The sequence below is a fragment of the Ruditapes philippinarum genome, unplaced genomic scaffold, assembly GCF_026571515.1.
Source record: "Ruditapes philippinarum isolate M1 unplaced genomic scaffold, ASM2657151v2 ctg1485_1_1_1_1, whole genome shotgun sequence".
NCBI classification, from domain to species: Eukaryota; Metazoa; Mollusca; class Bivalvia; order Venerida; family Veneridae; genus Ruditapes; species Ruditapes philippinarum.
The window spans coordinates 1-135,018 of NW_026867238.1; the positions used below are offsets into that span (position 1 = coordinate 1).

General features: G+C 32.1%; 4 protein-coding genes across 5 annotated transcripts; 3 read left to right on the top strand and 1 right to left on the bottom strand.

Annotated features, from left to right (window-relative positions):
* The first annotated feature begins 12,369 nt into the window (after positions 1–12,369).
* Positions 12,370–79,182, top strand: LOC132735390 (uncharacterized). The gene is made up of 58 exons (XM_060722330.1): positions 12,370–12,575; positions 19,209–19,294; positions 21,016–21,133; positions 21,633–21,832; positions 22,872–22,989; positions 23,731–23,930; positions 25,254–25,304; positions 26,710–26,859; positions 27,840–27,954; positions 29,180–29,370; positions 29,754–29,786; positions 30,074–30,176; positions 31,045–31,205; positions 32,090–32,200; positions 32,571–32,705; positions 33,060–33,189; positions 34,795–34,904; positions 35,356–35,517; positions 35,912–35,932; positions 37,467–37,616; positions 38,091–38,399; positions 40,417–40,611; positions 41,281–41,456; positions 41,944–42,100; positions 43,286–43,438; positions 44,600–44,721; positions 45,821–45,896; positions 46,313–46,483; positions 48,045–48,200; positions 48,640–48,734; positions 52,985–53,093; positions 53,447–53,665; positions 54,371–54,541; positions 55,649–55,876; positions 56,930–57,079; positions 58,009–58,185; positions 58,903–59,076; positions 59,456–59,611; positions 59,992–60,073; positions 60,870–60,940; positions 62,277–62,357; positions 63,421–63,542; positions 64,052–64,190; positions 65,582–65,755; positions 66,185–66,216; positions 66,989–67,055; positions 67,497–67,658; positions 67,840–67,878; positions 68,568–68,705; positions 69,249–69,407; positions 69,802–69,869; positions 71,120–71,279; positions 71,925–72,033; positions 73,908–73,962; positions 75,662–75,775; positions 76,480–76,677; positions 77,163–77,219; positions 77,618–79,182. Exons 2-58 carry the CDS (start codon positions 19,234–19,236, stop codon positions 77,648–77,650), a joined length of 7,374 nt encoding a protein of 2,457 aa, XP_060578313.1. The 5' UTR covers positions 12,370–12,575; positions 19,209–19,233; the 3' UTR covers positions 77,651–79,182.
* A 13,068-nt stretch (positions 79,183–92,250) lies between these two features.
* On the bottom strand, positions 92,251–97,874 carry LOC132735386 (carbohydrate sulfotransferase 1-like). Its single transcript, XM_060722326.1, has 6 exons — positions 97,829–97,874; positions 97,087–97,152; positions 95,269–95,331; positions 94,236–94,410; positions 93,359–93,483; positions 92,251–92,969 (listed from the first exon to the last, which is right to left on the bottom strand). Exons 1-6 carry the CDS (start codon positions 97,872–97,874, stop codon positions 92,251–92,253), a joined length of 1,194 nt encoding a protein of 397 aa, XP_060578309.1.
* Positions 97,875–99,510: 1,636 nt separating this feature from the next.
* LOC132735388 (transient receptor potential cation channel subfamily V member 5-like) lies at positions 99,511–106,469 on the top strand. Of its 2 annotated transcripts, XM_060722329.1 has the most exons (6): positions 99,511–99,641; positions 100,255–100,488; positions 100,638–100,988; positions 101,189–101,273; positions 103,349–103,568; positions 103,846–106,469. In XM_060722329.1, exons 2-6 carry the CDS (start codon positions 100,305–100,307, stop codon positions 105,529–105,531), a joined length of 2,526 nt encoding a protein of 841 aa, XP_060578312.1. In that variant the 5' UTR covers positions 99,511–99,641; positions 100,255–100,304; the 3' UTR covers positions 105,532–106,469. The 2 variants fall into 2 exon arrangements, with proteins under 2 accessions (XP_060578312.1, XP_060578311.1); XM_060722328.1 differs by lacking the exon at positions 99,511–99,641 and having other exon boundaries at positions 100,207–100,488.
* Positions 106,470–115,233: 8,764 nt separating this feature from the next.
* Positions 115,234–119,041, top strand: LOC132735387 (transient receptor potential cation channel subfamily V member 5-like). The gene is made up of 5 exons (XM_060722327.1): positions 115,234–115,486; positions 115,631–115,981; positions 116,169–116,253; positions 116,878–117,097; positions 117,365–119,041. Exons 1-5 carry the CDS (start codon positions 115,234–115,236, stop codon positions 119,039–119,041), a joined length of 2,586 nt encoding a protein of 861 aa, XP_060578310.1.
* The last annotated feature ends 15,977 nt before the right edge of the window (positions 119,042–135,018 follow it).

Below are 135,018 nucleotides of genomic sequence, written 5' to 3' on the forward strand. Positions count from 1 at the left end.
TTTGTAATCAGTGATATATTGAAGTTGATGCTAAGAACATAAATTCCCCAAATTATTGATAAAAATTAAAATAATTTTGTGAAAAAGTCGAAATATAAGTGGCAGATTTATGAAATTAAAGGTCTGACAAAAACTTCCTTTTAATTTTTATCAAGAAAAGCAAAGAATGTTATCTTAAACCCAAAATAATACTTTGCCCTAAATAAAAGATCCCAATTAAAATATGCAATTTTAAAAAATATGTGAGTTTGAGGGTTTGTGGGGGCACTAAGGGGTTGCAATTAAATGAAAGTGCATTCAGAAATCAAAAGCTGATTAAATTTTCAGCAAAAGGGGTTTTCTTTGTCAAAAAGAAGTATGAAGAAAATAATTTTAAGCCCCGATTCAAAAAAGAAAAGATGGAAAAAATGCACTTTCTGTTCCATATTTTCGATAGATTTAAAAATTTTCCCACGAGTGAGCCTAAAAATTGTCAAACATTTTCTTTCCTTATTTTTATCAATTTTATGATATATGCAAAGAATTGGGATTCAAGGTATTTTTGTTAAAATATCTAATTTTTAATACACGATTATAATATTTTTTATCTTGTGTACATTGAAAAAAAAAGAAAAGGTGAAATGAAAAGTAAAAAAAAAAATAACACAACACAAAAAAAATATTCTTCTAAAAGAAAAAATTTTTGCCGATCGAACATGCTTGCATTGATTTAAAAATGAAATTTCAAACGTCTTCCCTTTACTGCGTTAATTTGCAGTTGGAAAATTAGTAGTTTTTTTATTTTAGTTGAAAGTGTAAATCAAAAATTATGATTCTGTTTTACACCGTTATAGTAATTGACCATTATGTTACTAAAAAATTATAAAAAAAATGTTTTTTGAAAATTTTGTAAATTTTTGCTGGAAATCATGCCCGCAAATTGCGTAGTTCTAACAAAGTTTCAAAAGTATATACTGTTTTTTAAAATTTGCCAATTTTCAACTATTTGTTCCATAGAAACCCGAATTTTTCAACCTGGGGAAGAAAGAAAAAGACGTGCAAAACTCCATATCCCATCTATCCATTATCTTTTTCAAAAAAAATTTTTTTCTACTTTTGCGTTATCGCGGGATCAGTTTTGTGGACGGTAAACCGGTTTAAAACATTTGAACAAAAAAAGGCCCCTTTGGGGAAAATGTATATGGGGTTTATTTAGAAAAAAAAATGGCCTTTGGGGAAAAATGAAAAGCTTACGAGGGTTTTTGGTCGGGCCCGAAGCGCAGCTGGGGTCCTATACCTTCCGAAGTCGACCACTAGTCCCTAAATTTGTTTTTTCCACAAAAGGCCCATGTTTTTTTTTTGTTCTTATTATACCAAATCAAAACCCTTTTTCCCCCTTGTTTTGTGCTGTCTTTTTTTACTTTATTTGCTTTCAAATAAAAATTTTACTTTTCAGTGTGTAAAATATCTAAAAACCCAAAACGGTTTTGTGTTGCTCTTCTTTTAATTTTCCGATTCCCGATGTTTTGGAGTTGTGTTCCTTTTTGTTAATGAAATTCTATTAATTTAATGTTATAGGAAAAAAAACCCCGGACTTTAAGAATTTTCAAAAACATATAATAAAATTTATAACAAAATTAAAAAAAATCATGATTTTTGATCAACTGTAGTAATTTATGTCCATAAAGAGAAAAATGCCTATCCTTTTGCAGTTTCTTGTTTTGTGGGGTCGTGAAATTCGCACGTTTTAAAAGCTCTTTTAAAACCCTGCGGTCTGGGCCCGCAGGGGTATTGGAGCGTTTAATTTTTTAGGATGGGGAGCCGTTCCCTGTTTTGGGTTTTACATGGGGGAAAGCACGGGATATTAAAACCTTTTAATGTTTGGTTAATTTTTAAACTTTCGAAACCTGGCTAAAATACCGTTTGCCGTTCGGACGGTTTTCCTCTGGGGAATTAGGCAGATTGCATCTAATTAAAACAAATAACTGTTACGTGAATTTGAAATTTTGTTTAAATTTTTTTTTTAAAGGTTAAAAAACTTGAATGATGTGTTTTAAAAAATTATAAAATGTTCTTTTAAATAAAAAAATTTATTGTCTGTAAAATTTGAGTACATACAAATTTAAAATTTTTCGTCGTGGGCTATGCTAATAATAAAATATTTTCTGCAAAACTTGTTGTTTTTACTTTTTTTTGTTCGGTTATTCAAAAAAATGGGGGCCCTATTAAATCATTTTCTTAAAAAAAAAAATTGTTTTATGTTCGCCCTTCTCCGGTCATCAACGGTCACCATTTTCCCCTGACCTTCTTCTATATTGATCGACTATATGTTGCCCCCAAAAAAATGTTAAAATAGTTAAATAAAATATCTTTATCTTTAATGTTCCCCGCAGGAACCTTTTTACTTGAAAAGTTAGGGACCGCCCCGGTCTGTTTTGGGGGTTTTTTTGGACCGTGCGTATATTTATGAACCGTTGAAAAATGATTAAAATTATTTTTATCTCTCAAAAATGACTCCAAAAAAAAAGAGACTGAAAGTGAAATATTTTTTTGTTTGGATATGCTTTTGAGGGATCTCCCGATGCCCCTTACAGATCACGCTCACTTTAAAAGGAAAAGCGTTAAACAAAATTTTTATGGGGTTTTAAAGTCAAAAAATAAAAGAAAAAAATAGAAAAAAAAAACAAAAAAAAAAATGAAGATTTTTAAAAAATGGCAATATCGTATCATCTCATGTATTTTCGATCCCCCATTTCCGTTGTTTCGTGCCCGGGTACCCTTTGTTTTTAGTTTTTGTTTTTTCCAAGAAATAACGGCTTCCCCCTGTCTTGGTTTGTGCCCACAGGGTGGCGATACTAGTTGACTATTTCGAGCGCAAACCCCCTGCCATAAAATATTTTATTTTTTAACATAAATTTGTTTTAACATAATGATATGGTTTATAAAATATTTTTTCGTTGTAAAGTTATGTTTTTTATTTTTTTTTTCAAAAGATTTTAAGAATTATGCCCGTTTAAAAAAGATTCTTTCCCAAAATATTGGCCCATTGAAACAAATGTTTTTTTTTCCATAATTTATGCGAGGATGGAAAAAGGGGGGGCAAAAACCTTACAAAGCAAGGTCTGTATATTTTTTTTGGGGAATATCCGTAATCAACACCATAGGAAAGAAATGTTAAAGTACAGCAATAGCCAAACGTTATATTGACAAAAAAGTGTTCTTAAAATGTAAAAAAACATACTTTTACAAGCAACAAAATATCAAAAAGTTAAACAAATCAAAGTTTAAAAATTACCTTAAGTTTTGAAAATAACAAAAATAGCGTTAAAAAGAAACATGGGAAAATTTAATACATTTTTACCCGAATAATTGTGTGCAACGAATCCCCCCATTCAATTTTTTAGTTTCATCCAATAACGGATAAAACTTTAGTGTATGATCTAGCCCCCCTCTGTAACTGGTTTTGTTAAAAATGTGTAGCAAAAATTTTTTTGTAAGTCGTAAAAGGGTGACTTATTCTGGTTGACGGGATAAAATTGGATGGACCGAAAAAAAGTTTTAAATTCAAAAGGACAATTCCCAAATTTGTTACAGAAATTGTACACCCTTATTAGCCCCGCGATCCGTCTGCCTTCTTATGTCCTTTTTTGGGGGATCGTATTATCAAAACACGAACAAATATGAAAATACGCGTTTGTTTTATTTTTTTAAAAAAAACTTTCTAAAAATTAAAATTTTTTGGGCCCCTGGGGCCGCTGGGCCGCCACTTCACAAAAAAAGAAAAATAAAAAAATTTTGAAGTGATTTTTTTTAAGATTTTATGTTTAATAAAAATATTATCTTTTTAATTCATTAAATGCCCTTTTTTTTGTAAAAAACTTTTTTCAAAATTAAATTTTTGGGTGCTAGGCCGCCAGGGCCCCTAGGGCCCCCAATTCAAAAATGACAAATTAAAAAAACTCTGAAGTGATTTTTTCTTTAGATATATCGTTTAAAAAACAAAAATTTTTCTTTAAAAATTCATTAAACCCTTTTTTGTTTAAAAAAATTTTTACAAAATTAAAAATTTTTGGGTGCTAGGCCGCCCGGCGCTGGGCCGCCCAAATTCCAAAAATGACAAACTTAAAAAAATCTCTAAAAATGATTTTTTTTTTTAGATATTGTTTAAAAACAATATTTTTTTAAAAATTCTTAATCCCTTTTATTGTTAAAAAAACATTTTTTCAAAATTAAAATTTTTGGTGCTAGGCCCCCGGCCCTAGGCCCAATTAAAAAAGAAACTTAAAAAAACTCTGAAAGTGATTTTTCTTTTTGATATTCGTTTAATAAAAAATATTACTTTAAACTTTTTAAATGCCGTTTTTTGTTAAAACATTTTTAAAAAATTAAAATTTTTGCTCTAGGCCCAGGCCCCTTAGGCGCCAACTTCACAAAAAATGACCAAAATTAAAAAAAAAATCTCTGAAAGTGATTTTTCTTTAGATATGTCGTTTAAATAACAATAATCTATAAAACTTTTAATTGATCAAAAAAAAACATTTTTTACAACATTAAAACTTCAGCGCCGCTAGGCCCGCCAATCAAAAAAAAATGACAAAAATTTAAAAAATCTTCGATTTTTTCTTTAGCATATTGTTTTAAACAATAAAACTTCATGAAAACATTTTAAAAAAACATTCTTACAACATCTAAAATTTTTGGCTGCTAGGCCGCCAGGCCGCTAGGCCGCCAACTTCACAAAAATGACAAACTTTAAAAAAAATCTCTGAAAGTGATTTTTTCTTTAGATATATCGTTTAAATAACAATAATTATTCTTTAAAACTTCATTAAATGCCGTTTATTGTTAAAAAACATTTTTACAACATTAAAATTTTTGGCTGCTAGGCCGCCAGGCCGCTAGGCCGCCAACTTCACAAAAATGACAAACTTAAAAAAATCTCTGAAAGTGATTTTTTCTTTAGATAGTCGTTTAAATAACAATAATTATCTTTAAAACTTCATTAAATGCCGTTTTATTGTTAAAAAACATTTTTACAACATTAAAATTTTTGGCTGCTAGGCCGCCAGGCCGCTAGGCCGCCAACTTCACAAAAATGACAAAAATAAAAAAAAAATCTCTGAAAGTGATTTTTTCTTTAGATATATCGTTTAAATAACAATAATTATCTTTCAAAAACTTCATTAAATGCCGTTTTATTGCTTAAAAAAACATTTCTAGAACATTAAAATTTTTGGCCGCCAGGCCGCCAGGCCGCTAGGCCGCCAACTTCACGCGCTAGGCCGCCAGGCCGCTGGGCCGCCAAACTTCACGCCGCTAGGCCGCCAGGCCGCTAGGCCGCCAGGCCGCTAGGCCGCCAACTTCACGCCGCCAGGCCGCCAACTTCACGCCGCCAGGCCGCCAGCCGCCAACTTCACACATCTGCCTGAATAGGTAATCATAATTTGATATTAACAGTGAGAAACTGTAATTGGTTTTAACCTGTTTTTCCCCCTTTCTTGACAGGATTCCAAATATGAGTGACCTCGGACGTAACATTCCTTCATAAAAGCTTATCGATCCGTGAATTTGATGAATCGATCAGGTTTTGTTGGGGCAAATACTGTTCAATATGATATGTCAAATCACTAGTCAATTTCATAAATCATTCTTTTGAATTTGATCTACAGAGAGATGGTTTTTTGGGGTTTTTTTAATTGAAGCATAAGGCTATTCACCATATGATAAAACATTTTACTGCTTGATTTTTTGCAGTTCTTTTCCCTTCTAAAGTGATTTTTTATTCCACATTGAAAATAAAATATTGTATCATCAACGTCGTGCCGGTATTTGACATCAGTGGTATAATTGGTGTCACGTTATCAAAGACAATAGTATATCATTTACATTTGTATTTCGTAACTCAGGTCTTCTTTTATTCAGTTGTTTCATTCATTTATAAGGAAGAAAATACATTTTAGTCGATTAAAATCTAGAAATGAACCAGTCTGTCCAAGGAAGAAATATCTATTGTTTACATATCTTTTAAAACGTAATAACCAACTTAAGGCGAAGAATACCGCATGTTTTACTGGTGCTACGCGGATAAATCCGCCCGAATGTCGCCAACAGTACTGTCATTTGCTCTTTTGTTTGAGTTACCGCTACTTTCAGGTATGTCGCAAAACGAATGCTTGTGAATTTATTGACACGTTTTATTATTATTATGATAGCTGGATGGAGGGGAAGGGGTTGAAGCGATGCCTTCTGATTAACAATGAAATAATTTATTTCTTACTTAATTCTTAGACTATAATAAATATTTGATTATCTATAAAACATCTACTGGCTTTACCAATTAAAGGGATTTTCAAGATTCACATTCACAGCTTTAAGGTGATTATTTGAGGGATCTCCCTTTTTACCATGATCTTAATACTCTCATAGCAGATGACAATTACCATTCCGTGTGGCAGCTAAAAAGAGGCTTCCCCGTATTTCACTTCTATGATGGAAGAAATATGCCACCATAAACTTTAGTGTTGTTATATTCAGAGCATTGATTACACAATGTTAAGTATGGGCGATTATAAACCGCTTTAGCCGGTGCTAGAGGGCGTAAACATAGTCTGGTTCCCAGTCTACATTGACTAAAAGTAACGTAGTGTAAGGATAATGACCTCCAGACTAGAAGGTGTAAGAGATGCTACACTTTTACATTAATGAACAGACTCTAACAATCCGAGTCTGCAATATTCATATATTTATGCTGTATGCTTGAGAGGAAGATCTTTTTTTCCTAGAATTTTTGACGTTTTATTTTTATAACAATGATAATATAGATAATGAAATAAAGTTAAAGGCATTACAGTTATAGGTTTATATATTTTTCGTCTGCAAGAACAAGGTCAACTTATCAAATTCCTGACTTTATAGACTTGAATTAGGCGAAAATGTATCTTAAAGCAGTAAACTTCCTGACTCATGCTAATTTTCATGAAAATTTTGAAAAAATGTAAATGTAAATTAAAGGTAAAATATTTTTAACTGAGCAAAGAAAGTAATTTACGTATTGCAAACAACAATTTCAATCCACGTAAATTACCAAAATAAATGTCAAAATATACACACAAAAAAAGAAAAGGCCTTACTGCGTTAGCCACGAGTCAAGGAAAAACGTTTTAGTTTATTAACATCTGAGTTAATTTTATCATATTTTTTTTTCAGAATAAAAGTATCACATATATGACAAGATCTCTACGTTGACCAGGGGACATAGATTGTTATTCGCGTGAATCCCCAACTACATACGGAAAGGTAGTTGGCATATTTTAATATTGCCTGTTAACTTTTAACAACTGTTATATACGGTTATATAACAAGATGTGTGTTTTCTATAACATGGTAACACGCCCTTCACCATAAATCGATCAAGGGACCTAATTGTTATTCGCGTGAATCCCCACCTACTTACCAGAAAGTATAGTTGGTAATTCGAACTTTGCATGTTTACCTTTTAAAAAAAGTTTTTTTCCGATATAAACGTAACGGAAATATGAAAAGAAAGATGTGTTCTCCAGCATAGAAACACACTGTCTCCTTATGTCCACCAGCGGACTAAGTTGTTTATTGGCGCGAATCCCCAACTATAAACCAGAAGGTAGTTGGTAATTCGAACATTGCAGGTTTTCCACTCGAAATAGATAGAACTTTTCCCGAATAAATATAAGAGATTCATAACAAGAAAGATGTGTGTTTTCAACATGGAAACGACTGTATCCTTATATCCTCATTTAGCGTGAATTCCAAACTAAAAGGTCGGTTATTCGAATCTAACATGTATTTCATTAAAAAAAAACAAAAAAACAAACAAACAAACAAAAAAAAACAGAATTTTTTTTCACAAAAAGATAAAATAGTTGAATTCTAAAGAATGGTATCACCCCGTCTTCCCATGTCGACCAGGAGACTCAGTTGGTAATTCGTGTGAATCCCTATAACTACCGACAAGATGGTAATTAATTGGTAATTCGAACTTCTGGTAGGTAGTTTGGGATTCCTGCGAATAAACATCTAGGTCTCCACCGAAATTTTCTTGTGGTTTTGTTTCATAAAATTCTAACCTGTCAAAAGTCTTTATAACTGATAATATAAGAATCACGATCATCCAATGAAAAGTGACGTTACAAACGTGCAGTATTATAAAATCCATATTCTCGACTGCTTTGCATTCCTGACTTAAAATTAAGTTTCCTTATTTTAAGAAATTCTGCTTGATAGATAATTGTTGGCAAGTTATATGACTGTGATCAATTAAAAGTCAAAATTGTGTTACTAATAATTAAAATCGCGATTCTCTATTGAAAACAATTATTGCAAAAGAAAGGATTATTTGTGCAACAAGTGCTCCATACAAATTTCTTTTTTTTTAAATTTAACTATACACCCCATAAATTTATCCGTCCATTGCTATATTTTTCTTATTATTTAAAATTGTATTGCAAATGTTGTTTTATTGACAAAATCAATATGCTTGTCACAGGTGTTTACATCAGGACATGACTATTTATAGATAATATTGAATTTTAACAGATTAGCTGTTATAATAGAAATTATCGACGCATAAAAGAAGTCAAACAAAATAAAATATACTTGCGACTAAAACCATAAATAATACTATATAAAATAAATAAAACATCGATATAAAATTGCAAACCAGTTTCATATGTATACCTAAAAACTGATTCTATTGGACCATGACATACTTCTCTATTTGTAAATCAATCTTTTTCACAGTCTGTTTACGTCTCGTAATATAACCGGCCCATTTACATACTTGAATTCATCCGTGACAAACGCGGACTAAGTTCAAAACGAAGTGTGTCAACTTTTTCGATCATTTGTCATTCTTGTCCAGTTGGATATGTCTAAATACTTTTAAATTGAAGTGGTTTTCTTAATTTTCGTACCGGCCGGATAGGATATTGATCTTTAAACCAGGTAAGGTCTGTTTATTTATACAATGAATTGTTAATTAAGCTTATGTTTATTGTTATTTGTATCCAACTTATAAATAAAGTTTACTTGACTTGATTAAATTCTATTTAATGTTAGAAATTATTCATTTAAGATAATTGACAAGATTTTTTTTATCTTTAGTAAATTCTCTAATCTTATTGATAGGGTAAACGATGCTTGGCTTGAAAGAGCAGCTACTGTAATCCCTAGCTTTCTCGATTATGGCGAACTTTAATGACTTAAATCCACATCTTCCTTTTAATTGCTGTTAATGATAATATTTAGCAAATAGGCAATTTATTTTAAATTTGTAACAGTCCAGTCAAATTTAAAGGGACTTCAATATCAAATTGCACCCCCACCTCCCCCCCCCCCCCCAAAAAAAAAAGAAAAATAAATAAATAGAAAAAAAAATAATAAAGAAAAACAAAAAAAATTAAACTAGCCAACCAACCAAACGAACAAACAACAAACAACAACAATAGAAATTGTATACAACCCGGGATCAGGCTGTACTGTGGCAAAGGCTAATCAGGAAATCAAGGTTAAGAATTTACCGTAAAATATAGTGTAGAAATGAATTGAAATAACGTGATTTAAGCTATAATAAGTCAAGCTATGCTAAGTCACTTTTTTCACTTTATTTTTGTTTCTTGATTGGAACCAAAAAAGGCTCTTATTTCGAATATTATGTTATGAGTTGACGTAAGAAGATAAAAAGCACCTGTAAATACAGGCATACAATTATTTTGCATGAAACATGAAAAGCAGTACTTATAAATTGTAAAGTTAGTTTTTCTTTTATTGTTCGCACCATTGCTCGTTGCATCCTGAAGTGGAAGTAGCAAATTTACGGGATTACTCACGAGTAATATTAAATTAAGATTTGCACACGGATTTCTACCAAATCTAAACCATTCTTTGACCATAAGTTGGAAAATTTCAAAAATATGTACTGACTTGAAAAGCGACATGCAGACCATAATGATGACTTATGGATCCAAAGACAATAGATCCTGGATCATGAACACAGTTGGTATGGTGTATGCGCTAGAAACCTACTATTGAAGTATTCAGAGTTAAGTCGTTCGGAACGCGCAGTCAATAGAATCGCTAAATTATCTATATTATCGTATCAACAGCAACTGGATACCAGATATTCTCATTAAATAGTAGAGAGAATATAATGAATAATTTGGACCAGCCCGATCACAGCTGTATTCTATGCAAAATGTTATGGCACCTCACAAATTTATATTAAATACGGTCCTCCCTGAAACGCTGAATCGAGGTGGCAACTACAGCCTATACTACACATTACAGTATCCAAAAGTAGCTCTAGATACACTAACACCAGTGCTCTAGACGAACAGATATATGATAATCAAGGACACATAACGCAATTAAGGAAGAACAAATATCTTTATATCTGTTTTTATATAAAGGTATAATTCTGAGAGATGTATAGAGCACAACAATAGATCTTTTTTGTGAACGAAATTTCATTTTCTAGATTTCAAGATCATGCGAAATGCTTTAAAAATAATAAGTATTTGCATTGCAGTTTATACTGTTTATCGCTTCTTCATTACAAGAAAACCAGCACTAGATGTTTATGTAAGTTTTATACACGCTGAGGTCGGAGACCTTACGATATTAATTAGTTATTTTACAGTCCCCTTAATATTTTCTGAAAGTATAAATTTAAAAAGATTAAATGATTATACGAGTTCCTCTAAATTAAACTGACAGGTTATACTATAGCAGGACTGAATGATTCACGGTCATTATTAATAAATCACTCTAAAACATTACAATTCGACCCCGATATCCATTTACGGCAAAGTCGTATATGATAATAGCATCCCTTGTTCAGAACGACAGTCACGATTTTAATAATACAGAGTATTATCGCAATATATAGTTATCTATATCCTATTCGCGCGAATTGCGAAATTCAACATAATATAACTCTACTTTGATATCTGTTCTCTTGTTTATTATGATGCTAACATGCGACGTCTCACCATGATCTGAGATCTCATCTGTATGTCGACTATGCGAATGAATTGTTGATACACGAAATCTGTCTAAAGGTTTTTATATAATATTCAACTCAAAACATTGCATGTTTATCTTCTCTACTTCGTTAGATAAAAAATATTATCCCAGAATAAATCTGATGTAATTATTCTTATACATGATATGTAGTGTGGTGTGTGTGTTCAATACTATTTGATGATTTTACGATGTATCTCTTTATATTCCTCATAATAGCGATGAATTCCAAATACTCAAAAGAATTCGGGATATTCGCGAAATCTCAAGCCCCAATGTCTTTCTATTTTTTTAAAAAATTCAAAACAACAAGACAAACAACAAAAACAATAACAAGAAAAAAACATATTTTTTTTTCACAAAAGGAATAAGAAATAGACTAGAATTCTAAATAAATGCTAATCACCCGTCTTCCCATGTCGACCAGAGGACTCAGTTGGTAATTCGTGTGATCCCGATTATAACTACCGACAGATGGGGGAGGAGGGAGGAGAGGGTAATAATGTATTGAACTTCTGGTAAGGTAGTTTGGGATTCCTGCGAATAAACATCTAGGTCTCCACCGAAATTTTCTTGTGGTTTTGTTTCATAAAATTCTAACCTGTCAAAAGTCTTTATAACTGATAATATAAGAATCACGATCATCCAATGAAAAGTGTCGTTACAAACGTGCAGTATTATAAAATCCATATTCTCGACTGCTTTGCATTCCTGACTTAAAAATTAAGTTTCCTTATTTTAAGAAATTCTGCTTGATAGATAATTGTTGGCAAGTTATATGACTGTGATCAATTAAACGTTTTTTGCAATATAACTTTTGCATCGCGATTGCTTATATTATGCCATATAACCTGTCAAAATTGTGTTACTAATAATTAAAATCGCGATTCTCTATTGAAAACAAGCGTTGCAAAAGAAAGGATTATTTGTGCAACAAGTGCTCCATACAAATTTCTTTTTTTTTAAATTTAACTATACACCCCATAAATTTATCCGTCCAAAGATATCTTTTTCTTATTATTTTAAAATGTATTGCAAATGTTGTTTTGTTGACAAAATCAATATGCTTGTCACAGGTGTTTACATCAGGACATGACTATTTATAGATAATATTGATTTTTAAGAGATTAGCTGTTATAATAGAAATTATCGACGCATAAAAGAAGTCAAACAAAATAAAATATACTTGCGATTAAAATCATAAATAATACTATATAAAATAAATAAAACATCGATATAAAATTGCAAACCAGTTTCATATGTATACCTAAAAACTGATTCTATTGGACCATGACATACTTCTCTATTTGTAAATCAATCTTTCCACAGTCTGTTTACGTCTCGTAATATATAACCAGCCCATTTACATACTTGAATTCATCCGTGACAAACGCAGACTAAGTTCAAAACGAAGTGTGTCAACTTTTTCGATCAACTGTCATTCTTGTCCAGTTGGATATGTCTAAATACTTTTAAATTGAAGTGATTTTCTTAATTTTCGTACCGGCCGGATAGGATATTGATCTTTAATCCGAGACAAGGTAAGTTCTGTTTGTATAATGAATTGTTAATGCGTATTGTACGGCCATTGGAAAACGTAATTTTATACACTTCAAGATCAATTGAATTAGCTTGTTTTCTCTACATGCAAACCGTCTTATTGATACAATGTGATATTACCGTTATACGACATTATTTAAATATTACCTGCATGTATAATTCGTATTTATGTCGCAAGCGCAAACGTCACATTAATGTGGAAATTAGTGACTAATAATGGAAGTAATCCAGAGATCACTATTCTTTTGTCTAATATGACATATAAGCATATTAAATGTTTAAGAATATATATATTTAGGACCTCACCCCCTTACCTGTTGAATGATTTAAGCGAAAGGAGAACAAAGTCAGAAAGTACATCTCAACTGAATAATTTCTAACATTAACAATTTAAGTATTTATTTAATTAAATTAACGTTATTTAACGTTAAGTCTAAGACTGACTACTTTTAATAGTCGGTGTGAAAAGCTCATGAGAGCTTATGTTTATTGTTATATGTATCCAACTTATAAATAAAATTTACTTGACTTGATTAAATTTTATTTAATGTAAGAAATTATTCATTTAAGATAATTGACAAGAATTTTTTTATCTTCGATAACTTCTCTAATCTTATTCATAGGGTAAATGGTGCTTGGCTTGAAAGAGCAGCTACTGTAATCACTAGCTTTCTCAATTATGGCGAACTTTAATGACTTAAATCCACATCCTCCTTTTAATTGCTGTTAATGATTATATTTAGCAAATAGGCAATTTATTTTAAATTTGTACACACATGTAACAGTACAGTAGGGACTTCAATATCAAAATTGCAAGAAAGTATCTTATAAATTGTAAAGTTGTTTTTTTTTTGCACATTGCTCGTTCTCTGGTGGGAATGTAGCTTTTACTCTTACCACGGTAAATATTTTAAATAGTGCCCGGCTTTCAATCCATACTAAACCATTTATTGGCAATAATTGAACATTTCCAAATATGTACTGACTGAATAGCGGACAGTGCAGACAGTGATAAGAGGGCATGGATGTGCCGACTGATCGTGGTCTGCCATGGTAAGGGTGTATGGGTAGAAATTTGTTGAGTATAAGAGTTAAAGTCGTTCGGGTGCAAATAGAGGTATATCAATTTCATCAAGGCGGATAAAATTCCATTAATATAGTAGATTTGGAAATTAATTTGGAACTAAGTCAAAGCTGTATCTATGCAATGTATGCATGAACATTTTATATATCCGCCCTGAAGCTGAGAGGTGGACAGCCTATTACTACCATACAGGATCCAAAAGTAGTCTGTACAACACATGTACAAATAATGTCTGTCGGACACATAAGGCAATTAATTAAGGAGAATCCTATCAAATTTAAACAGCTAACATTGTTTATCTGTTATATATAATTTTCTGTAAGATGTAGAGCAAATACTGATCTTTTTTTTTGTGCAAATTCATTTTCTAGATTTCAAGATCATGGCGAAATGCTTTAAAATAAATAAAGAGTTGCATTGCAGTTATACTGTTTACGCTCTTCGTCAATAAAAACTGATATGAAGTGTTATAAGCTGGGTCGGAGCTTACGAATTTATATTTTTTACGCCTCACATATTCTGAAATATAATACAAAGGTATGAATATACAGTTTAAAAAACTGGTACGGACTGATGATTCACGTCATTTTTTTTAAATCATTAACATTCATCTACCCGTCCATTTACGGCAGTCGTTTTCTATACCGCCTTTTCAAACGCAGTCACGATTTAACTATCAAAATATATGTAGTCAATATATACGGGTATTTGAACTTTATACTTTTTTGTTGTTTTTTTATGTCATGCGCATGAATATTATGTTCAATGTCACGAAAATGTCTAAAAATAGCACTTCCGTTTCACGATTTGAAAAATGTTTTGGAGATCATGTTACGTGCTGTTGAGTTCATTGGCACGAACTTAATATACCCAAGGTGCCCAATGAAGTTAAAACTGTGTGCATTCATTCATTCATTCCATCAGTAAATGTTACATGTCGTCGAAGTACACAACTGCAAATGGGGTTCTTTTAAATATCTTTTTAATTGAAAGTTCAATTCCCTTTCTTCTAATACTTAAGACGGATTGTCAAGTCTTGAACTTCATAGAACGGCAATATTTTATTACTTAAGTTATTGAAATACCGTGACAAGCAGTAATAAAGGACACCTCCAGATTCATCCTAATTTAGGTAAAAATAAAATATTGTGAAGTAAACAAATAAGGAATTTACGTATTGTAAACGACACTTACAATCCACGTAATTTACTAAAGAAAGAGATCAAAATATGCAAAAATAGCCCTTACTTCTTTAGTAGAAATATGGTGATGAACTGCAAAATAAGTCATTAATTATCACAAATTAAAAATTATTGTCTTGAATCTTTTAACTTTTCTTACAATATCAGTGTGTTTTTTCCCAAGTTTGATTGTCTTGAAATGTTTTGGTTTATCTGGAGGCATGCAGCTTTAAATTCAAATGATTAAGATAAAAGCACCGCATACGAAACTCGAACGTTCTACCAAATCTTCCAAAGAATTTACGATGTCTTCTCATCGATGTCTGCCAAAGGTTTTTAGTAAATCGAAAATTCTTTCTTAAGTGGAATAGCTATAAGAAGATATAGGGAATACGTTTAAGAAAATACATAGATTATTTAATACAGTCATTTCTTAAATGTGGTGACAAATTTCCGATCTTTTGTTAAACTAACTTCGTACTTTCTGCCCGCCCTTGTATGACGAGCGGTGCAATTACATGCATCTCTACGTTTGACAAAATTGTTAAACGCACATTTTTGAAAACCGGATTGTATAAGAGTTAAATAAAACGAAATGAAGATAATCATTTTCATTTAATATTTTAATAGATTCTTTATTTAATTATTCAACTTGCACAGTGTACTTCAATCGGCTGTGAGAATACAAGACACTTGTAAGTTACATGTTGAATGAGTTTTGATGAGATATAAATTGGAATACAAGGGACTTGCAAGTTATATGTTGAATAAGTTTTAATGAGGTATAAGTTGGAATACAAGGGACTTGTAAGTTACATGTTGAATGAGTTTTAATGAGATATAATCTGGAATACAAGGGACTTGTAAGTTACATTTTGTATGAGTTTTAATGAGATATACAATGTAATCTGGAATACAAGGGACTTGTAAGTTACATTTTGTATGAGATTTAATAAGATATAAATTGGAATACAAGGGACTTGTAAGTTACATGTTGAATGAGTTTTAATGAGATATAATCTGGAATACAAGGGACTTGTAAGTTACATTTTGTATGAGTTTTAATAAGATATAAATTGGAATACAGGGGACTTGTAAGTTACATGTTGAATGAGTTTTAATGAGATATAATCTGGAATACAAGGGACTTGTAAGTTACATTTTGTATGAGTTTTAATAAGATATAAATTGGAATACAGGGGACTTGTAAGTTACATGTTGAATGAGTTTTTAATTGAATACAAGGGCACTTGTAGGTAACATGTTGTATGAATTTTAATGAGAAATAAAATTGGAATACAATGGACTTATAAGTTACATGTTGAATGTGTTTTAATGAATATAAATTGGAATACAAGGGACTTGTAAGTTACATGTTGAATAAGTTTTAATGAGATATAATCTGGATTACAAGGGATGTTGAATAAGTTCTTTATTGAATACAAGGGACTTATAAGTTACATTTTGAATGAGTTTTAATGAGATATAAATTGGAATTCTGTCACCGCCGCCCAGTTCCGTCACTGTCCGCATAATTCCGCTACTTGCTGCAAAATTTAGTTACTTGCGGCACACTTCCGTTATTTTTCACCCAGTGTCGCCACCTGCCGCCAATTGATGACACTTTCTGAAGAAAACCTTCCACGTTAATAGCCTGCCCATAATCCCTGGTAATAATGGCGCCACAATTAAACAACTGCTTTGACCCGGCAATGCCGGCGCAGACGTTAAGCATTTACTCTGTTCATTTATTCCTATATCTCCGCCCTTCAAAACGGTGGGTGGGCAGTGTTTTCAATAGTCTGGTGCATTTAGAGCTACGTGCCTTCAGATGAGCCAAGATATTTATACATAAAATCAAACTTGAGAAAAATGGTATAATATTTTATGACAAGTAAAAAGAGTCAATATTCAAGAAATAATTTAAATGCTATTTGCGGTTAATTACTGATTTTACTGAATTTATAAAACTATATTTCTACTGTAAGGGCTATTTTGCATATTTTGACTTCTTTTCGGTAATTAACGTGGGTTGAAAGTGCTATTGATAATGTGTAAATTGCTTCCTTTTGGTCACTTCACAAAATCGTACTTTTAGATACATTTAAAAAAAAATATGAAAATTATCTTGAATCTTGGACGTGTGCTGCTTTAATACAACAAAATTTGTATCACTAAAATAAGTGATAATTTTTTATTTTGATGTTGTTCTTATCAGATAACACCGGCAAACCCGAAGTATACATTTAGCCCGGGGCATTGTCGTACACACAAGTTAACTAAACTAAACAAAAGTGAAATTTAGTGAGAAAAAACATTTTCGAAGTCATTTTTATAGTAATAAATAATTTAAACCTGTGTAGCGACTTAACATTAAAAAGAAAGATAAATTAAAAACCGGACTCAGCCGATTCAACTCCACGACTTAAAATGCAATTATAATTCTCAATGGCGGTTAAATTATTCAGTTTAAACCGATCATACACAATACAAGATGTAGAGATTCAGCTACATGTATATATACTATGGAAATGGATTAAAACGAAACATATCAAATCTTCAAAATTAAAATTATTATACCTAAATCGCTCTTTGACGGATGCCCTTTTGCGAGTTAATGTTGCTGAAGCAAAATTATTAATCTGTCCCGGAAATACGATAAACAAACAGTTATTACAGTCAAACCGCTGTGTACAAACTATTGAAATGAAAACATAATTAAAAACATTGTCGTTTCTGAGAGGCTGTCTCTAAAAAAGGTAAATAAGCACAGATATGATCTTTTGGAGACAAGGGGAAGGACAGTCACTAATGTTGCTAGAACTTGTTGCTCAACCCTTTTGCCCTTTGTTAAAATGTTCTTTTGTGGAAATAACGTTCTTAAATCGTATTCAAAGAGCAATAAAATATTATTAAACTATTGGAGACAAAAGTGTCGGTCCTTAATGATATGTTTTGTTTGGTATAATAAAGGTGGTTTTACAGGGGTTGTGGGTTATACTGGTAGGGCTTTATTTATTTATTGATTATAATTAATTAATTAATTAATATCAATTCATTATTCATAAGACATCTGAATGTCGTTACCAGTAAATGTGGATTATGTCATTGGAATTAGTTATTTAATATTAATTAATTAATTAATTAATTAATTAATTAATTAATTAATTATAAGACATCTGAATGTCGTTACCAGTAAATGAAGGTTATTACATTTGAATTAAAATCTGACCTACGGTGAGATTTGAACCCACCATCTTCTAATCCGGAATCCGATGTTTTATACCTCTACAATAAACTGATACAACAGCAAATGTTCTGTTCAATATATCTGTAAAAGAATTAGTCCATTTTTTTTTTTAAAAGTATAAACATTTTAAAACAATAGTTACTGATATTAAAGACGCCATTAACCACGCCCAAGCCTTAAAAACGTACTAATATAGGATACCCATGAAAATTACAATTGATAAGTTTACTTTTTCTATATGAATTTTATCTTTTGAAAGGTTCTTTTTCTAGTGCTTAAGAGTTTGAATAAAATATATTACTTGTATTTGTTATGCAGACTTTGTCGTCCTTAAAAAGAAATAAATCTTATGTTATTCATGTCTATAAACAGAAAAGGTGACGTTAAACTAGGAAGAAATAAAAGTTGGGCAAAGAATGTTTTACCTTTTGAAATTCATTATTTATTTAAACAAGTCATTCTTGAATGAGACAGAATACAATGTAAATATTTTCCAATGCTTTTCAACGCAAAGTAATGACTTCAGTCTAATATATATCTTTTAAAATACGATAATATTGATTCTAGTTCTCATTTTAACGCTGTGATGCACATGTATAAAATACTTTATGTAAAAGGTTCGGCTCGCACCAACATTTATATTATAATATATTCATCATGCGCCTTTGATGCTTTATGTTAACTTTACACGGGTCAATGACTCAAATTTCCAATTTTGAAGAGTGTTTCGTTTGTTTTTGAAAACTTCAAATAAACTTCACATGGTCAGTTAGACGAACGATACTCACCAGATGGTTCCGCACTAACATACTGAGATACACTATTTGATGCCATCAAATAGATGCCGCAACATTGGGAAAAAAAAAAAAGCGGGTGGAGGGTAAATTTTAGACAAATGATTATTTTGCACTTGAAACAGTCTTTATTTTGGGTATGTGATAAATAGAATATTATATTCGTGTACGTTCATTACTGAATTTATTGAGAGGCTCGCATAATATTATTTTATTCAACTCGTTCAATAAAATCAGTATTGAACCTACACTCATTCAATATCCTCTATATAATTGTCTGTAACGATATATATCTTTTATTTCAGACAACTTTGACTGGTAAAATAAGCCATGAGGGCGAATGTGCTGTTAATAGGGGCGTTGTTGCTCGGTACGAGTGTTTCCGCACAAGGTATGTATAGCCTCTGGCATATAGTCACTGGTTAGGTAGCCAGTGTACTATCCAACTGTCGAACAATGAAATTTTATCCACTGGATAGCTGGCCGCTGGTTAAGGATTTAACCAGTGGATAAGCTATCCATTGGTTAATTTTAACCAATGTTTTGAACAACCCGGTCCAGAACAAGGTGCCTCCTAGTTGCAGTATAGATCATGCGTGTTTTGTACCAATTTATAACGACGGAACACAATCAACGCTTCTAGTACTGCTGCCAAGTTATCATCCTCACGATTCTAATACGTACCAAATTATTTTCAATTCAAACAGTTAGGACTGTCAAGTGTATTATTTCACATTTATGCACAGCATAACAACGGATGCTTACACGTCGTATGACATCAGATATAAACCAAATGACGCCAGAAAAAAATACTTCTACGCCCAATGTACTTTACCATATTTTAGCAATTGTCTTTTCATAAGCATATTAGAATGGAAATAGATTCATTTTTACTAGCGTTTTAGTATGATAATGCACGATGAATCGTTCAAATGCTTTGTTAATTATTATATTTAATTCAAACAGTACATTATTCTACCACAATGCACTCGAAATTGATATCAATTTCCTAAATAAAAAACTTTACTGGAATGGTTAAAATGTAATTAGTACGCAGCCGTATGCGCTTATTTAATTCTTCAGTCTGACTTAAGAATATATTGGTCAGTTTATTTTACCATGTTACTCGTTTCGGCTATGTTGCACATATTCGGCGATAATTGCACATTTTCTGCGTTATTTTCATATTTCTGCGTTACATGATTTTTTTTCGCTTTTCGGCTTAACTGATGGAGGAAGACTTAAGGTGCCCTTCCGTGCATTATTGTAAGGCACCCTCGGGTGACAGTAAAGCTAATACAAATGGCCAGTTAGAAATATCCTTATACGATGAACAAAATAAATATAGAAATTTATTTATTTCAGCAAGCATGAGACACGATCAATCTATATGAGCCGTGTCATGACAAAACCAACATAATGGGTTTGCGACCAGCATGGATCCAGACCAGCCTGCGCATCCGCGCAGTCTGATCAGGATCCATGCTGTTCGCTTACCAACCCTTTTACAAGTAGAGTAACTGATAGCGAACAGCATGGATCCTGATCAGACTGCGCGGATGCGCAGGCTGGTCTGGATCCATGCTGGTCGCAAACGCACTATGGGTTTTGTCGCGACGCGGCTCATATTAATTACCTATCAAACTATGCAAAACAAATGCACGAAGTCCGTAGATATAAGACATAAAAATAATACATTCAGTCACATGTTTCATATTAAATTTTACGAGTATTGTGAATTATTTGGTACTTTTCACACTGTTGGTGTGTGTAGTTGTTTTTATTTCTTTTAAAGCAGTGCTTGTACATTACTTTCTTCTCTTGTTTGGTGGCTCGTAACTTCAAATATAAGGTTATTATCCTGAATATTATGGTCAAACTGTGCAAAAATAGCCTTTACTGCGTTAGTAACAAAGTAGAGTACATTTACTGCACATTACATGTTAATCATTATCTGAATTGTTTAGTTATTTTGCTTTTCTTAAAATGATTATACATTTTCACAAGTTTGATTTGTTGTTTTTTTAATTTTTAGGTCATCTGGAGGCTAGCAGCTTTAAAACGATTTAGCATTTTTATAGTAACATATCTGTATTTGTTTTCATGTTTCAGATTTAGATAATTGTGCAAAGGCAGACGTCATTCTCAAAACTGTAGTTGACAACTTGGCCGACTGTGGCCAGACATTTATAGCTTCAGTGTCTGCCACTGAACTTCAGCCGTTTTGTAGGTTAGTGTAAATTTATTAAATTTATCATATAATACATATTATCATATAAAATTATTCTTATAATGATTTTGCATAAGTTTCCTCTCTTCATACTTCATTTTCAGCTACATTTCTTTCTTTCTTCCTTTCTTTGTTTCTTTTTTTCTTTCTTTCTTTCATTCTTTCTTTCTTTCTTTCTTTCTTTTCTTTCTTTCTTTCTTCTTTCTTTCTTTTATTCATTCATTTTTTTTACGAATTTTAAAGGATTTTATGATTGATTGAAAATATAATGAGATATATTATTAGTCAGACATATTTATGATTTATTCAGCTGTTTTTAGTACATACTTTTCCCAAAAAACAGTTTCAAGGCACTGACTTGTTTGATTTAAACAATGCACCATAGGCTCAAAATCAACTTAAAAGAAATGTTTATTCCAGTACAGTTTTTTCAAGTTTTGTAATATTTTGCTATAGCATTTAAACATGTGAAATAATAAGCTGAAATTATTTATTTAAGCCTTCTATTTGACGGGCTGAAATGTGCTGCTGGGAAACTTGCACCAGAGAAAGAAGACGAATGTTTCGATAGAATGATTCAGTTAGTAAAAAATGACCCTAGTGCAGTTTTTGATCGAATAAAACCTTTGTTGGCTGCTATGGGTGAAAATATTGAGCTCCGTTTTGTAAATCAAGTTGGAGAATGCAGTATTTATAAAAGTAATTCTTCATTTTCTCAGATATTCAATATAATTGATCAAAGGTACGGGCAAACGATACATAAGGAAGCAACGCCAATGGAAATTATGTTTGATATTATCTTTTTGGTTTAAGTCACTTCGACAATGTAAAATTAATGTGAAATGGCTACTTTTCAGCTTTACTGTAGGAGAAAGACCGCAAGTTCCCCTCTGTACATGTATTATCTCACGAACCTTTTATTTCATAACAGAAATTTACAAATTAATCCGTAAAAAATTCCGGGGTGAGTGCATGGGTTCGAACTTGCGACCGAAAGTAACACTAGCACTGAGCCAAAGACAACGAAGCGAGTGTTTTGACACAGTGGTCAGAGGTTGTGCTAAATATTAGGCACTCAATAATTACAATTATTTCAACCTGAGTAGAACCATTGACATTGCAACCTTTGGTAGAAAGTGTTGTGTAAAAAATAGAACAATTCAATTTATCTTCAACATGAAAGAATGCGAATATTTACAACAACGCGTATCATTTAGGAATGAAATTAATCTTTTCACAATCATGAATAGTATACCAACTGTTTTATCTACATAATTTACCAAAAAATGTGCACGAAAAGACCAGACTCCGTTACAGACAATACAGAAATAAAGGGATCAGAATTAAAGATTCAGTTGTACTTTACAATACCCATGTTAAATGTAGCATCATAAATTGGTAATGGCTATTTTCTAATTCGTAATATATGTTTCTAAAAGTTTTATTTTGAATAAAAAAAAATTCTGCTTTAAATCTTAAATTTTAGCAAAGAATTAGGATTAGTTTAAATATATTTTATTTCGCTTTTTCAGCATGTAACATTTTGAATCACAATACAAATAATTATATTAATTGGAAAACAAGCATAACACTTTAATTATTATTTATTCTTTTCTATAACAATTAACATTGGTTGGTATGATCTTTAGAGTGACATACTTTTTTCTTGAATAAATACAATGTTGCATTTATATATTTTATTTTTATAACTATATAATTATATATACATTTTTTTCAGCTTTGGGAAACTGTGTCAACATTGGTGTCATTGTTCAAACTGTAGTTGCTAACGTAGTCGACTGTGGCCAGAAATTTATAGCTTCAGTTTCCGCTACCGAACTTCAGCCGTTTTGTAGGTAAGTGTAAATTTATCGCCGCATACGTACACCGTAATAAAAGCATGTTTTAAAATATGTGTACTATTCTATTTATTGTTTTATTGAACTCGTCTGCGTTATATTGATAATTCCATATGCCTTGTGCTATTTCTTATTAAGAAACCGTAATCATCGTTGTCCCGAACAATATTCGAATTCGGGACCTTCTATCGACTAAGCTATCCGGCCACTTATACATCTCACACACGAATTTAGATACGTCCTCAAGTTTCGTTTTTTTTAAGTACAGAAAAAACTTCGCCCGCCCTGCGTTGGGCGCCAAATATCATTAGATGAGAAAATGTGCATCCAAACCGGCAATCGGACCCGAAACTCTCGGAATAGCGTACTGCACCTCAACTGACTGAAGTTTCCGACCGGTTATACATTTTCCCCCGAAACTGGGAGCAGTTTTAAACATTAACTTTTAAATGAATTAAATTCACAGGGCGTCTTATAGAAGTCGTTTGTTATTATTCAGTTTTATACATGTCAATATAGTTATATATAATTGTTTTCTGATCCTTGAAATATTTTGAGGTTATCCAAATACCGCGACCAAACGGTCTTGTTTTATCTACCCAATGCACACCTAGATATCAAATATTACTCCCCCTAAAAAGAAACCAAACAACAACAATACAAACAACAAAAACGTGTTTCTGATATTTCGATGTTTAATTTTGAAAAAGAGACATATTGTGTTGACATGCTTTTCAGCCTTCTATTTGATGGGCTGGAATGTGTTGCCGGGAAACTTGCACCGAAAAATGATGGCTTGTGTTTCAAAAGAATGGCTGGCTACGTCAAAGACGACCCTGGTGCACTCTTTGATCAGATTAAACCTTTGTTGGCTAGTATGGGACAACAAATTGATCTTCCCTTTGCTAATAAAGTTGGTGAATGCAATGTAAATAAAGGTAATCTTAAACATACAAATATTCTCAGTATTCAAGTTTCAAGGTTCAAGTTTATTGTAATGTAATTCTAGGCTATCGGCCAAAATACATAGTACCATCTTATTTCCTACAAAACTTCTACAAATAAAAAACTAAAAACACTCGAATGCAATATGCGAGAACGCTTGTATTTAGGGACAGTAAACAAGATGACATAATAAACGTGCAAATACATGTGTAGCATAAAGCAATAAATATTGTAATTGTTTAATAAATTTTATCTCTGTCATATAAATGTTTTGCAAATCGTGGTCGACTCGTCCAGGAAAAAACAAAAACAAAAAACCCTTTTAAAGTTTTTGAATTGATTTCAGTGTTATTTAAGGGAAAATATTTTTGGAAACCTGTGCCCATTTGCCATCACAGGAAAGTGACTGTCAAATACCACCGAATGCTGGGCCTCATCCTTGCAAAACATTTTACATTTATACAAAACGATGTAAAATGTCTACACTATGTTTCCGTTAAAAATTAAACAAAACAATTTATTTAGGCAAAGCTTGTACGCTTTTAAAAATTGTACTTTACAAAATAATTTTGGCATTGAATTTGAATGTGTGAGTGTCCCTAAGAGTTGCTCGCTAGAAACTGATTTCCGAATATGAAAACCCCGATTAAATACAGCTCGAATCATTCGAGCGAACAATGAATATACATAAACCGGTTTTGTATTAAAAACGCTAGTACAAAGGTACTCATCTATACGTTGTAACGATGAGTACCAAATATTATAATATCAACAAGATGTACCCCTGATTATGCAATAATGTATTAATAATGAAACAGGAAACGAATAATAAGAATTGTGCTTGAGCTATAAATGTATATCATGCAATACAGCCTTGTCACAGATCTTTATAAGTAATAATATCTGAAATATATAAATGGGCTGATATTGTACTAGAAAATAGCCGACGAAACTTTGCAACAAAAACAAATCTTACCTTATAACTCGTTCTTTAATCATGAATTTGTGTCATAACAATCATTATATGGTATTGAAAGAATTTATCAGTACTTTACTCAGTATTTGAGCCGCGTCACGACAAACCAACATAATGGGTTTGCGACCAGCATGGACCCAGACCAGCCTGCGCATCCGCGTAGTCTGATCAGGATCCATGCTGTTCGCTATCAGTTTCTCTACTTGTAAAATAGAGTTGGTAAGAGAGCAGCTTGGATCCTGATCAGACTGCGCGGATGCGCAGGCTGGTCTGGATCCATGCTGGTCGCAGACGCACTATGTTGGTTTTTTCGTGACGCGGTTCATTTATTTGAATTTAGATGGTGACGATGATGACGATGATAGTGACGACAAAGATGATGATGATGAAGGTAAGACATTATCAAATATTTATATCATTATTATATTGTTATCCATCATGATAAGGGTAATAATCACCATCGTTTTTATTATCATCATTTTTTTATAATATCATTATATTATATTTTTCTGACTGTACTGCGAGTTGCTAAGGTTTCCCATTTAGTTTCATTTTAAAGTGTTTTTTTTCAATGCTACAGAGAAAAAAAAACTGATAACATTTTACAAAATGAAAAACCACATTACACCAAATTATTTATCAAACATTATCTCTGAACAAACACAATTTCAAAAAAGAAATCAATTACGCAACTTAAATATCATACCAATTGTAAACTCTTGACTTGAACTAATCAAGATTATTTTCTGCCCTCTGTTATCCTTGAGTGGAACAAATTAAATCAAGTGCAACCTTAGAAATCTTTAAATCAAAATTGAATGGACAACTTAAAAAAAAACCTTAAACTGTCGCACTGGTGATAGAAAAGCACAAGTACTTCACACTCGTTTACGTCTAGGCTGTCGTTCTTTAAACCATGATCTTTTTCGCAAATCTATTGTCAACGACTCACACTGTTCCTGTGGTAATATTGAAACTATAAATCATTATCTTCTTTCTTGTCCAAACTTTCAAGTTCAAAGAAATACTTTCTTTGCAAACCTTCAGTGTCATTTAACTGTTCAAAATCTACTATATGGCTCTGAACATCTCAACTTTGAACAAAACACAAGTATCTTTAGTTGCGTCCAAAAATACATTGTCGCCACCAAACGTTTCACATCATAGTGCTTGCGCATGTTACAGAACGACTTCATAAGCATGATTTATACATTTATATTAAGTTAACTGTCTTATCGGTAGCAAACAACTCAGTTCCACACTGGAACACTTTTTATCACTTTTATTATACATTCAAATCTCAAAACATTACACGTTATTTTGACGAGTCAGCCGCCATCCTTTTCAACCCACTGAGGAATTTCCAACCCACTGAGGAAATGAATTTATATAAGTCTTGGACATGTTTTCAAATCCTCTTCCGAATTAAATTAAGTTATTACTTCTTTAACATTGTTTACCACTAAATTTATTTATTCAGCATTCCATGATTCTTGTTATACAATGTCTATATTTTGTAAATTCTGGAAATAAATATTGTTTAAACTATGACTGTACTGATCTATCAATACTTGTAAAACTTTTGAACGTCTTAAAACATGATAAATTACACTAACATATGATATAAGCTAATGATTATATTTTGATAAAGATTAAATAGTATGTACATGTACGCACCCAAACAGCAAAATACATAAACTCAATGGAAATTAACCACTGAGTAGATTTTAGTTTTTCCAAGCGCATGTTTTAAAAAAAAAAGTAGTTTAAAGTGTTAGTATAATTATTTTAAACAGATTGGAACACTGCCTGTCCAAAGATTGAAAATGAGGGCGGGCTTTGTCCTCAAAGTGATTATTGTACAGCAGACACTGACTGTCAACAAACACCGCTAAAACACACCTGTTGTAAGGTCGGGGGAGAGCAATGCAATCAGTGTATTCCAGGTACGATATGAACATTTATTACGTGACAGATACAATGTATTGTATTTGTTATTGTATCATAGTTTGGAGACCTTTCTGTTGAAAATGTGTCAGGGTTAAATCGTATACATAAACATGCACAGTGCGTTAACTGGAGTGCGGGTATTAGTTACCCGCACTCCAGAGCATGCCCATTGATTGGCTCATTTTTGCTGGGGTTTACATATTGTGACGGCAGTGAAAGTGAAATCGACAGAAATGTCATATTTAGATGCTCGTTCATTGGTTCATTTTTGCCGGGGTTTCATATTGTAACAACAGGGAACGTGTTTTTATGTTTGACTATGATACAAAAGAGAAAGAACACCAAACACTCGGTAATCTGATTAATACTCGGGGGCTACGCCCCCTCGTACAAATCAGATAACCTCGTGTTTCGGTGCTCTTTCTATTACTTATCTTCTCATAAATAAATCGAGTCATCAAATATCACCGTGTGGATAAAGCTTGCTGGATTCCAGTCATTACGTCATAATACGTTACGTTGGTATATAGCTCGCAAAGATAAACTTTCTCGCTCACTCCATCCCAACATCAACCATGTATTTTCACTATTTTGGTATAATCTGAAGATTATATATCGCTGAAGATTCTACCATAATCATTGTTTTCTCAAGAGCAATCTCAGTCAGTAAATATCACTATAGTGCATTTCAGGTACGATTAGATCAGTTGATAATGTTACAGATACATTATTTTACGTACCACTATATCCCATGAACAAACAGTCTGCGATGTTTATACACGTTGATTTCCGTTGCGTTGGAGAGGTCCTTTAATATCTATGACATGGCGTGGGACTTCTATTAAAATTTACAATACACGCATTTAGTTCGTAAGGTTTTTGAGTATCTGATATGATGACTTTACTTATTTACATGTATTTCAACCTTATTATCATTTTGCCAAACGTTCTGTTAAGCTTCTTTTCTAATGCGCAGATATGAGACAATGTGGTGACATCTTGTCAATATTCGCCAATGATGATTTAAAAGTTTCATGTGTAGCACAGCTCGCCATGACGTGGAGACCTGGTAATGCCTCAGATTACTGCAGGTATGTTATTTGCAATCCCTATGCCTTTAATTATGATAGGTATGTAGTTTGCTCCATCAATGCTGCAGATTGCTCCAGGTGTGTAGGTAAGTCTAAGAATGCATTAGAAGCATGAAGTTTGCTCTCCAACTCATTTATTGAAGGTATGTTGTTAAAACCATCAGTACTGCATATTACTGCAGGTGTAGTTTGGTATGAGAATGCATTTGATGATTCTAGCTATGACATTTCAAATGCGTTTCATTATTGTATGTATGTAGTTTGCTTTATCTATGTCTCCAGTTATTGTAGGTATGAAGTGTTCTTTATAATTTTATAAATGCCTTTTGTTATAGTAGGTATGTAGTTCGCTTTCCAAATGCCTTTAATAATTGTAGGTATGAAGTTTGCTTTATAAATGCCTTTTGTTACAGTAGGTATGTAGTTCGCTTTCCAAAATGCCTTTAATAATTGTAGGTATGAAGTTTGCTTTATAAATGCCTTTTGTTATAGTAGGTATGTAGTTCGCTTTCCAAATGCCTTTAATAATTGTAGGTATGAAGTTTGCTTTATAAATGCCTTTTGTTATAGTAGGTTTGTAGTTCGCTTTCAAAATGCCTTTAATAATTGTAGGTATGAAGTTTCTTTATAATTGCCTTTTGTTATATTAGGTATGTAGTTCGCTTTCCAAATGCCTTTAATAATTGTAGGTATGAAGTTTCTTTATCAATGCCTTTTGTTATATTAGGTATGTAGTTCGCTTTCCAAATGCCTTTAATAATTGTAGGTATGAAGTTTCTTTATCAATGCCTTTTGTTATATTAGGTTTGTAGTTCGCTTTCCAAATGCCTTTAATAATTGTAGGTTAAGTTTGCTTTATAAATGCCTAAAATTATTGTAGATGAAGTTTGTTTTATAATTGCCTTCAATTATTGAAGGTATGAAGTTTGCTTTATTCATAAATGTCTTCAGTTATTGTAGCTATGAGGTTTGGTCTTAGAATGCTTGCGAATAGTGTAGGTTCCTAAGTTGCACTGTCAATGCTTTTAATTATTCGGCTGTGATGCAGCTGAATCTTATATCATTTTGAATAAGAAGTATGATATACTGCAAAATGACACTTTTTAGTGAGTCGTATATAAGTACATAAAAACATCCACATACATCAGCTTCATGCTTGATAACCAGTTATTTATATCTGACTTTTTATGCATTTATGTCCATCTCAGTATTTAACATTTGACAGATTTATATGGAAGTTAGTCGACTGTTTTTCGGAGAAAATTATACCCGGGACATATCAGAAGTTGTGTTACGAGAGAATGGCAAAGCTTCTAGAAGAATCACAGCTTGACTTAGTGAGGGCACTACAAAAAGTAAATAATGCTATCAAGATTGCAGATATTGCACGATATTTACGAACCGATGATTGCGAAGGTAATGTATAAAAAATGACCTAAGTCTACTGAAATTTAAAAGCCATAAAAATATAAGGTTTGATTTTTTTAACGGATCATGCAAGACATTTGAAACTTAAACCACATGCCAAAAAAAAGGATAAAATTAAAATGAAAATCTCATTTTGTATGCGATTCTAGTCCTGGTTTGAGTTTTCTTTATTTTGTTTATAATTATTTCTTTTAATTTCTAATACATTATTTCTAATCTATAAATCAAGCAATGTTGGGGTATTTTCTACTTTTTGTTCCTGTTGTTCTTTTCTTATCTTTCTTTTCTTACGTGTTACTGTTGTTCTTTGCAGATGATTGTTACAAATATTAAAACAATTTCATAACCATTAATTTTTTATTTATAAACAGAGAACCCGTTAAGAAAGCAACCAGAAAGACCAGGTATTGTAATATTTTTTAATATCTTTTGTCAATGCAAAAATATTTAATGTTCTAGTTTCTTCATTATCAATAGTCTTGGCATCCACGAAATTATGTAAAAAGAATAAGTATATAGATTTTTTTAAAAATATTTTTGATCAATTGATATACTAAAACATCTCAACTCTTTAATCTAGTAGTAAAACACCATGGATCTTCTATCTTGTATTTTTAAACAGTTTGTAAAGCACTAATATCATTTGTATCTGTATTATTACTATTTCTTTTGATTTATGATTTCATTCTAGAACCCAACGATGTAAAGACTTGCTTTAACAAGACAAATATACTGAATGCTGCAGGACAGTGTGGTAGAGTAACTGGATCGTCAGCAACAAATATCAATTGCAAGTATGTACCGTATAACAAACATTTACGATAAATGAGAACAAAGAATAAGTCCAAACTATACAGAATGCGACTCACTGTTGTGGCTGCTGATTTGAAATAATAATTTGATTTCAGAATAGCAACGAACGCGGAAATGTTGAAATTGTAAAAGATAAAATCTAATATTCGCACTGTTGTACCATAGCTCTAAACTTCGACACGAAATAGGCGTTCCAACTGACGCGATTATTGCATTGAAAATAATAGATATACACATAAAAGTCTCAAACAATATTTTAGTTCAATGAAACAGTACAGCTCTTTCATTCATTGTGGCTTTTGTTTGTTTTCATTGAAACAGTTTTACTTCCTTCTCTTTTGTTGTTCAAGTGTAATGGAATGCAAATTATAATACTGTGCTTTTATAACTGTATTGTTAAATCTCTAGTAGACTTTTTCAAATTTATGCGTATCAAATGTACATTTTGCCTAAAAAACGAATAAATGTGTCCTTTAGTTAGAGCAGACACGAGTGCTATAACGTGTTAATATTTCCAGAGTATGTTAGATATTTATCACATGAAGAAAGTACAGCTGACTGTGCAATTATTGTCATTAAACTAGCACAATGTGAACAAAACAGTATTTTGACTTCCATAAAAAATATTTAATAACTATAACTGTACTAACTGCCGAAAAGCAACATAACCAAACGATGGTTCAGGTAATTGACCAGTAAGTGATTCTTTGGGAGCATATTACCTTAATTACAAAGTTTTTGAGAAATAAATATAAAAGCATTTCTGAGGCATTATGGGGGCTATGAATTGAAGAACTCATATTCTAGTGGATTCTCTTTTGTTATATTGTCCTTTACTTTTTTTTCCAGAAATCTTAACGATTACATTGAATGTATTGCCAAGAAACTCACGGCCGGCAAGAACGATAATGTGGTCAGAAAATGTACCGGTGAAGTATACGAATTCGTCAAACGTAACCAGGGAAATCTGCCGAATTCATTTGGAAATATCAGTCCCCAATCATGTCAAGGTACATGCCCATTTTCTGTTAACTGTACGAGATTTGTGTTGTAGTTTAAACACATTTGTATTGGTTCGTTATTTGCGTTTTAGCCTCTGATTCTTGTTGGTAACAAAAAAAAATTCAACGTTTTACCTCGTACTTTGATGAAGATCTCTGAAAGATAAGGTTTTTGAATTTATTTTGATACTTCTGTTAATTTATTTCGTAAACCGTACTCTACTTTTACGGTGTTAAACGTGTCACATCCATGTATCTGATGCATGTGTAAGTTTCATAGACCAATGATAGCGTAACGAAGTCTACTTTTTATATTGTTTATTTACTGCTTGTCTTAAGTGTTTAAATTGTCCCACAGTGGTATTTACATTTACATCAAACTATCTATGTATAGGGTTTATATTGATATGTATATTAACTCGCTAAAGATTGCTCTGAGAAGTTTATGTGGTTGTGGTAATGGTGGTGGTGATAAAAGTAGTGGTAGTGGTACTAGTTATGGTAGTGATGATGGTGGTGGTGGTGTTGGTAGTAGAAGAATCAGTATGGTGGTGGTGTATGTAGTAGAAGAATCAGTATCAGTAGTAGTAAAAGTAGTAATAGTAGAAGTAGTTGTAGTGGTAGTAGTAGCGGTAGTGGTGATAGTAGTGGTACTAGTTATAGAATTGGTGGTGTCGGGCGAAGTGGTTTTGTTTGTGTTAATGATGATGATGATGGTTGTGGTGGAAGTAAAAGCAGTAGCAGTAGTAGTAATAGTAGTGGTAGTGGTAGTAGCTGTGGCAGTTGTGGTATTAGTTATGGTAATGGTCGTGGTGGTGGTGGTAGTAGTTGTACTAGTTATGGTATTTATTGTTGCTTTATCACCTTAATTACATTTTTTCTATCATTTACAGAAAGGATGTCTGTATGTGGTTATGGTTTATCCCCGCTTGATGGAGCTCAATGTAAAACTGCCAAATGTCCTGCCACCTATGATTGTAAACAAGGATTCTGTTGCCCACAAGGTTCAATTTTATCAGATTACTTATTCCTTAAATAACTTTTTTGAAAATGTTTGTATTAAAATCAAAATATGCATAGCCAAATGAAAAGAAAAATGTAAAGGTTGGTTAAACTGGCCCAGCGTTATTTGACGCTTTTTAGACATTCAGCATTTTAACTATCAAGAACGAGATTGCGTTTGCGACAAAATGTTGATGATGGTATAAAATAGGATAATTAAAACCATGCTCATACGAATTTAAAGTGTCAAGTAGACAGATTGTAGTATTTTCAGTTAAACTATATATAAAAAGCAAAGCCATATATGTCAAAAAGATAAATCTTTTTAAGGATAAATACGTACAATAGTTTATACGTACATTATATTTTTAGTAAAAATGGGCTATTGTCCAAAAGTGGAACGAGGTGACAGACCGATATGTAAGAAGTCGTGTAAAATGGATTCAGAATGTGAGGAAGACGAAAAGTGTTGCGAAGGATGTGGCCGTAAGACTTGTATGAAAATGGGTATGTTATTTCAAACATTAGTTGATATAAGAAAATAAATGTGTTAATTTCAAACTAAAGGTACAGGACTAAGTACCTGTAGGAGAATTGATATATTCCTATGAACATAAATGGGTGAATGGCCTGAATAAAAATTTGGTATGCTATCTCATAACTTACCAATTTTTCATTCGAGTTCTTGTAAGAATAAATGATATTTTTAAAGTAATTCGTTGCAAATTGATTCAAAATTACCCTATAATACTTTGACAATACAATATAAGATTTTTTGTCAATGACTACGTAATACTTAGATAGGTCCATGAACGATAACTCTGTAGTGTTTTGACCATTTTTATTACTATGTGCTCACAGAAACTGAAGACGACAGTGATAAAAGTAAGTGTGAAGAACTATTAGAGGAAGGAAAAAAGCAGCTTGCGAGTCGAGGTATATGTGGTGATGGTACCGTGCTAACTAAACTACCCAGATGTCAGAATAAGAGGTGAGTGGTGAATGTCTGTCTCTAAAAATCCCTTACATTTCAAACTAGATATCTTGCATGTTGTAATTAAGGATGTAACATATTGTATGTTTAGGTTTAACGTCACACCGACACAGTATATATGGCGACGTTCTAGCTTTACTGGTGGAAGAAGACCTCGGGTGCTCTTCCGTGCATTTTTTTTCAGGCACGAACGGGCACCCGTGTAGAACCACCGACGTTCCGTAAGCTAGCTGGATAGCTTGCTCACATAAAAGAATTCAAAGTCCCTATCGGGATTCGGAGATAGGGATTCGAGCCCAAAGCGGTGAGGGGCAAGTAGTTTGAAGTCAACGACCTTAACCACTCGGTCACGGACGCCCCTTACGATGTAACATACAGTTAAGTTAAGTTTTATATATGTAAATAATTATCCTTCTAAAACAATTTCCAAAACATCCAAGAACATGTTTTCTTGCATATCAGCCTGGTGTTTCCGTTAGTTTTACCCATGCCGGAAATTTCATCTGGCACGGGTGTTCCAGATGAGTCGCGTGCTGTACAATGGCATAGTAAGGATGACGTCATTATACCGTTATGAATGTTGTAATTCATACGCTTTTGTAAGAAAGTAGTTACGGTTGTAATGGTATAAATTTTCATTAAAATAAAGAATAAAAAAATCAAATATAATGGAATATGGTAGAATATGCAAGAAAAAATATCTGACATATGTTTGCGGTTCGGATCGGAATATCCGTCCCTCTGTCACCCGCCTATGGGCGGTTACTCGGCAAGCCTCGTTACCGCCATTGGGCGGGTCACCGAGGGACGGATATTCCGATCCGAACCGCAAAATATAACAGATATTATTAAGATATGTATAGCAAATGTTTATATAAATTATAATTAAATGATGAATGATATGATATAAAACCATTAAAAATGTGTTACGCGGTCTTTAAACAAAACTCGTTGTAAACTTTGTTTACGCGTTGGTGAATGAAAAGTAGTGGAGGGTTAATTTAAGATAAAATCAATGGGACTGTGGGTTTGTATTCTAATAGTCTGCTCGATGGTCTTTCATCTTACTTTTGTCATATCTAAAAATGTATAGTAACTTAAACAATCTGTCATAACACACGTACATTTTACTTTACTTTGTTTTGAATACTACTAAACGTATTATAAAGAACTAAAAATATTTTATTTACAAATCTTTATAATATACAACATACTATTATCAAAGTGAAAAGTTTGATGAATGAAACGTTACAGTAATGTTGAAAATGTCCAATATGCAAAAGAAAAGCCTTGGTGACAAATACTTGCTACGAGAGTACCAAACTTGACGTTTTTATAAATATAAAATGCTGTAAATCCATGTTTTGTGTGTGTGCTTTTTGGTTGTTGTTTCTTTGTTGTTTTTTGTTTTGTTTTTGTTATTGTTGTTTTTATTTTATTTTGTTTTACATTTCATCAACATTATTAAATGTCATATGACGACTTCCCAGTTAATCTGGAAGACGAAGACCTGAGGTACCCTCCACTGCATTCATTCATCTGATCACAAACTGTATAATTATCTTGCTTCTAAACATAATAGATATTTGTGGTTGTATTCAGATTTAGTCCATTACAAATGGTAACAGAGACAGGACGAGGGTATTGTGTTACAGAAGACGGCAGAAAGATCAACGGTTCCGACTTCACTGGAAACAGAGACTGCACGAAAGGTAGATAAATTTAAACAAGTAATTATTGTTAGGGTATAAAGAAATTCAATGTGTCAAAAGTCGGATTAATAAAGAAACCCACTTTCTATATCTATTTATGTGTTAGGAAAATGTTTTGGAAAAGCTTATAATAAACATGTTCTATATATGCATATATCAAAAGATGGAAGAGTATAAATGATTTCATGAATGAAATGTATTGTACTTTAAATAGCTTTTTTGTTTATTGTTTTTTTCCTTTGATATGATAACCACAGTCAAGCGTTGTAGAAGAGAAGATGCAGACAATATAAGTTATTAAGGAAAGTCTTAGAAATATATTTATGAAATCACATAAACAACAGTTGATAAGTGCGTGCACATTCTTTTTCCTTTTTAAAATTTTCAAGTGTGTCTAGTTTCGAGTTTAAATATGTTGTAAAAAAACAATCTGATTTGGTATTTTCTGAAGTACGGGAAGGTTCGTGTCCTCCAACGCCAGCCGAATGTCAGACTGTGCCACAAGACGCCGATACCTGCCAGAGTAACGACTTCAAGTGTTCAAATGGTCAAAAATGTTGTACCTTTTATGAATCACAAACATGCTTGACAAAGTGTGTTGCAGCCCAAAAAGGTATTTATATTACATATTGTTAGTGATTCAGTTCATTCATCTTGAGCAAATTATTAGAGTCGGGGTAAAATATGTTGTATATATGAAACGTGAAACCTCTAGCCGTAATAAACAGTCTGCAGATTTCTGTAAAAATAGTTAAAATATGTACCATAAATATAAATACAGCTCAAAACAAATTGATCAAACATCTTTTGCATATTTAATAAGAATAGTATTATAATGTATGACTTATTATTTCTACGGCTTATAAAGATGATTTTATCGATGTATAATTTGTATATACATTCTAAAATGAATGAGTTTCTAAAGTAGTAATAAATATCCGTGTAAAACAAAAACGGTTGACAAGAAAGAATATTTATATGCTTACAATTCTTTGTTACAATTTCAGCAAGAGAACCTTTGGCTGTTGGTAAGAAGTTTTCTATTCATTAAGTATCCCTATCTTCATATCGTGTGAAGTCTTCTGTCTGTATACCAATGTATATATACCATATAATTTTTTTAATCGGCGTCCATCGAAACTAAAAACGACGTGGATTAGAGTATTGAAATATTACAATGTATATATACAATATTTTTTTAACTATTTTCTTTTGGAAATACAGGGTTTTGTTAATGATTTAGTATTGTTATAAAAATGTTTAATGCATAGGATGTTTATCAAACTTTGTAAATGCATAATAATTTTGCAATAACAAGAGACTTTCTTGGTGTTGATATATGATATATTGTTAACAAGTCTCTTTGTAGAGTAATATAAGTTCGATTAGTAATAGTTATAGTATATGAAACGAGTTAGTTACGAGGGTATAACACTGGCTGGGGCGACATCAAGGGGTGTTTCTGCTAAAAAATGGCGAGGCCGCTAGGCCGAGACAATTTTTTTTGCAGAAACATCCCGAGATGTCGCCCCAGCCAGTGTTATACCCCCGTAACTAACGAGTTTCATATACTATAACTGTTTTATCGCAATGGCATAATGTCTTCTTTTTTTATAGAAACAAATAAATAAATTAATCATTAGCTACATTACAGTTATTTATCATAAGGCAGTTTTTCAAGTTGTTTTCGCTGCCGCAAAAAAATATACAAAAGACATCCAATATAAGAGGCGGATTGTAAACTGTTACCAAGATTGATTTAAGATTAAAGGGCTTTTTTATTTCATTTATTATCTTTGTCTATATTTTTCATTGTATTTATATTTTTATTTTATTTTATTGATTTCATTTTTTATTAGTTTATGTTTTTTTTGCTACTGGGAATGGTCGTTACCACTGCCCCATTGGAGCCTCTATGAAAAAACTGTATTGATATATAACAGGTGCGAAAAAAACTCGACCGATATATAACAGTCGAGTTTTTTTCCTATATGAATCAATGAAAAAACTGTACTGTTATATATCAATACAGTTTTGAAATGCTCATTGAAGTGTACTGAGTATAATGGGTTAGAAAGAACAAAGGAAAAGCTCACAGCCATGCGATAATTATAGATAAAATAGGATGTTTTTTTAGAGATTTTTTTTCAATCGAGGACAGCACTACTTGATTACTAATGTCGCTTATTATCTTTTGAATATACGTAAAGTTGGTGTGTACAGTTAACATGTTTTCCATACTAAGTATTTAAAATATTGATAAAAACAATAGAAATGTATAGTGTAGATATTCTGATAATACATTTCTATTTAAATGATGACAAAGTTCTATATATATGTATGATTTAGTGTTTACATTTATATGGTGAATAATAATATTTGGTTCTAGAACATTTGATACTTTGCTATTTAGATGTGCAATTTCGGATGATGTTTCTTACCCTTGCAAACAAAATTCAAATATAATTATTTTGTGGTTTATGTTACGTCTGATGTTGAATAATTAAAACATATAAACATGTATTGCTAACCATTTATTTCTCATTTGAAATGACATTTCAGATTGTCAAGACAGAAAATGCTGTCCCCTCACTCTATGTGACAACAAGATTTGTCTAAAGGACAGGACAGCAGTGTGTTCAATAAATTCTTGCGGGAAATGTGAAGCTGAATTTTATAATTTGAAGGGCGAAAAGATCGATTGCAATGATGGTAAATAAACTGTACTGTTTTTTATTTAGTGTATCAACGTCATTAATCAAATTTGTAGTACTGCTACTAAGGACATTGTTTATGTAGAGTTCAATGAAAATTTCAATAATAATAAATCTTGATTCTGATTTTGGAAAAAGCTTTTCCATTTGGAATAATTCAATGTAAACTTTTTTTGTGTTGCGAGGTATTAATATTATTATCATTATATTATTATTATTATTATTATTATTATTATTATTATAGCTGCTAAAGTAAGACCCAGAGTATAGAGGCTGGCACTTTATCCAAATAATAATATTTTCTTTCAAGTTATGTTAGATTATGTCAAAATCATGAACATAGCAACCAACAAATGTATGTCGGTGGTTTTAAACACTTAACGTTTTTCAAAGATAAAGCAATTTTAGGTATAATATTTCATTTCAAATACATGTATGTATTAATCAGAAAGATTTCTTATTAATACTAAAGGTGTTCCACTTTGTTTGAGACAACGGGCAGCTGCACGCGAAGAAAATGCTAATCGACGAACTACAGAATATGAGATGATCTCTTTCTTTATGAAATCACGTGATAATCGTGAAATGAGGTATGGAAAAGATGACGACGATGATGAAGATGGTGATTATGATGATAATGATGATGATGAAGACGAGGATGAGGATAATGATGATGATGACGAGGATATGGAAAAGGATGACGAGTATAGAAGGGATGAGTATGGTATTGAGAGACAGGAAGAGGACAAATTACCGGATGATGATCGAGAGGATAATGACGGTGAATGTTTTAGTCACTTCCGATTACTTTAATGTCATATCGTTTAGTACATAAAATTAATACATTCATTAAAAGTATATGATTTAGAAAATTTGAACAAGATTTTGTAATATTTTATATGTAACTGAGTAAATACGTTTTGGGTAAGTTGTGTTTGTCTATTAGATTTAACATATCTTACACCAACATGTGTATTACTTTTTGTGTCGCCTTGAAAAGGTGACATCAGGGTCTTTCAAATAGAATGGTCTGGAAACACGCTATGTAAACCTTTCTTGCTACAATTAAACATGTCTCGGTATAAATCGGTATAGTTTGCTATAAGCAAATTATGTAAGTGTTCAAGAAAAGGGCGAATAATAAATACAAGAGCAAAAATGAAAATTTTAACGACATGATGTTATTTAAAAATCTTTAAACCTTTGAAAAAAGGATAAATATTTCAGGAAATGATTTTTTTAAAACCACCTTTGTTAAAAAACATATATTGTTTGTTCAGAATATTTGCGGATAATCAGCACCATTTTGAAAATGCACCAAATTAAACATCAAATATTCGCAAATAGCATCATGAAATATTATAATATTTTTACATGATACGATTTAATAACATCTTTTCTCTGTAAAATCAATTTCTATTTTGTAATTGAACAATGCATGAATGTAAAAAAAGTTCATGAAACTCGGACCTATTTTCAAATATGAGCAGTAGATTTTTACCTTGACACCGGGAACGAAAAATTTCTAATTTCATTGCAAATCTATAAAATTGTTACTTTTAAAGTAAAAACTGATAATATAATGTAGTCAGAGTTAGTTTTTAGTAATTTTTTGATTGATTTAACAAAACATTATCTTATAATTTGATTTTTGAATGCAATATCACGGTCGGTAGATAACCCAATCACGTGACTCAACCGAGACAGCATTTTTCGTAAAATTGGTCTGTCTCCAGACCATTCTATTTGAAAGACCCTGGTGACATATAGGGGTTACTTTTGTCGGCGGCGTCGGCGGCGTCTGTGTCGTTGTCGGCGTCGTTGTCGGCGTCCCCTAAAGCTTGTCCGGAGCATAACCCAGTCACTATAAGTCTGATTGACTTCAAACTTGGTATGCATGCTTCTTTCAATAACCCGAAGTGCAGTGCACAAGGACCGGTACTCTGCAGTTCTTATTTTTTGAGTTATTGCCCTTTGTTAATTTTCATACTTTAATTTTGTCCGGGCCATTTCTCTTCAACTAAAAAAGCTATGGACTTGAAACTTCATAGGATGATAGATCTCATTAAGAAAAAGTGCAGTGCATAAGAACCGGTACTCTGCACTTCCTAATTTTTGAGTTATTGCCCTTTGTTAATTTTCATACTTTAATTTTGTCCGGGCCATTTCTCCTAATGTATAAAAGTTATGGACTTGAAACTTCATAAGATGATAGATCTCATTAAGAAAAAGTGCAATGAATAAGAACTGATACTCTGCATTTCTTATTTTTTGAGTTATTGCCCTTTGTTGATTTTCTTACTTTATTTTTGTCCTGGTCATTTCTCCTCAAGTATGAAAGCTATGGACTTGAAACATCATAGAATGATAGATCTTATTGATAAGAAGTGCAGTGCACAGAAACTGCTGCTCTGCACTTATTATTTTTTTAGTTATTGCCCTTTGTTATTTTTCATATTTCATTTTTGTCCTGGCCATTTCTCCTAAACTACATTGTTCACAAGGCGACACATCCGACTCGCGGAGTTCTAGTTTAAGATTAGTATTGAAATAATAAAATTATGCTATATTAGAAATCAACTGCACATAATTTGACCAAAACAAATGATTTATGATTTTTTTTCTTGAGGTTAGGAGGTGGTTATTCATAAATTTTCCAAATCTAAAACTTCAAAGCATTGCTAATGCATGTTCGTGCATATAATTTGACAAAGTAGCAAACTGTATCAAAAAATATCACTTTGAGCATTTCTGCATCAAAATGTTTGTTGATTTAATTTCTTTGCTATTTCCTATAGATGATATGGAGAAATCACATGCCATGATGGAAGCCTTAAAAATGAAACTTTGTGAAGTGTTTGACAATTTTGACATATGTCAAAATGGTGGAACATGCCAAATTGGAAGTGGGGAAAGTTTCTGGGAGGTCTGTAAATGTCCGACCGGGTTCTCTGGTTTATTCTGTGAAACAACAGGAGCGGTTTCACCGAGAGGTGAGGTTTCTTTTGTGACTTTTTATGTTTGATAATTGTAAGACAATGGTAATGGAATATTATGACTTCATTGAGTAGATTGTGGAGAACCTGTATCTAGCATGTTGATTTAGGTCCTACGATAATGCCACATTAAGTTATGTAAAACGTTTTGTATATAAATGTATATTACTTTTAATGATTTAAAAAAACAAAACTTTTTGTATGTTTTAACAAATACTAGTTAGAAAACGCTTAAAAGCTTTACACCATTTTCAGCGGTTTTTAATTTTTCTATTAAATATGCTGAATCAAATGTTTTAGCATTATGTTATTAGTATTTAGTCATTTCATTGTCCTAAAGGCACCAATTTGTACACCTTTTCTATCACAAATATCAGTACTATGTTATCTGAATATTTTAGTTGTTAAGTTGTAGTTGTCAAGTTCGCATGTTATTAACAGTTGTTTACCGTGCAGCTATTTTAAAAATGTTTTAAAGTTTCATACTACTTATTCAGAATGTGAAAATACTCTTTCAAATATGACATTTTTGTCACGTTTAAATAGGCCAATAGCAGTGGTCAATCGTTTAAAATGTTGTCTTGTTTCAACTTTTGAATGTCACAGTCTGTGTTGTTGTTGTTGTGGTTGTTGTTGTTAATGTTGTTCTATATGCTTATTTCTCAGATACTATGTGTAATAGAGACAGGCAAAGAATTAGTACCATTTCGGCTATTATGATGGGATCTGAACATATGAAGGAGAAAATGGTTCTACAAGAAATGTTCAACAGATTTAAACCTCCTCAAAATATAATGTCGACATTCACATGTGACGCAGCAGGCAACTATCAACAGATTCAGGTATGATGTTATTGTAACTTAAAGCATCTGAGGAGTATTATGTATGTACATGTCAATTTAAATGATTTAAAAAAAGATGATGTTGAAAGATATTGTTTTTTCTGTTTCCTTGATGAAAATGTCGCTTTTATGTGCACTTGTCACATTATGGGTCAAATGTTAATAAAAAACGTTCACTTTGGCTAACAATCAGTTTGAAGACAATAGCGCACTTTATAACAAAACAAATACATGTATTGCGATACATTGTTTGATCTGAAAATACTCTCATTTTATAAGAGAATCATTGAGTTATTATTTTATTTAAACATTCTCGCGGATGAATACCATATTTGCAGACATTAGTTTGATAGAGATACAAAGCAGTTGTCGGAATATTGGCCAAAAAACAATAATACCGAAAAGACTAAATGAAATACAACTGCATCATTGCCTTATCATGCATAATTCATTAGAAGTACTAATTTATGATTCTGTTTTCTGCCAGATGGGAACAACTTTACCGAAGACACTCCATTCAATACAGATATATTATTGTGTGGACACAGATACTGGTATGAGGATACGTGGAACACCTGTCACGATGGTTGACTCTGGAGTAATGCCAGACTGTACAATAACCTCAGCGTTACCCGATATCATGGGTACGTAATTAGAGGGCAACAATTGTGTGCGATAAAATCGGCGTTGTGATGTTTTTAAATAAGATAACAGCAGAATAATATGGTGATATTTTGAAAAAGGGTAAATGAATGTCCATTGTATGGTGTTAACTTAATATACACCTGGAAATAAGATAAACACACCCGGAAATTTAAAATTGGTTGTGATTGAAAGTACAGTAATGAGATGACTATATAAAGTTTAAGGAGTGAGCAATGGAAAGTCGATAATGAATTAAACGAATTAATAAAAAAAGTTAACTAGATAAAATGAATACTTTTAAGGAGAAGAATGAATTTTTCTCTTATAACATTTGAAAAGTGGTTGAAGAGTATGTTAGACACTTATCCCCTGAAGAACGTAGTGATTAATGTGAAATAGTTTGTAATATAAGTAGCAAATTGTAAACAAAGCAGTAATTTGACTTCCATACATAAAAGCTTATTTGCTATAAAATATATTGGACAAAACCATTGAGCAATTCTAAGTCAATTTTCAAATTATTCATTGACCGAATAGCGAACGGTGGACGACACTGACTTCCTGGCTGATCTTGTTAGTGTGGATAGATTAAGATGCCGCTAACAGACTTAGGGTTACTAAAGTTTCTGTTAAAACTCGTAAACAAACAGGAAAACAACATTGCATGTTGCCCCTTTTAAAATACTTAATGCACATGCAATAAAAGTCCAAAATGTTCCTCGATTTTATAATAAAAGAATTCAAACACTTAGTTTCCTATTTTGAAATATCTTAGATAATTCTATCAGATTTTTTTACTTTTCTTTTTGTTTATTGGCAAAAGTACCAAGACTCGTATGGTGTTTTGGATAATCTTAACTTCATGAGACATTGAGTATTCGGTGATATTTTAAATCTTAATTAATTCACGTAATATTTTTTATAAGGAGAAGACTATTATAAGACACTTTGTCTATCATTCTAATCTTATTTTGCCAGAATATTTGAAATACCTTGTGTAATTTGAAAATTGTAACATGTGTATATATATTTATTTATTTTCTGAGGAATAATATGTTAAAACTAATAGCTTTTACTTATTTATAATCTGGGAAATATAGTATCTTAAAACTAATAGCTTTTACTTATTTATAATCTGGGAAATATAGTATCTTAAAACTAATAGTTTGTTTTACTTATTTCAGGTCTTCCTCGTATTTGTATGGTCAGGAACACGACACGCTGCTCAAACGGTGATGAATGCCAATATTTCTGGAACCAGGAGGAAGGTACCTGTGATAAAGGCAAAGCAATGGGTGGTTTCAACCGACTGACAGATTGTTATGACAAATGTTCAAGTAGGAGCATATTTTGTTATTTCATTACATTTATGATTATGATAAACTGTGTTTTCTTGTTTGGTCATGTTGATTAATGAAAGGCGTTATATTGGATAAATTGTAATAATGTTGTTATCAACCGATGCATCATAGAGACTGTTGATGAACCGCAAATAATTCTAGATGTATTACCTAAACAACAAAGACAGACTGTTCACTATTTTGATTCCATAGAAAATGTGTTGTTATAACATATTTTATTAAATAAATGAAAGGGTCTTCAACAGGAAATACAGGCACTTTTCTCGTTAAATGCAAGTATATTTTCAATTTTACCGGTTATTCTTATATTTTTTCTGGTCCTTCGGTTAATTGATTACAGCACTTTAGTGTTTATGTTTGAATATCCCTTTTGCTGCTTCAAGGGGCGTGAAAGATGTCGCACTATTTCGTGACCTCTAAACGACTGCGTGTAAAATTGCTATTTTCATTTCTTTCCCTTTTCCCCGGATTTTTATTTACTGTTTACTATTATATGCATTCATATGTTGTATAGTTGTAAAAATCATATGTATTTGTGTGGTTGTTTTAACCAGTAGGTGTTTTAAAGGGAAAGACTGTTTATCATATTGGTGTATGTTGGCGGGTGGTTACGAGAGTAAATGATTTCTTCTGACCGCATCTTCTCCTAACTTGTACAGAACTAATGGCACTTATTGTCCGGGTGCATCATGATTTAATATTTGTGATTTGATCATTTTGGCAGAACTATGGTCATTGACAGATTTCTATTGACAGAATACCTTGTCTTAAATGACAATTTCTTATAGCTTGTTTTACTTTGCTATGAGTTTTTTTATACATGTGTATACAATATCATAAGTACATATCAAGAGCTTATAATAGTGTTTAGAGTACATGCCTTTTCGCATGGTCTCTATACGCAATATTTGTTGTCTTCATGTTTACTTCGTAAATATAAGAAAAAACAACATAATTTGCCTGAAACTTTCCAAAGGATTTGGAATTACTATGTATATGCTTTATCATTTATGTTACGGTTTGTCACATTATTCACGGGTTGTGATGTAATCATGTACCGATAGCCATACAAAATTAAGAAATAAACTCTATTTCAATATATTCTTATGTTTGATATGTTTTTGTTTACGTTTATAGTACAAAAAGGTTGTACGAATGATCCAAATGGTGACAGAGCCAATACAGATGGTTTTGTATGTCAGAAGGGTGTTATATCTGGACCAAAACCATGCAGAATGGAAGATAGTAACGGCGCTGAGGTATGCCCAAGTTACTCATAAATATATCTTGTACTGTTTCTGACAAGAGTTGAGATGAGCCATTTTTGTTAGATTTATTGATAGCTTGAGCTTTTTATCCGTTTGTTCATTGTATTTTTTCATTTATTTCTTTTGTATCTATTTGGTAATAATTTGGTAGTCAAATGTCAATGATGTAAAACAATAAGTTTAAGAGTTAAATATAAAAGTATGTCAAGATTAAAATCAGTTAGCTTTTCAAGATTAACAGTTAAACATAAATTGTGTACTTTTATCCGATGACAATGTTCAATGCGCAAATTTATTATATATAATGTAGCGTAATGGCTATCAGTGTATACATTAGCATGACATATTTTTCATGATACTCATTTTTATATCAGTCAGTTACAGCAGTGTATATTCAAATATTTCAAAACGTATTCAAACTGATATTGAGGTGTGTAATGAAATGGCAAACTGTAGGCGAAAATGTGTTATTACATGCATTATAGTTGATAATTTAATTCGTTGAAAAGTTAATATTTTCACAATTCTGCACTGATGGTAAATTTACATACTAATTTGATAATTTTCTGTATTTCCCTTGAATGATTGAAGATGTTTCGGGTAAGGCGTTAGCTAGGTTTCTAGCTTAATGTCTAGTATGTCAATTCCAGCTTTAAGATCGACATCAATATGACTAAAGTTCAGATCTATTTATTTCTGTTATACTAAAAGCGGAGCTTTATCTAGAGCTTATTTTAATCAGAGATCGACACCATCGCAATTTGCTTTACAAATAGTATTGCTTGCATGTAATCTTGGGACCTCCGTGACTGTTTGGCTATTGTCATTGATTTCAAATCATTTGCCCCAAATTGCTGTAGATTCGAATTGTTTCAGATGTGTCATAATTTCATATTAGGAAGCTATCCTGTTTGCTTACGGGATGTTGGTGGTTCTACTCGTGTCTGAAATACTAGTAATGCAATTATAGTGGTACCTGGGGTCTTCCTCAAGAAGTAAACCTGAAAAGTCGCCGTATGACATTTTGAGTGTTTGTGTAACTTAAAATCCAACAAAACAAATAAATTTTGATCTCACTTTCTATATACAGTATGACACGTGTGATTACGAGAGACAGTTCTGCGAGGTGGAGGACACGGCATCTGGACATATAGGAATGTGTAAAAGTAAGATATCCTTTTTATACTTTTTATTTTATGATAAAATCTATGTAATTATTCGACAATTAAATTTGTTTTCAAATATCTCCGTAAAAAGATATTTCTATTTTTAGTAACATTTTTGATCAGAATTCTTGAAAAAGTCCTCGAATATGATCTAAATTATAAATTCAATTCTTTACGGCTTATTGTTGAAAATTAATTATCCCCAAACGTAAGCCGATGCTAGAGGATATGGAGACGAGTAAAAGATGTTAAATCTCCTGATATCTCTCATTAGAAATCATGTTCAATCAAACAGGGTCTTCTATTTTACCTATTGTGATGCTTTCCACGAACGTTTTTTTTTCTTCAGAAAATTAAGGTTCGTTATTATCCTCCAATTGTTTGAGAGATTAAATTGTACTGTTAATTACTTTAAGCATTCCCAAGACGTTGCTTGGATGGGCCTGAAAGCGGTTACGGCGGGAGAACAGTAGGTGCCTATTATTTTAACACCAAAACCCGTACATGTAATAAGTTCCTGTACAGAGGCATGGGTGGAAACCTTAACAGATACTACCACTTAAAACAGTGTCATACAGAATGCAGCAGTAAGTATATTGTATACAGCTGTATAATTGTTGGATTATTTCAAGTAATGAAGCTATCTAGCTAGCTTAAGGAACGTCGGTGGTTCTACTCACGTACCCGTTCGTGCATGAAATAATGCACGGAGGTCTTCCCCCATCAGTAAAGCTGGAAAGTCGCCATATGGCCTATACTGTGTTGATGCAATGTAAAACCCAATCAAATCAAAATCTTATATTTAATTAGTTATAAACATGGAGCTAAATATAAAATTTATAGTTATATATCTGTGGTTATAAAGGAATTTGGCAGTAAATAAGAGCGGTGTATTCGAGTGGTTCACGTGTCGGACTATTAATCTAAGGATTGATGACCGCGTGGTTTCAAACCCCGTCAGTGGCAAGTCGTTGTTTCCGAGAGCAAGAAACTTTACACTCATTGCTTAGTACTGTATGGTTCCAGGAACGGATTCCAGAGTGTTACAATAAGCTTATGGCTTCCAATACACTCTAACTAAAATACATTTGTATATACTAAATGATGGTCCAGTTTGAGCAGTTGCAAGCTTATATACTTATATAACCTGAGCTTCTAGGTAAGGGCCAAATTGCATACAACCGTTTACACAGAGCCATATAACCTGTCAATAATCTTTGTAACGAATCGATCATACAACAACACTATTTTGACTGGGAAACCAATAAATTGACTATTCATAGTCGTGTACATGTCTTATACATGTCTCTATTATGGAATGGAACGCAACAATATAAATTAACAGTTTCATAAATACATACATGTATATATTCGATACAAAAATATGTCCTTTTTAATCAAAATTATTATATACCCATTTTGGAATGTTCATTTCTTCCTGTTGCAACTTAAATCTTATTTAATACGAAGGTGCGTTTCAGAATTTAGAGGTTAAATTCGAAAAATTACAGACTGATTCGAAAGAAAACAACAAAAAACAATGGTGGCCATTTCTTTTTCTACAGAATGTACCCAGTCAACATGACTTGATTTTACTGCAAAAAGTACCTGTTTACTGGTACACATTACCGGTAGTAATATGTCCCATTTGGGCATTAACATTTGAGCCGCGTCATGACAAAACCAACATAGTGGGTTTGCGACCAGCATGGATCCAGACCAGCCTGCGCATCCGCGCAGTTTGATCAGGATCCATGCTGCTCGCTATCAGTTTCTCTACTTGCTATAGGGTTTGTAAGCGAACAGCATGAATCCTGATCAGACTGTGCGGAGGCGCAGGCTGGTCTGGATCCATGCTGGTCGCAAACCCATTATGTTGGTTTTGTCGTGACACGGCTCATTTAGCAATTTAATAAAACAAAGTGAGGGCACTTGCACCTGCTGCTTTGAAACAGGTAAAGGCAATTCAGAAAATGCAACAGTTGCTAACAAGGTGTTGTATGATCCTCACGGATGTCGGTATATATTCCATACATATTACATAAGATGGCACTTTAAATATCGAACATACAACGATTTTACAGATTTTAAACAGATATTTTCACCATTGCTGGGCAAAAAATATAAACGTTATTATCCTATATCTAGCTCGTATGTACAAGTACGATGATGCCGTATGTCCGATTCCAAAGATGTTAGAAATGTCAATGGACGAAGTTAGTAACTGTGACAGCGATGAGGACTGTGAAGGCGAGAGTGTCTGCTGTTTTAACGGTAAAGGAAGGATCTGTACCAGTCCTGTCAGTACGTATTGCTTGTTATTTATCATGGGTTTATTATATCAAAGTACGTAGTCGAAATTTAGTAAGTCACAGAAGCACTTTTGTTTCGTCATACATGTTATCAATTTATGGCACATCTTTGTTTTGCGCTGTAGCCTGAAAATTCCATAGACATGCTAAGACCTATAATTATGATAATCGCCATTCAACTTTCCTATATTTCAAAAAAATAAAATAAAAATAATTTCGATTGTTTTGTGTGTTTTTTTTTTGTTTTTTTTTTTGTCGTTGTTGTTTTTTATGTCAACCATTTTTTTTAAGTTTAATTGTTCTTTTAAACAACAACATTCATCACAGATTCAGCCTTCCTCACAATATCGAACTGGCACAAAGCCGAACAATACACATGGAAGTTATGTTTATCAGTGTTAACTTAGCCAAACTTGATAACAATCTTTCAGGAACGTGTTCATCTGGCTTGAGATGCTCCCTTTTTGGAAGCTGTTCCGGGGATCAGTGCATATGCGACGACTGCACAGATATACCATTGTCACAGGTAAAATAGTGTGCTGTATGTTCACAATACATTGATGGAAATGTTTGTCTAATTGTTAAACTTGTACAAATAACACTGGTTATGTCCGCCACATATAACACTAATTATGTCCGCCATTAAAATACTGCTAACGGCCGCAAGAAATAATCAAAGCACTGAATGTACTGATGGGGAGGCTATGAGAGAATGTTTCAGACTTATAGTTTCTTTTCTTTTTGCTTAAAATATGCTACCAAAATAAAAAGATATGCACATTGCGCTATTTATCCTTACTGTTGTGTTCAACCATTCATATATATGGTTAATGAGGTTGACTATTCATTTTGTTAATATTCCAGAACATTTAATTAAGGTCTACATTCGGACTGTTAATCATGCAAATTTTGAAAAACCTAAACTGTCAATAATAAATGACATACCAGCAAGTATGACGACTGTTCATTATCAGATAACAATAACATTTTACAACTGACGGTTCCTTATCAAAATATTCTAGGACTGTTCATCATAAATATTTTATGTCATTTTAATATTATTGAATGATAATAACAACTGCACGTGATGCAACATTTTTATTGAACATAAAAATTATACACGTTTAGATGTACCATAATTGAGATCAATAAGATACTGTCTTGTGATGAGTATTAACATTCATGCTCTACGGACAGAAGGTTGTCTTCTTCAGAAGCAAATCTCGAATAAAATCACGTTTCAGAAAATTAATCCCATTTCATTACTGACGGCGTCGGATAATATTAAAGCTAAATATTTCTTGAAAAATACATCTCTGCAAAGCTTATTCAAAACTGAATCAACCTAAGTGAAAATTGATCAGGAAGTTATATCTTCTTTTTTTACCGCCAACACTCAACACTCAACCAACTTATGGTAGTTAATCGATAGATTCTACGTGTATTTTTAAACCTCACTAGCTTGAAATATATACTGCGGAAAATCTGTTTGTTAACAGGGTGTGCGGTTATTACGTAGGGTTTTCCCTGTCGACCATTTCCCGCAAATAGATGAGAACATCGAAGCCGTCAGTGCTATGAATGGTGTTATAAATGGCGTGTTTTGGAAGTTTTTGTTGAAACTACTCCAAATACCTCCAGAGGCGTGCACGTCGCGGAGAAGGCACACGGAAGGTCATAGTCAAGTCATCATAAGTACCAGAGGTGATTGGTTGACCTGTGGTGACTTACTCTGGAGGTTTGGCGCTAATAGATGCCGTTTTTGTTGTCGTCAGTCAGAAAGTTGATGCCTTGACGGTATTGTCGTCTCCTTTACCACCAAAGAACGAAGAATGGGCTTCCAGGAAGAATCTGCTTGAAAAAGACGTCCCAGATGCTATAATCTCGGACATATGTTATTCCGGCGCCGAGTATACATAAACTTAAAACACACACACTTTTTGTTGAAAACAAAACAACATCACATTTTCTGTAGTAATTTTTCAAGTGTTGTAAAATGAATAAGAAATTCCTCTTATGCCGCCCATTATTTTTAGAACACAACCATAAAAGTTCTTTTTTTTTATTTTTCAAATAAACATTTATCACTTCAGCGCGAGCAAATATCGGTTTCAAATTAAAGTTTCGTAAGATATGTTAATGACTTCCCGATGCTCGACTGTAAGTAATTTGTATATGTATGCGTTTTTTTGTTGTTTTTTTTGTTTTTTTTTTTGTTTTTGTTTTTTAATTAAAGCTTCTTATTCTTTAATATTTTTTATGTATCTCATAATCTGTATTGAAAATTTGAATTTTATTACAAATGGACTATCAAATTATGATGTATGCCCTAGAATTGAATAAACTTTCTAATTACACAATACGGGGTCATACTGATCTTTGCGTCTTTCTCTGAAATACTTATTTCCTTGTTAAAACATATTTGACCACATATTTCTGTCAATTAACTGTTCACTTTACTTCCGATTTTGTTGTACGGAAACACATGTTTCTAATTTGTGTTTTCTAATCAATTCGAATCTATAATCAGTTTAATGGGATCACCACCGGGTAAACGACTACTAGGTACTTTGGTCATGTTTTTTACCACAAATATTTGAATGTTTCTATTGGGATTAAAATGAGCATAGTTAACTAAACAACTGTTGTATAAATTCCTGACCTGTCTAATTCTAATTATGAGATTAGTGAATATATAAGACTTTCACTACAAAATATTCCTAAACAAAAGAGCACATGTTTAAATTTATTCCTATACAAATAAAAGATCAGAGTAGGGATCTGTCAATTACCAAAGATACTTTTATGTTAAAAGTTTGATTAATGAATTATGTAAGATGAAAATATAAGTATTGCTTTTTTTTATTTTGCTAATGTAAACTGTAATATTGTGCTGGGATTTTGTCGGAGGTCCTTTAGGGGTTTTGTAGTTAAATAGTTTTTTTTCGGCGATAATGGTTAAAGAATAAAATGTTTTAAAACTATATGTTCATCACCATCAGTGAATTTTTAGTTAAATGTATGCAAAATATTTACTAAACAGCTATATGATTTAGCGGTTTATGAGCGTTTTCCGCGTACAGCCTCCTGGGGTGTACAAATAAGTTAGTTTTCCTTAGTTATCTATATACTATAACATATACTATTTTCCTTAGTTATCTATATACTATAACATGTCTCTGATGTAAGCGACAGTTTACAATTATTTGTCTTTAAAAAAATATTAAGGACTATTAATAGTTTATAACAACAAAAGCACATGCATGATATTGAGAATACGTAGTTGTGCACAACGTTTCTAGTTAATGACCCGTCATAAACAGTTGGTCGCTGCGTAGTAATTGGAAAATTTGTTATCAAAAAATAATAAAGAATATTTGCCACTGAATTAAAGCATTTACTTATAAATTTTCATTTATGCTTTTTGTTAAAAAAAATATGGATAAAGTTATTATTTTGAAGGGTTTTCATACCAGAACTATTTAATACAGACGTACGTAATATGCCTAAACCTGATTACCGCGGCAGTATGACGTCACGGAGTAGTGATTTAAACAAAAATCAAGAATTTTTCAGAGAATTATTATCTTTACAAATTGCAGATATGAAATTAAAGAATGAAAATATTTTCATATTGTAAATGTCTGTGATGAGTGATGAGTCAGCTTAGAAAAAATCAAGGTACTATTTTTTGACCTGATTACCGTGGCAGTATGACGTCACGGAGTAGTGATTTAAACAAAAATCAAGAATTTTTCAGAGAATTATTATCTTTACAAATTGCAGATATGAAATTAAAGAATGAAAATATTTTCATATTGTAAATGTCTGTGATGAGTGATGAGTCAGCTTAGAAAAAATCAAGGTACTATTTTTTGACCTGATTACCGCGGCAGTAAGATTTGACAGACAGTTATTAACATTGGGTCGGCATAGCCTCCCCAAAAATGATTCTGTCCGCCACATAAAAATGCTTATGTCTGGCTTAACATGTATTTTTGACTATTCACACAGATCTTGAATATAAATGATTACACTGTTGTTTATTACTTTCTTTTACTTCTGACTTTGCGTGAATAAATTTCAATCTTCCCAATTTGAGTCAAATAATGAATTTCCATAAAACTTTATTTACTATAGATTTAAACATATCCATGGATAAAAAGCTTTCTTGTAAAGTTGTGAGTGCTTATCTATTAAATAAGCATTTAAGTGGTAAATTATGATTTAAGGATAACTTATCGTACATTTTACAGATTTACAGAATACAAAATGATGTTGACTTTTTGTGTTAAAGATCCTGTATGTTTTGTAATTGAGATTGCATACCACTCTTCATTGAATTATATAATATTATGTATGTAATTATGCAAATTTGTCAATTTTCAAACATGGAAGAATATGTAAAATATGTATTGCAAATATTTGTACATATTTAAGGTAATCATTAAATTATATGCATTCATTTCTTATTGGTAAAATTGACTTAGAATTTATAGAAAACTAAATTCTAATTACCTCCCTTTATTTACATGAAATATTAAATTCGGTAATATCTTTATAAATAATGTTTTTTGAAACTTACAATATCGATAAATCTTAATTTGAGCATCATAATTTGTATATAAAACCATAATAATAATGTGTTACAGGATCTTTAATCTTGCAACAATGTTATATAACTAATTTTAAAGTCTTTGAAAATTGATGTGTCGTAAGAAAGAGTTTCATTGTCAAGATGTATCAATTATCAATATAATGACATTTTTGTAAAAGGTTTGTGGAACAGATGGTCAGACTTACCCGAGTTTGTGTCATATGAAAAGAAAATCATGCCAAGTAATGCAGAATATAACAAAAGCTTTTGATGGACCTTGCAAGACAAGTATTATTATTATTTTGTTTTGTTATCCAATTTTATAACCTTATTAAACTAACTGATATGTTTTTTGTTGCTCTTTTTTGTGCCGAAGAAGGGTTTGAAATTTTTCTCAATACTTGAATATTCCATTATAAGATTGCTTTCCAATGAATATAAAAAATAAAGTAAGTAGGTCAATAATGTTAATTTTCATCTGCTTGTTGAACATGAATTATTCGTATTATAATCTAATTGTCGTGCTGATAAATGTTCTTTATTGGTATATTACCTAAATGAGCGATTGATCAATAATCTAGATACATATATCCTTACTCACAGTTATATGTACACTGACTCAAAGACCTTGTTATTAACAGAATGTGGTGAAACAGAATATTGTGAAAAGTATGAAATTTGCGAGAATAATGTCTGCAAGTGTCCAGAATTTTGTACCACGGACTTTAACCCTGTGTGTGCCAAAGGTGCCAAGTCCCGCGCTATGTGTACCTACAGTAATGAATGTGTTATGAACATGGCAGCCTGTAAAATGAAGGAACGATTTGTGATACTAAAGGATGGCAAATGCAGTCCAGACGGTAGGAATAATGTGCAATTATTTTTTGTTTTATATCTTTCTTCACGATACCATTTATTTACAGGTATCTCTTACTTTTTTTATAAAATTATACATAAATATTTGTTTATAATTTATTATTTGTCCATTTTGTTTAAATATTGACATGGTCATTAAGTCTTTTGTTATTTTATTCGTTTTGTTTTTAATGAAACAAAAATATGGTTTATGATATCTTATGCTGAAAGGATATGTTAAGAATATTAACATAGCAGATTTCCATTACATACTGATTCTTCTTAATATTACCTATTACCTTCATAAAATAGAGGAAGTAAGAGTCTCTTGAGAAAGCCAAACACGGCAAAATTAGAAATGTTGCAGACTGGGTTTGATTGAACCTGTTCATGATAATATATACGTCTACCTACTAAATTAATATGTTATATTTTACCCAAAAACCCTATAAAAACATACAATCTAAAGCACGTTACATAGATCAACACTGGGCGGCTAAAATGTATAGATATATGAGGAAAAACAGGAAAAAATACTCAAAATTAAATTGAAACTTAATATTAATAGCGATTCAATATCTTAGTGATTACTTTTGTAAAAGGGAGATTTTTTTTTAATTTTCTAAAATCATACGCCCAGTAATAGCTATTACTATAAAATTAACATTAAGTGACATCTTGTCTTACTTCATTTTGTTTATTACTCACAGACTCATCTGGAACATGCAGACTGCAATGTACAAGAGAGTACATGCCAATATGTGTGTATGACACAACAGATAACACACCCGTACAGAAAACTTACGGAAATGGATGCCTGTTAAAAGAAGCAATGCTTAATGGAAGAAAGTTACAAGTGCTATCCCCAGGACCATGCTCTCGTAAGTTTGAAATGTGTCAACGTGTTGAGTAATTCAATTTGACCCGCGCCATGACAAAACCAACATAATGGGTTTGCGACCAGCATGGATCCAGACCAGCCTGCGCATGCGCGCAGTCTGATCAGGATTCATGCTGTTCGCTGTCAGTTACTCTACTTGTTATAGGGTTTGTAAGCGAACAGTATGGATCCTGATCAGACTGCGTGGATGCGCAGGCTGGTCTGGATCCATGCTGGTCGCAAGCCCATTATGTTGGATTTGTCATGGCGCGGCTCATTTATACTTGTTCTTATCTTTCCATTGTCGTGCATGTCAGTTTTCATAATGTTTTCATTGCAATTCCTGTCAATTTCAATTTGTTTATAATGAAGTACTCTGTAAATTACTTCACAGCCATATACTTAACTTTTTTTCAAAATTATTACGCTTGAAATTGTTTGTAATTAATATGTGTCCTCATCGATTGTATTCTATTTAAAACATGGTCATTGTTAATGTTATTATGAAAAAAGAAAACACAGAAGAAGAGCTTTGATACTTCTACACCACCTAGATAAAAACACTGTTGTTATTCAAATGTAACCTACGGATATATATTTTTTTTCGTTTTATCTCCATTGTGTTGTCATTTTTCTTTCGTTCACAAACATTTGGACACATCTGATTACTGCACGACAATGTAGCGGTCTTTTGTTAACACCAACCATTCTGATATTTGACAGCACTGTTAAGCCTGACACGTATTAATTAACAACAGTCTTACAACAATTTTACAGATTCATGATGTTTTACTAAACAAACCAAAGCCATTTGCCCAGATTGATTTTATTACATCTGATGAGGTGGTTTTCCGCGCCTTGTGATTGTTAAAAAATAATACTTCTCAAAATTATGTGTTAAGATAATTAAGACTAAAAAATAATACTTCTCAAAATTATGTGTTAAGATCATTAAGACCGTCTGTGGAATTTGATCCATTATGTTACATTTTACAAGGCACTGAGTTTTTTAAAAAAAGACTTTTCAAAACAACATTTTATATGTACAATTCAATTTAAATATCAATTTGAAAACTTTTTATTATGTTACTCTGCATCATATTTTTAGGTAAATGTGGTACAACTGAGCAATGCCCTTTCTACAAGGCATGCATGGATGGCGTATGTAAATGTGCGGATGCATGCAGCACCAATGATTACAGACCAATCTGTGCCCATCCACAAGGCAATAACGCAAAACCTTTAACTTTTACAAATATATGCTTGATGAATCAACGGGTATGTTCGGAGGATAAGCTGTATATAATAGTTAAGCATGGACCGTGCAAAGAACCAGGTAAATAACTGTGCAATGTATATATGAGCTGCGTCACGACAAAACCAACATAATGAGTTTGCGACCAGCATGGATCCAGACCAGCCTGCGCATTCGCGCAGTCTGATCAGGATTTACAAACCCTAAAACAAGTAGACAAACTGATAGCGAACAGCATGGATCTTGATCAGACTGCGCGGATGCGCAGGCTGGTCTGGATCCATGCTGGTCGCAAACTCATTATATTGGTTTTGTCATGGCGCGGCTCATATATTATAACTATTAAATTAATACTTTATTCATTTTATTATCTGTATTCTTTCAAATCATAACATTATTGTAAAAGGATATTTTCATTTTACTACCGTGCTCCAATTTGAAAACCTTGTATAGTTGCTTTTAAAGTTGTTTTGTTTTCCTTCTAATATAAAGTAACATGCTTTAAGTAGATTTTCATTTTCAATGATTTCGATCCAATTTTACATCGCTAACTTCTACAACTCAATTTTCACCGTCCTTCTGGCCCCTTTCTACACATCCTTATCCTTTTTCAGGTCTTTTAATGAATTTTCATTTTTCAGGTTTTTCTGATTTCTTTTTTAATAACTTTTTATGACATTCAGTCCGCTTTTGACCGTATGATTTGTCCTGGTTGGTGTACCGCTAGGCCCCTTGCGTCAAATTTTCGTTCCGTTTATTTTTAGATTTTACTTTCCATTATCTTCTTTTAATAGCATACAATGTCATTGCTTTACTTTCTTTTCGTACATTCTATTATAGGTTTTATTGCATATTTTACCGAACATTAAAGCTATTAATATACGTGTATAGTCACTGAATCAATCATGAAATCATTTTAATCAAGTTTTAAATAGTGACATATTTGGATTTTTCAAACGAGTAATATTTGCATAAAGTAGTGAAGAGATGAGAAGTTTTTTTATCTGTTAAGAAAATAATATAGTGCAAGAAATCATTTTTCATGAAATAGATGAATCATATCTACAACAGAAACTTAAATTATCACATTTAAATTTTTATAATAACTAAACTTGTGAAGGTTGATATTTTCAGAACCTGTATTAGCATGTCCAAAGACGATGGACGACATTCCCTTCAGTGCAACTGCTGAGTGTAAAACTGAAAAAAACGAGGGCTGTGATACAGAAATGGGTGAAGTCTGTTGTAGCTATGGAGCTGGCATGAAATGTATCTCAAAGAAAGGTATATAATTATCATATTGTTTTCCATAATCTTGAATAATATTCTATACATATCGAGAATCTATAGTATAAGACAGATTGAATGAATGAATTCCTAATATTATTTTGGATACAACCACTGTGACCATAGTGATTGGATAATAATGGAATACATATATATTTATTCCGAAAAAAAAAGACAAAAATTAGACAAAACTAAAATACAGTCGAAAAAATTTTGTGCAAGATTTATATGCTTCAAATTGTATTTTTGCAATATATCAATACGTTTGCAGTGTCTTATGATGTCGTATATATTGGGTTTTAGACATGTTTTTTCCATTTTAATAATTTAGTAACTTTCCAAAACTTTAGCAAGTATATAAATATATGCAGTACATGTTACATATTTATTTGTGTATTTGTCTGTTAATTTATGAACCCTTTGTCGTTAAACTGTATCTGACATTATGATGTCCATACATTTACTTTTGAATGGGTTTATCATTTGGATTCATAGTTGGTATATTAAATGTAAAGGTCAGTAGAATAGCCCCTGAAGTATTATATGGGGTTGATTAATATTTATCATCCAATTATCAAAGCAGTTGTCAAGTTTGATATCGCTAGTTGTGCACGAATCATTTTTGCTGACAAATTGTGGATGATATTCATTTCATCGGACAATAATTCCTATAAGGAGGGGATCTTGAGACGGTTAAAGGTTTGTTGAAGGTATCTGTAACTGTAGAGTGTAGCACCTTCAAATTTATTTACAATATAAAACTAGTTATACTCCCTCCTGAAGGCGTTATGAAGCATTTAATGGATGGCGATTTTACAAGCCCCAATGACTTTCATCCATTTATATCATATTGTCTCTTGCTATTTTAAAGTTCTTCAATGTATAGGTATTGTAAATTATACACATATTATTTTGTTTTCTTTTAGAACTTGAGCGCGTAAATGTTCCGAAAATAGGAATATGTCCGGCGATTTCAGGATTAAATTTCGACGAGGCTATGTGTGACAGTTACAAATGTATGGACGACAGTGACTGCGCTGGTATAGATACCAAATGTTGTGCAAATAGCAAATGTGGACATATGACATGCTCGGATCCATTGGGTAAGCATTAAATATTCATATTTACAAATTATTAATATATATCCCGCAGCGTATTTTAGCAGTTAGGAAAAAAATGAAAGTGTTTATCGAAAGCCTGCATTTGACAGACACTTTGATCGATTTTGAAAATACCAAACTTGTGAATCATTTATAATATCTGGAACCAACCACTTGTCAGTTATCATTAAATTAGATTTATGATCACATTTTTTATTTTAAATTTGCCTTTTATAGTGTGTGAGCAGTGCACATTTTTATTGCTTTACTTTTGAAGTGATTCCTTTAAGTTAAAAACATAAAAAAGGCCGCTACAACTAAATAAAGTTTATGCCTGTTGTGGATATATTGCAAGGAGTGGCAACTATTGTTTTCCTTCAGCAGTTATGCTTGCAAGTTGCAATATGACCCTAATATAGTCTGTTAGACTGAACATCAAACCACCGTGTCAACAGTAATGTCATTTTGATATTATAGAGAACCAGATGCATCCAAATCTAAAATCAAAATACACTGCCAAATACAGAACACAGTACCGTAGTTTATTGTTACATTTTGCAAATGTTTACATAGATGTACATGCACGTTTATTCCGGACGTCGATTGATATAGATATAATTATTTTCTGGCTGAATATTTATATGCTTACATTCATATTGAAGCACATAAAGAAATCATTTACAGATTTGTTTTTTACCGCTGTTTATATATACATTTCAGTGAAACAAGAAGAGTCCCCATGTGCGTTTGGTTCATATATGGTATCCGAGTGTGATCCAAGTGCTGAGGTAACTGGCTGTGTGAAAGGAGGCACGTGTACTGTCGCCTTGACAAACCCCGAAAAAGTTAGTGTTTGCTGTGTTCCTGGTACACAATTGGCAAAACCAGGTGTAGGTATGTATCCGATTACATCAAAGCAAAGGAAACCTAATATTCCTTGACTTTAAATTGCCGTGAAAATGATGATCGTTTTTTTGCATCGTTTATATAATTCTAAGTTTTTATATGTATTGCATGTGAATACCAATAATAAAAAAATCATACTTGGAAAGCTAGTACATTAATTTGTAATAAATTGAAAAAAGAACAAATAAAATTTTGAAATGTAATGCGAAATCAGAGATCGAAACTCACATTTAATGAAACATATTTTTATTTAAAACAGAAATAAATAAATAAAGGTGCATTGAAAATCTAGTACCATGACGACGATGTGTTTAACGTTTTATTTAATATCGGAGCTTTATATTAACATGTTTTTCGAATCTGACAGAAAAAGAAATTTATGAAGCACATTTCTGTAAACTGCTTGCAACGGCGGGAATAACCTGCGCGAATGGCGGCACATGCGTTGGAAACATTCGGGATGGGAAAGTCTGTCAATGTAAGACCGGATTTTTTGGACCTTTCTGCAGGGATTATGTACCAAGTAAGTTTCCAGCTGTTATTTTGCCGTTCATAGCGTTTGGCGTGTAGAGCAAAAAGTGAATCGTTTGTTTTTTTGTATTTGTTGCCACTAGTCAAGAATTATACAAGTATTTGAATCCGAAATTATGTCCAGGCTTTAATCTTTTGACTTTTTGCACTATTAAATTTGATATTAAAAAAATTTGATAATTGGGTTTTATCACAAAAGGTAGCTTGATATGTCCGTAATCGTTGGTGGGTAGCTTGATTAATTCAGCAAAGAAAACAAAAAATAGTTTATCCAAAAAGAAGACAAAATTGACCTCGCAAGAGTAATATAAATATATTATCTGACGTCTAAGTTTTGACTACTGAGTTATGCTTTACTATATTTTGTTGTAGCAAACTGTGAAATACAAGCAGCATGTGTTGCAAATCCTTGTGACGTCACTAAATGTCCGGGTGTACCTGATGCAACATGTAGGTAAGTATTTTATATGCATGATGAAGGAAATCGATAATTTTTGCGGAGTTACTAGAGATAAGTATTTTTTCCAGAGTGATTTCTGAAATAGAATCATTTGAGCCGCGTCATGACAAAACCAACATAATGGAGTTGCGACCAGCATGGATCCAGACCAGCCTGCGCATCCGCGCAGTCTGATCATGATCCATGCTGTTCGCTTACCAACCCTATAACAAGTAGAGACACTGATAGCGAACAGCATGGATCCTGATCAGACTGCGCGGAAGCGCAGGCTGGTCTGGATCCATGCTGGTCGCAAACCCATTATGTTGGTTTTGTCATGACACGGCTCAATTTTCAAGAATAAAACAATTTGACACAGGGTTCTAATGAATCGATAAATATCTCGACTTCTCGACTTCGGATGGACACTTCGGATGGAATGAAAAGTACAGTGTTTTGTTAAATCATGCTATTTATCCAATTTCTACCTTTTACAAGGTTGTTATTTTTATTCTTTTTTTATTTTTTTTTTGTCATTACAATAAATACATAAACAGACTTACAAATAGTAGTTAGTAGTTAGAATAAAAAATCTATAATGTTAGATCTCGGACATTGCATGCAAACACAGATAATAATAACTTTAAGATGTTTCGGACATACAAAAAGGCATGACGTATGTTTTGTATATTGTATTATTATCACACAGATATTGTACGTGATATGTTGAAAAGAACATAATTATTTAGATAAGCAATTAACAAAATTTGTATAGTTTACATTGACAGGTTTTCTTTTGTCTTTTCCCCAGTATTAATACTTGCGAAAGGTGCAGTGCAGTATTCAAAAGAGGGACTGAGAATGTTAACCATCTCTGCCACTGTAAGAATCACTATACTATATTTCGAAACATATCATTTGGCTCTGAGAACAAATCTTAATACGTATGCTTAATTGTGTAAATTTTGTTTTGTCGTTTTTAAGCATATACCTGAAAAACAGTGAATCTTGTGCACTTCATGTTGACGTAATATTATTACAATATTTATGTAAAAATAATCTTTCTCGAGAAGAAGTAGTTTTGCTCATCTCTTATCATATGTTGTGCATCGAAATTGCTCATGGTTTCTGTTCAATAATAAAGGAAGCAGTTGCTAATTTTTGACAGGATCATTATTGTTTTTCGAGATTGCTATAGGATTCGTAATGTTGAATTATGTGACAAGAATCGAAGTTTTGTAAGCATAGGCTCAATGTTACGTAGATATCAACTATGTGTCATATAGAACGGATAGTATAGAGTAAGCTCTTGTGGGTTTTGATGCGATATTTCACTCGTTTAACGTAAAGTGATTTATAATGGAAGGTCTGTGATACATTGAATAATGAGTGAGACTAAAAAAAAGGATTGGAGCACCACACTAAATACGTATTCCGGTATATTACTGGGCAAGGCGCTTGAATCATAAAATGCTAAAATCTTGCCTTTTTACCCAACGGAATGAACTTAAATAGGTCTAATTTATCTTTTCACACTGATTTATGTATGATAATGAATGAAAAATGTAAAAATCGGCGAAAAAAACGATATTTGTCTATTTTGTGATCATGATTTCTGCAAGCGTCTAGAGGTACTGCTCCAATCCTGTATTGAGTTAAATCCTTGAATAATTACGTTGAAAGTATTTAGTATCAGACATAACAATAAGCCATGAAAAAGTATACGGATGTTGTTGGCAAGTGTGAGATACATGATTCTGTGTAACATATATTTTCATAGCAGATAATAAGATGTTCTAGGACAAAATATCATTACTCATCATTTACATTTTCAATCTAAATCATTTAGAACTGTATCAACATCTTTTCTTCAATCAACTGGTTATGTTGTTTTTTTACGAAATTTCAAATGTTTCATTTCTATTATTTTAATCAATATTTGAAAAAAAATGATAGAAAATGTACCAACTGTAGACCTACCCACTTTAAAACATTTTAGGGGTTCATTTTATTTCGAATTAAATAATATTTTCTTTCTTAACACTTGCATTCTGGTATGCTATCAATAAAGGTAATAATGATGTGCCTTTTAAACATCGATTTTGTTTGCCTGATAATATAATAATATTATAAATATGTAAGGAATAGTTAAGCTTTAAGAATTATAAAGAATCAATACTCTTGTACAATTGTATTATTTTATTTACCTTTTTCCTAGCAACCCCATGTTTTGTCCAGAAGGCAGTGATGAAGGCTCTTGCAGAATCTATTTATAAGGACGCAGACACATCTGATGACGGTTTGTTATTTGTCAAGTTTTAACCTTAAATCTGCCGAATTTCTTAAATGGACTTGTCCAGTTTACATTTTTTGGTAACTGTCCATTATCTATTTTGGGTTATCAAGATGATATATTTTAATCTAGTCAGCCAACAATTCAAAGCCTTGTCAAACGGTGTGGATGAATAGGCTGTTCAGGACACATCTGCGGATTTTCTAAATTCAAATGTTACCATTTCTTGCTATCTGTTGAATCTGTTTCAACCGTTGCTAGGGCACGTGGACTGTAGCTTAAAATTTCCATGATCCGTCAATGAACATTACAAATCAATCTGAGACAATCTGCAACATTTTCAATTTTGTCATTTTGGTCCTTCTTTAGTGATTCTTGATTTCTCTCTATTCGATTTCCATGCTGGTTGCAGAAGGTAGTAACGTTTAGTTTCAGGGGGTTATGGTTTAGGCATCAGCTGAAGAAAGATTTATGATGATTAATGAGTGGGGTTGATTAAATGAATCGATAGAACTAAAATAAAAAAGTCTTAGCCGATGAAAATATACACTTTACTTCTATATCATACAAATAATGATTTTTGTTGACTGTTTAATTCATGTCTGCTTATGAATTTTAAGGAAAGACAAACGAGAATATCCATAGAAAAAAATAAGACTAAACTGCTGTAAAGATTGTTTTTGTTTTGTTTTGGGTTTTACGTCACATCGGCACAGTATAGGTCATATCGCGACATTCCAGCTTTACTGGTGGAGGAAGACCTCAGGTGCCCTTCCGTGCATTATTTCAGGCACGAACGGGCACCTGAGTAGAACCACCGACGTTCCGTAAGCTAGCTGGATAGCTTCCTCACATGAAAAAATCCAAAGTCCCTGTCGGGATTCGAACCCACAGCGGTGAGGGGCAAGTGGTTTGAAGTAAACGACCTTAACCACTCGGCCACGGACGCCCCTGTAAAGATTGTGAAATAGGTAAAATAACAAAGTGCCTATGAAACTCAAATTTAATACTCTTTATATGTTTTTTGTGAGAGTACATATACCATTCATGAAGAACGTTTTTTTAACAGAAGACGATATGGAAACTAATCCATTCAAGCATATGTTGATGTATCTGATGAGTCACATTGGAATGCCTGCTGAGCCAGTTAATTACGAAGACCTTTGCACGGCAACAGGACAATTCAAACCCGTAAGCTTATTTCAAATTAATAATTACTTATTTACCATCATTAAGTTTCAGTAAACGGACTTAACATTTGTTTTATGAATTCTAAAAATGAAGTTTGATTATGTATTATATCTTGCTTATTGATTGATGTAGACATAAATTGTTACAGATTGTCAAACGAAATTAATGTGATGTTCTGTTCTTTAGTTTAAGTAAATACACTTACTACATGAATTATATAACTAGTATATGCTATAAACAAACTCAGTCAAACCGAGGCTGCAGTTTTTGCTATATAATACTGTCCGATGGACCATCACCCCCTTTTATAAATTTTGATAAATAAAATTATTTTTGTTTTGTTTCAAAAGTGTGTGATTCAGTTAGGTGAAATTGAATACATGCAATTGAAATTCTTCTCTATCAATTGATTATCATATATGCGAGTGTAAGTTTTCAATGTAACATGACCCATGTTGTTATAACACAAACATGCATGCATGTTTAATTTTCGTTTTTTTATGTTTTAGGAGCAATGCATCCGTGGTATGGGAGACGAAAAGCGTTGCTATTCCGTCAACACACAAACTGGCATGCCGATTCTAAACGGACCGAAAGTCACAAGTTTAGAGGGTCTAAACTGCGGAGCCTTAAACGAAGGAAATAATAGTACGTTTGAGCAGTTTTACAAGATATTTTTGTTAATTCTTTGTTGACATATGTATGAGCTTCTTTTAATCGATGTGTAAACCTTTAAAGTTTTATAAACTATGAACATTATATCTACCTTTGGGATAACCTTTCAGCAAATTGTGAACTTTAATGTTTCGCCTGAACCACTCATGCCAGTTTGATCGGAAAAGAGTCAACTCGGCCCTATACCAACTCGGCACGGGTCAACTCGGCACGGGTCAACTCGGCCCACTTTACAAAAATATATATATAACGTATTAACTTTGCTTTGCATATGTTGTTAAGGTAAATGAATAATGAGAAATATGTTTTTATTATATAATTATACTTCTGCCGAAATAAAGTACATTTAGAATTTTTTTTTATTTATTTGTCTTGCAGATTCGATAAAATTAATATAGATCTAGAAAAATGTGTTTCCTTAGATGCATTTTGTTTGTAAAGTTATATTAAAAAAATATGAAACAAAAACGTGTTTACTTAATATCATAAGCTTCTAATTAATTGCAGGTGGTCACTAATCAAATGAATGAATGAGTCAATCATAATTATCACCTAATTAATCGGTATCCTTAACATACACACTGATTGGTAATAATAGCCCGTAACAATATATATTTTAACACATTGTTTGACACTGAAGGTATTTAAATTTACTGGTAAACCTACCACGAGTCAGAAATACAGTGAGATACCCAATCGGTTTTTGCTGCATGTTTTGATTAAAATTAATGTGAGGAGTATATATCAATAGTATATGATATACACCAGTGAAGTGCATAATTTGCTCAAGTTAATAAAAAGTAAAACAAAATTCTTGTTTTCTGTATTAAGTATCTTTGATGTAAAATTAGTAATAGAAAGAGCATCGAAACACGAGGCTATCTGCTTTGCACGAGGGGGCTACCCCCGATTATAAATCAGATTTCTGAGTGTTTTGATGTTCTTTCTCTTTTGCATCATAGTCAAAAATAAAAACACGTTCCCTGATATCACAAAAATAAAATATCACAATATGAAACCCCAGAAAAAAGGAACCAATGAACGAGCATCTGAATATGATATTTCAATCGCTTTCCCTTTCCCGGTCGTCACAATTTATAAACCCCAGACAAAATGAACCAATCAATGGGCATGCTCTGCAGTGCGGGTAACTAATACAGGCACTCCAGTTAACGCACTGTGCTTGTATATGTATACGATTTAACTCTGACACATTTTCAACAGAAAGGTCTCCAAACTATGATACAAGATATGCATATATTCTAAGAATATAAAAATATTGTGGTTGCATGCATGCTTTCGGTCACTGCACTTTGTCGAAAAAAGATTATACCCCATTGACATGAAGTATTTTTTGTTTGAAGGTGGACTTCAGGAATTCTGTTTTAAACAGCCGAGTAAGAAGAGATGTAGTGCACCTTCCAAGCGGTACTTTTTTAACACCCGCACAATGGACTGTGAACAATTTCTTGATTACGGGTGCGATTTCGAGAATGGAAACAATTTTGTCAATTATAAAACGTGCAAAACCGCGTGTGGTGAGTGTACTACTATAAATGATATCGGTACATTAGCAATGTTCGTTAATGGATTTATATTCAACTGTTAATTATGAGAGTAACGAAAATGAAATTCTAGAATACACATCTTAGACTAAATGAACAGGTTAATAGCATTACTAAGAGCTGAATGTTACTTAGATATTGCAATATAGGACCATTCACGGGCGACTGTTTCTGACTTTTCAGCAAGTATTTGACTCATAATTGTCTTTTTTACAAACTTTATTCTTGTAATTTGTAAGCTTTACTCATTTTTCCCATAATTACTTTTTTACTGAAACTGATAGCGAACAGCATGGATCCTGATCAGACTGCGCGGATGCGCAGGTTGGTCTGGATCCATGCTGGTCGCAAACTCACTATATTGGTTTTGTCGTGACACGGCTCAAATTTGTTTCATTGTAGGTGTGATGACTTCTGCATTGTCGAAATGCGCGGTGAGTTGTTTTTAGTTATATACTATTGAAATCTTTTGCTTAAGTAGCCTATGCAATGTCAACGTTTGGATCATACAGAAGGCAACATTAAAGCCCTTAATAAGATTTCTGTTATACTTATCATTAAGTTATATGCTTATCCCCTGTTCATCCAAATATGATTGAAAATATGATGATCAAGTGCTTTTGACACACGGACACATGTAAACATATCAACCCCGTTGTCATACTGTTTGGACGTACTGATATTGGGCGACCCAGTCCGTGTTTTACTTAAATATTAAATTAACTTATTTCATATGGAACGATATGTACTGAAAAGACTGTTACATTATAATGTAAGGAACTACAATGTTTGAGTATTAGTAATTGTAACACATTTGCTTTGTGAACTTTGATTATAATTTGTAACACCAGTCTTAGAACTTGAATACTTAAATGCACACACACAGACACAAACGCGCGCACGCACGCAGTCACACACACACACACGCGTGCACGCACACAAATCACGCACGCACGCACACACACACGTACCTTTTATGACTTTTGTGCTAAGCCGGTGCTAGAGGGCGTGCGAGATGTTGCACCTGTCATTATCAGTAATGAATATTATCAAAACTGAGTCTGTAATTTCCGTCTTTTTATTTTTGTTCTCGATGCTTTTCTCCTGATTTTCTTAAAATAAAATAAGAAGTAGTCAGATGTTATGTTATTCCGGTTGTCTACAAATTGAAATGCCTGAATTTGACAAATTAATTATTTTTCGCAGGCTGCTAGGAGTAGGTGCGGATCTGGGAAACAGTGCAGAGTTGTAGACGGTAATGCAGTGTGCGTGGGTATGTGTCAACCATTTTTCACTGTTATTAACTTATTTTATTCCACGCGACTTGATATATGAGTTTCTTTACACTTATGCTTTATGTTACATTTCTTTATGTTATCTAGTTATATTACATCTTACCATCACTAAGGTCTGACATAACAAAAGTACACTTGAATGAGTCTGAATTTTTCTTTTCTTTTTTTAATCATATGGCTATTTTTAATAGATGCTTGTTATAATTGGTTTGAAAAGTTAACTCTTCCGGCAGCAAATTGAACTTGAAGATAAGGGTTTTATCAAAATTTCAAGATTTTGTTCAGTTTAGTGAAATCAATATTACACAGAAGTCCATGTACATTCCTACTGATTTATTTGCAGTGGTCATGATTATGGCTAAGCGTTATGCACAAAATAAGCATTTCGGTACTTAAACAATTTTACTTTTTTAATGCAGATCCTGATAACGTTCCTGCCAAGTTTGAACCTATATGTGACGCTGATGGTAACTTTCATGCTAAACAGTGCCATGGTGAAATTTGCAAATGTGTTAATCCAACAACTGGCGATACAATCTCGAATTCTGAAGCACATGGGCAAAACCTAACCTGCAAAAAGGGTATGTCTTATGTTTAACAGAAAACAAAACTGTGTTTTTTCCAAGTTATTCACTATAGATTTAATGTGATTTGTTTGGTTATTAGATATTGAATTGTTATCATTTGATGAATAATACTTATCTCTTCCCCCTTCTAACTGAAAATCAACTACAGTACCTTTGTTTGTTTTTCTTTTCACAGACGGGAACAATGTCAAACCTAACAGAACTAAACAGATAGGTAAGTAACAAAAACATCAATTATTGTTCTTTCCTTTTTTTTTGGTACATCTTACTTAAGATTTTGTAACGTTTGATTTATTACATACGCTTTGATACAGATTCCTAAATTGGTATGTGTGATTCTGCTTAGGAAAAACAATTATTTTCGAAATCAAGTATTTACAATAAACTATAACGATTCATTGAGGAACATAAATAAAAACTCGCTGCTACTTATGCTTCAATTAACAGGTGTATATAATCCACTGAAGATGATAAATGAGCCGTGTCACGACAAAACCAACATAGTGGGTTTGCGACCAGCATGGATCCAGACCAGCCTGCGCATCCGCGCAGTCTGGTCAGGATCCATGCTGTTCGCTATCAGTTTCTCTACTTGTAATAGGGTTTGTAAGGGAACAGCATGGATCCTGATCAGACTGCGCGGATGCGCAGGCTTGTCTGGATCCATGCTGGTCGCAAACCCATTATGTTGGTTTTGTCGTGACACGGCTTATCTGTTTGATGTCTAGTAGGAATGTTAAATAAAAACTGTGACAGTGTTTCTTAAACATATATTGTACAACGGAAATAAAAAAAACTAAAAGCCAAAGTAACAACACGTGATTTTGTTTTATTATCTAAGTGAAGAATTGAATCATTTTCAAGCAGTTGACAATATAATTATTAAACAATATATTTTTTCAGTATGCGAAGGGAATCAGGCAGCTGTTTTCTGTGCGAACGATGGAGACATTTGTAACAATTGTGAATTAGGAGCTGACAGAGAAAATCAACGTGCTAATAATGATGAAAAAGTAGATGACCAAAATGTTTGTAAATCATGTAAGTTAATATGTCATATATTTTCAAACTTTGAATAATAAAAATAATTCTTAGGATATCTTTTGACAGGGTGAAAACTTCAGAAGATACTTTTGCCTAATATCTCAATGAAACCTTACGCCGCTTTTCATGGAATGGCATGTATTACAACAAAGCTTCCATGATCACTGCAAGAGGACACCGAACCTTCCGAATTTTAAGTTTTGCCCTTTTAGGAAGTTTTTAAGGTTCCCATTTTGTCTTTTTAACTAATACAGCAACTATTTATAAACATGTGTCTATTTATTGTGGTTAAGCCTACCACACTATCTTCTACATGTTTATCTTTATAATGTCACATTCAACCAGGTGTCTCTTCTTCTGTTGCTTACCAACTACCTTTACCTGATCCGTATTATATCTTTCGATATTTATTTGCATTTTTCCCTGTCTTGATTATATACTCGTTTTTGTGTCAACTAATTACGACTTAGCCGTGAAATCGGCGGCATGATAAATGTTTAATATTAGCATTTTGTTTTGATGGTGTTGTATTTTCTTCAGGTAAAAGATGTACATCTTCGCAAGGAAAGCAGACATGTAAAACGGAAAATCTTTGTGTTAACAAATGCAAAGGATTTCCGAAGGCAGTTTGTCGCATAAATAAATGTACATGCAGGGAGGAATATTTCGCAAACGGGAAAGTAGTAAACTGCAGTGCATGTGAGTTGGTTTAGAATTTATTCTTATAATACAAAGCTGTTTCCTTTTATAGATATAAGGACATGAAGCAGAAAGTGTTGCAATTATTTATATCAATACAAGTTTATTCAAAACAAATTCAAAGAAACTCCCTTTTCAAAGCAAATAAATGCGGTGTGGAATATATCGCAAATGGGAGAGCAGTACTTAAACTGCAGTGTACGTATGTAAGGTGTTTTTTTTACATTTAGTTTTTTTTAAAATATAATCTGATAATACTTTTGAGAAGGTGAAAGTGCTATATGTCATCTAAGTAAATTGAACAATTTACCAACTTTATTACATAAAACTGGCTATTAAACATGATATATTTATTAGTATTGAACTAAAAGTTTATAATTATTTTCCGTTTCAGTACATGGAAATTGCGAAAAAGAGAAACACAACGCTATGCTAGAGGAAAAATTACAAGCTTTGCGAAATGTACGTTTATGTTGATTTTTAATGTGTTTAAAGGCCCATTGTGCGTCAGAAGTGCTTTTATATTTATTTCTCAAAAGCTTTTTGGTTTTTGTGTATTTTTATTGTATCCATAAAGCTACTCATTGGCTAATTACTTGAACCATCTTTTTTCATCTGTTGTATTTTGGCTTAAAAAACAATTAGTGTTGTTGTGTGTGGAAGTTAAAAAAACTACCGTGTTTGCATTTTGCTACTTTGATGCAAATTATTTAACATCTATTGCTATTCTTTTGACTTACAATCTATTGCTATTCTCTTGACATAACATCTATTGCTATTCTCTTGACTTAACATCTATTGCTATTCTCTTGATTTACCATCTATTGCTATTCTCTTGATTTCACACTATTGCTATTCTCTTGATTTACCATCTATTGCTATTCTCTTGATTTAACACTATTGCTATTCTCTTGATTTAACATCTATTGCTATTCTCTTGATTTAACACTATTGCTATTCTCTTGATTTAAAACTATTGCCATTCTCTTGATTTAAAACTATTGCTATTCTCTTGATTTAATATCTATTGCTATTCTCTTGATTTAACATCTATTGTTATTCTCTTGATTTAACACTATTGCTATTCTCTTGATTTACCATATTTTGCTATTCTGTTGATTTAACACTATTGCTATTCTCTTGATTTAACATCTATTGCTATTCTTTTGATTAAACATCTATTGCTATTCTCTTGATTTAACATCTATTGCTCTTCTCTTGATTTACCATCTTTTGCTATTCTCTTGATTTAACACTATTGCTATTCTCTTGATTTCACATCTATTGCCATTCTCTTGATTTAACACTATTGCTATTCTCTTGATTTAACATCTATTGCTAGAGATAACAATGGTATTTTTTATGCACGTTCCTCCTTCGCATGAAAATAAAACTATGTTGTTGTTGTTGTTGTTTTGTTATTGTTGTTAATATTTATCATTTTAGATGGAAAAGACATTGTTTAACTTGTTCCTGAAAGTCTTTTGCATTTTATACATTTCTAGCCTTGTGTAACCTTTTTAAAGTATTAAATCTTAACAGATTGAACTTTGAAAACTGAAAGTGATTAGCTTTTTCTACAAGTAACCTGGCCTATTATTATTATTTGGTATTTTGATTTTAAATTCCATTTTGTGTTTTATTAAGATACTTATCAATAGCAATTTACTTTCACTTCACCAGATGAGTCAATATTTTATTCTTTTTTATAGAATGGAAACGTTCCAGAAAATAGTCGGCAGATCAAATGCAGTGAATCTCAAACATACTTGGCAGCTTGTCGTGGCAACAAGTGCCAGTGCTTAGACCCGACAGATGGTACTGAGGTCGGTAGAGTTCAAACTGGCAAAACACTAGACACTATTGACTGCAGTAAATATATGATCAATTTTATAAATTCCATGTTATTTAGTTTGCATAGAGTAACTCTTCTACGGGGTTTGTCGCCGACTTTTAACAGTTTAAGAATTTTATATTTAATTTAGTTGACCGAATATTTGTTATTACTGTGTGCTACACGTAAAAGTATTACTATAATATTTATCTGAGCAAAGTATATGGTCCGAATTCTCTGTTCCAAAGTATTGTATCGAAATTATCTGGTATGAATTATCTTGTCTGAATCATCTGGTCCAAAGTATTTGGTCCGAATTATCTTGTCCAAACTATCCTGTCCAAGTCACCTGGTCAGACGTACTATCTGTCCAAAGTATTTTGTCCAAATCATCTGGTCCAAAGTATCTTATCCGAACTATCTGGTCAAAGTAACTTGTCCGAGAAGAGCTTTGTCCGATTTATCCGATCCGAAGTGTGTTGTCTGGATCATCTAGTCTAAATAAACTTGTCCGATATGACCAAAAGTACTTGATCCAGATGTTTTTGTGACCTTTTTCGACACTTGTTTAACCGTCTTTAAAAACGAAATTACAACATTCTTTTAGTTTTCATTCATTTGTTGTTGTTATATTTCACTTTATTGCTGTTTAAAAGATATCACAATTATTGTCTCGTTTGAAGCGTCCGTTCAGAACGAAAAGAAGGCTAAACGTGCAAACATCAAGGCGGTGCTATCTAAAGTGAAAAACTTAAATCAACTGAATCAACGTCAACAGGATGCATTGAAATCGTAATGTTATTTATTTCAATATATATTCAGTTTTTTACAGTCATTTAATTCACTTAAGAGGTAAATATAGTTTGTGTGACAATTTGTTAACAACAACTATTAAAACAGTTAAAAATTTTGCGAATATTTGTTGTTAATATCACCTATGCTGCTCATACATCAAAGTATTGTCTCACATGACTTTTTAGCATGCTTTTATAATTCGTCCATGCTTAATGGTTTTTGATACATGAGGCAATAGAAAATGCTTTATTATTTGTACTGTATGACAAAACTTATCTCTTTATACCAACAAAGGTTGTGAATGATCGAGTAAAATCTTTTAAACTCAATTTAAATAGAGTGTGAGTTAATATGTTAGTATTTTAACTAGGTTTTCCGAAGGAATATTACTGGTTATTAGATTAGGTACATCGGAGGCGAAAATCGGTTTTCGGTCATAAGCAATTTCTTCTATGTGCAACTCCTTTATTTTTCAAGGGATTTTGTCGAAACTTTTTCAGAAGCTTTGTCATCAAGTGCCCTGGCACATACTGTCAGAGATTTGTGATTCGATAATTTGTGATGTTATTATGGCCTTTGAGATTTTCTATTATATAGAATGAATATACGAGTACAAATGTATATAGTGAACAATTTCTTTTGTTCGCAACTCCTCCAACATTTCTCAAAGGATTTTGACAAAACTTTAACAGAAGCTTTATCATTTAGTGCCTTGGAGCATATTGTCAGAGTTTTCTGATTTAGTATAATTTGACCTTATTATGAACCTTTTTTTTTATGTTATATATTATACGTAATCTAATGCATTTTACTACATTTAACTAAACGTCAGTACAGTTATTGAACGAACACCTTCTAGCTTGATGCACACCTGTAAGCTCATCTGCTTGTTTTGGGGTCTCGTACAGTCAAGGTCAATGTCACTGTTACTAAAAATAGCAAACGTTTTCTAGTCAATAACAAGAGGAAGGAATGAGATATTTCAATTAAACTTGGTGTATAACAAACTTATTTAAAGACCTTGCTCTGGATAGCTCTTGGGCCTCTAGGGTTAAGGTTATTGTTACTAAAAATAGGACATCAGTTTCCGGTCAATAATTAGAGTAATAAATGAGATATTTCAATGAGACTTGGGGTAAAGCAAGGTCATGAAAATGCCTTGCTAATGATTGCTCTTAGGTCTCCTGGGTCATGATAAAAGTCACTGTAACTAAAATTAGAAAATCAGATAATAACTTGAGTTTGGAATGAGATATTTCATTAATAAAATTTGTGTTTAGAAACCTTATGTAATTATTATATTATTATATAATGCTTGGGATTGCTTTTGAATCCCCTAGGATCAACGTAAACAGAAAATCGATTTCCGGTCAGTAACTAGAGTTTGGAGTGAGATATTTTAATAATAAATTGTGTATAAAAATCTTATGTTAATGTTTTGCTTTGGCTTGCTTTTGAACCCCCTAGTGTCTAGGTCACTGTTACTTATAGAAAATTGATTTCCGGTCAATAACTAAAGTTTGGAATGAGATATTTCAAGAAACTTGGTGTACAAAAAGCTTATGTGAAGATCTTTTGTATTCATTAAGGTCAAGAAAATGCAACTGTTACTAAAAGGGAAAATTGGTTTCAGGTCTATAACTAGATTAAGGACGATATTTTAATTAAACTTGTAAATTATTCCTACCGTATTTGAAAGCCTTAATTTGGATTGCTTTTGAGCTCCAAGTGGTCCTTGTGACTGTTTCAATACATAAAGTTATATTGTAGCTAGGCTGCTTGTATTTATATTTCAATGTCAACCAAACAATGGTGATAATTGAAAACCTGGTTTCGTGGCATTACCATGTTTCCTTGTTTATTTATTTCAGAAACGTTAAAAAAAAGATAGAGGACAAATACGCGGTGATAGTTAACAAAGTAACGGTATGTATCGTTGACGATTTATTCAGAATTAATTATAAAACAGTAAAGAATAAACACATAATTATGTCTCTCAAACTTTTTGGAGAGATATAGTTTTTGCCTTCGTCGTCTGTCCGTAGCATTCAGCTTGTCAGGCTTTCACAGGTTTAACTGCTGGGCGGATTTCAATGAAACTTCACAGGAGTGATCAGTACTATCCCTAATTGTGCATATCGCCGGCACGCTCCGGTCTGCTGCACAAAATGGCCACCAGAGCTATAAACAGAAAAATTGTGTCCGTCTTTAACATGTCAAACTGCTGGCCGTATTTCAATGAAACTTCACAGGAGTGATCAGTACTATCCCTAGTCATGCATATCGCCAGCACATTTTGCTCCGCTGCACAAGATGGCTGCCAGAGCAATAAATAGAAAAATCTTGTCCGGCTTTCACAGGTAAAACTGCTGGCTGGATTTCAATGAAACTCCACAGGAGTGATCAGTACCATCCGTAGTTGTGCATATCGCCGACACGATCTGCTTGGCTGCATCAAATGGGCACCAGAGCTATAAATAGAAAAATCTTGTCTGCTTTAAAGGTCAACCTGCTGGCGGGATTATGCCTAAAATTCACAGGAGTGATCAGTACCATACCAAACATTTTGGGAGACATATGTTTTTGTGATAAAACCTCTTCTAGTTACATATCGTATCAGTATATATTCCTTTCCTCTTTTGTCATGTTTTTAATTGTTTGTTTTGTTACAGATCTAAGACTAAAATGTAACTGAAATCTCTAATTCGGATTAAATATCGCTATTGTGCGAAATGATATACAGTATGCGGTATATTTGACGGCCCATTATGCTTCAAGAATGGTTTTACTTTTGTTTTGCAAAAGCTTTTGATTTTGGTGTTCTGGTATAGGTTCCAAAAAGTTACTCATTTAGCTTTTACGTTAACCATCGTTTAACTGTGTTGCTTTTTGGCAATACAAACATGTTGTAGAACAATAATGGTGAGTAAGTAATTGTATGGAAGTCAAGATACTACATGTTCTTTGTTAACATTTTTTTACATATATGACACAATTTCACAGTCATCCCTATTTTCTCTCTGTAACAAGCATCTTACATGCTCTTAAACCATTGTTAAAGCGTTATTAAATCGTGTTCGCCCTTTCTAAAGAAGGGAAAGAAGGTATTTCGTGTCATTACAGAATACTGTTTGCACCATAACCGTCTTCTAAATTTAGACGTCATATAATTGTTTATATCTGCGTTTGGTTTAAATGGCTGATAATGAAATTAAAACACACAGCTAAAAAATGCAACAACAATACCACTAACAACATTTTTGTTAAAAGCACAATTTGCCTTGAAAACAAATTAATTTACTCTTCTTATGAAAAGACAAAACTTTAAATAATAGTTTTCAAGCATGTTAGATGCTTATATCTGGAAGAATGTAGCGCTGAATAAGAAACTTTCGTTCCAAATAATCACTTTTACTGGGCTTATGACAATTAAAGAAAAGAAAAGAAACAAAGAAAAATTAAAACATAGTACAAGTAAATGGCAATTGAGACTTTTTACGAAACGGGACACTTAAAATAAAAAGCTTTTGAGAAATACAAATATATTTAAGGCACAAATGACATTAAGCATACCGTACATTAGAGTTATATATAGGCAGTAAAAGTTTTATTTCCACACCTTTAGCTCAAAACTGGAAGTATCATTGCTGAAATCGAGCTAGTAGAATGTGATACGACTGAATGTTCAAATTCAGGCACTACAGATGTTGTGTCAATTACAAACGCTTTAACGACAGAGGTAAGTATAATAATAAAACTAAATACATATTTGATTGAATTAATTGATGTTAATGTTTGAACATGAGTAAAAATCATTAAATGACCTATATAAACGGTTGTTTGCAATATAACCCTCGCCTGACGGTCAGGTTCATGTGGTGAAGTCATTTCACTGATGTTATTTTCTTGCAGTCTAGTAAGTCACATTGAAACTTCCGGGGTGATATATATTACACAACATGACAAAAAGGGCATCATTCAGAGCTTAAATCGAACGATAAGTGTCTTCAGTTTTTCAGTGTCTCTCGTAGACAAAAGAGAATCTTCGGAATGTCTGTGACTGTTCCCTTGTAAAGACATTTCTATTTTTTTTATCGTAGAAGGATTACACATAAAGAATGTCACAGTTACACGAAACCCACCAGATTTAAGTGTATCAATAGTCTACGTTTAAATACAATGATTATTCAGACAAAAGTCATATCTCAAACGACAATGTATACTATATCAATTGCTTATTTATATCTTATAAGACATAAATGTTTAGAATTCAGTTATATTGCTCGTATCCGATTAGTGTGTCGAGATAGATAAACAAGTATAGTAACAACTCGTACACATGTTTCCTTGTGATCCCATGTCGCTCCAATAGGACGTTTTTCGGAGTCCCGTAAAAGTAGATGAATGTTTTAAATAAATGTGCTATGCTTCATTATTTAACAGATAAGTCAGGGCGAATTTAGTGTAGATGCTGATGGTGAAACGTTCGTTGCATCGGAAGCAACTGTAGAATTTCAAACTGGACCAACAACCGAACCTACACCAATGGACGATGATGATGATGATAACAAAACAACAGTCATCATTGTTGTTGTGGTTGTTGTTGTCGTTTGCATTGTTGCCATAGCGGTTGCCTTTTATGTAAGTACTTTCTACTTATGTTCAAGTTTTGTAAGTTTTGTTTTACTCTAAGAACTTTGAATGCTTTTTGCTCTTATAGTTTTTGTTAATAAAGGGATTGACTTTACATTTCAAATAGTTGTCTTTTTCATTAAATGCATAGAAATGTATGTTAAACTTTTATTGACGGTACATGCATATTATGTACTTTGGTGCAAAAGTATGGAACATTTATATGTTGCGTGCTTGATGCTGATACAAAATATATTTATAATTCATAACTATTTTTTTATAGTTTTGTCTTCATTTACTGCGTCCAATTAATTAGTCGAGCTTTGCTGTCTCTTGTTTGTGAAAGAGGGTTGTAATACAATTCGCAGGCCATTAATCAAATCTCACTTTAAAGTGATATGCCTCATGACATGTATTTGGTTAGACTCAAAATTGTTTGTCATGCATTAATTTGTCCACATTTTATTAACCTTTATTTACTTGCTAATTTACAGTGTTACAAAAAGGCCAACAAGTCTAGCAACAAAGATATACCATTCAGTGATATCCAGGTATGATTTATTTAGATAAAAATGATATTTAAAAAAACTATTGATGCTTATAATAAGCTAATTTTATAACAAATATATTGATGGTACAACAATAGTTACATCAGAAGCTACAAAATATTGCAAGTTCGGATTCAGTGAGTTGTTTCCTTTATTAACGAGTCTTTCTATCACACGTTTACTATAAGATATTGGGTCGGTGTGACGTAAAACCCAAACAAACAAACAAACTTTAAGATATAAGTATTACTTACAATCAAGGACATTATAAAAAGTGTCTTTTGCAGATCTATTTTTATTCAGTTTGAGTTTTCAAAATGTTAATATGTAATAATGAAGGTAAATGTAGAAATAAAAGAAATATACAAATGTAACACGTGGGTGGTCACTTTCAATTTCAGGGCAAGAATAATCCGGGATATGAAAGACCATAAACATTATGAGAAACATTGCACTGGCTCGGCGGATGACAATGATTTTAAAGTTTTAAAATTTGCACGTCGGATAAATAACTAATAGATATTAGAAATCTTAATATTACAAAGACATTGGAAACATGACAAGACCCGTTTGATGCTGACGAAATTGATAGAAACGTTGAATAAAAATAATAAATGAATAGATGTGATATTTATTCAGATTGGCAATAATTTGCAAAATGCTTGGCAATAAATGTTATATATGTTTGTATATAAAAAATAACAAATGTTTATTCGTTATTGTAAAGTTGTTATTATTTCTTGTTACTGATACATGGATATTAATACTCATTCTTTTGTGGTAGTTTGTTGCAAAACTGTAATCTAGACTATATATATTTTTTTATCACAATTAGATTTTAGAACTGTTTGTAGTTAATATAATATTTTCTAAATAAAATTTAGCATTTTCACTGTCAGTTTATGAAGCATATTTGTTTTGTAAAGTTAAGTACTGTCATCATCGTGGCCTTTATGGAGGTACCTAAGCAATATCACGAATAATACTTATGTTGACAATAATTATGTATTCCTTTAAGTCGCTTGATGTGCTTTAAGTGATGAAGTTGTATATGTGGAGAGATCTGAACTGTATCATTTTAAATGAAAACATGTTTCATGTGTGGCTTTATTTTGGGTAACTTGATTTTATTTCTTAAGATAGACGTATCTTAAAAAGATTTAGTGACTTTTCTTTGTTGGTTTTTCTTGTGTGTTCTGTTATCGTAGGTTTAAGCACTGTTTTGTTTTACATAATTTTAGTTTCATATTATCACAATACATCCGGTTGAGCTTGTAATGTTTTGAGAGCGGATTGAAATAAATATATTTTATAGTTGTTGAATTTCGTCTATATGTTGAAGTTATCTTACTTTTTTAACGAATTTGTCGTCAAGATAAAACAAAAAATGATATCTTTTACTGTGATTGAGAATATTTCATGGAAAAAACTCCGTATTTGTTAGTGATAATTAGAAGAAAATAACACAAAATTGTCTCTTCTTAGAGATTTGATAAAAGCTATATTTCTACTTTTTTCGGTAATTTGAGAATTATATTCTTCGCTATATTGTCGCTGTATTTGTTAGAGCCAGCGATTATGTCTTAAAATAAGACCATAAATGTCTAACGTGATTTTAATATAATTATACATTTTATAAAAGATAGGTAATAATTATTGAGGTATTTTGATTATATGTTGTACGTGAATATTTCTTTTATTTTCATGATCATTTCATTCCTTTATTTCATTACATGACAAAGACTTCTAATTTAATATGACAAAATATGTATTTATATTTTCATGACTTTCTGTAAATTTTGAATAAACCTTGTTCACCTGTAGTTTAATTTACTGTTATTGAATGATAAGTATTTGAGATTATTAAAATTTTCCGATTTATGTAGATACAGACATCATATATTCAATCAAATTGATGGAATTTTTTACACATTGCATAATAATAAAATATAGTCTTTATAAATTTCATGATTAGCCTTTTTTAATCATTCCCATACCAAATGGCCACAAGCCAAGAAGTATACTGGTACTTAGATTGCATAGTAACTTTGATCGAGTTACAATCTTCTATCAAAGTCAATCTGTATTGCTTTGATTTGGAGGGATAATACCCTGGCCAGAACAAAATTTGTATTTCTCCAGGAAATAATAGCCTCAGTGGGGTAAATTTACCAAACTTATATCTTGAGTCATTTAATTTCTTTAACTGCTTACACAAGGTAACTAATATCAAAACGTACCCCGGCCAGTAGACCATTTCCATTAAATGATAAGCGGCTTCGAGGAAGAGTGAACTCCAATACCGGAATACATGTAAAATTTGGGGTTTATTCTATACTGACTCATTAGGTTGGTCGCTGATTGAAGGGAATGAATCGCAAAATTCAATATAACAATGCTTAAATACATATCGTTCATTGACAAACATAAAACCATTGACGGATGCATTCATAAATTTCATATCAATGCTATAAGTTCATTAAACAATACATGATACAGATTAATTCTTGCTATTGGGACGTTATGGGTACCAGTGATATGATATGGAAATCAGCAACATGTCAAGATGAATGTTTTACGAATTGATTTTCTCTAAAGCCAGAGCAAATGACTTATAACTAATTTAATTGCAATGTTTTATAATAATACACAGACTGAAATTGCCGGATGTAAGATTGAATTACAATGTTCTTGTTTTCTCTATGATTTTCTGACAAACAAATCCATCGTTTAAATGTGAAACACATGAAAATCAGAATGTTATTTTTTTTTTATAATTTGTCCAAGATTAAAAATAGTGGCAGATTGAATTCCGAAGGACTTATGAATTTTTCTCCATTATTCCATAAAAAAATCTTTTAAAAAAATGAAAACCATGTGGCAATGCCTTTAATTAAGATTCGCGACAGACAATACATAGAGCTGATATTGCAAATCTATTCTTATGGTTATATATTATTATATATGTAAAATCACATAAGAAAATATTTCCTAATGTATCTCTTTTCACAATTTTCATTGAAAACGTATTTGGTTAATCTGTTCGTCATATTAGATTGCTTAATAAATAATGTTACACATATAATTGACTCGGAATGATTTTGAAGACGTACTTTGATGATTGTAATTAATGCTATTTCTTTAATAAAAAGATTTTTTCTTGAAATACAAACGAAGTTGACGCGGGCGTAAAATGGATGCAAATGAATGTTCTGCTGTGCATTGCACGCCTTTAGTGGAGCCGTGTAAAATGCTACCCAGACGACTACGCAGCTGTTGAAATTCAAGGGGAAGCGTTACGACACGAAAATTCGATTACGTCCGTATACTAGTACTATTTTTTATTCTGTGACAGGACGGCTGCGCTTAATTCAATGTCGTATTATACCAGGAATCCCACATCATGTCTCTTATTGATATATAGACAGTGTTGTGACAGTGTTTGTAATGATCCACTCTTATACCTTTGATATTAATTAATATATATCCCTATTAAACGATCTATAAACTTGTAATCAAATGACCAACAATAAAACTTTAAATTTGAGCATAATCATTGTATATAAGATATTAACCTTTTCCCTTATATAAGCGTGTTTCGGCGGCTTTTTGCCCCCCCCCCTTTTTGAGGCCTCAAACGGTGAAAAAATGTCATATTTAGGCCCCAAACACTGTTTTTCGTTTGAGAAATGTTGTTAAAAAAGTGACCAATTTTTCCGCGCCGTCCCCCATCCAAATATTACATCAGGGGGTTGCCAGAAGGGGGACGTGCCCCCTTTTCTTTGGGGGTTTGAACGGATTGCCGTTAGGGCCATCGCCTATGAATGTGTTGACATAAAACGCGATAGTCGATAATACGATGGTGAAAACGCGAAATCACGAAACTACGATGGTGAAAACGCGAAAGCACGATGATGAAAACGCGATAGTACGATGATGAAATCGCGATAAACTATCGTGTTTTCACCATCGTACTGTCGCGTTTTCACCAACGTGCTTTCGCGTTTTCACCATCATGATGAAAACGCGATAGTACGATGATGAAATCACGACAGTACGATGGTGAAAACGCGATATTACGATGATGAAAACACGACAGTACGATGATGAAAACGCGATAGTACGATGGTGAAAACGCGATAGTACGATGGTGAAAACGCGATAGTACGATGATGAAAACACGACAGTACGATGATGAAAACGCGAAATCACGAAACTACGATGGTGAAAACGCGACAGTACGATGGTGAAAACACGATAGTTTATCGCGCTTTCATCATCGTAGTATCGTACTGTCGCGTTTTCATCATCGTACTTTCGCGTTTTCATCATCGTGCTTTCGCGTTTTCACCATCGTAGTTTCGTGATTTCGCGTTTTCACCATCGTACTATCGACTATCGCGTTTCAGATCAACACATTCATAGGCAATGGCCCTAACGGCATTCCGTAATTATGTACGTTTTTGAAGTCAGAACTATGTCAAAGCACTACCCAAATCATATCAAAAGAAAAAAAAAATCCAAAGCATTTATGCAAGATCTATCAATATTCCCTGAGGCTATCAACCGATAAGAAACTATAAGATAGGGCTGTCATAGAGATGTGTGAAGTTGGCGGCCTGGCGGCCTGGCGGCGTGAAGTTGGCGGTTTAGCGGCCTGGCGGCGTGAAGTTTGCGGCCCAGCAGCCCAGCGGCCTGGCGGCGTGAAGTTGGCGGCCTGGCAGCCAAAAATTTTAATGTGGTAGAAATGTTATTTTAACACTAAAACGGCATTTAATGAAGTTTTAAAGATAATTATTGTTATTTAAAGGATATATAAAAAGAAAAAATCACTTTCAGACAACTTTTTTATATTCTCATTTTTGTGAAGATGGCGGCCTGGCAGCCCAGCGGTCTGACGGCCAAAAATTTTAATGTTGTAAAAAAGTTATTTTAACAATAAAACGGCATTTAATGAAGTTTTAAAGATAATAATTGTGATTTAAAGGATATATCAAAAGAAAAAATCACTTTCAGAGAACTTTTTTATTTTGTCATTTTTGTGAAGTTTGCGGCCAAGCGGCCTGACGGCCAAAAATTTTAATGTGGTAGAAATGTTATTTTAACAATAAAACGGCATTTAATGAAGTTTTAAAGATAATTAATGTTATTTAAACGATAATTCAAAAGAAAAAATCACTTTCAGAGAACTTTTTTATTTTCTCATTTTTGTGAAGATGGCGGCCTGGCAGCCCAGCGGCCTGACGGCCAAAAATTTTAATGTTGTAGAAATGTTATTTTGACAATAAAACATCATTTAATGAAGTTTTAAAGATAATTATTGTTATTTAAATGATATATCAAAAGAAAAAATCACTTTTAGAGAACTTTTTTATTTTGTCATTTTTGTGAAGTTGGCGGCCCAGCGGCTTGGCGGCCTGGCGGCCAAAAAGTTTAATGTTGTAGAAATGTTATTTTAACAATAAAACGGCATTTTATGAAGTTTTAAAGACAATTCTTGTTATCTAAAGGATAAATAAAAAGAAAAAATCACTTTGAGATCAAATTTTATAATTTTTCTGAAGTTGGTGACCTTTTAAAATTTTACTGTTATTGAAATGATATAAAAATGTTATTGAATGAAGTTTTTGTTATTTAAAAGATATATAAGCAAAGGATCACTATGAGAGATCTTTTATCATTTTTGTGAAGGTAGCGGCGTAAACTTGTTTTATGTATGGTACGCCTGGGATTCAAGCGTTGATATTTTTTGCTTATTCATTACATACATACGCGTTATTTCATACTTGTTCGTGTTTTAGATAATATCGATCAGCCGAACAGAAACACATAAGAATGACAGACTGGGACGCAGGCTAATATATTGTGTACAATTTCTGTAACAAATATGAATGATCCTTTATGAAGTTTTAAAACATTTTTTTTCGGGTCCCATCCAATTTATTCTCCCCGTCCCAACCATGAGTATAAGTCAGGTAATCGTCCTTTACTGACTTTACAAAATATCTTTTGCTTACACATTTATTAACAATAACTCATAATTATAGCATGGGGTTATGGTCATACCCTAAATGATTTCCTCCTTGTTAATGGATGAAACTGAAAGGTTGAATGGTCCGGATTCCGATTGCTAGCACAAGTGTAAATTAGTCGTTATTCGGGTGAAAATGTATTAAAGTTTCCATGTTGTCATTTCAACGCTATTATTTGTTAAAGTTCAATATGTGAACTTGTAATTTTCAAACATTGATTTGTTTTAACATTTGTATATGTTGTATGTTGCTTGTAAATGTATGTAATTGTTTAAATTATTATCATGCATCACATGTTTATCAATATATCGTTCTTACTATTGCTATATACCATATTTATTTAGACCAATGTATTAATGGGAATGATAAATGCTGGGCTAAACGCGTTCACTCTGTTATTACTGATATGGGCTTCCCGTACATTATTTATGACTATGCAGTTAATGTCAATTATAATATGTTATTTAAGCAGAGAATAAGAGATCAATTTTTACAACAGTGGCATGACTGTATAGATAATATGCCAAAGCTTGACTACTATAAGAAATATAAAACACAGTTTTGTTTCGAGGAATATCTTAATTTTGTAAAAAATGACAATTTACGTAAACAATTATCATGTTTTAGATTATGTTCTCATTCCTTAGAAATAGAAACAGGTAGATATATGAGAACTGATAGAAATAACAGATTTGTGTAAATTATGCCCGTATCAAAATGTTGAATCAGAATACCACTTCTTATTATGTTGTCCCTTATATTCAGAACTGAGAAAATCTTTTATAAAACATGTATCTTTTCCAACTTTAAATAAGTTCTATTCTATTATGTCATCAGGAAATAAAAGTAGAATATTGCAACTATGTAAATTTTTAGATAAAGCATTCGCATTAAGATCTAGTGTTTTAGAAACAATGCAAGAATTGTAAATTTGATATGTTTCTGCATTTTATGTGAACATTGTGTATTTGTATTGAATGTATTGAATGTATGTCATATTTCAAGTGATTTATGTATGTTTTGTATGTATTGCCAAAGGCAAAGTTTTGTCGAAAATGCAATAAAATTTGAATTTGAATTTGCTGTACTTCAACACTTCATTCTTATGGTGTTGTATATACAGATATTCCCAGAATAAATGTACAATACCTTTGCTTTCTTATTAAAATTATTAAGTTTTTGCACCCATTTTCGATCTGTATCGCATACTAGTTATACCTCAACACCGCATGAATTATGGTAAAAATGCATTTTGTTACAATGATGCCAATATTTAGAATAGAATCTTATTTTATAACGGTCATATTATTCTCTAACATATTTTGAAAATAAAAACATTACATGTACACGAAATAAATATCTTTATAACCATATCATTATGCATGTATATTTATAATAAATAAATTAGAGTATTATTATGGCGAGTGGTTAGCCCGTCGGACTAGTCATCTATGTATCGCTCGCCTTGTTGGCACAAAGCCAGTTAGGGGCAAGCTGTTATTTTCTTGAACAAGACACTTAACACTAAATGAATAATAGAATATATCAACCAACTTTCTCCTCATAATCAGAACTCTTTAACCACTACGCTGCTCAGTTGTACGTATCAATCTTCTATATATCAATAAAAATGCAAAGTGAAATAACTGAATAACTTGCACAACCCTTTATATCATAATGGTATGACCCGTTAATGTAAACGTTATCGAGTTCGACTTGAACCTTTGTTTACATAATAAGAGCGAAAAAAATATGGAAAGCCATGGCTGTCTTATATTGTTCTTTTCCAATTTATTAAACCATTTGGATAATATATAAGTTCACTTCGACTATATATGAATTGAAAACACCTTATTTAACCGGAATCCATCATGTTAATCCACAGTTACAATATATGAAACCATACCGTCAGTGTATGAAACCGAGTTAGCAATATATAACAAGGGGGAGAATCACGCCGTTCGTTATCCAAACAAACAAGATGGCGGATGCAGCCAAAAAGTATTTTTTTTTCCTTTTTTCCCTGAAATTCGTGATGTTCTAAAGTAAAAATACGCATAACAACCTTCTCCACAATTTTCCTGGCACACAGGATTTTATTTCATGATGTTTCGTCCCGTACTTCATCTGAAATGCGCGTCACCAGATTCGAAGCGAGAGAAATTTCCATCGGTTTGATCGTGGTAACGTACGGCTTTTTCTCTCAAATTCACCGGTTTTTTACATATATGTATGTTAACTGAAACCACTGACTTTAAAAAGTTGTAATATGTCGTCATCTAAGCAGTCATGCCCATTCTGGCTAGATTTACTGCTCTAAATATTAATATCGGGGCATTTTCTGGAAATGATAACGTATGGCGCACAAAATATCAATGATAACGTACGGCGCATTTTACTACTGGGTGGATTTCCATTTGTCCAATCAGCTGATAATGAATTATTCTTATGTAGGAAATGATAGATATCTGAAAAAATGTTGGTCATATTGAACAATGCTGTACTATCGGATATAAATATCTTTCTAGCTGGTGGCATAATAGATATCCGTTGTTAATATACCAGTTAAAATACACGTGTATAGTTTGAGAATATTTTTGTATAAAATGCAGAATGGAAAGAAAAGCCTCCAATTTCAGGAAACATTTGTGTAGTGTTGTCTTCATATTAAATTTCGCCAGTGTTGTGCGATTTTTATGGTCTTATCCCCTTATCAGAAAGACGAAACGCATTCAGCAGAGCAAAAATGTTAAAAAGGAACGGACGGCTTGATATATTTTCTTTTCCAAAGAAAAAGTCTTAAATCATTCCTAACAAATTTCTGATAAGGAAATCTTAATATTTGAACCAGTCAAACATTTACAAAACGAAAAGTGATTGCGACTAGCTTACAGACAGATGAAATGAGCCTGTATTTATTCAATCTGGTCGCTCATTGAAAGAAAAATACTTAACAGAAAATACTGAATGAGTGTAGGTTCTATATTGAATTTATTGAATAAGTTAGAAAATAATGTTTTGCGAAAAACTTCAATGAATTTAGTAAATAAGAAATTTTCTGTTTATTTGACGGGCGGTTAATATTGAGACAATACCATTTAGCGTGACGTTGTGCCACTATGACGTCAGATATATTTACGCGACATAACCTTACAGTTTTTTATTATAGTAGACAGTAGACATTTTGTTTTGTTCCAATAAGCTTTAAAGCGGATGAGGACATAAAACATGCACAATAACGAACAGTTCATATAAACATAATATTGACAAAAATCAAGAAAAAGTTTGGAGAAGATCAATTGTGATTGATAAAGTAATACCAGCCGAAAATTTCTTAAGTAATTACATAATGAACATTTTCAAATCAAAATTGAGCTTTAAACCACTAACATATAGGTATCTTGTATATACATATACATACACACATATACATGTATATTTATAAAAAAAAACATACATTACATGAACCATTAATGCAAAATTGTTGACAAATGCCCCGACAAAAACAATAATTAAAAAAAAAATGCAGGTATCGGCAATAATAGAGTTACATTGGAATTTGCTTATTAATTTCGAGTGTTAAATATAAAGTTTTAAATCGGATTTGGATTTTGATGTTTTTAATCATGTCGGAAACCCCGTCTGAAACCTTTAGTGCAAGACCGCTCATGCGCTTAGATGACATCATTATCTTTATGAAAGAACGGTTTATAAATTATTATGCTACTCTTAAACTAGTGTTTACAAAGTATAAATTATGTTAGTGTTCATCCGTGTTGTTCTACAGAAATTAGAAACTTCGACGGGAGCGATAGCGACCGGAGAATATTTATTTTTTCTGTAGAACAGCTACGGATGAATACACACATACTTAGTGTCAAGCTTTATTTGCCTACATTAATATTAACTTTATTTCGTCACTATACCTGTCCATTTGCACAAATGCGGTTCTATGAAACACTATTAAAAATAGAAGGCTGCTATGAACGGACTTTGATATATCATCTATGAAAATTTACACAAAGAATTTTTAAGAAATACAGTGCTTTCATTGGATTACATATAAAGCTGGACACTAATATTATTTATTTCAGTTTCTTAATTTGGTTCTACACATCCTCTTATGTCTTGTAAACATAACTTTTCTATTATAAAGAAAATCAATTAATCAGAAAAAATGCGCCGTACGTTATCATTGATATTTTGTGCGCCATATGTTATCATTTCCAGAAAATGCCCCGATATTAATATTTTCAGCAGTTATTTTAGTCAGAATGGGCATGAATGCTTAGATGACGACATATTTAAAGTCAGTGGTTTCAGTTAATATACATATATGTAAACGAAACAGTGAATTTGAGAGAAAAAGCCGTACGTTACCACGATCAAACCGATGGAAAATTATCTCGCTTCGAATCTGGTGACGCGCATTTCAGATGAAGCACGGGACGAAACATCATGAAATAAAATCCTGTGTGCCAGGAAAAAGAAGGTTGTTATATGTACTTTTACATTAGAACATCACGAATTTCAGAGAAAAAGGGAAAACCTTACTTTTTGGCTGCATCCGCCATCTTGTTTGTTTGGGTAACGAACGGCGTGATTCTCCCCCGTGATATAGGTTGATTTTCTCAATATATGATTGAGAAAATCAACTTATATATTGCTAACTCTGTTTCATACACTGACGGTATGTTTTCATATATTGTAGCTGTGGATTAACATAATGGATTCCGGTTAAATTAGAAGGTGTTTTCAATTCATATATAGTCGAAGCGAACTTATTAATTATCCAAATGGTTAAATAAATTAAAAAAGAACAATATAAGACAGCCATGGCTTTCCATTAAAAAGGTAAGGCGAGCTGATGCCTTATGAATAAAACCCAAAGTAAAACGTTAGATTTTTATGTGCCTTGATAGCGCAGTAGGCAGAGCGAACGTTTCAGTGTTAAATTCATGGTCGAATCATGGTTATATATATAAGTACTATAACATTTGGCTGTCTTATGTATCTTTTTCTTATTTGGCCGGTTTTGTTTTAAATAGTTACAAATGCATCAGATATTTTTTGGACACGGGTTGATATGCACTTGCGTACAGTAAGAGAAAACGCAACACATCAGGAGAAAGCTTTATCAGAAAAGTAAAAATATTATGTTATATATTGATCCATATATTCAAATTATAAATATTATGAAATCGTAGTGCGTTTAAATATTCTTCATACAAAAATAATTTTTGCGAATCAAACCTGCATTGCATTGATATTCAACTAGAAATTTAACTGACAGTCTTACCTACTGCGTTAAGTGGACGGTTGGCCAATTGGTAGTTTTTGTTTATTTATATCGTTAAAAGATGATAAATACAATATGATAACTGTTTTACACCCTTATAGTGGACTTGACCACTGCGTCACTAAATAATTATCTTAAACGTACTCAACACATTTACCTATGTATCTGATATAGATAATAAACACAAAAAAATATTATTTGAAAATTTTCGTTATATTTGTGGGAAATCACTGACCCGCGAATTGCGTAGCTCATCTACACAAACGCTATCACTTTAATCTTTAAGGTCTAAACCGGTTTCAAACAACATTAGAACAGAAAAAGTCCTCTATCGGAAATGATGAAAGGGTTTATAATTTATTATCTCTCAATAATAGATGCTTCTTAATGACGAATCTCATTTTGATATAATTTAATTGAATATTCGGCCAAAATAACCAAATAAGTAGAAACAGCTTTGTAAACGGTAAACGCTTTTTGTCAACCGACTGAATTCCTTATAAACACTTATATTATGACACTTTCCGACTTTAATATTGATGTGTTTTATCATGATAACCTTGCATCACACATAAACTTGGTCAGTAGAATTTCTGCGGACGTACTAGAAAGTCAGGCGCCTAAGCCCTCGCTTTTCAAAACTAGGTACGTTGTAATGCGCTTAGCAAGTAGATTCACTGATATTTATGTGTCCAGGTGAGTGAGAAAAACAATCAACCATTTGGTTAGATAGAGGGTAGGGAAATCCCAACGCCAAGGCTCGTTCCCTATGGAAAATGAGAAAATAAAAAAATTCTCTGAAAGTGATTTTTTCTTTTTATATATCCTTTAAATAACAAAAATTATTTTAAAAACTTCATTAAATGCCGTTTTATTGTTAAAATAACATTTCTACAACATTAAAATTTTTGGCCGCCAGGCAACTTCACAAAAATGACAAAATAAAAAAGTTCTCTGAAAGTGATTTTTTCTTTTGAATTATCCTTTAAATAACAATAATTATCTTTAAAACTTTATTAAATGCCGTTTTATTGTTAAAATAACATTTCTACAACATTAAAATTTTTGACTGTCAGGCCGCTAGGCTGCCAAGCCGCCAACTTCACAGAAATGAGAATATAAAAAAGTTCTCTGAAAGTGATTTTTTCTTTTTATATATCCTTTAAATAACAGTTATTATCTTTAAAACTTCATTAAATGCCGTTTTATTGTTAAAATAACATATCTACAACATTTAAATTTTTGGCCGTCAGGCCGCTGGGCTGCCAGGCCGCCAACTTCACAAAAATGAGAAAATAAAAAAGTTCTCTGAAAGTGATTTTTTCTTTTTATATATCCTTTAAATAACACTTATTATCTTTAAAACTTCATTAAATGCCGTTTTATTGTTATAATAACATTTCTACAACATTAAATTTTTTGGCCGTCATGCCGCTGGGCTGCCAGGCCGCCAACTTCACAAAAATGAGAAAATAAAAAAGTTCTCTGAAAGTGATTTTTTCTTTTTATATATCCTTTAAATAACAATAATTATCTTTAAAACTTCATTAAATGCCGTTTTAGTGTTAAAATAACATTTCTACAACATTAAAATTTTTGGCCGTCAGGCCGCTGGGACACCAACTTCACAAAAATTGAGAATATAAAAAAGTTCTCTGAAAGTGACTTTTTCTTTTGAATTATCCTTTAGATAACAATAATTTTCTTTAAAACTTCATTAAATGCCGTTTTATTGTTAAAATAACATTTCTACAACATTAAAATTTTTGGCCGTCAGGCCGCTGGGCTGCCAGGCCGCCAACTTCACAAAAATGAGAATATAAAAAAGTTCTCTGAAAGTGATTTTTTATATATATCCTTTAAATAACACTTATTATCCTCAAAACTTCATTAAATGCCGTTTTATTTTTAAAATAACATTTCTACAACATCAAAATTTTTGGCCGTCAGGCCGCTGGGCTGCCAGGCCGCCAACTTCACAAAATTGAGAAAATAAAAAAGTTCTCTGAAAGTGATTTTTCTTTTTAAATATCCTTTAAATAACAATAATTATCTTTAAAACTTCATTAAATGCCGTTTTAGTGTTAAAATAACATTTCTACAACATGAAAATGTTTGGCCGCCAGGCCGCTGGGCCGCCAACTTCACGCCGCCAGGCCGCTGGGCCGCTGGGTCGCCAACTTCACGCCGCCATACCGCTGGGCCGCCAACTTCACGCCACCAGGCCGCTGGGCCGCCAACTTCACACATCTCTGTCATAGTGGGTTGTGTGAGCTTAAGTCTATTCCCTGAGGCTAACATCGTGGATTAATTTGAGATAAGAACCATTTGATAGGGCTTTCATCGGAAGCTGTGTAAGCTTTCTTGTAGTCACTGAGGCTATTACCTTGGGTTAATTTGACATCAGAAAACATCAGATACGGCTATCACCGTGGGTTGTGTGAGCTCTGCTGTATTCCCTGAGACTATCAACCTTGGATTATTTGAGTTCAGAAACCATTTGATAGGACTGTCATCGTGGGTTGTGTGAGATTTATCGTGGATCATCGTGGACTAATTTGACATCAGAAAACATTAGATAGTAATAACACCGTTGGTTGCTCACACAAAGCTCAAACAACCCTGCCAGAATAACCATACGGTTTATGCAGAAGGGTTTCTAAACGCAGCTCATAACGTTCAACACAATACAAAAATGCCACTTTTATATGATCATAAATAAATGATTTTAGGATAGATCCAAATATTTTATTAAAATTAGAATTGCAATTGTACAGGGCAACTAAACTAAAGTTTGTATCGCTTAGCAGATCACGTGATTTTTTTTTGTCTTGTGAAAATCGACGATACACGGAAACCAACCAAATTCCACAAAAATTGCTTTCTCTATATAACAAAACAATCTCATTTGTGAAATTTTATTGTACAAAAAGATACAATATAACATCAGAAGGACAAATTTAATTGAATACAAAATTAATATACCTTACTAACAGCATCAGTTTATTGTTCAATCTGTGAAGTTAATATATTGGATGAAAGTTCATTTTCTATTGACATATCAGCTTATGTATGACATATACTATTTGAACATTTTCATTTTTATAAGTAGGTCATCTATTTATAGTTGTCTTACTTGGTGAGTGTTCATTTTCAATTGATATATAACATTTTATAAAATATTTAGGCATTTCCAAATAATATAACAGACCAGTTGAATGAAATACATCAATCATTGACATAGGCCAGCCTTTTATTGTATTTATATTGATAAAGGTAAGAAAGCTCTTTGGCAGTTGTATATCTATAGTTTGAAGCGATGTATCCATGACCGGTTGTACATATTCTGCCGTTGCTTGGTAAGATAACTTTCTACTTAAACAACCCAGTGTTAAGCAAAAAACATCCCCGTTTTTAAACTAAAGAGAAATAGATCAAGGATAGATAGTAAAATCATGGAGTATCGACTATAAACTGTAACTGCAGTTATAATTTACGCTTGTATGTATACGTGAGTAGCATGTTTTTGTTGTTGCTTTTATTTGTGCTGCGTTTTGTATTTTCAATTACATATATGGAATGGATTCTGTTAGCCATAATATTTCTTAATTGCGCAAAGAATTTTAGACATGTTATCTTTTTTTATGGCAAACTAGCACATGCCTCAACGGAAACATATTCTTGTCGTTTGTCATGAAAGCGATCACAGTTCGTAGTGATCTGTCTTCAAGATATTCTGTAACTTGTACTGGTTTTGAAAGTCATAAGCTTTTATTGATAGATTGCGTAAATTCTCTTCAGTAAAGAATCGTTTGTAGCCTAAACATTCCAAAGCATTAATGCAAGATCTATCAATAATGTCCAAAGCGCCAACACTTAATTGTAATCTCCACCAATCTGCATAGTTCTTTGATTTTCTTCGAGTGAACTTATAGTCATCTGTGGGCACCGGCACTGCCTTGAATAAATCCTTATCTATCCTCATTTCTAACCCAAAGAATTCAAAAAGTATTTTCGACTTTTTTGTTTTGTCATCCATAAGGTCTTCAAACATCACAAAAGAAAACCGTTGAGGATACTTCTGTTTCAGGTGAATACCAGCTATAAAGTCGTGAATCATTCTATTGCACAAATCCGTAGCATCTTCTTGCAGTAGCTTATAATCGTTGAAACGTAATTCCTTCAAACCAAACCACTTTGTAGTAAGTCTTGAGTTCATAATTGCACGTGGATCTCTGAAAAGGTGAATCAGTTTAACATCTGGATTTGTCTTTAGGGTTGATTCTAAGTTATCTAAAGTCAGTCGGACAGTTTTCGTAGCTTTGTGTTTTGAAGACTTACAAACTTGTTCCATTTGTTGTAAGCATTTTAAAATAGACAATTTCTTCTTCCTGCATTCTTTATATGGTTGCCATATTTTTCCTGTAATATATTGTCTAGAATTAGATTAAGCGCAAATTGCAAAAGTGCTATCAGTCTTTAAAATTTTTCGGGTGGGTATATTTTGTATGTTGTATTTATTCAGAAATAGTATCAATGCTTAAATATGGTATAGCGTACGATTTAATAATAACTAAGGCATGCTATATTTGCTAACAAATTTACTTTTTCATATTTTCCTATCTTTTCGCAGCAAAAAGAAGCAAACATTTAATTAAATTTAATATTCACTCTGAATTAAGCATTGTTATAAACATATGTATTTATTTTTCTATCAAAAGAAATGACTAATGCATTGCATACATGTATATTTTATAATTTTAACAATTATGCTAAAACATTTTATTTCAAGAATGAATTTGAGAACGTACCAGAATGAATAAGTGTGATATTTTCTGTCATAGCAGCAGAAAGTACTGACAAATTACAGTTATATATATTGTCAAATGTAGCATACACACGACCAAGATTGTGCCTTGTCTTGTTTTTGGCAAGCCTGAAAGCAATGATCCAAGTGTTTTACATCAATTTTAAAGAGCAGTTTTACTCCAGTGTTATAAAGTATCGGAGAAATTGATAAAGACTAATAAATTTCATTACTGATTGGTATCTACTTATGTCACCAAGTGTTCATGGTCAACAGATATAAAAAAAATAAAACAACATTAATGATGCTATGCTATATGGATGTATAATTATAGATCTCCACTAAGATAGTTTTTTATATTTTAGGTGCGGTGGGGTAGGGGGATGTTGCATTACGTGACTAAAAATATTTTTTCAAGATTTCTGTACGGTTCGCAGGTCTGAACAAATAACTAGCGCACAAATTTCCAGATCTCGCTCTCTCTACTTTTTTTTTTTTGGGGGGGGGGGGGGTTGTTGTTGTTGTTTTTTGTATCCAGAAAAATAATTTTATTCTGCAAAATGACCCTCAAGTAACCGAAAAAAACTGCATGAAAATTAATCGAATTTCAAATGATTCTGTGTTTATTATTTTTCGATATATTTTTCCATTTTATGTGCCCAAGTTGAATTATGTAAGAATTCCAAATGTCATATTTCAGGCTTTTGTACCGCAATGAATGACCTTTAAACTAAATGTATCTTTTCTTAAAATGTTACTATTGTCTCCATTATTACTTCCGAATTACATTAAGTTAAACTTTTTAAATGAAGTGATTACCTAAAATAACTATTAAATTATTGCTTTCTCAATCATAATAAGTAAATGAAATATATTCATACCCACACATGTTTCTTCCAACACAAAGCAAATCCTTTCCCCAATAATATACGCCGCTGTCATAATTCCACAAAGGTTCATACCAGTAAAATGTATCCGGGTGCCAGGCAAGTAAACGACCCATGAAGCTTGATCCACTACGCATGTAGGAATTGATTAAAATGTCGTAAGATTTACCTAACAAAGAAAAGATGTTAAAAATTAAAAAAAAAAAATTAATAAAAACATCTCTAATTCAAATGAATAAACACTTTCATTTGCTTCTAAGACAACGAAATAATTCCTAACTTTAACTTGTTTGTAATGAACTTATACTAACTTCATAATTGGTAACATCTCGGCGTTCGGTCTACGGTCTTTCCTGGATAACTAACTAGTAATTATCAATTTCTATGGATATGTTCTGAATTAGAGGGATAGGGGAGAGAAATAGATGTCACGGGGATTGAGCATGCAGATCCAATTTTCATTGTTAAGAATATTAACACTTTTTATGCACATCTCATTTTAAATTTAAAGAAATATAACTTTTAACGCTGTTCTCATTTTAATAAGACTGGAATGTTCTACCCGTTTATCTGGTCCTCCAGGATCATTGATGCCAGCACTATTAAGTGTTGAGAATTGAGTATCACTCAAGCCGGTGCTAGGGGGCGTGTGGGATGTTGTACTCATTCATTATCCCTCATGTACAGACTCAATCTAACCTAGTCAGCAATTTTCATGTAATTTTGATGTAATTAGTGCTTCCGATGGATCACTTTGTTTCCAGATTTGTTTTACTTATTCTACAAAGTAACAAAATATGAGCCTCGTCACGACAAAACCAACATAATGGGTTTGCGACCAGCCTGCGCATCCGTGCAGACTGATCAGGATCCATGCTGTTCGCTAACAGTTTCTCTACTTGTTATAGGGTTTGCAAGCGAACAGCATGGATCCTGATCAGACTGCGCGGATGCGCAGGCTGGTCTGGATCCATGCTGGTCGCAAACCCGTTATGTTGGTTTTGTCATGACGCGGCTCAAATATTACCTTCTATATGCTTATCTGTAGAGGATAGAATATTGTTGTTTTCCCGTTCGCACGTTAGAAGACCTGAAAAAGTTCACATTATAATTTTTGTCATATAAATTATTATATATATAGATCTAGTACATTATCAACAATCTTAAACACAAATATATAAAGTTTATGTTTTATGCTATATACGACCAGTTTTATAATAAAAACGCACAATGCCATTAATATCACATTTCGAATATTTGATAAGTAAGTCGAATAATTTATAAACTAAAACACCGTAAAGTACGCCCAACACTATGCTAGGTTGTACAGCTGTGGCTCTAAAAGGGATGTTGTACTTTTCCATCATGAACAGACTCAATTAAACCGAGTCTACAATCTTCAAGTAATTTTATTCTTTTCTTTGTGTCTGAGTGATCGCCTTTTTCATATTTTGAACTGCGTGCGTATTTTTCAATTTAAATATCAATATCTGAGTTGCTAATATTTTACTACTGTCTTAAAGAGATTCCCAATATATATGTTTATATTTTATTTTGATAAATGCTTTAATGGACAAAGGTGGCGGTCAAATGGCTTTTCTGTGATCATAAAGTTTACATCATTTATGTACAAAGATTTTCTATCTAGCTTCGTTCTATCAAATTTTCATTAAGATTTCATAGCTTTAAAGTATCTTAGAACATTAAGTTACCCTTAACTGCCGGGGGTCATGGAAACTTAAACCATCAAATTATCTTAAGATCCACAATGACAGAGTTTTACCAAGATGAAATTTCCCCTCCTTTTTGTTTATTTTCGGCAATCAACTGATCTCTAGAAATCTTCTACATTTACATGACGTAGATAATCCTTATTTTTTATGTTCACGTACCTTTGTCTCTGGTATGCTTCTCTGCATTGTAAACTGATGGTGCTTACTTTCTTTGTTAGATCATTTGTCTCTGATATCTTACACAATGTTATGATAAACATGTAAATATCTTACTTATAGCGATTATGTCTAATCAAAATATCCAAGTTTTATCTATTCTGATGACATAAATATTTACACAATGTGCTCACACAGTGTAATTATTCAGAGAAGCCTCCATTTTCCAGAACGAGTTGTGACCTGTATTGCAGCTTTTGAAGTTGCCCCGTTCTTAATTACAATAATGTTAAATCATTCGGTTCTTTGTGATTATTGATTCCATCATATGTTTTAAATATATTTGTTGTGTTCAAGGATTAAATAGATAAAATATAGCTAAACCAGGTACATGGGGCGCAATTTTCTCTCGTCTCATGTCACATATGGTGCATCCTGACCCTGACCCTGACCGTGACTAAAAACCGGCACCCTCGGAATACCGTTCTATGGCTTTACCTACTGGACTATCCGATCGCTCACACATCTTCTCCCTTAAACATCGAACAGTTCTTAACCGTGACATGATCTTACCGCTTTACTGAAATTCGTCCTCGAACGTCTAATGATTAGAGAGTAATGTGATTTTTTCTCTGACCTTTATATGTTGTCACGGTTCCCCGTTGGGCGCCAAATTTAACAGGGTGAGAAAATGTGCAGTCTGACACGAGACACTTGGAATACCTTTCCGTGGCTCTACCGACTGAGCTATCCATCCGCTAAAACATCTTCTTCCCAAAATAGTGAACTGTTCTGAACCGTGACATAAAGACTCAATTAAAACAAACAGAGTCGACGATATTAAACCACAAGTATGTTTTTGTTTTGATGGTCTCGATATTTTCCTAAAGGAAAAAAACGTTCAAATAAAAAATCATCACGGACACACAAAAAAAACATGAAGATGACAAACATACTATTACGTCTGTAAGAACCTTCGTATATCCAAACACCTGCTATGTTGAAAATAATCAAGACAGTCGCTGAAAATAGAAAAAAATATAAATTGCCTTATACTTCACAATGTATCAACCAACATTCTCCCGTTGCACTTTTAGTTTCGGTATTCACATAGGGGTATTTAAATCAAATATCACATATGCTATAGTCAACATAACAATAACTGTATATTCTGTGTACACAATCTATAAACCTTTATTTACTTATACTTTATGTTCTTTTTTAACCATGCTTCTTTTAAAAACTTTCAACTTCTTATTTTTCATATTGTTTCAGCATGTTTCAATTAATAAACTTTTAAATATCTTATACTTTATATGTTGTTTAACCACGTTTAATTCAATAAGTTTAATAATATCATGCTGTTTTAACACATCATTTTTATTTTTTTCTAAACGTTATGTTTTAAAAAAACACTTATTTTTTTAACGTTACAATCATGATTTATTCTGTGTCTTTAATAGGTCTTAAAAGATGTGTCAATTATATTATATAGATAGTTAAAATGCAAATTTAATTTAACATGTTGTTTATCTTATAAAATCATTCTTAATAGTATTGTCGTGTTTTTTTTAATGTAATTATCTTTTACATATATTTCTGTTTTTAGTGCCCCGGTTGTTATACCAAAGATTTTTTTAGGCTTCAAGATCTCAGCGGAGGTCTTTAAATGTATTTAAATGGCAATATCAGACTTACCTACGAGGATACAATACTTTCCCACTTTTCTAAATCCGTATACCATAGTTCATCCAACAAGTCAAATAAAACAATAATTTTAACAGAATCTTCTCGAGCTCTGCGTAATAGTTTTAAGATAAAATTTGTATTTACATTAATTATTAGTCCGGTATATCAAATTTAATAATGTATAATATTATTAAAATGATTTCATCGTACTTAGAAAGTTTTAATTATAGCGACATGCCCTTCAGTTTAAACTTCTAAACTTTGCTTTGAAATGCCCCTCAGCATTAAATGGCTAAAGTATCAAACCTGGTGACATTACTACCTTATATTATATAGTGAGTAGTTACAGGTGTATCTGGACACAGTCGAATATGTACATCAATAGCGGAAACTAACAAGTGAAAAATGTAAACTTGATTAAGATAATGTAGAGCATGAAACGCATTAAAGAGATACATGTCAAATTATACAGGTAATAAAGGGGTTAATGGTCTATGGAATTATGGCTAATGAGAAGATCAATGCGTATTGAATTGAATAGTATCAAAATGTCACTATCATTGGTATAATCTATAAAATGTATTGAAAATCATCGAGAAACGTTTAAACAATACTTCCTAATCTATATCACTTAACAAAGACATGAAAAGGCTATTAAATAATTTGCTGTCTGATGTAACTCATTAGAAAATAACTGTGTAGAATTTTGCTGAAACATTTTTGCGTAATTTATTCAATATTTTGCCTGGATGTTTTATATACTTCTTGAAAGAACTTCACTGAAGCCCAAATATCTCAAAACAGAAGTTTGAACCACGTACATTTAAACGGAGACAGCGAATGATCTGAAAATTTACATATAAGTTATTGGTCTATATCTACCCCAAGTAGTACATTAATCTCGAGTAATTATTTTCAATTCTGTCATGTGAAAAAAACATAGTGGAGTCCCTTTAAACTAAAATATACTTAAATTACTTAAGTTTTATAGTTAGAAGATATTTATGGTGCACTGTTGAAAGAATGAACATGTATAAGATGAGGGAAAATAATGTGTAATGGTTATCAATTACTTTGATATAAATATATCGAGATGCAAATAAAAGCTTATTATGCAGTCCGGTGTTACATGTAATCATATAATAATTAAAGAGGTATCAAACATAAATGAACACTAGCCTGCAATGATAAAATACCTTTATCATAAGAACTAACTCAAAATAAGATAAAATAGAACCCAATAGGAACACCCAAAGCATTCAAAATGAATCTGTTGCAGGCAAATATTAATTCTTCTTTGAGTAAGGGAACTCCAAATGAGTGGTAAAAGATTGGTGTTGTAGTTTAAGTAACCTCTCTGACCGTAAATGACTGAAACGGTATGTGCACTTGAATAAGGAGAAAGGAGAAAATTGAATTAATCCTTTAAAAAAAGAGAGAAAAAAACAAGTATGCGATCGTAAATTATTATCATAATAATGTATAAGGAATGATCTTCGTTCTATGTAATAGAGAGGTAAAAAGAAATGAGATCTACAAAAAGGAAGGGTTTTGAATGGCAAAATCATAACGGTGTTTTATCAAAAACAAAAAGGAATAGTTCGGTCTGTCCGTTAATAACGAAATGCGCAATTAAACGCCCTACTGCATTCGATTTAGACGCTCAAAGACCGCAACGTTTAAAACAAAAGAAAGAACATAACAAGTAAAACAAATGTTGTCTTAGTCATTGAAGGTTTTATTTTTTCTCTTTACAATATTGTATGGATTAGTAATAAATAAAACGTTAAAAATATAGTTTTTAAGGAATTGCTTTTGTAAGGTAAGATCCAAGAGTTTTGTAACATATGTTAAGATTTCATATGATAAAGTAATTCATTTAATATGACATCTTTAATCATTTTATAAACAACATTTTATATTGAAAAAATGTCAGTGAAATAAATTCAATGATGTCCTAACTTCTCATATTCTTTGTTAGATCTATATGTTAAATGCAATTTTATATATAGAAGTGCTAGTTATTTCTTTGTCGATGTTTTATTTTCTGTTGTTTCATTAGATATGTGTTTACTTAAGCTATAATTATTAATTAACTTGCGAAAAGTATAAAAAATGTCAAATTTCAGAACTTAGCAGCCACGTTGTTTTCAATACTCATGTATGATACATCGTGAGAAGAACTTATCTCAGTTTTTAACCACATGAATTTCATTAGAAACAAGATAAAATGTTCCCTTACAGAACTAAAACTACTTTTGTAAGTACTAGATATAGTGATTTAGCAAATACTCCAGTTGTTCATCGCAAAATATGTAAACATTATTCTATGGACTTTTGCGTGTTTTGTATAAAAAATTAATGAATATTTTTCCTGTTACAGACTGCGAAGTATAATATAACACTTACCCCTTGATTTGTGATAACTTTTGAAGACATTGGTCGCCTGGTTACTAGATCGATACATGTAAGACATATATGTAAAATGGAAGACATCATAGAAGAGACGCCGATAGAAACATATAAACATGTGCCTGATAAACTGGATATATATGGCTGTATAGAAGACATGGCGAAATATCCGGAGAGGGCAAAAACTAGACTTCAGACAGTTGAAGAAATCTTAAAAGATCTAAAAGACCATGACGGACTGCCTTATCTTACTAAAGGTAAAACCATTTAACTTCGCTTTAATCTAATTTGAAACTGTTTGTTAAACATTAAATTTCATAAAATATACATAAATGTAGGAAAATGCGTACATTTTTGTATTTTATACTAATTATGGCACATTTCTTTTACGTTTTTATTTCTCCAGATGTTGAGGAAAACAGAAAGGGGGAGACTGTGCTACATACAGCCATAAAGATTTTCCAGTTTAAAAGTCAAGAAGAAAAGGATGTAACACAATCACTTATTTCAGTATATCCAAAACTAATTCTGTCTGACCGGGAAAGTACGGAATATGCCGGCCAAACCCCATTTCATATGGCTGTATGCAAAGGCAACATATGGCTTGTCAACACATTGTTAAAACAACTCTGCAAAAAAGACACAAAGCACTGGAAATCCACACTGCTGAAAAGAAAAGCCACAGGCAAAATATTTACGAACACTGTGATGATGGGAGAAGTCCCCCTGACTATAGCAGCTTTGACATTCAATAGAGGTTTGTTCAAACATACATTTATACAATCTCTGCAATGCATCATTTGAAAACATAAAGGAATTAAAAGTATCTTATTCAGTTTATGACTTTAACTACTTATTCAAAGCAGCTACCTCCAGCTTTGCTTTGATCTAACTTAAGACTTTACCTTTAGTTCTGTAAATATTAAGTATTAATTACATAACTTTGATCCATTTTAGGAATGTTCGACTTATTACTGAATGAAGGGGCTGATCTCGACGGAACGAATTCGTTAGGTGACAACGTTTGCCATTCTCTGATAAGGTAAGTTGTAATCAAATAGCATTTTTTATTTCCAGTTTAGATAATTGCAGTGGTTTGTACACTCGACCAGGATCGATGTCTATTAAAAATGGTCAAGTGAAGTGTATATCTTGCATTTTAAAAGAGATATTATAAAATAAGTTCAAATATAAGTATGACAAGTGTGTATCTTTTGTCTCATACACATAATTCATATTTTATATACAGTAGCATAAAGTGTTATTACTTGGTTTAAGCATAACAAGCTCATCAACATATTGCATAAACAAATATAATATATGCTACATAAATGACACATGACATTAACTTACATAACTGAAAAAATACGGCTTATCAAATGTGAGAATGTTTAATGAACAGAGAATAACTATAAAAGCATTTGAACATATATATAATATATATGATATAATTTTACATAACGCTGAAGAATTTGTCTGTCGTTTTCTAACATTATCAAATTAAGCTAACGATACATTTTGTTTTATATTTGGGATTTTCGGTTATACCGATCAATAGAATCCATAGAAAGAAAACCGCAGTTTTGAAAAAAGTGGTTGTGACAAATAAAGGGAATAACTAAAGTAACTTTACACAACAAATATTTTAGCATTTACTTCCCTTTAATAATTCTGATCAATACCAGAAATTAAATTCATTTTTACATGATACATGTATATGAAATACGTTATTGAGAAGATACAAATATAAATCCAAAACAAAATGAACAATGGGTATTTAACAGTGACAATGATAGTTATGTATTTAAAAATTGTACAAAAAAGAAAGAAAAAGACGACAAACCTTACAAGTCAGTATATTATAACAAACTGTCCCTCAGTTTAAAAGCTTTATCAAAGAATACAGATATTCTTTTAAGTTCTTTCTTACAATCGGTTCACATTAATGAAATGAATTTAATCATACCCGTGTTGCATCAATAGCATTTTGAAAAATGTTATGTTTTTAGCTCAGAATATATATATATGAAATTCGTCTCCTGTGTAAGTTATAAAACATAAAGTGCCCTTTCGTTCATTCCTTGGTATATCATTAAGTCTTCCTAACTCGAAATTATGTTTGTGCTAGGACAGTCTTATTTTGGCTTAGACATTTCTAAAATTTAATATTTTCAATATATTCTATAACGATGGTTCATATGTAATTTTATATTAAATGAATGTAAGATAAAAACAGGATTAGTTGTGATGTACCCTTTTTAAAACTAAATTGCGTATCTGACAATATACAGTTGTCTTCAGCCTCAGTCGTTCCTTTAAAGCTGTGCGCCTCCAGATGAGCTAAAACATTTCGATAAAATCAAACCTGAAAAAATGTACTAAGATTTTAGGAAAAGTATAAAGATTAAAAATTATAGCAATAACTTACATGTTATGTGCAATTTATGACCGATTTTTCTGTATTTATAATTATATTTCTTATGCGGTACTAACGCAGTTACGGAATTTTTTGCATATTTGACCTCTTGATGGTAAGTAACACAAGTGCGATTGATTATGTGCAATTGCATTCTTTTGGTAACTTCACAATATTATACTTTTAAATACATTTCAATTTTTTTTTAAAAATTACCATGAATCTGGAGGCGTGCACCTTTAATATAATTGTAAACATATAGTAAGTATAAATCCTCTACAACTGTTGGGATCTGAACTATTGCACTTCTTACGCAAGGGAATAATACAACTGTTGCCCATGACTTGGGAAATTTCTTCTTATCAAGTATATGGTTAAATAATGAATTTAATGGGTGAATTATTTGAGAGACATTATGTTAAATTATTCATAGATGATATTATCTGTTTACTCATGGCTTCTTGGAAGCTTTCGTGATTTCCTCATTTATGATGCATTCATCATCAATATAGTATGACAAGTGGTCATAGATCAAATCAACGGACGTTTTGTGATACTTCGTGTATTTCATAACATGATGTCTATTTGAACCAAAAAAAAAAAACATCTGTGAGGATATGGTAATTTAATTTTCATCTATATTCAAGCACATTATGTGCATTTATACCGTTTATAATTTATAATTCAATTTCTGTTCACAGATACGGTTATTTATACCCAGAAAAATTAAATGACGTATTAGAAATGTGCCGAAAGATAAACGAGGACCCTGCGCCGTATGATACTAGTGCACGAGCGATAAAAAACAGAAAACTTCGGAAGAAGATTTGGTTAATGGAGAATCTACAAGGCTTGAACCCGTTACAACTAGCAGTGACACTTGGACAACATCAGGTGTTTTCTTTTATTATGGACCAAGAGGTAATAAAAGATTCGTGACCACTTAATCATAAATATTAAGATATCAAGAAAAAAAATGATTTTCTATCACTATAATTTTTTTAATTTGTATTTTTTTAATATGCTGTGGCTATCAAATTACCAAAGGACTTGTTTTCCAATATTTAAGTCGGTGTTTTATGACTTACATATACATAAGTATTTTTTACAGTAACGAACAATAATAGTAGACATATATGGAATTATATTAAATATGTAATAACCATAAGATGTAAAAAAATTGTTATGTATATTGCAGGCCTACTGTTTTGAGAATTCGAAAGATGGACTGTTTGACATCAAAATATATGACATTACGGAAATTGACGCTATATCTTCAATGAAATCTAGAGACATTGGCGGAGTAAATGAGAGTATGCAAAACAGATGTCAACCGGAGAATGTTCCCCGAAGACAGGCTACGTATCAAAGTGAACCTTTTCGAAAGTCTGTCCTTATGATGCTTTTCGATCTGGAGCCGTCTGTCGCTTTTCAGTTCATTTTGTTTCCTCCATTAATGAGGGTCGTCAACCAGAAGTGGAATGCATACAGAAAATATTTCTACCCTTGGTGGATATTTCATACGATATTTATGTTTTTTCATACATGGTATTGTGTTGAGAGATCGAGACAAAACCATAATTCCCAAGGGCTTTTCAGTGTCAGCAGTCCACCCGTCTTTACAAAGAAATTACCATATGATCCATTTGTTACTACATATGGCACTATATGCATAATAGTTTCAGTAGTATACCTTGCTCAGGAGGTGTTGCGTATGACCAAAAAAAGAATGCCGTGGACTCTGAACTCATTCTTGAATCCTTACAGCAGTGGCTGGTTTCGTGTTATGTTTGTTTTATTCGGACTTTGCCTCATTATTGACTTTATCCTTGCCATTGTCCTTGTTTACTACGAGAACTATCTACTAATAGTAGCTATGGTACTCGGATGGTTTTTGGAAATATTTTTCATAAGAGCCATCAAACCGTTCAGTTTCTTCACGGTTATGATACAAAAAGTCCTCATTATAGACATGTCACGTTTCTTTGTCATAATCGGTATCGAAATACTTGCTTTCGCTACCGCTATGTATATGGCGATTCAAGGGTCGAGTGTTGCGGAATCCACGGATTATCGGGACATTTGGCGGACAATATTCTCTATGTTTAGCTTGATGGTAGGTGTCGGAGACTTGGTCGCAATCTATGATACTCGTCATCCAACGTTGTGTATCATCATACTGGTGGGCTTTATCGTTATGACCACTTTGCTAATGCTGAATGCACTTATAGCAATGATGTCTCGCACGTGTATGGAATTGGTAGAAAATGTTGGAAATGTAAGAACAAGAGAGCGACATTGGAAGCTTCAAAAGTTATCTGTGATTCTTTTCTTTGAAAGTATTCTTCCCGGTAGATTTGTATTCAAAGCGGGTGAATGTCAGGAAGTTAGTCGATATAATAACACTATGCACCGAAGAAGAAAAATGAAAAGATACATGCTTGAAGTGCGATCCTTACAGAATGAGGACGGAGATGGCTGTGAAGAAGGAACGATTTCTACAAGCTGGGGATTCAGGACTGCTGTATTTAATGCTCTCAAAAACAACAAGCGAGGCTCAACAGACAGGCCTCTTTCTGGTATCAGTGATAAAATTCGACACGCATTTAGGAAAATGAGCAAAAAGAAAGCAAAGAAAAAAGATGCTGATGATGACAAGCAAGATCATATTCTAGAACCGTCAGAACAAAGACCGGTACAAATTCAGCCGCCTGTATCACATGTTTTTGGCTTGAATCCAATGGCTGCGGATAACGGATTTCCAAATGGTGGCTTTGCTGCGAGAAATCCAAGACAAGCTGAGATTGACATATACCATGTTAATCTTTGTAGACAATGCTCTGTCAGCGATGTCACTCGTGACTGTGATCATCAAATCCGTTAAGGATATTTTGCATTATATATAATACTGGTCACCTATCTCTAATAAATATGTATCTTGTTATTATAATATGAGAATACAGTGTATAATATTTTCAATATGCTTCACACCTAACCTTTCGAGTCGTCTGCTACCGACGCTTTACATATTTCAACGTTTTGTGTATTCATTACCTATATTAACATCTATTTCTCTACATAGACGCATACCCAAGTAATTTTTCACCATTTTTTGTTCATAAAGGGCAAAAGATTTTTCACTATGCCACACAAAAGTGTTGAAACTTTAGATAAAAATCTTTGGTTATTAGGAAAGACATTTACTGGCATTTATATCACTATGATAGTCGAATATTGTTTATTTGTTTATCCATACTTTCACATGTAAATGCAGCCTACATGTATGTTACAACATTGCAATAAAGGGATCGGTTATTATGTTTTATAAGGTTAAAATTATAAGAATGTTGATTGATTGACCTATACATTTATATATTTATTTTGTGGATTCTTGCTTGCCTGATTGTGAGTTTACCTGATTTTGTGCTTGTGTGCTTGCTTGATTGCTTGATTGATTGATTGATTGATTTAACTTTATATGACTTCTTTTAGATAGAAATTCTTTAAAACAGTTGCTTGCTTGCTTGCTTGATTAATTGATTGATTGGTTATCTTTTATATCACTTCTTTTAGATAGAAGTCTTTTAAACATTTGATATATTGTTTAGTTGAGTGAATTAAACATAAACTATGCTCATCTTAGAGATAATATTTTTTATCCCAGACATTAATTGAAATCTATTAATTTCTTTCTGAATATGTCTAATTTTAATAAAAGAATGTACAAACTGTGTGTGGGAAGCTGCACATCCTATTACAGATCAAGTAAAGTTGGTCCTTTCTTGAAAAAAAACTGCCAGTTTTTTTTAATGACATTATATATTCTTATTGTGTCTACCTACAGTATGTAGCGTTTAAAACATAATACATCTTACTTGTGTGTTATCAAAACATGATTATTTTATATTAGAGACTGTGGAGCAATTAGTAGTTTGATAAATTAATCAGAAAAAATGTTCACGTTCGCCGCTCATAATTATGTCACATCATAAACCATCACAAGTTTAAAATACCCCTTTCGACAGAATGAAAAAAAAATCTGGTATTTAATATCCATTTAATGAATTAAACTATAAACGTACGTAGGTCATTTTGGTGGTGAATATCTGTCTGTAAAATTAACAATTCGAAAAGAAACACCTGAGATGGTTCTAATATAGGGCTATATGTTTATAGACATATCATTTTAATAATATTATGTATGTCCCTTTAAAACATGTCAAAGTCCAGCTAGCTAGCCACCCTTAAAGAAAATTATACACACGATCATGAAATTGTATGTAAATTTTCATTGTAGTAAATTATATCTAATCTTCATACGAGTAATGATACAATATTCAAGTTTATAATGTTTATTCAAACACGTTGAACCCTTCACGAGCGCTGTTCGATTAAATTCGATGAATTTTGCAGTAACTTTTTTTTATTTTCAAATATTTTCTCTGTATATTTACCGTTCGTGTGTATTAACGTAATATGAGGGTCAAAGAATGTTCTCAATAAACGATAAAAATACTGGGAATGATAGTAACCAATGTCTTGCTTGCTGTCGGGTCCCAATTTTTACAGTTTATATTCTTCAATTATTAACGAAAAAAATCATCATTTTTTCAAAATAGAAAAAAATGCGAACATAGAAGACGTTCAAGAATTTTCATGACGTTATTTCCGTGAACAATTACAATATTCGTTAAGGAAATAAAATTGTTTATGTCTCGCCAAAACTATGCATTTTTAAAGACGATGAATTACGTGCAGTTGTAACATTTTGTACTGGGTCGGGTAAATCGTCCAAGGAGACTATACACATCTTTTGTATATACGTGGTATGAACGGTTTTCAAAAGACTGAACTTCGCTTAAAGACGATACACGCAACTGTGACGACTTCGATATTGGACGATATTCGAGCGAGCTTTATGATGATCTTCGAATAACGGCATTTATACGATGGCTGTCCCAATAAGTCATGGACAACAGATACTCAACGGACTTCTAAAAATATTTTACTGGCATTTAATATGCCATTATTGAACAACCAAATATGAGAAAAACAAGCATGATATCATTTAATTTGCAAGAACAAATATATATAATTATATATACAGGACTAATTATAAGACTATCGTGGCCCACGATCCAAAGTCATAAATACGATATGTAACATTATATTAATGTTTCTCCTTTTCAAAGTCTTTTCACCTCTGTATTGGATACACTTTAAATGTCAAGCCACCTTTTTTTATTCGGAACATACGCGTACTGTCTTAAAAATTCTTAGCACAATCGATTTCTACCAGCAGTCTTAAATGTCTGAAATATTGAGGACTGTCTTCATTTACAATTTTTTTCAATTCTCTCCACTGTTCATGACCGCTTGACTATGGGCATTTTGTTTGTACTAAAAGAAATTCGACATCAGATACATATCATATTTGTTATGGCACTTGTATAATAACGTTCGCAAAATATTCTGATAGGTTTTAATTTCTTAAGATGACACGTAGCACTAAATATAGAATCGGATAACCATCTGCTAGGCCGCATCAGCGTCAAACATCGCCATTTATTGTGCTTATATGGACCTTGACGGTCAAAGTCATTTAAAGCTCAATGTAAAGGTCAGATCAACATTTTTGAAAGTCTTGTCCAAAAAGTTGTTTTGTCCAAGTATGAAGATAATTGATTTATTAAATACTAAAGTGATAGTCAATTTGGCAAAGATAAGTGAAAGTTCAATAATTTACAATTGAATGTCAAGGTAATACATAAGCCAAAATCAATTTGTTATATATGCATGATCGGTGTTCTACGGTGATTACAGTAATTTGACCTTTAGGATCAATGTCATTAATGAGTGAAGGGCAAGGTATGTTTGGTTTACTTGCTGTTGTGTTAAGGTTGAAGGTTGAAGACTATACATTCAATACCTTAATATTAATAGGAACGCCGGGATAACTGTAACAATATCTCTATTTTTTTCTTTGAAAATAAAAGTCGAGCTAAAAAGCTAATATCATTATATTTGCATGATATTTTCATATGTCGTATTCCTGTTCCCAGGTGCTACGCTCAGTCCTTGTTGACACGATTTCAGGGAAACTTTCAGGGTTAGATCTGTGTGCTGTTGTGTTCCACCAAGACAACGCTTCCGCACAATGCGCTACATCTATCATGCTTGACATTGGGATTTGAAGTGTTGGAACATCTACCATATTCTTCTGACCTTGCTCCTTTGAACTTCCGAGTATATCCGGAGAATGCGGGAGGATATTCGAGTTTACGCCGCGCAACCAGTGAAGTTATTAGATCATCTTCACCCGAGTGGTATGTAGTCATGTTCAACATGTGGGTGTATAGACATCAGAAGTGTGTAAGTATTAACGACAATAACGTTGAGAAAATGCGACGCTCACTTAACTTATGAAAGACGTTAACGTTGATTCACATTTGGTGCCCGTCAATGTATGTTTCATTGTGTAAGTTTGATGAATGTAACTATTTTATGTATTGACATTTTGTTAATGAAAATTACAGAGTCTTGTGCAAACTGGGTCAGTTTAGGCTATTGCTAAACACTTTTTGAAGCATAAGAAGTCCTAAAAATATCTACTAATAAATTGATTAAAAACCTGAAGTGTTTAATTCTGTTCCATTTTTTATGTTATTTAATTTAAATGTCCTTGCTGACGGATAATCGACTCGATTTTACTGGAATTTGTCACGGGTTCACTCAGTCGGTAGAGCTTATATTACTGCCGCAGTTGATAAGCTGGTCCGCGAAAACAACATTTTTAATTATTGACGGACAATCATGGGTCCTTTGGAAGAGATTGGTAACTGTGAAGTAAAAAGATATATCAAAGATATATAAACAATATTTATTAAACAGTTTACAATGTTCGTCTATGAATAATACAGAGTTAATGGCGAATGCAATGAAGCATTGCATTCGTGTACAATGTAAACGGGTCACAGGTTAGATAGAAAGCGACTTATTATTATGTAATAGGTTATGAAGAAAGAAAAAGTATAGATTGAAAAAGATAATTCGGCTACTGTATAGGTATACAGGAAAGGTTTATAGGACTGTTTTGACAATAGAAATAATAATATGGGAATAAAAAATAAAAACAACACGCATGATTTATTCAATTATTTATCTATTTAATATATTTGTCAATTCAAACACAACTCATTTCAATTTACAATACGCCCTACGACACACTCCCCCTACCTATTTCCAAACCTAAATATAAAAGGAATGAAAAATATGATGATAGATGAGATGAAATGGCATATGAAATGAAAGTGACTCTTTGCAACATGAAAGTATTTATATATATCAACGACATAGAACTACCTTGTCGAATTTGTCTGAAACAAAACGGTACTGGTAAGTATCATAATTGTACTTGAAGTAGGATCAGGATAGTGTTCTAACAAAATTTTCGGCACATGTCCTGAAATGACAAACAAAAACAACAGGTATGATTAATGATAATTACAACGTCATCGACACACACACATACAATTGATGTTCTCTGGATCATCTGAAATGATTCAAAGATTTGCAAATTAATGGCACTAATATAATGTTCATTTCCTATCAATACCATCAAGATATGCCTCTGTTTTACAACGTTTCTGAAAAAGAAAAATCAACATAATTGATTCAAATAAAGAACAACTGATTTAAACAATCACACTAACATAAAGTATTCACTCTTTAGAAAATCATGCTCACTAAATCATTCACACAACATGAATCAAACAATACTACATGTTTTGAAATAGAGAGAAATAAGAATAAAGCCATGGTTTAATATCCATATCTATCAGGTGCACTCGATGTGCGTTTCGGTCTTGAAGAAGGAAGGAGTCCTGGCAAGCCTGTATACCGTCTCATAGGAATAACATACGGCCTACTTTCAGTATTGTTGGCAACATGATCTTCGGCAGGTGTATTCGGGTCCTCATCTGTTTCAATGGCATCTGTTGTTGACATGAATGGCAAAAGGAGATTACGATGGAGCGTTCTTGTCTTCTTGTACCTTGCACCTTCACGCTTCACTTGGAACAAAGGTATGTCATGGTTAGGCTGGCTAATGACGATGTATGGGTCATGTTCCCATTTATCGGCCAGTTTCTGTTTGCCTCTGATGGAAACGTTCTTGACAATAACTCGGTCTCCTGGAGCGAGGACAGAACTTCGAGCTCTCTCATCATACTTGGCTTTGTTGAGCTGACCCGTCTATACCAATCTAGCCTTTTCTTCTTTCGTACGATCACTACGTTGGATGACCACGGACTATTTGATTCTTTAATGGTGTTGCTGTCTAACATCTCCTGTAGATGTTCTCTTACTTCGTTAAAAAGTGCTGGAGGTACACGGCGATATGGCTCTTTAAATGGTGTATTATCTGTTAGCTCTATAATATGCTTCACGGCTGAAGTGTGGCCTAAGGCAGTTGAAGACTTCGGAAAGATACAGTGCCATTTTCGAAACAGATCGAAAACCTTTTCTTTCTGTTCTGCTGTTAAATTGGTATCTTCTAGGTCTACATCAAAAGTATTTGTTGTTGAATTATGTTGAATGTCATCGTTTTCATTCATTATTTCTTCTTCTTTTTCAGGTGATGTCTGTTGCTGTATAGTCACAACGGATGGAGGTAAGTTCTTTTTATAATTCATGTTTTCTCTTTCAGATATATCTATGTTCCTCATATGTATTTCATTTTCTTTTTCAGGTTCTACAGATGTTTTGATGTCTACATTTGATTTGTTATCAGTGAAAATCGGAGCCTCTCGAACGACATTTACTTCTTCAAGCTGACATATATTTGATTTTGCAGAAATCGTTATGGTCTTTGCTGATATATTACACAGTCGAACTGGAACTCGAGCTGTCTTTCCTACATTGTTTAATGTGACGACTCTGGGACAAACTGTTGCTCTGTTCTCAAAGTCATTTTCCAGTGGTTCTGTAACAGCTGATAACGTGTTATGTTGCTTTCGGACAAATCCTATAACTGTTTTCGTTTCCATTGGGTGTAGTTTAATATCTTTTGTAGCTTTTACTACTCCAATTGAATTACTTGTTATAGCGTGGAAGGCTACATTCCAAGAATTAGGTAAGTTGGTGTTATCTTTAGGGTTTGTTTGTTGATATATTTCTCTTATCAAATTAGTGCCAATTACAAGTGGAACACGTTGATGGTAATCAGTGTCGGTAACAACAAGAGCCAAAATTGGAACAGCTATCTTGGTAAGCGATGGTACTTCGATGCATATTTCAATATAACCTAAGTACGGCAATCTTTCTCCGCTTGCACATCTAACATCTAATTCAAAGTCGTCCATGGAATGCAATTTTGGAATTGGTTGAAGGGATTTGTAGAATGTAGAAGATATTGTTGTTACCATTGATCCAGTGTCTATCAGCCCTTTTGTTAACTTGTTATGTACAATAACTTCACTTTCATTGCTTGTTCCAACTATTCTATCAAAAATGTATTTTTCATGAAAGGGGTTTCTGTTCTTGTCTCCTGTTTCCCCCTCAACAGAGACATCATCTAGTTTAAATCTTTCTTCTCATCCTTTTTGTCCTTATTTTCTTTCAGCGTTTCTTTTGACGATGAGGATTCTTCTTGCTTTCTTAAATCTCCTTCTTGTGCTCTTTGATCGTTTGTTTGTCTATCATACCGGTATCCTCCTCTGCTCTGAAATCGTCCATATCCTATATATATATAAGTTTGCAAAGACGAATAGTTTCATGCTACACGCAAAATCTTTTAAACATTCATAGTTTTGATAAATGTATGTCACGGGTTCACTCAGTCGGTAGAGCTTATATTACTGCCGCAGCTGATAAGCTGGTCCGCGAAAACAACATTTCTAATTATTGACGGACAATCATGGGTCCTTTGGAATAGATTAGAAACTGTGAAGTAAAAAGATATATCAAAGATATATAACAATATTTATTTAACAGTTTACAATGTACGTCTACGCCCTACGACAAATTGACAAACGTGTTACAGCCGTTTTCATTTTTGTGTCGCCTCTTCCGAGTAGTGGCGACATATAGAGATCACTTCTCCGTCGTCTGTCCGTCCGTCTGTCTGTCTGTCTGTCCGTCCGTCACAAAACTTGTCCGGACTACTCCTCATAAACTACTGGTGCAATTTCATCCAAACTTTACAGGAATGATCAGTTCTAAGTCTAGTTGTGCATATTGTCAGCATTTTTCGGTTTAATGATTTTTGTCAGAGTTATGGCCCTTTAATAAATTTTATTTTGAAAGTTTGTCCGGACTACTTCTCTTATACCACTAATGCAATTTCAATGAAACTTTACAGGATTGATCTGTAGCTCAAGTCTTTGCGCATATTGCACGGGTTTTTTTGGTTGAATGATTTTGACCGAGTTATGGCCCTTTGATAAAAAGGTGTTTTTTCTGTGTGTTGCCAGATACACAAAAGACTACTCCTCATAAACTACTGGTGCAATTTATCCAAACTTTACAGGAATGATCAGTACCAAGTCTAGTTGTGCATTGTCCGACTGTCTGTCCGTCTGTCACAAAACTTGTCCCATCATGAAATTGGCCATCATGAGGCGACACATGTGATCACTGATCGCTCTTGAATATAATAGTTCCCAAATTATTCTTTGTTTCCTTCCCCTTCCAGTAATAAGAATTTCAAGGAATGACTTACCACAAAAACAGCATCGGGCAACCAAGGAATGATGTTAATTAACTTTATTTTTTAATTTTACATCTTTTATTTTTAATTAATTAATTAATTCTATTTATCTATTTATTTATTTAATTTTAACAACGAATGACTGATGCTTAATGAGCTGCCAACTTTAATCCGGATCAGGAATATTTTTAGTATAGCAATATTCATTGAAAATTCCCATGGTCACCGTTTATAGTAAAAACATATTTTATTGCAGCACATAGATGTAAAATATTATACAAATGATGAGTATATAACATAACAATGGGTTGGGCAACAAATTCTATCAACACTAGATTAATCTTTTCCGTTTTTGAAGTATTTTGAAGCCAGTGATATGATCGATTGCCTTGCAAACTTGAGGCCACCTCAAATGCGATATAATCAGATTCCAACTATCAAAGGATAGTGGAGGGTCAGTTATTATGTAATTGTATTGAGCTCTAAATGCAGTTAAATTACACGCTTAAAGATCGCAACGAATGTAACGAAAGAAAAAACAAAACAAGTCACACAAAACTTGTCTTATATATTGATTTTATTTCTCTGCTTAAAAGACTGTGTTGATTTAATATGAATAAAACATGAACAGCAATGTATACTAGTATTTTAAAGGAACTGCTTATGTAAGGTAAGATCTTAGTTTTTATAATAGTTTGAGGTGTCATCCAAAAAAATATTCATTTAAAACGTTATCTTTACTCATTGTTGTGAACCACATTATATTTTGAAAATGAATAAATTCAATTATTTCTAAGCTTTATGTCAACTTCTTAAAATGTAATGTAATTTGCAATGTTAGAGTTGTAAGTTATTTATTTGTTTCTTTCATAAAAATAGATGTTAACTTAAGCTATAACATCATTTATCAACTGCCGATATGTAAATACAATGACCACTTTCTACACTTGACTACACGATGTTTTAAACACTCCTGTCATTATACATGGAGAAATAAAATAACCACACTTTTTCACGCACCTAAATTACATTAGAAAACAGAATGAAATGGTTCCAAACAAAATATTAACTATTTTCTTAAGTACAAGGCAACGATTTCCCGAATGTCCCAGCTGTTCATTGGAAAATTTGGAAGCAATATACCGTGTAACTTCTGAATTCTGGAAGTTCTAAAATCCAGAAACTTGTGAAATCCGAACATTTTTCAGGGTCCCGAAATTCTCTAGCTCATTCTATTTTCCGGATATTTTAAATTATGAATTGCGAACGATTTTCCGTTACAATTTGTGTTATATCAATTTAAATTTACTTCTTAAATCCGGAAATTGAAAAAGGTGTGAAGGAATAGTATAATTGAGATTGTAAAACCTTCAAAGTATCGTCCAATTTGCAGAAAGCATTTATCTTGACATTTATTACAATAGGAACTTGTCAAGCATGTTAAACAATTGATTAAGGTGTGAAAAATAAGAAAATGAGAAGTTTAACTATATAAGTTTATCAATAGCTGGTACAATATGAAATAATGCAACAAATTCAGTTATAGGTGATGATGAAATTAAATATACAATTTATTTATAACGTTTTAAAAGTCCTATAATTTTGCCATTTAATGAATTTAATAAGCTTCAAAATTCTGGAAACTTCCAAACCCCGATCTTTTTCGCTAGTCCCACGTTTGTTCGGTTTTCAAGTTACATTGTACCTTAAATCTCAGATAGATACTTTGTCATATTTTGTATCAAGAAACTTATGAATATTCTACCTGTTACAGACAGCGAGGTATTATATAACACCTACCCTTTGATTTGTTATAAATTTTGCAGACATCGTTCGTCTGGTTGCTATATCGATACCTGTAAAACATATACATGTAAGATGGTAGACATCATAGAAGAGACGCCGATAGAAAAATATAAAGCGAGACCTGTAAGACAGAGAAGTGTTATTGAAGAAGTTATAGAAGATGCGCCGAGAGAAACATATAAATATGTGCCGGATAAACTGGATATATATGGCTGTATAGTAGACATGGCGGAAAATCCGGAGAGGGCAAAATCTACATTACAGACAATTGAAAACATCTTAAAGGCTCTAAAAGACCACGACAGATTGCCTAGTCTTACTAAAGGTAAAATAATTTAACTTCGCTTTAATCTATCTCGGAACTGTTTGTTTAACATCAAATTTTATCAAATATTTATAGATCTAGGAAAAGAAAAAAAAAGTTTATACTAATTTATGGCATTCTTCTTTTACTTATCGATTTTTGCAGATGTTGAGAAAAACAGAAAGGGAGAGACTGTGCTACATACAGCCATAAAGATTTTCCAGTTTAAAAGTCAAGAAGAAAAAGAAGTAATCGAGTTACTTATTTCAGTATATCCAAAACTGATTAAGTTTGACCGGGAGAGTACGGAATATGCCGGCCAAACTCCATTGCATATGGCTGTATGTAAAGGCAATATATGGCTTGTCAAAACATTGTTAAAACAAATTTGCAAGGCAAGCGCAAAGCACTGGAAATCAACACTGCTGAAAAGGAAAGCAACAGGCCAGGTATTCACGAACACTGTGATGATGGGACAAGTCCCTCTGACTATAGCAGCTTTGACTTTCAATAGAGGTTTGTTCAAACATACATTTAAATAATTTCTTCAATGCATAAAGGAATTAAAAGTATTTTATTCTTTCTATGACTTTAACAATTTATTCAAAGCAGCTACTTCAAGCTTCGATTTAATCTAACTTAAGGCATTACATTTTGTTCTGAAAATATTAAGTATTAATTACATAACTTTGACCCTTTTTAGGAATGTTTGATTTATTACTGAATGAAGGGGCTGATCTCGACGGAACGAATTCGTTAGGTGACAACGTTTGCCATTCCTTGATAAGGTAAGTTGTTATCAAATAGCCACTATTTTTGTGGGTTTTTTTTATTTCAAGTTTCGATAATTTTAGTTGTTTGTACACTCGATCAGGATCGATGCCTATTAAATATGCTCAAGTGAAACGTAAAACTTGCATTTTAAAAGAGAAATTATAAGATAAATAAGTATGATAAAAAAGTGTGTATTTTTGTCTCATACACTTAATTCATATTTAAATACAACAGAAAAAAAAATCTATTACTTGGTTTAAGCATAACAAGCTCATCAACATATTGCATATACAAATACATTTTTTGTATATTAATTTTCTACCACAACCTAAGCCTATTATTTTTGCCTCAAATATATCTGCATACATATTTTATGTAAAATAACACGCTCAGTATTCGTTTTTATCGTAGCCTCTACTTTTCACTTTGTGAACTGATTTATAAGAATGTCTAAGAAAATATATAGGAATTCTATATAGTTTCATAAGTAGTCGCAAATCAAATCAACTACATTTTTTAATAGCATGGCGTAAATTATACATATAGATTCACTGTGAGTATATGGTTGTTTAATGTCCATCTATATTCAAGCACAATATGAGCTTATATATCGTTTATAATTTAATTTCTGTTCACAGATACGGTTATTTATACCCAGAAAAACTAAATGACGTATTAGAAATGTGCCGGAAGATAAATGAGGACCCTGCGCCGTATGATACTAGTGCACGCGCGATACAAAACAGAAAACTCAGGAAGAAGATTTGGTTAATGGAGAATATACAAGGTTTGAACCCGTTACAACTAACAGTGACACTTGGACAACATCAGATGTTTTCTTTTATTATGGACCAAGAGGTAATCAATGATTTGGGATCACTTATTAATCCTAAATATTAAGTTATATCAAATCAAAACAACAATTATTTTCTATCATTACATTCTTTTTAACTTTTTATTGTTTAAAATGCCATGGCTTTCAAATTGACTAAAGATTTGTTTTCCAATTGATATATAAATATACAACTAGTTTTTATAGTTAAGAGCCATAACAGTAGATATAGATGGAATTATATAAAATATATAATAACAATATGATGTAAAGCTTGGTTATTAACATTGCAGGCCTACTGTTTTGAAAACTCGAAAGATGGACTGTTTGACATCAAAATATATGACATTACGGAAATTGACCCTATCTCTTCAATGATATCTGGAGACATGGGAGGGTTAAACGAGAGTATGCAAAACAGATGTCTACCGGAGATCATTTCCCGAAGACAGACTACGTATCAAAGTGAACTTTTTCGAAAGTCTGTCCTTATGATGCTTTTCGATCTTGAGCCGTCTGTCGCTTTTCAGTTCATTTTGTTTCCTCCATTAATGAGAGTCGTCAATCAGAAGTGGAATGCATACAGAAAATATGTCTACTTTTGGTGGATATTTCATACGATATTTATGTTTTTTCATACATGTTATTGTGTTGGGAGATCAAAACAAAACCATAATTCCCAAGGGCTTTTCAGTGTCAACAGTCCTCCAATCTTTATCAGGAAAATACCATATGATCCATTTGTTACAACATACGGCAGTATCTGCATAATAGTTTCATTTGTATACCTTGCTCAGGAAGGGTTGCGGATGTACAAAAAAAGAATGCCGTGGACTCTGAGCTCATTCTTGAATCCTTACAGCAGTGGCTGGTTTCGTGTTATGTTTGTTTTCTTCGGTCTCTGCCTCATTGTCGACTTTGCCCTTGCTTATTGCGTTGTTTCCTACGAGAACTATCTACTAATAGCAGCTATGGTACTCGGGTGGTTTTTGGAAATATTTTTCATAAGAGCCTTCAAACCGTTCAGTTTCTTCACGGTTATGATACAAAAAGTCCTCATTATAGACATGTCACGTTTCTTTGTCATAATCGGTATCGAAATACTTGCTTTCGCTACCGCTATGTTTATGGCGATTCAAGGGTCGAGTGTTGCGGAATCAACAGATTATCAGGACATTTGGCGGACAATATTCTCTATGTTTAGCTTGATGGTAGGTGTCGGAGACTTAGTCGCAATCTATGATACTCGTCATCCCACCTTGTGTATCATCATACTGGTGAGCTTTATCGTTATGACCACTTTGCTCATGCTGAATGCACTTATAGCAATGATGTCTCGCACGTGTATGGAATTGGTAGAGAATGTTGGAAATGTAAGGACAAGAGAGCGACATTGTAAACTTCAATATTTATCTATGATTTTCTTTTTTGAAAGTATTCTTCCCAGTAGATTTATATTCCAAGTGGGTGAATGTCAGGAAGTTAGTCGATATAATAACACTATCCACCGAAGAAGAAAAGTGAAAAGATACATGCTAGAATTGCGATCGTTACAGAATGAAGACGGAAATGACTGTGAAGAAGGAACGATTTCTACAAGCTGGGGATTCAGGACCGCTGTATTTAATGCTCTCAAAAACAACAAGCGAGGCTCAACAGACAGGCCTCTTTCTGGTATTAGTGATAAAATTCGACAAACATTAAAGAAAATTAGCAAAAAGAAAGCAAAGAAAACAAATGCCGATGATGACAAGCAAGATTGTATTTTAGAACCCTCTGAGCAAAGACCAGTACAAATTCAGCCGCCTGAATCACATGATTTCGGCTTGAATCCAATGGCTGCGGATAACGGATTTCCAAATGGTGGCTTTTCTGCGAGAACTCCAAGACAAGCTGAGATTGACATATACCATGTTAATCTTTGTAGACAATGCTCTGTCAGCGATGTCACTCGTGACTGTGATCATTAAATCCGTTTACGATATTTTGCATTATATATAATACTGGTCACATATCTCTTATAAATATGTATTTTGTTATTATAATTTGCTTCACACCTTATCTTTCGTGACATTTGCTACCGACTCGGTACATTATATAAACATTTTTTTCTCTACATAGAAGCGTACATAACTAATTTCTCACCATTGTTTGTTCATAAAGGTTAAAAGATTTTCCAATATGCCACATAAAAATGTTTAAACTTTAGATAAAAATCTGGGGTTATCAGGAAATACTTTTTCTGGCATTATCATCATTATGATAGTCGAATATTGTACCTTTGGTTATCTACTTTAGCATGTAAATACAGCCTACATGTATGTTACAACATTGCGATTAAGGGATCGGTTATTATGTTTTATAAGGTTTAAATTATAAGAATGTTGATTGATTGACCTATAGATTTATATATTTCATTGTGTGGATTCTTGCTTGCCTGATTGTGAGTTTACCTGATTTTGTGCTTGTGTGATTGCTTGATTGCTTGATTGATTGATTGATTTGTTTGCTTGCTTGCTTGATTGATTGATTGAACTTTATATGACTTCTTTTAGATAGAAATTCTTTAAAACATTTGCTTGCTTGTTTGCTTGCTTGCTTGATTGATTGATTGATTGATTATATTTTATATCACTTCTTTTAGATAGAAGTCTTTTAAACATTTGATATATTGTTTCTTTTTTATATGTCTATTGTTTAAAGTTGAGTGAATTAAAGATATACTATGCTCATCTTAGAGATAATATTTTTTATCCCAGAAATTAATTGAAATCTATTAAATTCTTTCTGAATATGTTTAATTTTAATAAAAGAATGTACAAACTGTGTGTCGGAAGCCGCACATCCTATGACAGATCAAGTAAAGTTGGTCCTTTCTTGAAAAAAAAACTGCCAGTTTTTTAATGACATTATACATTCTTATTGTGTCCATCTATAGTGTGTAGAATTTAAAACAAAAGATTGCTTATTTGTATGTAATCAAAACATGTTTATTTTATATTAGAGACTGTGTAGCAATTAGTATTTTGATACATTAATCAGAAAAAAATGTTCACGTTCGCGAACTTACAGACAGATATTCACCACCAAAATGACCTACGTTTATAGTATAATTCATTAAATGGATATTAAATACCAGATTTTTTTGTTGATTCTGCCGAAAGGGAAAACATTGTGATTTATGATGTTATAATTATGATTTAAGAACGTGACAGATGTTTATCATCTGAAATTAACATATGTATACTATAAACGTAGGTCATTTTGGTGGTGAATATCTGTCTGTAAAATTAACAATTCGAAAAGATACACCTGAGATGTTTCTAATATAGGGCTACATGTATATGTTTATAGACATTTCATTTTAATAATATTATTTATGTCCCTTTAAAACATGTCAAAGTCCAGCTAGCTAGCCACCCTTAAAGAAAATTATACACACGATCATGAAATTGTATGTAAATTTTCATTGTAGTAAATTATATCTGATCTAAATATGAGTAATAATACCAGTATTCTGTCAAATATTCAAGTTTATAATGTTTATTCAAACACGTTGAACCCTACAGAAATTAAAATCACGAGGGCTGTTCGATTAATTCGATGAATTGTGCAGTAACTTTTTTTTTATTTTCAAATATTTTCTCTGTATATTTACCGTTAGTGTGTATTACCGTAATATGTATTCTATGTGTAAGGGTCAAAGAATGTTCTCAATAAACGATCAAAATACTCGAAACCATAGTAACCAATGTCTTGCTTGCTGCCGGGTCCCTTTTTTACCGCTTATATTCTTCCTTTATTAACGACAAAAATCATCATTTTTTTTTCGAATAGAAAGAAATGCGAACATAGCAGACGTTCAAGAATTTTCATGACGTTATTTCCGTGAACAATTACAATATTCGTTATCGAAATAAACTTGTATTAGTCTCGCCAAAGCTAAGAATTTTTTTTTCAAAAGACGAAGAATTACGTGCAGTTGTAACATGTAACATAAACAGTTAATTACTAAAATGACAGTCAATTTGTCAAAGATCAGTGAAAATTTACAACTCAATGTCAAGGTAATACATGAGCCAAAATCAATTTGTTTAATATGCCTGATCGGTGTTCTACGGTGTTTCGTGGGGACAATCGTGATATATTATTTCGTTTTTACCCGGTGGAACGATGGTGAAAACGCGAAGGTACGATGACAAGATGATGAAAACACGATGGTACGATGATGAAAACATGATGGTACGATGGTGAAATTGCGATGTCGCGATGGTAAAAACGCGATTTGTATCGTGTTTTCATCATCGTATGATCGCGACTTTACCATCGTACATCGCGGGTAAGGACGAAATAAAAAAAAATTACGATTGTCCAAACGGAACACTGTATACAAAAAGGTCTTATCCCAAAGAATGCTGTGTCTTAATACGAAGCCAATTCATGTAGCCAGTTACAACAAAGAAATATGAAAATTACAATAATTTTGACCTTTAGGGTCAAGGTCATTTATGAGTGAAGGGCAAGGTCTGTCTGGTTTACTTGCTGTTGTGTTCAATGTTGAAGGTTGAAGACAATCCATTCAATACCTAACCAATAATGGGAACTAACGTCACTAATGGTTACCTAACTGTAACAATGTCTCTATTTTTCTTTGAAAATAAAAGTCGAGATAAAAACTAATATCATTTGTCATATCATATTTTTAAAGAAGATTATTTTACTTGTTTATTTTTCATATATATTTTTTTTATTTCTAATTGATTAATTAATTAATTTTATTACATGTATTTCTTTATTATTTTATTAATTTATTTATTTTGGTATTTTGAACATCGAATGACTGATTTGGGTATTTTGGAACATCGAATGCCTTTAAATCTTTAAAAATGGGCTGCCAACTTTTAAAGCCGGATTCGGAACAAATTCTTAACACTAAAATTTCTCTTTTTCCTTTTTTTTTTAAAATAAAATAGTTTTTTGAAGAAAAATGATTTTAAAATTGAAACGCCTTGAAAAATTTGGGGCCCCCTAAAATGCGATAAAAAAATCAAAACCCCAAATAATAAAAGGGTATTTGGAGCGCCCAATTTTTAATGAAAAAATAGTATTGAAAATCAAAAAATGAAATTTATTTTGGGCAGGGAAAAAGATCGCAACAAAAGATAACGAAAGAAAGAAAAAAAACAAGTCCATAAAATATGTTTTAAATAATTTTTTGTTTTTAAATTCTTTTTCTTTTTTTTAAAAGGGGGTTTTTTGGGAAAATTTTAATATAAATAAAATAGGGAAATTTGAAAAGTATTTTTTTAAAAAAGGAACTGCTATGGAAAGGAAAAAATATTTTAAATTTTTTTTTAATAAAAATTTTTTTGGGGTTTTTCCTTTCTAAATAAAAAAAATTTCTTTTTAAAAACTTTTAATTTTTATTTTTTTTGGAAACCCACTTTTAAAAAATTTTTGTAAACCCAAAAATTAGATTTTTGAAATTTATTTTGTTTTTTTTTTAAAAAATTAGTTTGTTTTTAACTATAGCATTTTTTATCAACTCCCAAAAAATTTGAAAATTTTACAATAAACCATTTTTCTAAAAATTAAAACTATCAAATTTTTTTTAACACTCATGCCCTCATATCGGGGGAAAAACCCAAAAATAATCTTTTTTTTCCACCACAAAATTTTAACATTAAAAATAGAATACAATTTTTCCCTAAAAAAAAATTAGGGTTACATTTATCTTAAAAAACAAGAAAAGGTTTTAAACGTTTTTCGCAAATGCCCTAGCTTTTTTTTCCATCGGAAACCCTTTGCATGAAAAGCAAAATCCCTTTAAAATCACAAAAAGATATTTTCGGCATTTTTTTGTATCAAAAAAATTTAATAAATTTTTCTCCCTTTTAAATGGGACAGGGGAAAGTATTATAAAAAAACAAACCCCTTGTTTTTTGGGGGGATAAATTTTTTTTTGCGACAAAATTGTTGCCTTTTTTTGCTAGATCGTTTAAGGGAAGAAAATTTTAAATTTTTAAAAAATGGGAGAATCATAGAAGAGAGGGCCCGAAAAAAGAATTTTTTAAAGCGGGGGAACCGGGTTGAACAGAAAAAAGTTTTTTTTAGGAAAGAAGTTTATAGAAAAATGGGGGCCCGAGAAAAAAACATAAAAAATATGTCCCCCGGGAAAACTGGAAAATAAAAATGGCTGTTAGTAAAAAACATGGGGGAAAAAAACCCGGGAAAGAGGGAAAAAATCTCATTTACAGAAAAATTTTTGAAAACATTTTTAAAAGGTTTCAAAAAAGACCACAAACAGATTTTTTTAGTTTTTTACAAAAATTTAAAAAATTTAATTTTCGTTTTAAAAACCCCATTTTTCGTAATTTTATTAAAAAATAAATTTTTTTAAATAAAAATTTTCAATATTTTTCTGGGGAAAAATTTACCTATTTTTATCCCAAATTTAAAAGGCCCTTTTTCATTTACTTTTAAATTTTTATTTCCCCAGGGGCCCTTAAAGGAAAAAAAAAAGGGGGGAAAACCTTTTTTGCTACAAAACGTTTGAAAAGGGTTTTTTTTCAAGTTTAAAAAGCCCAAGAAGAAAAAGAAGAATTTTCAATTTTTACTTTTTTAAAGTATACCCAAAAAAAATTTAAAAGTTTAAAAGGGGGGAAAAAGTACGGAAAAACCCCCGGCCCCAAAACCCCTTTAAACATAGGGCCCCTTTGTATGTAAAGGAAATATATGGTTTTGGGGGTTTACCAATTGAAAAAAACTCAAAAAAAAGCCCCAAAGCAGGGAAAAATCCAAATTGCTGAAAAAAAAGCAACGGGAAAAAATTTTTTAGGGAAACACTTTTGGAATGATGGGGAATTTCCCCCTGAGAAATAGCGCATTGACTTTCAATTAGGGTTTGTTTCAAACATACATTATAACAATTTATTATAACAGAAAGGAATTTAAAAGTATCTGTACATACTAATGACTTTAACTACATCTTTAAAGGGCAGCTATATTCAGCTTTGTGGGGGGTTGTTTGGTTTTAGTTTTTTTTTCTGTTTTTTTCCATTACTTCTTACCTCGGGCATTACCCTTTAGTCCTGTAAATATTAAGTTACTATTTTACATTACTCTGGACCCTTTCTAGGAATATTTCGACTTGTTACTGTTACGAAAGGGCTGAATCTCGACGGAACGAATTCCTTAGGTGACAACGTTTTGCCATTCTCTGATAACGTAAGTCGTAATCAAATAGCCACTAAATAGTGCTTAGATATTTTAGTTGCTTGTACATTTGATCACGATCGATGCCTATTTAATATGTTCAAAAGAAGCTTTGATCTTGCATTTTGAAGAGATATTTAATATATATTAAATTAAATATTTAATATCCCGCGGGGCTAAGATTTTTTTTATTAAACATCGCCCCGCGCCTTTGCTAATTAATTAGCGTGTTTTCGCTGCGTCCCTCCACCACCCCCACTCCCCATTTTAACATGTTAATTATCGACTTTTTGCTTGGCGGCGTCTTGGGACGAAAAGACGCTATTTAGCGGGTCACGTTTACGGAGTTTTATTTTATCAAACTTCACCCCGCCCCTCGCTCATTAGCGTGTTTTACCACTGCGCGCCCCAGCCCCATTTTAAAAAAACTTGTTTATTTTTTTTTCGACTTTTCACTTGGCGAGGGTCGCGGGGCGAAAACAACGAATGGCACAAATCAGCCCCCCCCTACTTTTTTGAAAAACTTCGGCTAATTTTTTATAACATGGCGTATTTTTTTTTCGAAATATTTTCTGTGAGGGGGTATAGTTGATTTTAATATTTTCATCTACATTCAAGCATAATATGTACATATTGGTTTTCGTTTATAAATTTAGTTTCTTTTTCCACAGAATATGGTTTATTTTATACCCCAGAAAAACTAAAACGTATTGAAATGTGCCGAAAGTATAAAGGGGGCCCCTGGGGGCCGTAGGGAAAACTAGGGGCAGAGCGATACAAAACAAAAAAAACTCCAAAAAAAAAAAGTTTTGGGGGTTAAATGGGGGAATCACAAGGTTTCCCTTTTAAATTACAGTGACACTTGGTCAACTTTCGGGTTTTTTCTTTTAAATTATGGGAAAAAAGGGGGTAAAAAATGCTTTGAAAACAAAAAATGTAAAATTTTAAAATATCAAATCCAGAAAAAATACTTAAGAATTTTTTTGTTTTTCTATTTTTAAAAAATGCAAGGGCCCTTTTTAAAGTGATTTTTGGTTTTTTAAAAATAATTAAGCCCCGGTTTTTTTTCCAAACATTACATATATTTTATTTTTTTTAAAAGAAAATAAATAATTTTTTGTAGATTCCTAGAAAATGGAATTTTATAAAATTCATATTACCATTGGAATGTAAAACTTATTAATATTGCAAGGCCATAACTGTTTTCCGAAACTCGAAAGATGGGAACTTTTTTGACATCAAAATATATGATATTAAACGGAAATTGACACTTATCTCTTCAATTTGAAAATCTGGGAAACATGGGAGGGGAAAACGAGAGTTAATGCAAAACGGAAATGTCAACCCGGAGAACATTTCCCGAAAGACAGAAACCTACTTTATCAAAATGAACCATTTTTCGAAAGTCTGGGTTCCTTATGAATGCTTATTCGACTCTGGAAAGCCATCTGTCCGCTTTTTCAGTTTTTCATTTTGTTTCCCCTCCATTAAATGAGGGTCGTAAACCCAGAAAGTGGAATGCCCCAAATACAGAAAAAATATTTCTAACCCTTGGTTGGGGATTATTTTCCAATAAACGGATATTTATGTTTTTTCATACATGGTATTGGGTGTTGAGAGATCGAGAACAAAACCCACTTTTTCCCCAAAAGGGGTTTTAATAGGGGTAAAGCAGCCCCCCCGGTTTTTTAAACAAAAAAAATCCCAAAAAATTAAATGCGTTTTTTTACAAACATATGGCTCAATAGGGCATAATGTTTCATTTAAAATATCCCTTTGGGGCCCTCAAGAAGTTTTTTGGTTTAAAACCCAAAAAAGAATCCCGTGGGGACTCTGAACCACCCCGGGAAAACCCAAACAGCAGGGGCCCGGGTTTTTTCCGGGGGTTTAATGTTTTTTTTTTAAATTGGGAAAATTTCCCTCTTTAAATTGACTTTACCCTTTTCCCTTTTTGTTTTGTTTACTCGAGAACTACCCCTTACTAATAGTAGCAAAGGGAAATTTGGGAGGGTTTTGGGAAAATTTTTTTTATAAAAACCCCAATAAAAAACCTTTCAGTTTTTTTCAGGGTTTTAGGGATAAAAAAGGTCCTATTAAAAGACATATAAAACGTTTTTTTTTTTGGTTCATAATCCCCAACAAAATATTTGGCTTTCGCTACCCGCTATGAAATTATGGCAAAATTAAAGGGGTTTCAAAGTTTTTGGGGGAAAATCCACGGTTTAAAATCGGGAAACTTTTTGGGGAAACAATATTTCTATTTTTTTAGTTTTTGAGGGTTTAAGGTTTGGTTCGGAAAACCTTTAGTCGCAATCAACCCAAACCCAAAACACAGACTTTTAAAAAAAACGTGGGAAATTAAATTTAGTTTTTGGCCCACGGGCGTCGGGGGCCCAAAAAATCGACGTAAATTTTGACTTTTAAAAAAACCGATGTTTTTTTAAAACCGTTTTTTTGCGCCCGGGAACGTCGGGTTTTTTGGGTCGGGCCCCTGAAGTAGGAAAAAAAAATTAAAAAAAAATAATCCTTATTCGCTTTTTTGAAAATCATTTTAAATTTTTTTAAAATGTTTTTTTTTGGGTTTTCCCAAAAAAATTTTTTTAAATATAAATACAGCCCAAAGGGGATCGGGGCCCGTTTGGGAAACCCTAAAAAAAAAAATTATGGGGTGGCGCTGTATATAGGCAATTTTTAAAAATTTTTTTATTTTTTATGAAATCTTTTTTATAGCCAAAAATATTTTTTTTAAAAAACCCTTTTTAAATAATATTTTAAATTTGGGTGGTAAAAATTAAATATGTTTTTTCCAAAATAGGGGTTTTTTTAATAGGGGGCTTTAAAAATTTAATCATAGGGGAAACAAAAAAAGGGGAAAAGAAAACAAAATTTAAAAACCTGAAAATTTCCGAATTTTAAGTCACGGGGGGAGGGAAAATTTTCAAATTCTTTTAGGCGTTACGGGTTTTTGGGTGTCCGGTCAGGAATCGGGATTGCACTGAATAAAGTGCAAATTTAAAAATAGAGTTTTTCTTTGAACAAAAAGGCGTTCCAAAATTTAAATTTAGATTTTATTTTACTTTGTATTTTGAATAAATTATAATTGCATGGTTGCAAGATTCTTAAATTTTTAATTATCATTATTGAACAGCTTTGAAGTAAAATGTCACACAAATTCGCGAAATAATGTCTAATAATAACCCCTTTTTAAAAATTGACATGTTTTTTTAACTCTGCTTTTAAAGAGTTTTTAATAAATATTGCCCTTTTCCAGTACTACCAAAGAGAAATGCTTAAGTTTTTCATTATTTTTTCCCTTAAAACTGTGATGTTTTGGTTCAGTTAAAATTGAGAAATTGGAATGAATTTGTCGATTCCGAGGCATTTCGCGACCAAGACGTTTCGGTCCCAAATAACCCCAAAACGTTTCCGGTCCCAAATAACCCAAGACGGTTTTTTTTCCCAGAAAAACCAATTTTCCGGCAATTTAAATTCTTTAATTTTTAAAACTATGAAAAAATTTTAAGATTTTGCGAACTGTTTTTTATTTCAAACGAAAGAATAAAAATACAAAATTTTAATAAAATTTTTTCTTTTCAGGAAATTTTTAAAAGGGGTTGGAAAATCCCCCTTTTAAAAGGCCCGGAGGGACAGAAAAAAAATGAATATGAAAAAAAAAAACATTTTGTAAAAAGGGAAATTTTTTGTAAATTCTTTTAACAAAACCTTTTAATCCATAAAACGGGGGAGTTTTAAAAGGGGTTTTTTTTAAAATTTCGGGTATTTTTGTTTTTTTTTTAATTTTTTTTTTTTTAATTTCCCTTTTTTAAAAAAAAGTTAAAAATTTTGTTCTTTAAAATTAAAGGAAAAACCATAAAAAATTTTTTTGGGCTTGTTTTTTTTTTAAATTTTTTTAATAAATTTTTTTTCCCCAGTAAAAAAGGGATGTCCCCCACACATTTTATTGGACGCTAAAAAACCAAAACATATCCTCCGGACAAAACGAGGGGTTTGTTTAAAAAAGAAGGTAAAATATTTTAAAAAGTCACACCTAAAAATTTTCGGGGTAATTCTAAATGGATTTTTTAAAAAAATTTAATAATTTTGGGTAAAAGAAAATTTAAAAGGCCCAGAAATTTAAATACTTTAAACGGGAAATTTTTCAAAGGGGGGTAAAAAAATATCCCCAAAAATGGAAAAAAAATGTTTTGGAAATCCCTTTGTTAAAATTATGGGTTTAAATATTTAAAAATTTTAATTGCTTAAAACCTTTATTATCAAAAAATTTTTTTTAACTTTTTTTTAAAAATTAAAAATTTTTTTTTTATTATTTTTATTTGAAAAAAGGCCAGACTTTTGGGATAGAAATGTTGCATACCAATTTTGTTCTTTAAATTTTGTACAAAGTTTTTTAAAAGTTCCCATTTATGTCATGTTTTTTTGTAATCCCTTTTTTTTTTTTAAAAAAATTAAATTATTTTTAATTTTATGTTTTTTATTTTGGTTTTTAATTTTTATGAAAAAATTATTTTAACCTTTGCAAAAAGAAATTTTCTAAAATTGTATGTATCAGCATTTAAAATTTTGCAATTTTTTTATTTTAGATTAGAAAAAGCATAAAACAATTTGTTTTTGCTTTTTTAGTTTTTTCTGTTTACATTTTCCATTGGAGGGGGAAGTTTACTTAATAGAATGAGTTACATTAAATTCGATCAAATCAAAGGATTAGCCAGAAAAATAATTTTATGACGTTTGGTTGAAACAAAAAAAGATTCAAGGGGGATTTAATCAGATGAAGGTTCCAAGAAATGAATCAGATTTTTGGGGCCAAGAAAAGGGTTTTTAATATTAAAAAGGTTTCGGAAAAATGGTCTCTAGAAAACTGGTTAGAATTTTTTTGGTCCCGGGAAAAAGGTCAGAATTTTTAGGTTTGGAAAATTTGGTTTAGATTGAGGTTTTGGGAAAAAAAAGGGTTTGATTAAAGGGGCAGAAAAAGGTTAAATTAAAAGGTTTTTAATTTTTTGCCCTCTACCCTGACGGGCAGAAATTATTTTAAAGTCCAAAAAAAAAATTTCCCCAAAACCAACCGTTTTTTCCCCACCCCTCATCCCACGTCCCGAACCTATTTTAAAACTGAAAGTTCCCGTTTGACGTTTGTGTTTTTTCTGGGGTTTATCTCGTCCAAACCCACCTTGGGGTTTTTCAAACATATTTGGGGGGCTTTATCGTTAAAGACCCCTTTGCCCCATGCCCGGAAAAAGCACTTTAAAAAGCAATGATGTCCCCCGCACGTGGGAAGGAAGGTTTAGAAAAAGTTGGAAAAATTTTTAAAGGGCAAAAGACGACGTTGGCAAAGCTTTCAAAAGTTTTCTGTCATTTCTTCTTTTTGAAAAGTATTTTTCCCTGTAGATTTGTAATTTTCAAAGCGGGGGGAAATGTCAGGGAAAGTTAGTCCCGATTAATAATAAACCAACATGCACGAAGAAGAAAAATTAAAAAAGATACATGCCCCTTTGGAAATTGGCGGAATTTCCCTTAACAGAAAAGGAGGACGGAAGAAAATGGCTGGTGAAAGAAGGAACGAATTTTACAAGCTGGGGGGAAAATTCAGGACTGCTTGTATTTAATGGGCCCTCAAAAAAACAAACCCAAGCGGAGGGCTCAAACAGACAGGCTTCTTTTCTGGTATCAGTGGATAAAATTCGCCCAACGCATTTAAGAAAATGGGCAAAAAAGAAAGAAAGCAAAAGAAAAAAGATTCCCGATTGATGATAAGCAAGATCAATTTTTTTAGAACCGTCCGAACCAAAGACCGGTACAAAATTTCCGCGCCTGTGGTCACATTGTTTTTTTGGGTTGAAAATCCAATGGCTTGCCGGGGACTAACCGGGAAAATTTCCCCAAATGGGGGCTTTTTTTGCGGGAAATCCAAGAACAAAGCTGAAGATTGACAAAATACCATGTTTAAATCTTTTGTAGACTGCCTCTCTTTCAGCGATGTCCCCACTCCGGTGACTGGTGATATTCAAATTTCCGTTAAGGATATTTTTGCTTTGGTGTTAAATACTGGTTTCCCACGTTTATCTTCTATTTAATAAGATTTTTCTTGTTTTTTTTATTATAAATTTTTAGAAATCAGTGGGAAAAAATTAAAATTTTAAAAATGGCCCTTTTTCACCCAATTTCGAGTTTTGTCCCCTACCGACCCTTTTAAAAAATATTTTTAAACCCTTTTTGGGGGGTTTTTTCTTTCCCTTTTAAAAATTTTTTTTTTTACATAAAAAGCATACTCCCAAACCAAATTTTTTTTTAATTTTTTTTTGCAAAAAAAGGGCAAAAAACTTTTTTTACTTTTGCAACCCCCAAAGTTGTTTGAAACTAAAAAAACTTTTTTAAAGGGGGTTTTAGGAAAAGAACCTTTTTAAAAAGGGATTTATAAAAACTTAAAAAAAAAACGAATATTGGTTTTTAAAAATTTTTATAAAAACCATGCCCCTTGACAAAGAAAATGCCCTTTACAAAAGTTTTTTTTTAAAAAACATTGGGGGGATTAAAAGGAGGGTTTTGGGTTTTTTAAAGTTTTAAAGGGGTTTTTAAAATTAAAAAAGAAAAGTTTTTTTTGAAAAGGGTAATTAAAATTTAAAAAATAAATCATTTTTGGCAAAAATTCCTTTGCTTGCCTGTGATTTGGTTTAGTTTTTTTTCCGATTTTGGGGGGGTTTGTGTTTTTTGCTTGCCCCTTTCCCTTTAAATTAAAATTTATTGCTTGGGGTTTTCTTGCTTGCCCCTTTCTTTTGATTGGGTTGGAAAATTTAAAAAAATTTAAAATGATTTCCTTTTTTTTAAAAAGGGAAAATTCCCCTTTTAAAACATTTTTTTGCTTTTAAAATTTATTTTTATTTTATTTTTATTTTAAATTGGGGTTATTTTTTTTTTATTTCAAAATTTTTTTAGATAGAAGGGCTTTTAAAAAATTTTTTATATATTTGTTCCCTTTTTTTTTTATGTCCCATTGTTTTAAAATTTTTTAAGTGGGAATTTTTAAAAATATATATGGGGTCAACTTAAAAAATAATTTTTTTTTAAACCAGAAATTAAAATTTAAATATTTTAAATTCTTTTTTGGGAAAATTTTCTAATTTTTTAAAAAAAGAATGTTTTCCAAAATGTTTTGGGTTGGGGGAAACCTTTCCCCATCCCCAATTTCAGATCAAGTAAAAATTGGTTCCCCCCTTTTTTGAAAAAAAAACCCCGTTTTTTTTTTAAAAGAAAAATTAAAAATAAATTTTTCTTAAATTTTGTCCTAATAGTAAATTTTTTAGAGTTTTTTAAAAAAAATTAAAATTTCCTTTTCTTTTTGGGGATCAAAACCTGAAAAAATTAAAATTTTAAAATTAGAGAATGGGGGTACTAAATTTGTAAAAATTTTGATAATTTAATAAGAAAAAATTTTTTCACGTTCTTTTTTAAATTTAAAAAATTTATTTTTTCATTTAATCAAATTTTTACCCCTTTTTTTGGGCCAGAATGAAAAAAAAAATCTGGGTTTTTTTTAAAAAATTTCCCTTTTAAAAAATTTAAACTATAAACGTAGGTTCAATTTTGGGTGGTGAAAAATTTTTGTTTTTGTAAAAATTTTAAAAAAAATTTGAAAAGATACACCTTTGAGGGTTTCTAATAAAAGGGGGGCTTTTTGTTTTTACAGAAAAAATAAAAACAAAAAATTTTAATAATATTAAAAAAGTTCCCCCGGGAAATATTTTCCCAAAAGTCCCAAAATTTTTCAAAACCCCTTTTTAAAAGAAAAAAATTTCCCACCCCCGATCATGGAAAAAAATTGGTTTTTGTTTAAAATTTTTAGTGTAATCAAATATTTCTGAAAACCCCCAAAAAAGAGTAATAATACCAGTAAATTCCCTTTAAAATAATTTTTAGTTTTTTTTTAAATTTTTTAAATTTAAACACCCTTTTAAACCTTAAAAACAAAAGGGCTGTTTTGAATTTAATTTGATGAAAATTTTTTCCCAAAATAAATTTTTTTTTTTTTTAAAATTTTTTTTCTTTTGTATATAATTAAACAAGTACCGTTACAGTGTTTATTCAACATGTAATAATGTATAGATTCTTATGTGGTAAGGGTTCAAAATTGTTTTCCTTCAAAAACCGCTCAAAATACTCGGAAAACCATAGGTAACCCAAGTTTTGCTTGCTGCCCGGGTCCCTTTTTTACCGTTTATATTCTTTCCTTTATTAAGACAAAAAAATTCCCAATCAAATTTTTTTTTTTTTTCGAATAAGAAAGAAATTGGGCCGAACATAAGCAAGGACGTTTCAAGAAAATTTTCATGAAGTTATTTCCGTGAACAATTAACAAAATTCCGTTTAACGGAAATAAAAATTGTATTAGTCCTCGCAAAAGACCTAAGAATTTGGTTTTTTTTCAAAAGACGAAGGGAATTTACGTGCAGTTTTTTAACCATGGTAACCCAATAAACAGTTAAAATTACTAAAAGACAGTCCAAATTTGTTTTTTCAAAAGTATTTCAAGTTAAAATTTTACAACCTCAATGTCAAAGGTAAATCCATGAAAGCCCAAAATCAAAATTTGTTTTTAAAAATATGGCCTGAAATCCCTTGGGTTTTACGGTGGGTTTTCCCGTGGGGGGGGACAATTCGTGATATATTATTTTCGTTTTTAAACCCGGGGGGGGGAAACGATGGTGAAAAACGCGAAGGTACGAACGATGAACCCAAGGGATGGAAAAACACGAATGGTTTACGTGATTGAAAACATGATGGGGAAACGATGGGGTGAAAAATTGGCGATGTTTTCCCGCCGAATGGGTAAAAAACGGCGATTTTTTGTATCCGGGTGTTTTTCCCTCAATCGTTATGATTCGCGACTTTTTACCATCCCGTAACATGCGGGGGTAAAGGACGAGAATTAAGAAAAAAAAATTACGATTGTCAAAACGGAAACACTGATTCAACAATGGATCTTATCCCAAAGAATGCCCTGGGTGTGTCTTTTAATACGAAGCCAATTTATGGTAGCCAGTTTTTACAGCAAAAGAAATATGAAAAATTACAATAATTTTTTTGGGACCTGTTAAAGGGCAAAAGGTATTATGAAGTGAAAAGGGCAAGGTTCTGTTGGTTTTTACTTGTCTTGGGTTTTGGTGTTCAATGTTGGGAAGGTTTTTGAAGACAACCCTTTCCATTCAAATTACCAACCCAATAATGGGAAACTAAAACGTCCGCCACTAATGGTTACCGTAACTTGGTAACAATGTCTCTATTTTTCTTTGAAAATAAAAGTCGAGATAAAAACTAATATCATTTGTCATATCATATTTTTAAAGAAGTTTATTTTACTTGTTTATTTTTCATATATATTTTTTTTATTTCTAATTGATTAATTAATTAATTTTATGTACATGTATTTCTTTATTTATTTATTAATTTATTTATTTTGGTATTTTGAACATCGAATGCCTGATGCTAAATGGGCTGCCAACTTAAAACCGGATTCGGAATATTTTTTTAATAGTAATAGTAAATAAAATTTCCCATGGTCACCGTTTATAGTTAAAACATATTTTATTGCAGCACATAAATGTAAAATATTATACAAATGATTAGTATATAACAAAATAATGGGTTTGGCAACAAATTCATTAACACTAGATTCATCTCTTCCGTTTTTGAATGAAATTCACAGAGTCACGGAGTATTTTGAAGACAATGATATGATTGCACGCCTTGCAAAATTGAGGCCACCTCAATGCGATATAATCAGATCCCATCAATCAAAGGGTAGTGGAGCGTCAGTTATGATATTATTGTATTGAGATCTAAATGCATTTAATTTGCACGAACAAAGATCGCAACGAAGATAACGAAAGAAAGAACAAAACAAGTCACATAAAATATGTCTTATATATTGTTGATTTTATCTCTCTGTTTAAAAGAGTGTTTGGATTTAATATGAATAAAACATGAAATGAAATGTATATTTTAAAGGAACTGCTATGGTAAGGTAATATCTTAATTTTTATAATAGTTTGAGGTTTCATCTAAATAAACAATTCATTTAAAACGTTATCTTTAATAATTTTTATGAACCACATCATATTTTGCCAATGAAATAGAGTTGTAAGTTATTAGTATATAACAAAATAATGGGTTTAGCAACAAATTCATTAACACTAGATTCATCTCTTCCGTTTTTGAATGAAATTCACAGAGTCACGGAGTATTTTGAAGGCAATGGTATGATTGCACGCCTTGCAAAATTGAGGCCACCTCAATGCGATATAATCAGATCCCATCAATCAAAGGGTAGTGGAGCGTCAGTTATGATATAATTGTATTGAGATCTAAATGCATTTAATTTGCACGAACAAAGATCGCAACGAGGATAACGAAAGAAAGAACAAAACAAGTCACATAAAATATGTCTTATATATTGTTGATTTTATCTCTCTGTTTAAAAGAGTGTTTGGATTTAATATGAATAAAATATGAAATGCAATGTATATTTTAAAGGAACTGCTATGGTAAGGTAATATCTTAGTTTTTATAATAGTTTGAGGTTTCATCTAAATAAACAATTCATTTAAAACGTTATCTTTAATAATTTTTATGAACTACATTATAATTTGCCAACGAAATAGAGTTGTAAATTATTTGTTTCTTTCATATAAATAGATGTTAACTTAAGCTAATCTTTTTT

Excerpts from the sequence above, each read along its gene's own strand:
- LOC132735387 (XM_060722327.1), top strand. The coding sequence starts at position 115,234 with ATGGTAGACATCATAGAAGAGACGCCGATAGAAAAATATAAAGCGAGA. Across the intron at positions 115,487-115,630 it reads ATTGCCTAGTCTTACTAAAG|ATGTTGAGAAAAACAGAAAG; the intron begins GTAAAATAATTT and ends CGATTTTTGCAG. Across the intron at positions 116,254-116,877 it reads GTTTGCCATTCCTTGATAAG|ATACGGTTATTTATACCCAG; the intron begins GTAAGTTGTTAT and ends TTCTGTTCACAG.
- LOC132735386 (XM_060722326.1), bottom strand. The coding sequence starts at position 97,874 with ATGGTATACGGATTTAGAAAAGTGGGAAAGTATTGTATCCTCGTAG. Across the intron at positions 97,153-97,828 it reads AAAGTATTGTATCCTCGTAG|CGACTGTCTTGATTATTTTC; the intron begins GTAAGTCTGATA and ends TTCTATTTTCAG. Across the intron at positions 94,411-95,268 it reads TACAGATAAGCATATAGAAG|GTAAATCTTACGACATTTTA; the intron begins GTAATATTTGAG and ends TTTCTTTGTTAG.
- LOC132735390 (XM_060722330.1), top strand. The coding sequence starts at position 19,234 with ATGAGGGCGAATGTGCTGTTAATAGGGGCGTTGTTGCTCGGTACGAGT. Across the intron at positions 58,186-58,902 it reads GACATGCTCGGATCCATTGG|TGAAACAAGAAGAGTCCCCA; the intron begins GTAAGCATTAAA and ends TATACATTTCAG. Across the intron at positions 71,280-71,924 it reads ACTAGACACTATTGACTGCA|CGTCCGTTCAGAACGAAAAG; the intron begins GTAAATATATGA and ends TCTCGTTTGAAG.
- LOC132735388 (XM_060722329.1), top strand. The coding sequence starts at position 100,305 with ATGGAAGACATCATAGAAGAGACGCCGATAGAAACATATAAACATGTG. Across the intron at positions 100,489-100,637 it reads ACTGCCTTATCTTACTAAAG|ATGTTGAGGAAAACAGAAAG; the intron begins GTAAAACCATTT and ends TTATTTCTCCAG. Across the intron at positions 103,569-103,845 it reads CTTTTATTATGGACCAAGAG|GCCTACTGTTTTGAGAATTC; the intron begins GTAATAAAAGAT and ends TGTATATTGCAG.